The 144179-nt window shown below is 41.5% G+C and overlaps 3 protein-coding genes, 1 long non-coding RNA gene and 1 pseudogene across 4 annotated transcripts in view; all 5 read right to left on the bottom strand.

Moving 5' to 3' along the window:
* The window catches only part of LOC143511740 (protein NYNRIN-like), a 16261-nt gene extending 1717 nt beyond the window's left edge, over positions 1–14544 (bottom strand). Inside the window, exons 1-3 of the mRNA XM_077001332.1 lie at positions 14522–14544; positions 10892–10927; positions 8640–9994 (exon numbers count right to left, since the gene is read on the bottom strand). Of these exons, the coding sequence (XP_076857447.1) occupies positions 8640–9986 (1347 nt within the window). The 5' untranslated portion in view covers positions 9987–9994; positions 10892–10927; positions 14522–14544. The remainder of the gene's footprint in view (positions 1–8639; positions 9995–10891; positions 10928–14521) is intronic.
* Positions 14545–26743: 12199 nt separating this feature from the next.
* LOC143511531 (interferon-induced protein 44-like) lies at positions 26744–47417 on the bottom strand (annotated as a pseudogene).
* A 1065-nt stretch (positions 47418–48482) lies between these two features.
* Positions 48483–50155, bottom strand: LOC143511552 (uncharacterized). Its single transcript, XR_013130156.1, has 3 exons — positions 50025–50155; positions 49025–49088; positions 48483–48720 (listed from the first exon to the last, which is right to left on the bottom strand). It is a non-coding gene; the product is annotated as an uncharacterized LOC143511552 (long non-coding RNA).
* Positions 50156–57113: 6958 nt separating this feature from the next.
* On the bottom strand, positions 57114–78270 carry LOC143511550 (interferon-induced protein 44-like). The gene is made up of 9 exons (XM_077001155.1): positions 78168–78270; positions 62406–62438; positions 61611–61925; positions 61226–61256; positions 59528–59723; positions 59112–59261; positions 58654–58825; positions 57840–57940; positions 57114–57742 (listed from the first exon to the last, which is right to left on the bottom strand). The coding sequence occupies exons 2-9, from the start codon at positions 62428–62430 to the stop codon at positions 57557–57559; spliced, it is 1176 nt and encodes a 391-aa protein (XP_076857270.1). The 5' UTR covers positions 62431–62438; positions 78168–78270; the 3' UTR covers positions 57114–57556.
* Positions 78271–81604: 3334 nt separating this feature from the next.
* Positions 81605–99624, bottom strand: LOC143511739 (interferon-induced protein 44-like). The gene is made up of 11 exons (XM_077001331.1): positions 99541–99624; positions 98458–98510; positions 96774–97040; positions 95533–95563; positions 88679–88874; positions 87753–87902; positions 87304–87472; positions 86934–87034; positions 86681–86835; positions 86524–86565; positions 81605–83199 (listed from the first exon to the last, which is right to left on the bottom strand). The coding sequence occupies exons 2-10, from the start codon at positions 98498–98500 to the stop codon at positions 86550–86552; spliced, it is 1128 nt and encodes a 375-aa protein (XP_076857446.1). The 5' UTR covers positions 98501–98510; positions 99541–99624; the 3' UTR covers positions 81605–83199; positions 86524–86549.
* Positions 99625–144179: the final 44555 nt, after the last annotated feature.

Here is a 144179-nt window from a genome sequence, read left to right as displayed (position 1 = left end):
GCTTATTGACCATTAGGAATTAATAATTAGGAATTAATAATTAGGAATTAATAAGTCAATAATAATCTAAAACTACTATTATTACTATACAATACCATACTACTAATACATTACAATACTATAATTGGTAAATACATCTAAACATAGTAGTGGAAATAAAATAAAATAAGTAGACATCAAATCTAGGAGGATTCCAAGGTAAAAGATTTTATTTTATTTTTATTTAAAAAAAAAAAAAGGGGGGATTCGAGTTTAATTGGTTGAACACTTGAAAGCCTTATTGTCCTGATTAAAACCCAACTTGTTAATGGTCTTTTGGTATTTGGAGTCTACTTCTCTTTTGTATTACCAGTGAGCATAAAACTACTCCTAGAACCTAGAACTGGTCCATAACCCTTCTGGAGTGTAATCTTATTACCTACTGAGGTAAGATAGGAGGGACACACGGGTTACAAGCAATTTCTTGGCGAGCCAGCCAGGAGTAGTTAGGACTTGTTAACTGGTACTTAAGTAGCAATAATCCCTAAATTTAAAATAAATAAATAAACCTTAAACAAAATGGAAGTAGTTGAAACTGAGAGAATTAAAGTACCGAATGCACTACTAGTTAGTGGTGCCACTAATACCGAATTGGATAATGATTTAAGTGACTATTTAAGCAGATATGGCCACATAAGTAGGATCATTTGGGTTGACGAGCCTACCTCACTTTACCATAGATCTGTTATTGTTGAGTTTGACAGTGGTCTGGCAGTCAAAACCTTAGAGGCCCAGCTTCCTTACAAATTTGAGCACCCTCATCAGCCTGATGTTATTTATGAGATTAAAGCCTTGTCTAGTGCATATGTCCCCACAGTCAGTAGTAGTGCCACCAAAGGGTATTTGGATGAATTGCGGAGAATCGCTAAACTCAGTGGGAAATCCTTTAATGATCTATTGGCAGAGGAGCTTGCTAGATGTAAAGAAGTAGAAATAACTGAAGCAGACTGCCTGGGAACTGACTGTATCCCAACTGCAAGTAGCAAAGAGCTTTCCTCTCCCAAGTCCTCATCACCTGTTCCCAGTGGCCAAAGCAAAGAAAAAAAGGGAGACCGGACGCCGATTATTAATCAAGGTCCCATAAGAGCGAGGCACACTCCTACCATCCCATTAGATGATATGAACCCTCCCGAGGTTCAACGAGTGGTCATTGAGCATATTGTTCGGAGTGAGGAAACTACTTCACATACACATTCTCCAATCCGGCTGAGGTCCTTTTCTGGAAAAATTCCCCGTCCGGGAAATGAAGTCGATTATGAATCTTGGCGAAACAGCGTTGAGCTTCTTCTTCAAGACCCAGCTGTTTCTGACTTGCATAGGACTCGTAGAATTCTGGATAGTTTGTTGCCTCCAGCTATAGACCTAGTTAAGTCATTAGGTCTCCAAGCATCCCCCACATCTTACTTGTCCTTGCTAGATTCTGCTTATGGGGCTGTAGAAGATGGTGATGAACTACTAGTCAAGTTTTTAAACACCTTGCAAGATGCTGGTGAGAAAGCTTCTCAGTATCTACATCGGTTGCATCTAGTGCTAACTGTAGCTGCTAAGCAAGGGAGTGTGTCTTCTAGTGAGTTTGAGCGACAATTGTTGCGCCAGTTCTGCAGAGGTTGTTGGGATAACCGGTTGATTGCAGAGCTCCAGCTTGAGCAAAAGAAAGATGAACCCCCATCATTCTCTGAGTTGCTACTTCAGTTGCGCTGTGAAGAAGATAGGCAAACCGCTAAGGATTGCAGGATGCGGAAACACTTGGGGGCTGTGCGTGTAAAGGCAACTTCTCAAGTGATGAGCATTTCTGATACCTCAGAGTCCAGTGCAGAAGACATTACATCTCGTTTAAAGAACCAGGTGGCTGTTCTGCAGGAACAGGTAACCAAGTTGAAAGTGAAACAACCACGAGCCGTTGATAATGAAGGTGAACTAGTTCAAGAACTAAAGAAGCAAGTAGCTGACTTACAGAGTCAGGTGACCACCTTACGTTCAAGGAGCTCTTGGAAGGCTGAGCCAGTGGTCTGCACCAAGAAATCCCAGTCTGTGCAAGTAACACTGCAGGATGTTACCCCTACCTATGCTCACAAATCTGACCGTCCAAAGGCTTGGTATTGCTTTAACTGCGGTGAAGATGGCCACATCGCCAGCAAATGTGCAAATTCCACAAACCCTTCCCTAGTAGCTCTTAAACGGAAGCAGTTGAGGGAGAAACAGAATGCCTGGGACTCTCAGCAGAAGTCTCCTCCAACAGCACATTTAAACTGACCTCAGCCTCCGTTGCGGGACAAACAGGGGCTGATGCACGAGTAGAGCGTCCCCACAAGCACAGAGCGACCAACCAATATATTAGCATGGAGGATGAACCATTATCACTGCCCAAGGGTTTAGTCGGGGAGAAATGTATGTCAGAGATGTACATAGCAGGCAGGAAATGTGCTAGCGTCTTAGATACTGGCTCTCAAGTTACCACTATACCTCAGTCCTTCTATGAGCAAAATCTCTCACACCTAACAGTTAACCCACTCAGTGATTTGCTAGAAGTCGAGGCTGCAAACGGACAACGTGTTCCTTATCTTGGCTACATTGAAGTGGATGTTGTTTTTCCTGAAGGCTTCCTTGGTGTCCAAGTTGAATTGACAACTCTTGCCCTGGTTGTTCCAGACAGGCGTACTGGTACTTTGCCAATGATCTTAATAGGTACAAACACCCTGGACCAGGTGTATGAAAAGTTTTCCAAACAACATCCTAGTAGGCATCATTCCCCTCTGGCCTATGGGCTTAAGACGGTTTTGAGGTCTCTCGCATGCAGGTTCAAGCAGAAAGAAGACAGTCAAATAGGCTTAGTACATCTGCCTAGGACTGGACCTAAAACTATTCCAGCTGGCAAGAGTTTAGTTTTAGAAGCAGCGGTCAGAATGTCCAATCGAGGGACAGATAAATGGGTTCTGATGGAACCATCTTCCACGTCTACTCTGCCTGGAGGGTTGCTGGTCACAAGTTGTTTACTTGCTCTTCCAGACAATCCAAATTCAAGACTCCCGGTAGTTTTAAAAAACGAAACTGGGCATGACATTGTACTTCCATCACGGCAAGTCCTTGCTGAGTTGCATTCCTTGCAGCAAGTGTGCGAAATTAACTCAGCTGTTGAGAGAACCCTGACGGAGAACCCTGACTCAGTTAAACATGGAAAATTGTGCTTTGATTTTGGTGACTCACCGTTACCTCCTGAGTGGAAAGAGAGAATTTCTAGGGAGCTGAATGCCATGCAGGAGGTTTTCTCTCAACATGATTTGGATTTTGGTAGAACTGATAAAGTTAAGCACCATATTAAGTTAAGTAATGAAACCCCATTTAAGCATAGAGCCAGACCCATTCATCCCTGTGACCTGGAAGCTGTTCGCAGGCATTTGCAGGAGTTACTTGAGGCAGGAGTGATCAGAGAATCTGAATCGTCCTTCTCCTCTCCCATTGTTGTAGTTAGGAAGAAGACCGGGGATGTCCGATTATGCGTTGACTACCGGAAATTGAATTTGCAGACCATCAAGGATGCATATGCTCTGCCCAACTTGGAGGAAACTTTCTCAGCTCTAGCAGGTTCTAAATGGTTCTCTGTATTAGATCTCAAGTCAGGGTATTATCAGGTTGAAGTAGAAGAGTTAGATAAGCACAAAACTGCATTTGTTTGTCCTTTGGGGTTCTGGGAGTTTAACCGTATGCCGCAGGGCATCACCAATGCTCCCAGCACTTTCCAGAGGTTAATGGAAAAATGTATGAGTGACCTACACCTGAAGGAGGTCTTGGTTTTTTTGGATGATTTGATAATATTCTCTGATAGCTTGGAGGAGCACGAGAGCAGACTGCTCCGAGTGCTAAGTCGCTTACAAGAGTATGGGCTGAAGCTTTCTCAAGAGAAGTGTAAGTTTTTTCAGACATCAGTGAGATACTTGGGACACATCATATCTCAGCATGGTATTGAGACAGATCCTGAGAAAATACAAGCTTTAAAAACCTGGCCAAGTCCTAAAACTATCAAGGAGTTACGTACCTTCTTGGGGTTCGCCGGATACTACAGAAGGTTTATCCAGGACTACTCCAAGATTGTGAAACCCTTGAATGATTTGACTGTTGGCTATCCACCACTAAGAAAGGGAGTCTCTCACGGGAAGAGAGCACACCATCATAATCCAAAGGAACCCTTTGGACAGCGTTGGACTGATGAATGTCAAAAAGCCTTCAGCCTGGTTATTGAGAAACTCACAAGTGCCCCTGTTCTGGGCTTTGCTGACCCTAAACTACCATATGTGCTCCATACTGATGCCAGTACAACTGGATTGGGTGCTGCACTGTACCAGGAGCACAAAGGAGTTATGAGAGTTATTGCCTATGCTGGTCGTGGGTTGTCATCGAGTGAAACTCGATATCCAGCTCACAAGCTTGAGTTTTTAGCCCTTAAGTGGGCTGTGACAGAAAAATTCTGTGATTATTTGTATGGTAGTTCATTCACTGTGGTCACAGACAGTAATCCTCTGACCTACATATTGACTTCCGCCAAATTAGACGCAACCAGCTACAGATGGTTATCAGCCCTTTCAACTTTTAGTTTCAAGCTTCAATATAGAGCTGGGAGACAGAATCTTGATGCTGACGGTCTCTCTAGACGACCACATGACCAGGAGCTAGACGATCTACAAGGGAGAAAAGAGCAGGAGAGAATTCAGCAGTTTATTCACTGTCATGCATCTGAGATGGAAGACATGGCCATTAGATCAGGGGTAGTTCAGGCCATCTTTGAAAAACATCAGACTCAGCAGGCGTTAGCCGATGACACAGATGTAATTTCTTGTTCTCTTATTGAATCAGTAGCTATGAACACAGAAGCGATTCCAGGCAGTTTTGACCCATCTCAGCTTCATGTTGGCTCACCAATGATTCCAGTGTTCTCAGAAGAAGAGATAAGAGGCAAACAGAGGGCTGATCCTGTTATTGGTGTTGTCAGTCACCATTTGGAAACAGATGAGACTGTACCTCCCTCAGTTAGAGCAGAGCTTCCAGAAATTTCCTTGTTATTACGTGAGTGGAAAAAGCTAGAAATGAAGGATGGAATTCTCTATCGGAGACGGCAAGACAATGGAGAGACTCACTATCAGTTAGTCCTCCCTGAAGCACTAAGGGATATGGTCCTTAAGAGTCTCCATGATGACATGGGCCATCTAGGTATAGAGCGTACTCTTGACCTTGTTCGGAATAGGTTTTATTGGCCCAGGATGAGTGTACATGTTGAAAGAAAGATCAAGACATGTATGAGATGTGTATGTCGGAAGGCATTACCTGAGAAGGCTGCTCCTTTGGTCAACATCAAGGCAACAAGACCCCTGGAGTTGGTCTGCATGGACTTTCTGTCATTGGAACCGGACGCACATAATACCAAAGATATTCTAGTTATCACTGATTTCTTCACCAAGTACGCAGTGGCTATACCAACGCCTAACCAAAAGGCTCGTACAGTAGCTAAGTGTCTTTGGGAGAACTTCATAGTTTATTATGGCATCCCTGAAAAATTGCACAGTGATCAAGGACCAGATTTCGAATCAAAAACAATAAAGGAACTGTGCGAGATCATGGGAACACACAAAACTCGCACCACGCCATATCATCCCAGAGGAAACCCTGTTGAACGTTTCAACCGAACTCTTCTGAGTATGCTGGGAACCTTGAGGGATCATGACAAGAGACACTGGCGAGACTTTGTGAAACCATTAGTACATGCTTATAACTGTACGAAACATGATTCGACTGGGTTCACACCGTACGAGCTTTTGTTTGGAAGGCAACCCCGCTTACCGATTGATCTGGTTTTCAACACCCCGCTGAACAGGAGTCAGTTGCATTCACATTCACAATATGTGCAGCACTTGAAGACGCAGCTACAGGAGAGCTACAGAATAGCTTCCCAGAATGCTGAGAAAGCAGGACTAAAAAACAAAATTCGTTTTGACAAGCGAGTAACAGAATCTGCGTTGGAGGTAGGAGACCGTGTTCTGGTCAGAAATGTGCGCTTAAGAGGGAAACATAAACTGGCTGATAAGTGGGAGTCCTCCAGTTATGTTGTTGTGAGCAAAGCTGGTGATTTGCCTGTGTACACAGTGAGACCTGAAAACAAAGATGGGCCCACAAGGACAATACATAGAGATCTTTTACTGCCATGTGGGTTCCTTCCCATGGTTAATGAAGAGCCTGAGCAACCCGTGGTTAGGAAAAGACCTCCTACTCGCCAAAACCCTGTCATTGAAGATCAAGAAGAGTTAATGATGGAGCATGATGACCAGGAGTCCATTACCTATCGTTATACTCTCGTGCCAAAGATGTTTGTTAGGGAGGGACTCCAGTCACCTCTCGAGTGTGAAGCTCTACCACATAGATCAGAGAGAATGCCTCAACCATCTACCTCTCATGATGATGCCCAACCTCACACTAGTCCTGAAGCCACATTGTTAGAGGATGTACCTGACATTGTTGCCCCAGGAGCAAGAGAGGAAAATGGGTGCAGTCATGTGGAAGACCTTTTGCCTGTGGATGATCCAGTTCTAGATGATGCAATGAGTCAAGGTGCGCTTGTCTACGAATTCCATGGAGGAACTGCGAATGATTCAAGAACTGAACTAGAGCACATTGTTACAGAACCTGATGTAGATGTACCAGAAGCCATTCTGCACGAACCACGCACTCAGGATGTCCGTTCTGAACATATTCCTGAGGAAACAGGAAAAAATGCTCTAATTGAACAAGAGTGTGAAAACACAGGGGGAGTTTATGAGGATGAATGTACTCCCTTAAGGAGATCTGTGAGACAGAGAGAAAAACCAAAGATCTTGACTTACCCTGAGTTAGGGAATCCCCTTGTCTCTGTAGTTCAGTCTCTGCTCCAGAGTCTAAGCACAGCTATTACTGAGTCCCTTATGGAATCTAACCATGTTAGTTAAAATTGTCAAGACAAATTGGAGCCTTGCACAGGGACGTGCAAAGAGTAAGGAGGGGAGGGTGTAACCCAGGCTACTTTTATTGTAAGACTGGAAATGGGTTAATATCCCTTTAAGAAATAAGACATACTTGTGAGCGGCAACGAGTTAGACAGACTGAACATAACTCGCCCTTTCTTTTACGTCGACGCGACATTGAGAAGCAGCAAAGCAAACTGCTACGAGCGAGAGATTAAAAAATTGAGATTTGTGCAGATACATTGCCAACTGAGAAATATACGGAGGTGCAATTGTTCTAATCGCAGGTTTAGGACAGATTGTACAGTCAAATAAGAATTGGTAAGTTTCAAAACATTTTAAAAGATAAAATCGTACAGCGGTAAACCCATAGCGAGCAGGTTGGGGTAACTAGATATATAAATCTATATATATAATGTACTAGGCTGTATAACGAGTTAAGAGATCAAGTGTGTATAGTTATTACGTTTTGTTTGTCATTTTCTTACTGTCGAATACATTATTGATTTTGAAAATGCGTTGATCTGGTATATCTGGTGGTATAGCGTGACATTTTGTGTAATGGAGCTGCCGTTTTAAATGTGTAAAATATATGCGCAACGGCAATTGTGGATTGTACTTTGGAATCACAATGTATGGAACATATGTACAATTTTGAGATGTTTCTGACATGACGCTGTTTAAAACAGGTCAGGTTTTTTGTTCACCCTTTTCTTGGCTACGCACATGGACATTCGTCACTACATGAGGGCCAAGATGGCGAGCCACCCACGAGTTCTCAACGGATATTCAGAGGGATTCGACGGCGAGCACAGTGCAGTTTGAGTAGGAACTGTTTTGAGATCGGATCGCTACGGTAGGAAGGACTTTGATTGGTGGAGTTGCTGTAAGGCGGAGCCGGTGAACACGGGGAAGATTAAATTTTTCTTCCTTATATTGAGGACTGCCATATTACAGCTGTGAGCCAGTGTAAAAGCGCTGTGAGATGTAAAGTAACCGCCATTGTATTGTGGTTCTGTGTTTTGAAGGAAAAACTTGTTACATTCTATTTTTTTCTCTTTTGGTATAATTTGGGTAATCCATAAGACAATATTGAGGTATTACATTGTTATAAAAAGAACATAAATTAGCATTAGAACCCAAGGTGCTTTCAATATATCCATTATAAAATAATCAGCTTATTGACCATTAGGAATTAATAATTAGGAATTAATAATTAGGAATTAATAAGTCAATAATAATCTAAAACTACTATTATTACTATACAATACCATACTACTAATACATTACAATACTATAATTGGTAAATACATCTAAACATAGTAGTGGAAATAAAATAAAATAAGTAGACATCAAATCTAGGAGGATTCCAAGGTAAAAGATTTTATTTTATTTTTATTTAAAAAAAAAAAAGGGGGGATTCGAGTTTAATTGGTTGAACACTTGAAAGCCTTATTGTCCTGATTAAAACCCAACTTGTTAATGGTCTTTTGGTATTTGGAGTCTACTTCTCTTTTGTATTACCAGTGAGCATAAAACTACTCCTAGAACCTAGAACTGGTCCATAACCCTTCTGGAGTGTAATCTTATTACCTACTGAGGTAAGATAGGAGGGACACACGGGTTACACAGGGCTTCCTGCCAATTCATTCCTGTTTGTGCACATACTTTTACCAATTTATTCTTTATGTTAGCATTCATCCTTTCTACTTTACCCTGCGATTGGGGATGGTAAACCGTTCCGTACTTATGCCTGAGCCCCAGGCTCTGTTCTACAAATTTTAACTCTTTACTTGTGAAATGAGTGCCATTATCTGATTCAATTATTTTTGGGAAACCGTTATGTGGTATCCAATGATTTATCAAAGCTTTACAGACAGACTTAGAGTCTTCTGCTCTGGTGGGAAATGCCTCTACCCAACCTGAGAATTTATCCACTACAACTAACAAATACCTTTGACCTCTAATCGGTATTATCATGTCAGTGTAATCAATCTGGATCTTTTCTCCTGGTTCTCTAGGACCAGGAAACTTACCTGGTCCCGGCTTCAGAGTCGGGCCACTGTTATGTACATTACATATTTCACAGTTTTTTGTCCACTCTACTATTATGTCACTGAGGTATGGGTGCCACCAATATTTTAAATTCTCCTTCATCTGCTTCCTGCCTACATGTGCTACCCCGTGTGCTCCTGTGAGTACTGTATTAACTAATTTTCCTGGGAGAATGGGTCTGCCGTTTGGTCCTACCCAAACTTCTTCACCTTTTCTTCCTCCCTTGTCGACCCACGCGGTCTTTTCTTCTGGGCTGCATTTCTCTTGTAACTCAAATAGCTCTCTGCCTGTGGGAAGAGAAGACCACTCCTCCTCCTCCCTGCATACCATTTGTAGCCCATCAATCTTATAACCTGCTGCCTTTTTTGCTGCTGCATCCGCAGCTTCATTTCCTCTCTCAATCAGACTATTTCCCTTCTGATGACCCTTACATTTAATTATTGCTACTCTTGTTGGCAACATGAGAGCTGCTGCAAGTTCTTTCATGTCTTCCTGATATTTAATAGGTTTTCCCCCTGGTGTTGTGTATCCTGCTCTCTCCCACTGTCCTAGCTCTACGTGTGCCACCCCCACTACGTAAGCTGAGTCAGTGAAGATATTTATGTGCCTGTTCTCTCCCAGCCTCAGAGCCGCTATGACTGCTAATAGCTCTGCTCTCTGTGCTGATTGTAAGCCCTCAGGTTTTTCTGAATGTACCGTGCAGAACTCATCTTGCTCACCCTGTGCTTCCATTACAACTGCAAATCCTGACTGTACTATCCCATTCTTACCTCTAAAACCACATCCATCCGTCCACATATTTTCAGCTCCTGGAATCAGTTCTCCCTCTAAATCTGGTCTCCATTTTGCTGCCTTTGCTGCTTCTGCCACACACTCATGTGTTGGACCCTGCAACATTCCGTCTGCCATGTTAATCCCTTCATGAGAAAACAATAAGTTAGGTGCCGTCAGAACTTTTTGAATCCGTCTCTGTCTGAGTGGTGTGAGTGTAAACATTTGTGAGTTCACATATGACATAACACTGTGGCTGGTTAGAATGTGGAGAGGATGTCCTGTTACTATGTGTGCTGTTTTTAGAACTAACTTTGCAACCCCTGCTGCGTGCTGTGTGCAAGGTGGGTGTCGTTTTTCTGTGTTATCAAGTGGGACACTAAGGTGCATTAGAACCTTCCGTTCACCCCCTTTTTTCTGGAACAACACTCCGTTAACACAGGAGGGTGTTTCAGAAACATCTAAGTGAAATGGTTTGCTGTAGTCTGGTGCAGCGAGATCAACTGCCTGCGCCAACATTTGCTTAAGTTTAATGAAATGCCTTTCTGCCTCAGCTGTCCGGTCTAGCTTACCAGTCAGGTTTCTCATGCCCAGCTCACGAACCATGTCTCTAAGTGGTTTGGTCAGTTCCACATAGTCAGGCACGTAGTGTCTACTATAGCCAGTCAGTCCTAAAAAAGACAACATGTCCTTTACTGATTCGGGCTTGGGGTGGTGTAGAATAGAAGTACGATGCTGTGGTGACATTCCTGTCGCTCCCCCGGTGACTATTCTACCCAGAAATTGAACCCGAGGCCTACAACACTGTAACTTCTCCCTGGATACTTTATAGCCTGTTTCCCACAGCCTAAGAAGCACCCGCTTAGTGGCCTCCAAACAAGTTTCTGCAGTATCACAAGCCAGGAGGACATCATCCACATATTGAACAAGTAGTGACCCTTCAGGCAGGTCACAATGCTCTAATGAGATAGCTAAGGCTCTATTAAACAATCCTGGCGACAAAGCAAATCCCTGAGGTAATCTGGTGTACCTGTACTGCTGACCTCTGAAGGTGAAGGCACAAATATCCCTGCATTCTTCTGCCAATGGAACACAAAAGAAAGCATTAGCCAGATCAATACATGTAAACCATTTCATCTCTGGAGAAAGAGATGCTAAAGCCACATAAGGATTAGGTACTGGACTAGTTGGAGTAATCAAAATCTCATTAATAGTTCTAAGATCATGCACCATGCGATAGGCGCCTGTCCCTTTCTTTTCCACTGGCAGTATGGGAGTGTTCCAGTCTGAGTGTGCATATTCTAAGACTCCTGCATTCCACAGTCCAGATATAGCTTCTGCAAGGCCCGCTTCAGCAGCTGGTTTGTGTGGATACTGACGTTTCCACCTGGGGTATTCTCCCTGCACTTCAAACCGTACTGGTGGCTGTGAAATAAGTCCTACATCATGCGGTCCTTTTGACCACAGACTAGGCGGCATTTGATCTAAAATGTGATTACTATCAGGGTGATCACAACACTCCCTGCCATGAAATCTGCTCAGCATATCTCTAGTTAGTGTGATCTTGTCTACCGAAGGCTCCTGTATAAACCAAGTATTGCAGGACTGTGAGTACAAAACCTGCGGTATGTCAGTTTGAACCCAATCAGTAGCATTATTAGCTTTCCTAGTCATCCCACCTAGTTCTTTGGCCATGTGTCCAGGGTGCAGTGCTAAAGAAATGTGAGGAGCAGCTGAATCACTCATCATATACCAGCGCTGTTGTGCCGGGGTCAAAACAACTGGTGCGGCGACGCCTTCAGGTCCCACAAATATCCCCGTCGTACTTATCTCCCAAATTTGATCAATTAACTGTTCCTCATATTCTTCCCCATAAACCTGATCCCCTATAGGGTCATAAAATAAAGTCATATGTAATGGGTCGGGGGGCGGGACATACGGTTCAATCAAAGTAATCCAGGGCTTCCAGTCAAGGAACTTGGAGTGAACGCCCCTCCTAGAACAGGAGTCAGTTTCTAAGAGGCCCCAGTAGATGTCAACCGTGGGTGGCCAGTCTGTGGAGATCAAATACATGCCAGTGTCCTCCCCCTCTGAACAGTGCATCTGTGTGCCATCTGGCAATGTGACAACCAGCCCAGAGGGGCTACATAACACAGTAGCTCCCAACTTTATTAAAATGTCTCTTCCACACAGGTTAACCGGTGCAGTCCTTGAAATCAGGAACCTGTGGGTAATGGCCTGCTGGCCGCATGTTACGGTCATTGGAACAGTTTTTCGCAGACTTTGTGGCGTCCCAGAGAACCCTTTCACCATCACAGTATCGCTGCTTACCAGTCCATCAGGCAAGGCACAGTTGATCGCTGAATGAGTCGCCCCGGTATCAACTAGGAAAGAGAGTCTCTGAGGGCCGACTGTGAGGGACAGCATAGGGTCTGCCGTGGCCTTGCTGTCCGAGTTCTCCTCTGGGCATCGTCAGTCCCACTGGTCAGTTCCCCATGTGCCAACGGGGTACTGCCCTGGAGCTGCAGAAGGGTTAGGCGCTGGTACAAACTGGCCTCTGCCTCTCCCACGCCCTCCGGTGTACTGGGGACACTCTTTTGCCCAATGACCTCTCTGCCCGCAGAGGAAACACCCACCCCTCATACCACGACCGAAACCTCCCGGACCACCACGACCTCCCCTGGCCCCTCCCCGACCTCTGCCCCTAAAATTAAAATTCTGGCCCTGGTGGGGGTATCCCCCTGACGTGGGTAAATACTGTGTTTCCCGAGGCGAGGCCACATAAGGGTGCACCAGCTGCGGCACACACTGAGCTAAGGGGGGCTGCTGAGGGGGCTGACCCTGACCCTGGACTGAGGCCAAAATAGCCTCCTTCTTTTTCTTAGCCTGCCTGTCATCAGTTGCTTTACGCCTATGGTCAACTAGCTGTAACTTTATTAGCTCTGTCACCATCTTGTCCTGTTCGTCTTTCTTCTCTTCAGCTTTATCTAGGGCCTTCCCTAGGTGGTGAATAAGGTGTTTGTTCCACTTATCTGAGTCACAATCAAACAAATCAGGGTTATCATCCATAACCTCCTGAACCGCCTTAGGAACACCCTCTAATACCGCCTTTCTAAACCACATCCTATGAGGGCCCCGTGGGCCTGGGTGAATACCTGTCTGAGACACCCATGTGTCCACTGCCTGGCTCAAATAACCTATGGGGGTCTGTTTAGAGGTCCAAGTGAATTTTGGAACAGCTGCTGCTGCTCGCACTGGCCACTTATCTCGCATAGCATTACCTAGGGCTTGAATATGTCTAGTTAAAGGGACATTATGTACCAGGTTAGTGGTACCGGCCGCATACTCTATGTCTCTGAGATCTGTGGCTGTACAACATCTAGCTATCACCCCTCTAAAATCTCCCATAGCTAGCACCTTGCCCGCAGTCAGTTTGTCTAGTTTAGATAGCCATAAGCCTCCCCCCTCAGTGAGAGGAGGAAGTTGGTCAGTCAGCGCAGTAACATCAGTCAATGGCAAAGGTTGATATTCACGATTCCCAGTGGGCCCAGTTACAAGAGGCATAACCAAATCCTCATTATCTGACTCCTTATTCTTACTCCTTGTCCCTCGATACACCCCATTCTGCACCAAGAGTTCATTTAACTCATGCATTTGCTTTTTAGCCTCTAATAGTCCTGCTCTCACTTCTTCTACTACCTCACTATTCTCATTCTCTGAGTCTACCATAGTTCCCTTCAGATCACATGTAACCATTACCTCCCGCCTTGGTCTCTTTGTCTGATCCTGCCTGGTCTCTTTACCCTTAGTTTCTAATTTCCTCCCTTTTCTCTCTGCCTTTTGGTGCCTGCTGCCATATCTATTTCCTGAGCTATGCCTTGTGCTACATGCTTGCTCTAGCTCCTCCCCATCTGATTGTTCAATGTCACTCCCTGAATCAATCTTCTCTTTGCTGACCACATCACCCCAACCTTCTTGCTGTTCTCTTACATTATCAAATGGCTTCATTTCTTGTCGTCTATTCCTAGGTCTGCACCCCCGCCCTGATGGCGCGGTGCCGGAGTCATCAGCTATAACCATCTCACCTTCCTTCACATATACTACAGGATATATGCCTTTCACGGTTACCTGTGTTTGCTGCTGTGGCGGCGCCGAAGGTGCAAGCCGCTTTATAGACTCATAAGTGGGTGGGTGCTCTAGAGAATTAGTCTCTTCTGTCTCACATTTTTCTTTCGCCTGCTTTATTATTTTACCAGCCCAACAACACATATATCTCTTCCTCAGACCCAACTCTCTCTCAGCTTTAAACACATCTCTCCCCAATTTTACTTTTCTCAGTCTGCCTGCCTCCTTATATTCTCCCTTTAGTTTAAGCAATCTCTCTTTACTTTCTTTTATTTTCTGGACAATTATATCCCCCAAACACACACGGTCTGTTCCCTTTTTACCTGCCTTGGTCACCCATACCTGCAGATTTTTCTTACAGTCTATTTTAATTTTCTCCCATTTCTTAGGACTATCCTCTACCAAAAACAACATGGTACATGTTTGCTCAACCTGTTCATTTAAAGTTCTCCATACCCAGTTATCTATACCCCAGCTATCATTAAGCTGTTTATACAACCTTTGCATTTCCTCACCAGACATTGTTTGATATAATCACTGGGACTCACGTGACCACGGTTTGGTGTCAGGGGCTCAGTCAGGACAGCTCGGTTCTCCACCCTCAAGTCAGGTCACCTATCGTCCGGCCTTCACTTTGTCCAATTAAGCCAGTTCAGGGATTCCTCAAGGTCCCAGGGAGACTTCAGCCCAGCGTGTCGGGACTCCAACCCAACATAGCCGATCAACCCGTCGGTCGAAAGGTTCGGTTCGCCAATACCACGGAGAGAAAAACCATATATCAATACTTTATTAGCCGGTAGGAACTTGAATCCTATTTCTCTTAATTAACCACTTTTCCAAAATTAAAAAACCAAAGACTGGATTTAATTTAGTATCGCCCAAGTTCTGTCAGTTCATCACAATTTTAGTCATAGTCAATATTGCAGATTAGATATAACAGGTTCTGCTCACCTTATTTGATTGATCAGGCGCCCGTGATGAATCAACAGCTCTCAGACGATGTCTTCAAAAAAGAAATCAAATTAGACGTCTTAAAATGCCCCACGTCGGGGTCACCAAAAATGTTGTGCTACCACTCTTTCTTTCTTAGCACAGCGCATCCGTTTAATGCAAATAAGAACGTCACCAGTCTTGTGTCTTTTAATTATTTATTAAAGCTAATACAATCAAGCAATAATAATGGAATATTGAAAAGGGTACCCTGAGAGTACACAGAAGAGACACGCTAGTCATGTCATCCAGAGTGTAGCTCTGACACCCGTCCACTTCTCCTACATTATATACTCTCCTATGGCATTCCCCTTGTCAGGTAAAAGAGGTGAACATTTATCATGGCAAAACCTACAGCTGTTTCCCTTTTTCTGGAAGCGTGGTCTCTTGCTTGACCTTACCAAATAAGGACAGAGAGGACTCCTATTTTCCATTCCACTTTTAGCAAACTGCAAACACTTATAGCTTTAGAAAAGGCACACCAGCACAGATATAACAAAAGCTTGATCAATCATACAAACAACTTGATCAATAATGTAATGTAAACAAAACATAAAGTAATTAATATATGATTAATACTTTAAGGCCAATCTACTTATAAGGATACTCGAGTATTGTAGTTTAAATATATCTTAGCATGCTTTCACACATCAATTCCTTAACAGATGGTAATTACAAGCGACCACATATTGCAACAGTTTATGGTCTAATAGGAAAAAGTCTATTCTAGAGAAAGTGTGATGAACACCAGAAAAAAAGGAATAGGCTCTACTTTGTGGGTTCAATTCCCTCCAGGGGTCCAAAAGGCCTAGACGAGCTTTTAATTCAAGCAGAAGGTCTGCTGCCTTAGAATGGGTCCGTAACTTGGTTGATGAACTATCAAGCCTCATATCTTGCAGGAGGTTGAAATCCCCACCTAATATTAAATAGTGGTTATCCACTCTTGGAAGCTTAGAGAACAAGTTTTCAAAAAAGCCAGGGTCATCCCAATTTGGGGCATACACGCTGGCTAGTATGACTGGAATATTGCAAAGAGAACCAGTGGCTACCACAAAGCGACCTGAAGTATCAGGGACACATGTACCCAAAGTGAATGGAGCATTTTTGTGAATAATTATAGCAGCACCTCTAGCACGATCTGAGTATTTAGAATGTAACAGATGAGCCATCCAAGGCCTTTTAATGCGGTGCATCTCAGATGTGTTGAGGTGAGTTTCCTGTAAAAATGATATATGGCATTGAAGGTGTTTGAGATGTGCCAAAACTTTACCAGTCTTAACAGAGGTGTTCATCCCGTTGACGTTCCAGGAGACTAATCTCAGTCCAGAATTAGGAGCAGACATAGCGCAAAATGTTCATGTAGGGTGTCCAGACATGACGTGAATTTGAAAGAGCTGAGGATAACATGAGTAATACCTGCAGAAAAATGAAAAGAAGGAAAAAAAAAAAAAAGCAAAAAAGCAATTCAAAACATCCCATAATGAACCCCTGACTGTGGGTATAAAAAGTATTTTTAAACAATGAACCCCAAAAAAAAGTTTAAAGTGACCCACAGACCCCACCCTTATATTCCTGAGCAAAGAGCGCAGGAGACTCAGACCAAGACTATTCACTCAATCTACCTGGCTCAGTAAAAAACACACAAAACAAATGTAAACTGTTAAAGACCCTATAAAAAAACATTTTAGTAAAGCTTTCTTTATATACACGCACATTCACAAGCACACACCCGCGCATGCGCGCAAAACACACGCTATCAAAGGCAAAACAAATCCTAAGCAAACATTAAAGTAAATTCTCGTTAATATAAGTATATTTTACGACAGAGAAAAAAAAACAGTAATAAACACTCGTGAACTTCTCAGTACTGTGATGTAATAAGCACCGATCATCAACAGGACAAATAGTGATCAGAACACTGCTTAAATAAATAAAGATAAACAATATCAGATATGGCAAACCCTTAAGAAGTGAAGTTAAGAGTTCAGCAGCTGTTTGGCTTCTTCCACCGTGTTCAGACGTTTCTCGGATCCGTCTGGTAAGCGGATGAAAAGTCGTGCAGGGAAACGCAAAGCAGGTCGGTAACCTTTATCATAAAGTTCTTTTAGAACTTCCCGATATTTCCCACGTTGTTCCATCACCTCCGGTGTATAATCCTCAAAAATGTGGATCGTGTTGCCCTTAAACTGAAGTCTGCCGCGTTTTGCACGGGCGGCACGAATAATTTGTTCCTTTATTTGGAAATAGTGCAACTTAATGATCACAGCTCGGGGTTTTTCACCGGTCCGTGGTTTAGCTGTAAGCGCGCGGTGAGCGCGGTCGATTTCTGGAGCTGCAGGTAGAACGTCACCCAGAACCTCCGATAGTAATGTGGAGAAAAACTTGGTGGGATGTGGCCCCTCAATCGATTCTGGCAGACCTATAATCCTGATATTATTACGACGGCTGCATGATTCAAGATCAGCAGTCTTAGCTTGTAGCTTCGCATAGGCAGCCTCGATAGATGCACAGCGGTCTTCGAGCGAACTTACACGGTCATCCACAGAACTGAGACCGGACTCCAAAGCAGCTGTTCTTTGACCCAAATCCACCAAAGTGTTCTGGAGCTGATCAAACCTGCTCTCCATAGCAGCACAGATGGTGTTACGGTGGTCTTCCAAAAGACTAGTCAACGCAGCCGTAGTCAGCTCGGCGGTATCTGAGGCAGGAGATTCGGTCTTACCGAGAAAGTCTTTTTTAACAGACCTTAAAGATTTGGAAGCCATTTCCAGAGTTTGCAGACGATAGATGATGGTATTTGAACGTATAGCAGAGGGATAAATGTTAGCGCAAGGGCCAAAACAGAAAAGAAAAAAGGAGTGTATTTACAGAGCTCAGGTAAACACGTCCTAACTGCTAACCGCCATCTTGGACCCCCCGTATTCTGGTTTTGCCTCATTGTTTTTTGGTTGATCGACCCTGTACTGCATTACAGTTTGAATAGAAAAACAATGTACAAAAATGGACTGTTGTGGTGAAGGTGGACGATGCTGGTAGATGTGCAGATGGTGTGAATGGATGTGCTCAATGTCTCCAGGCTTCTGCACTTCAAAAGGGCATAAGACCAATTATTAATCACACAAATGTGTCTGCCCCATATGCTTGTAGAGCCCCCGACGTCACAGGTGCATTTTGACTTTTAACTGTTTAATCGAAGACCTGGGAAGGCCAGTACAAACACCACTGCAGTAGTCAACAATAAATAACAATAAAACACAAAAGAAGCTGGAGAAATTAATGGTTCACGTCATCATCTGCACATGCTATACATAAATGCTATACACAAATACAAATGTTGTGTTTTTTCACCTCATTCTTAATTTTCCTCACTAATGTGGCAAAATGTATGCTCCATAAAAACTCATTCTTCTATGTTTGTATATTCATGTCAGCATATTACTGAATTACTGAACGGAATTTAAGATTCCTTTGCTTGAGCTCTACTGTAGCAGATACATATGTTAGTTTATGGATTATGAACGGAACACCATCCTGATTGCTCAGGAACCAGTATTGTGATAACGGAGATGGTGGAATATGGTTTGATCAGTCTCATTACTAAAGGGTTAAGTTCTGGTTCCGTGCAGTGACCTAATACCATCGACCAAAACATGTATTTACCACCGTGACCAGATTAATGAATAACTGTCCAAATTTATTAAATGGTTAATATGACAATTGATATGAAGAGTAGCATATGGAATGATTTGGCTCAAAAAGAAACTAAACCTATATGTGAGTCTGCTAATCTAATCCAGGGATATAATAGTGAACAACAGCGAATGATAAACAACTGTCGGTGATCATGAGATTTAAATGGATTATATGACTACCCTAGACATTCCTAACTAACATAGGACCCAGGGACAGACACGAGGTCTTTAGAGAGAGAATAGAAAAGGGAGAAAGAAAGTTTGGGCAGGTTAATGGTACCAGTATTTACTAGATCGGACTCTGGGAGAAATAGAAGCTGGCAACCCCAAAACAGCTTATGAACTGAGCGTTTTACTTCGAAGAAGAGGCGTGGTGACGCGGACCAACCGGTGCGTTTTCTGAGGTGGCTAAGTCCTACGGAGCGGGTCTCGGCTCAAATTGCGGAGACTTAGCGGTGACGTCACAGTCGCAGCTGGAGGGCACAGACAACTTGTGCAGATAACTTGACTGAGAAAGAAAATGAGCTTAACTTGAAAGACTAGATTAAATAAAAGGAAGTTTCATCTGTTGGACTCGATGAGAGCGTTAGTTGCGGTCTCTTGGCATTCGCTCCAGTGTACTCTGCGGTGTTCGAGTCCAGCAAACTGTTGGTCGCGATAGTTTGGCGTGTTTCCAACAAGTTCGAGTCTTTGAGAATCTGCGAGTCTGGCGAAATTCTCCAAGTTCTTCCAAGTGTACCAGGCTGCCAAGCTCATTGTTTCTCTTTGAGCAAGGGCTTTTAAAACAAGTTTTAGGGGCATAATCGGAAGGCACTTCCTTGGTCATCATGTCCTTGACCATTGGGCCTGTATTATTGAATATTCATGACCTCTGACCGGACAGGGGAGAGAGAGAGAGAAAGGGAGAGAGAGAGGGGGAGCAAGGAGTGCCCGTCATTCCAGGTCTAGTTAATGACTTAACCAAAGAAGACAGATTAGCACAATTTGAAGACAAAGGGAATTCCCTATTCCTAAATAAATTGACTTACATACTCTGCCTTAATAAGTATTAATTTGGTTCTATTAGTCTACACCAGGGGTCGGCAACCATTGAGACGCGGAGTGACAACTTTAACATGTCTAGTCAATGAGTGTGCCGAGTAGCAAGCGAACGTAAGTTGTTGAGCGGGGGGGGGGGGGGGGGGGTCCAATGTAACCGGGGGGTAAATGGACACAATTATATCGCGATCCGCTTAGCGGAGCGTTGAGGAGCGATTTCGATTGGAGGATCGTGCTCTCTGTCTGATATTTTTTATTACTAATTTTTTTTGCTGATGCTGGTCCAGCGTGTCGCGTGCCACTGATTATGCCTCCGCGTGCCAACGGTGGCACGCGTGCCATAGGTTGCCGACCCCTGGTCTACACATTGAGCCATTCTTGATTTCCACTTTTGGACAATAAATGACATGTAGTGCACAGACAGGCATGAATGTGAGGTCACCTAAGCACACATGAGAATGATTACATTTGATGAGTAACATACAAACTAATACATAGATATGCATATGCCTAATATAGCACATTACATGTTGATACTTGGTTATATATGAATCTAAATAATATTACATAAAAAAACAAGTGTATTGATATGTCTAAAATAATGCAGCACATGAATATGAGTACATAGGTCTCTATGACTAACACAGAATTAATGAGCATGCATGTCACGTAGGGCAACGCCCCCTCTCGTAGCTGTCACTCTGGGTTCCCTCATGTCCGTGTTCCCTGCCTGTTTGTCCCGCCCTGCTCGTTGGTTTTGATGGATTCCTTGTTTGTTACCACGCCCCTGTGTCATTGTCATCACCTGTCCCTTGTTTAGTCCTGTGTATATTAATCCCTGTGTCTCCCAGGTCTAGTTGTCGGTCTTTTTGTTTTTTGCTGTGTTTTGCCTGTTCGCCCTAGTACTGCTGTTCTGTGAGTCTTCCTTGTTGTGTTCACTATGTCTGTCCGTATTTCGTGTCCTGACTGCCTGCCCGGTTTGACCCATGCCTGTTACATCGACGCTGCTTTTGGAATTTCCTGTAATAAATCTCGCTCTCCTCAGCGTTTGTGTCCGTCTACCTGTTCTGCCCTGCGCAGATCGTTACATAAAGACCGACCTTACAAGGACACAGCGAGGGAGCGAGACTCTGGTGAGTTTAATCGCTGTGATGAGATGTTGGCTGGTTCGGTCCAGTTCAACTCTCCGATATCGCAGCGTGAACGAACCAGAGACAGAAATTCCCCTGGCGCTGTGGGAACACGGAAGTCTCGACGCGCACCAACGAAAGCCCAGTCACTTTCGGTTTCGACTGGCTTTCGAGTCGAGACTCCTGTTGAGCGCTACGTGTCTGCCCGGCTTGATCACTATAGGGAGGAGAAACCTGTAGTACAAGTCGCGGGCAGACGGATTGAGTGCACAGACTGGCGTTCGCTTAACCCTCGGTTGGCTCTCGATGGCTTCTGCGAGCTCCCGACGCCTCAGAGGAGGCGGAGCCGTCGCAGAGAGAGCCACCGAGGGGCTTCTGTGTCTGTGTATTCTTCCAGGCTCACCCAGGACCCTGAGGAGGAGGACCTACCGCCGCTGATCCCGCCAGCTACACATCACGACACCCCCAAGTATTTTTTGGGGGGGAGTACAAGCCACGTCGGCTTGGCGGACACGCCCCCTGATGACGTCAGTATGGTGGTTCCGCCCCCCGAGGACGTCGGCTTGGCGGACACGCCCCCCGATGACGTCAGTATGGTGGCTCCGCCCCCCGAGGACGTCGGCTTGGCGGACACGCCCCCCGATGACGTCAGTATGGTGGCTCCGCCCCCCGAGGACGTCGGCTTGGCGGACACGCCCCCCGATGACGTCAGTATGGTGGCTCCACCCCCCGAGGACGTCAGCTTGGCGGACAAGCCCCCCGATGACGTCAGTATAGTGGCTCCGCCCCCCGAGGACGTCGGCTTAGTGGCTCCGCCCCCCGAGGACGTCGGCTTAGTGGCTCCGCCCCCCGAGGACGTCAGTATGGCGGTTCCGCCCCCCGAGGACGTCGGCTTGGCGTACACGCCCCCCGAGGACGTCGGCTTGGCGTACACGCCCCCCGAGGACGTCGGCTTGGCGTACACGCCCCCCGACCGCATCTCCTCACCCCAGGTTCCTGTCCCCGCAGCCCGTAGGCAGTTCGTGCCGGTTCCTGTCCCCGCTGCCCGTCAGCAGTCCACGCCGGTTCCTGTCCCTGCGACCCAGGAGAGGTCGTCCACGCCGGTTCCTGTCCCTGCGACCCAGGAGAGGTCGTCCACGCCGGCTCCTGTTCCCGCTGCCCGCCAGCGGACCCTGCCTGTTCCCGCTGCCCGCCAGCGGACCCTGCCTGTTCCCGCTGCCTGTCTGCCGGCTCCTGTTCCCGCTGCCCGTCAGCAGTCCACGCCGGTTCCTGTCCCTGCGACCCAGGAGAGGTCGTCCACGCCGGTTCCTGTCCCTGCGACCCAGGAGAGGTCGTCCACGCCGGCTCCTGTTCCCGCTGCCCGCCAGCGGACCCTGCCTGTTCCCGCTGCCCGCCAGCGGACCCTGCCTGTTCCCGCTGCCCGCCAGCGGACCCTGCCTGTTCCCGCTGCCTGCCGCCCGGCCGCGCCTGTGCCCGCTGCCCGCCGCCCGGCCGCGCCTGTGTCCCCAGAGACTGTGCTGCCCTCTATTGGGCCTGGACTCTTTGTGCCCCCTGCTCTGCCATGTGCCCCTGTCTCTTTGCCCATGTTCCCCTTGCTCCCATGTTCTGTCCCTGGTTTTGTGTTGGTCCCAGTCCCTGTGTGTGTGCCTGTTCGTGTCCTTGTGCCCGTCCCTGTGTCTGGTTCCAGTGGTGTCCTCTCTGTCCCGGTTCCCGTGTCTGTTCCCCAGATTGTGACCCACTTCGTTCCTGTCCCAGTCTCCGTCGTCCAGGCCGTGTTTGCCTCAGTGTTTACCTCTGCCCTGTCCCCTGGCCCCGCTCCAGTGTCTGTCCCCGGTCCTGTCCTGTCCAGCCCTGCTCCTGTGCCTCGCCCTGGCCCTATCCGGTCTCCCTGTGTCCCGTGTCATGCCGTGTCCCAGGTCCCTCGTCCTAATTTGTCTGGTCCTGTCCCTCCGGTCTGTCCTGTGTCCGCTGTCCCTGTCCTGTCTGCCCTTGCGTGCCCCGGAGTGGCACGCTTTGAGGGGGGGTTATGTCACGTAGGGCAACGCCCCCTCTCGTAGCTGTCACTCTGGGTTCCCTCATGTCCGTGTTCCCTGCCTGTTTGTCCCGCCCTGCTCGTTGGTTTTGATGGATTCCTTGTTTGTTACCACGCCCCTGTGTCATTGTCATCACCTGTCCCTTGTTTAGTCCTGTGTATATTAATCCCTGTGTCTCCCAGGTCTAGTTGTCGGTCTTTTTGTTTTTTGCTGTGTTTTGCCTGTTCGCCCTAGTACTGCTGTTCTGTGAGTCTTCCTTGTTGTGTTCACTATGTCTGTCCGTATTTCGTGTCCTGACTGCCTGCCCGGTTTGACCCATGCCTGTTACATCGACGCTGCTTTTGGAATTTCCTGTAATAAATCTCGCTCTCCTCAGCGTTTGTGTCCGTCTACCTGTTCTGCCCTGCGCAGATCGTTACATAAAGACCGACCTTACAAGGACACAGCGAGGGAGCGAGACTCTGGTGAGTTTAATCGCTGTGATGAGATGTTGGCTGGTTCGGTCCAGTTCAACTCTCCGATATCGCAGCGTGAACGAACCAGAGACAGAAATTCCCCTGGCGCTGTGGGAACACGGAAGTCTCGACGCGCACCAACGAAAGCCCAGTCACTTTCGGTTTCGACTGGCTTTCGAGTCGAGACTCCTGTTGAGCGCTACGTGTCTGCCCGGCTTGATCACTATAGGGAGGAGAAACCTGTAGTACAAGTCGCGGGCAGACGGATTGAGTGCACAGACTGGCGTTCGCTTAACCCTCGGTTGGCTCTCGATGGCTTCTGCGAGCTCCCGACGCCTCAGAGGAGGCGGAGCCGTCGCAGAGAGAGCCACCGAGGGGCTTCTGTGTCTGTGTATTCTTCCAGGCTCACCCAGGACCCTGAGGAGGAGGACCTACCGCCGCTGATCCCGCCAGCTACACATCACGACACCCCCAAGTATTTTTTGGGGGGGAGTACAAGCCACGTCGGCTTGGCGGACACGCCCCCTGATGACGTCAGTATGGTGGTTCCGCCCCCCGAGGACGTCGGCTTGGCGGACACGCCCCCCGATGACGTCAGTATGGTGGCTCCGCCCCCCGAGGACGTCGGCTTGGCGGACACGCCCCCCGATGACGTCAGTATGGTGGCTCCGCCCCCCGAGGACGTCGGCTTGGCGGACACGCCCCCCGATGACGTCAGTATGGTGGCTCCACCCCCCGAGGACGTCAGCTTGGCGGACAAGCCCCCCGATGACGTCAGTATAGTGGCTCCGCCCCCCGAGGACGTCGGCTTAGTGGCTCCGCCCCCCGAGGACGTCGGCTTAGTGGCTCCGCCCCCCGAGGACGTCAGTATGGCGGTTCCGCCCCCCGAGGACGTCGGCTTGGCGTACACGCCCCCCGAGGACGTCGGCTTGGCGTACACGCCCCCCGAGGACGTCGGCTTGGCGTACACGCCCCCCGACCGCATCTCCTCACCCCAGGTTCCTGTCCCCGCAGCCCGTAGGCAGTTCGTGCCGGTTCCTGTCCCCGCTGCCCGTCAGCAGTCCACGCCGGTTCCTGTCCCTGCGACCCAGGAGAGGTCGTCCACGCCGGTTCCTGTCCCTGCGACCCAGGAGAGGTCGTCCACGCCGGCTCCTGTTCCCGCTGCCCGCCAGCGGACCCTGCCTGTTCCCGCTGCCCGCCAGCGGACCCTGCCTGTTCCCGCTGCCTGTCTGCCGGCTCCTGTTCCCGCTGCCCGTCAGCAGTCCACGCCGGTTCCTGTCCCTGCGACCCAGGAGAGGTCGTCCACGCCGGTTCCTGTCCCTGCGACCCAGGAGAGGTCGTCCACGCCGGCTCCTGTTCCCGCTGCCCGCCAGCGGACCCTGCCTGTTCCCGCTGCCCGCCAGCGGACCCTGCCTGTTCCCGCTGCCCGCCAGCGGACCCTGCCTGTTCCCGCTGCCTGCCGCCCGGCCGCGCCTGTGCCCGCTGCCCGCCGCCCGGCCGCGCCTGTGTCCCCAGAGACTGTGCTGCCCTCTATTGGGCCTGGACTCTTTGTGCCCCCTGCTCTGCCATGTGCCCCTGTCTCTTTGCCCATGTTCCCCTTGCTCCCATGTTCTGTCCCTGGTTTTGTGTTGGTCCCAGTCCCTGTGTGTGTGCCTGTTCGTGTCCTTGTGCCCGTCCCTGTGTCTGGTTCCAGTGGTGTCCTCTCTGTCCCGGTTCCCGTGTCTGTTCCCCAGATTGTGACCCACTTCGTTCCTGTCCCAGTCTCCGTCGTCCAGGCCGTGTTTGCCTCAGTGTTTACCTCTGCCCTGTCCCCTGGCCCCGCTCCAGTGTCTGTCCCCGGTCCTGTCCTGTCCAGCCCTGCTCCTGTGCCTCGCCCTGGCCCTATCCGGTCTCCCTGTGTCCCGTGTCATGCCGTGTCCCAGGTCCCTCGTCCTAATTTGTCTGGTCCTGTCCCTCCGGTCTGTCCTGTGTCCGCTGTCCCTGTCCTGTCTGCCCTTGCGTGCCCCGGAGTGGCACGCTTTGAGGGGGGGTTATGTCACGTAGGGCAACGCCCCCTCTCGTAGCTGTCACTCTGGGTTCCCTCATGTCCGTGTTCCCTGCCTGTTTGTCCCGCCCTGCTCGTTGGTTTTGATGGATTCCTTGTTTGTTACCACGCCCCTGTGTCATTGTCATCACCTGTCCCTTGTTTAGTCCTGTGTATATTAATCCCTGTGTCTCCCAGGTCTAGTTGTCGGTCTTTTTGTTTTTTGCTGTGTTTTGCCTGTTCGCCCTAGTACTGCTGTTCTGTGAGTCTTCCTTGTTGTGTTCACTATGTCTGTCCGTATTTCGTGTCCTGACTGCCTGCCCGGTTTGACCCATGCCTGTTACATCGACGCTGCTTTTGGAATTTCCTGTAATAAATCTCGCTCTCCTCAGCGTTTGTGTCCGTCTACCTGTTCTGCCCTGCGCAGATCGTTACAATGCATGTCTAAACAGCAGAACACACCGTAATATATGTATGCATTCATTATAGAGTTTAAGACTACAAGAACAGGTATATCTAACTACCGATACACAAAGTAATACATGGATATGCATCAATGTGGTGGGTTTATACAGTAACAGGTATTCTAATAAGATCACTTAATACTGAGTACATGAAAGATCATAAGTTGTGTCTTCATATCAACCACATGCCACAGTGTTCACATTTAGAGGCACATGGTCCTGTGGTCCTTTGTTCTTAAGGGCTGGAAAGCTGAATACTGGTTTCAAGAATAATTAATCTTTCCTTGTATGAAAGGTAGTCAAGTTCGGTGTCTCTAGACTGCATTCACCGAGCTGGTTCCTGTAGGCTGAATCCCAATTCCATGTACAGTTCAGATTTGGAGTTACAGAGATCTCTGAAATATTGCATCTTTAGTTTTGGATTTTAACACAAGAATTCCAAGGTGTTATAAAAAGGGGTTAAACCTTGGGGAATCAGATAGTCCTGTGATTTAGGTTTACGAGTGTAGACCTTTCCTGCTCTGTGCCTTCCTGACAAGGGTTGATCCTGGCCAGAGCACGTTAATTAAGGGTCTTTGTTTTACTCTCAGACGATCAGATAATTTAAGTCTTCCTAAGCTTTTGGGAGAGAAGAGTCATTAGGAATATGAATTCCTTGGTGCTTGTTACAGAGAGAAGGGCAAGTAATCCACTTTGTGATATTGCAATGTCTTTGGCGGTCTCCGCTACACTACCATTAGCTTTGTGGTGGATCACATCATATACGTAACCATGAAAAGTTCATATGCATTCATGAAACCTGAACTACTACAAATAAAATAATTTATAAACCAGTTAAATTTAAAATGTACAGCCATGCTACAAAGAATGTCATTTTGTATATAATATACACTCATTCATGTTAGTTATCAGAGTGATCGTTTACAGATAGTGTGTGAATTTTCATTATTCTGTGTGCGTTGGAAAAGTGATCACATAGTCATGAGCCCAGTGTACAATCAGAGTTAGGGCATTCAGCATGAGACAGTTTACCTCCTCATTCACATCGTTCTCTTCATAGTAGTTCTTCACAGGGAATATACAGTTCACTGGAACACCCAGCAAATTACTGCATGTATGTATCTGGACAAAAACACAGTGTTACAATTTTTGCCAGTTACACCAGCGTAATGGTTTGTCTCTGCCAGAGAGATTATAGGACGGCATATTCCAAAAAAAGTGATTTACGACTTTGACCTCTAGTTGACACACACACACCTGTAGTCTCACACACACACACACACACACACACACCCACTCCCCTGAACAGAACAGGAGGATCTCAGACACACACACTCCCCTGAACAGCGCACACACCCCTAGTCACACACACACCCACTCCCCTGAACAGAACAACGCACACACCCCTAGTCACACACACACACACACACACACACACACACAGAACCGCGCATGCGCACACAAATATGCTTACTTTGAGTAACTTCAAACAGTTAACAAAACTCTGATGAACCAATGAGGAGGCATTCTCAACACACCAATCCGGGGTGCGTGTTTAGCGCACGAGCATTTAAAGGGAGAGAGGGGGAACGTTTCCTTGAGGAGTCACCATGCAGTCTATGGTGGTATTGTCCATACAAACCATTTTTTCCTGAGAGAGGCCTCATACTGACTTAAAGCTGTAACTCTGAGGGTCCTCGGTGTCTCAGGCACACATTCTCTATATGACCTTGGCGCCTTTCTCCAATGAATTAACCCCCTGTCACTGATTACAGAGCATATACCCAGGTCTCCCATACACATGCACACACACACACACACACACACACACACACACACACTCACACACACACACACACACACACATACATGCATACATGCATACACACACACACACACACACACACACACACACACACGCATGCATACACACACAGACACACACAGAGTAATATATCAAAATACATCTCCCCCACGTTAAAGAAATGTACAAAAAGGTGCTTCTAGCATCGTAGGAAGTTAGATGTTTCACTCGCGTGACCAGGACCCGTCCAAGCAAGCAAGCCGACATTTAATATGAACGCGTCTCGAGCAGGAGGTAAGACTTTGGAGTTATTTTGAATGTATTAAATTACTATAGTATTATTATGAAAGTAATAAAACGTAGCTAAACCTTAAATGTACTCATTTAAACATTTATACTATATTTCACAAATGATGTATAATAAGTTAACACAATAATATGTATAATTATATGTATAATAAGGTAACACAATAAGTTAAAATTGCATATTGATTGAACGTTACATTTAAAACTGTCTTCCATGCATTGTAGGAGTTCAAAGAGCATATTGAATGAACCTCGGTTTTCACAGAAAACTTTCGTTAGTTATCCTACACTGCCTTCTAGCGGACATTTAATGTATTGATTTCATAAAAAGATTTCTGAGAACGGTTTTCACAGAAAACTTCTATCATTCTTCCATTAGTTATCCCACACTGCCATCTAGCGACCATTTAATGTAATGATTTTATAAAAAAAGATTTCAGGTTTTGAAATGTTTTTCAGATAATTTCCTACCGAAATAATATATGTCTATTGTTCATAATATCTAGATAATGAAGATGAATTTGAATACCAAGAGATTTCATTATATACTGATCTGGACGTCGAACATATAGCGATTGTACATCCTTTTCGTGCATCTCCGGGTATGTTTTATTTTAATATTATTATTTTGAATCATTATTATTCTCATTTGACTAAATTATTCTCATTTGTCTAAATTTTTTCAAAGATGATGACATCATTAATCAAGCGATGAACGACTGGGAGCCCGCTCCAGCGTTAGAATCTCAGTCAGTAATTACTGAACAGGGTCCGAACGCTTGGGAAACGCTGTCTGAAGCCAGTTCTTTGCGTTTCGACAGTGGGGAACATGCTTCACCGCTCAGAGGACCTCCTCCGTCACGTACGTTTTTTGAATGTTTTACCGAACATGATGATGTGAAAAAATGATTTCACAATTCGATAGTAAGATTGTTTACTCATCTGTACTTTAGCCGCCAGCACAACTTCAAATCAGGAAGACGGAGCGGGTCATCTTCAGGAACATGAGCCGAATCGATATGTCATGGAGGAGGAGGACCTCATGACTGCTGATCTCATTCGAAGGGCAAGAGACGCTCTTGCAGCCGCTGAACATCTGAAAGTCGCGCGTATCCACGGTACGCAGAGCCAAGTGAATTCTGCCGCGTACGCAGTGTTAAGCTCAGCTAATTTGCTTATGAACGAAGCCGTTATTAGCGTCAGAGAGCCCCTTTCATGAACCAATGTGTCTAATAAAGCATTTACACGAGTTCACTCATGATATATAACAACGTGTCTAATAAAGCATTTACACGAGTTCACTCATGATATATAACATGTCTAATAAAGCATTTACACAAGTTCACTCATGATATATAACCAACGTGACTAATAAAGCATTTATGATTTACACGACTTCATTCATTGTCTTACAGAAATAAATCACAACCTGCCTGAAGACGCGACGAACCCTCACGTTTTAGAAGCCGTAAATTCTCTGAATGGAGGATTGGCAATACCTATCGATTACAATGCTCAGAGCCCCGATGCCAGATCCGAGATTACACAACCAGAACAACAATACGATTGTTTCCAAGAACTAGAACAATATCTTAGAGGTTTAAATGATACAGTAAATCCTTACGTTTTAGAAGCCGTAAATTCTCTGAATGGAGGATTGGCAATACCTATCGATTACAATGCTCAGAGCCCCGATGCCAGAACCGAGATTACACAACCAGAACAACAATACGATTGTTTCCAAGAACTAGAACAATATCTTAGAGGTTTAAATGATACAGTAAATCCTTACGTTTTAGAAGCCGTAAATTCTCTGAATGGAGGATTGGCAATACCTATCGATTACAATGCTCAGAGCCCCGATGCCAGATCCGAGATTACACAACCAGAACAACAATACGATTGTTTCCAAGAACTAGAGCAATATCTTAGAGAATTAAATAGCCAAACCTCTGATAATCAAAATAACGTACCGATTGAAATTGATGAGGAGAGACCAAATTATTCTCACCCCATGATCAATATTGACGCCGAACAAGTAGGCTGTGGAGCGGCTACAGACCCGAGCATTAGAATTAAAAAGAGGGAAAAGTTCAATAACACAGAAATTAGAAGGAAAGTAAATTTCTCCTCATTAGAGGACATCAGCAGTTTCTCTGATTTTCACAACCACGTTTTAGGGATTATAGATGAGATGGTAGACGTTGCTCGCGAAGCCGTAGAACCGAACGACGTCATGATTTTTCAAATTCACGGACCTAATCTGAGCATTTCAGAACCTATTGAAGTGACCTCTGAGGGAGTAGCGTTAGATTCGTTTCTATCACCTCTCGAGAAAGCTATGCAGAGCAACCATGAAGTGTTGATGAGCGACGCCGTTGATTTGGTGATTCAATTAGTGCACGCTCCGAGGGGAGGGGGTGGGGACAGGAGAAAATTATCAGGCCTCCTCCATTCCGAAGTTGTAAGGAAAAAGCTCAAGCATTTATACGTTTTTCTAAACGAGGGTAATAATTTGTGTTTCGCGCTGTGCGTCGCTAAGCTGTTGAATCCTGGGAGGAGTCATTTTGAGATATGTAGGATAGCGGAACAGTTACAGAGAGATGCGGGATTAAGACCCCAAGACGAAGTCGGGTTTGTGGACGTACATCGATTTGAGAGTCATCTCAACTGTAAAATTGTAGTATTGCACCGTACCGTCTCCAAAAAAGGATATTCATTTTTTCAAACCTCTGAAATCCCCAATGATCGGACTTTGTTCATATTTTTACACGATAAACATTACTATGGTGTAAAAAACATAAAAGGACTTCTAGGCGCGGCTTACTTCTGCAATTACTGCTACGCTACTTACAATGACCGCAGGAGTCACAGTTGTAAATACGCGTGCGGCGTCTGTAACGATTCCGAATGTCACAAACACAAACAGAAGAGTCTCTTACAATGCCCGGACTGTCTAAGACTGTGCAGATCTCAGTACTGTTATGACAAACACAAGGAGTCGAAAAAGACGAATGAAAACATTACGTACACATTATGCGAAAGAGCGTACTATTGCGCACAATGTAACACGATGGTTAAAACATCATTCGCTGGGCAGAAGTCTCATAAATGCATCGGTCAAAGCTGTAGTCTCTGTGGGGAGAAGATGGATAAACTGTTTAATCACCAGTGTTTTATCGAACCTCTAGAGAAAGAAAAGCGGAGCAACAAACTCATCTTCTACGATCTAGAATGCCATCAAGCGACGGGTGTGCACGTTGCAAATTTTTTATGTTGCATGGATTTTAAAGGAGAAACGTGGACGTGGTCCGGGGAAGACTGCGTCAAAAAATTCTTTGCAAAATTCCGCAAGCCCGCATACAGCAACTATATGTTCATAGCACACAACGCTAGAGGATACGATTCCTATCTCCTGCTTAACTACCTGGTGAAAGAAGGCGTAGTTCCTAACATCGTAGCACAAGGCAGCAAAATTCTGTGTTTTACCGACCCCGAGTTTAATCAGAGGTTTATCGACAGCCTATGCTTCATGCCTATGAAACTCTCCGCAATGCCTAAAGCTATGGGGTTCGAGTCAGACGCTAAAGGATACTTTCCACACTATTGGAACATCCCGGAACATCAGGACTATGTAGGGCCTTACCCCGCTCCCGAATTCTACGGTGCCGACAGCATGATGCCCAAAGATCGCGAGGAGTTCTTCCGATGGTACGAAGGGGTCAAAGGAGGAATCTTTCTATTCAAGAAAGAGATGGCCAAGTACTGTAAGAACGACGTAAAGATTTTGAGGCGAGCCTGTCTGATATTCAGGGAAGAGATCTTGGAAAGCACACAAGTCGACCCCTTTAGTTGCATCACCATAGCCAGCGTGTGCATGAAAATCTTTAGAACAAAGTTTCTTTCTCCACACACGTTGGCCATTCCACCGTTGGATCATTACGTCAGGGGGCAGAAATCTTTTTCGTCTTCTTCTATCCAATGGTTGGAGTATGTGGCGCAAAAGCGGAAGATAAACATTCAGCACGCTCTGAACGGTGGGGAAGTGAAATTTGGTAAATACGCCGTGGACGGATACAGCGAGCACAAAGGCGTGCGGAGAGCGTACGAGTTTTTAGGGTGTTTTTATCACGGCTGTGATAAATGCTTCGCTTCGCACGAGCATCACCCTCTGACCCAAGGTACGACATACGGGAGTCTACTCGAGAGAACGAAGACGAGAATTCAACACTTGAAGCACACTTACGATCTGCGAGTGACCTCGATATGGGAACACGAGTGGAGCGAGATGAAAAAGACCGACGAGGATGTGAAAAGTTTTCTGAAATCATTTGACTTTCCAGAAAGGTTAAATCCCCGCGATGCTTTGTTTGGGGGGAGGACCAACGCGTTAAATCTGCACTACGTGGCTCAACCCGAGGAGAGGATCGATTACTACGACTTCACATCTCTCTACCCATTCGTCAACAAAACAAAGACCTACCCCCTCGGACACCCCGTGGTTGTATTCAAGGACTTCCTACCGATAGAACAATATTTCGGTATAGTCAGAGTCAAAGTTCTGCCCCCCAGAGGCTTGTGGGCGCCTGTTCTGCCCTACAGAGTAAACGGCAAACTCACCTTCCCTCTCTGTAGAACCTGCGTGCTACATCGGCTGTCGGAGTGCGAGCATAGCGACGACGAAAGAGCCCTGACGGGTACTTGGTGCACTCAAGAAGTGATCAAAGCCGTCGAAAAAGGCTACGTGGTGCAGAAAATCTTTGAAGTCTGGCATTTCCCCTTACGCTCCGACACCCTGTTTGCGGATTACATTAAAATGTTTTTGAAAACTAAACAGGAGAGCAGCGGGTACCCCTCCTGGGTAAAATGTGCGGCGGACGAGGAGGAATACCTGAGAGGGTACGAGGAACATGAAGGAATTCGTCTGGACGCTGGGAAAATAACGCATAACCCCGCCAAGAGATCTGTGGCTAAACTAGCTCTAAATTCTCTCTGGGGAAAAATGTGTCAGCGGCCCGACAGACTGAACACGACTCTGATCACGCAGCCTGAAATGTTTTTAAAGTTTATTTTTTCAACGAGCATCAAAGTCAGGGACTTGTCGTTCTTGAACGACGATGTAGCGCTTGTGCAGTGGCGACAGGCCGACGTCAGATGCATGGACCCCGGCGTCTCAAACGTTTTCATAGGCGTTTTCACGACCGCCTACGCCAGACTGGAGCTTTACGAGCTCATGGACAAATTGCAAAGAAGGGTTCTTTACACAGACACAGATTCGGTGGTGTTTGTCTCCCGTGACGGAGATTGGATGCCGCCGTTGAGCGATTATTTGGGGGGACTCACCAGCGAACTCTCTGAAGGCGATAGCATTGTAGAGTTTGTCAGCGGAGGGCCAAAAACGTATGGTTTCCGTACATTAAAGGGTGAGAACGTTATGAAGGTTAAGGGGCTCACGTTAAATTACACCAACGATAAACTAGTCAACCTGAAATCTTTGACGGAACTGGTCGACGAACACGTTAAGAACCCCTCCCGTTCTAGAGAGATAATGACGTCCCGCAACATGATTGTCAGGGATAAAATAGGCTTCCTCCTAAAAAACAAAACACAACAGAAAAGGTTCAGGATCGTGTACGATAAGCGCATTTTGCTGCCCGATTTCAGGACTCTGCCCTACGGGTATTAAGCTTTAACATTTTTGGGTCTCCGGTCATGGAGCATTTTGATGCTAGGTTTCAGCTACCATTTTCTTGTATAGTTTGCGGACCCAGTAACTGTGGAAAATCTTTTTTTATTAAAAAGTTGTTGGAAAAATGTAATGAAACGATGTCTAAAGTCCCGGATAATATCGTTTGGTGTTATACATGTTGGCAACCTCTGTACGATGATTTGATGAACAAAATAAATGTTCGTTTTGTTCAAGGAATACCCGAATCTCTGTGTGACGACCAACTGTTTCCTATAGATAGGACTAACCTTCTCATTTTGGACGATCTCATGAACGATGCCAGCAAAAACGACGAGATTGAAAAAGCGTTTACAAAATACACGCATCACAGAAACTTGAGCGTTTTGTATTTGGTGCAAAATCTTTTCTTTCAAGGTAAGACTAGTAGAACCATCAACCTGAATGCAAACTACATGGTTTTATTTAAAAATCCCAGAGACAAGTCGCAGATCAGCGTACTGGCGCGTCAAATGTACCCCGGAAACTCAAAATACTTTATAGAGTGCTTTCAAGACGCCGCCTCTAAACCTTACGGCTATTTATTAGTAGACTTGAAAGCTCAAACGCCAGAGGAGCTCCGTCTTAGGTCAAGCGCGTTTTCCTGGGAGAACCCCGCCGTGTACGTCCCCAAGAAGAAAAAATTCAAATAACGCCGGGAAAGAAAATGTCGGCTCGACTAAGGACGAACCTACCCGCGTTGAAAACCTTATATAAGTCACAACCCCGACGTAGGAAGGTTATATTACACGAAGCTTCGCCGGAACTCATACTTTCTATATGCGAATTGGCTTTTAATCTGCTCCGCGGGAACATTCCTCTGACCGCTAAACAGTACCGTGTTTTGAAAAGACAGAAAAAGTGGATAAAACTTTTTGCGAATAAAAGAGCTTCTGTAGCTACAAAGAGAAAAGCTATTAACCAGCACGGAGGTTTCCTTCTCCCTCTGCTCAGCGTAGCCGTTCCCTTTATAAGCAGCCTGCTATCGGGCAAAGGATAAAAAAAATGGAGACTGCTGAGAAGATGTATTTGGTTCCTCAACATCAATTAGATATGCTTAAAAATGCGTCGACGGGTAAAGAAAATATAAGACGGACCGTTGAAAATGATTTAGACGCGGTTATGCGTCACATTTTATCTAGGACGGACATGAATCCCTACGACAAGGCTAAACTTTACTCCGCGGCTTTGCAAAGATTTTTAAACGTCGTTAAAAGAGGCGAAGAAGAAGAAACGTCGCGATTAACCCTATCCCTCCCCAAGGAACCGATCAGCCAGATACAGGATCAACCGGTAGATCTAAGCGTGACCAAGGACGAGATGGTAAAAGAGGTTATCGAAAACGTACCGGCGAGAGCCAGAAAAAACGCCTCCTACATTCTGGACAAAATAGCTAAATCGGGTCAAACGGCATCGTGGAATGATGAGGGAGAGCTTGTTTTCCAAGGAAAAACGATTAAAGGCTCGCACATGCTGGACTTGATTAAAAACCTCACGGCTACCCACAAGATACCCGACAACAGACGCCCCCTAGGCTGGAATGAAATACTACACGCGGTAGCTACATTAAATGTACCGTATTCCACCATTCCTAATGACGCCGTACGTCAAAAAGTGTCGACCATTAAAAACTCGACGAGTTTCGCCCCTGCTAGTTCTGATTCAACTAGTTCTGATTCAACTAGCTTGAGTTCTGATTATGCTTTTAACTCTTCGGCGTGGGTGAATTTTGATTAAGGACATAAAGACAACAATAGGCGGTTGTATCGTTTATTTGTTCATTGTAATTACAATTTATTAATAAAAAATACTAAAAGACAAAATGGCGTCCGTCTAATCTTTTACAGAGCATTTAAACTTTTCGCCGGAACACGCTCGCTGATTACAAGTAACGGAACATCTCTTATTCAGTCTAGTGTACATTTTTTTGACAAAAGCTACAACCATTTTATCGTTGATTTTTACATCGTCCTTATAATTCGATATAACTTGATTAAACGATCTTCCTTTAGCCCTTTGACATAAAAAGAAAACGCAGTGAGGGCCGCAGCAAACGGAATCAAAGCTCTGAACTTGTGTAGAGTTATGTCTTATTTCTTTGCAGTTCTTTTTCATAAATGAATAAATAGATTTAGGAAAGAGTTCGTAGTCTGGAGGGTTACCGTAAGAATCAAAAAATTCTCCGGACCTTTCGTCGTTCAGACACAGGGCCAACCAGTGCTCCCCGGGCATATGACTGGGGTGCGTGTTTACGACAAACATGGCGGGAAAGCGTTTCAGCTTAATGCTAGGTAGCCGGTCGCAGGGAACCACTCCCGAAAAGACTTTCTCCAAAGCGCGGCAGCTTCTCATCACCTCGGTAAGTTCTCCGGTGTCCATGCGTTTTTATTGGTAGTCGATGAGCACGTTACGGTGGTTATTTATTTGCAGTATGGTATCGAACGTTGCGTAAATAACGAGATTTATGGTCCTCGGCAGAGGATTTTTAAACCGGAGTTCCATTCTCATATTTCCGGACTTTATCAGCGACAGATGCTGCCCTCCTTCATCGTCGGGGGATAGATTGAAAGCCAGCAATGTGTAGCCTCCTATGTACTCTTCACGACCGATGGAAAGAGCTTGATCTTTAAGGTGTTTTCCCGAAGCCAGAATTAGCGAGTGATATTCGCGAACGGCGTTACCGGCTTGAAAATTCGGTTGAAAAGGCTTAGCGGGATGTTGGGTTCCGTCCACGTAGAGTGCGATAAACTCCGTGTCGTAGTGTTTGAAATTAAAGGGGTTTTTATTGTAGGCTCCTACGTACGCGTCGTTATCCACCATTCCTATAACGACGGTTTTTGGAAGAGGGCCCAGGAACAGATTTTCTTGGGTGCATACGCGGCTCCCCGCGGGTAAACTGAAGGTCTTCATGCACACCCTTTCCATGGGGTACTTGGCTGTGGCGTTCAGAAGCGCGTGCGCGTGGCCCAACTTCACAGCGGGAGACACGGTGACTTTTTTCACAAAAAGAGAAGCCGTGAGTATTTTTATAACGTAGTCCGTCTGTCCTTCTTTCATCAGACAAAACTCGTCTTTACTCCTTACAAATTTAATTTTCAGGTCCACTCCGTTCAGTAAAAATTTATCCTGAAAAAATATATCGGAGTGAATGTATCCGATCAGGTCAAAGGGACTACTTTCGCCGCTAAACGCGGCTCTGCTTCTGAGACCCATGTTCCGGCCCGCCGGGTCCGTAGCATCCATATGCTCCGCAGTGTCCTTGTAAAACATACCGCTTGAAAACTGAGTCTCCAGCGTGTCCTTGCCGTAATTCATGAGGCATTCCATGACGGCTCTGTAAGGGTACGTATTACTCGACTGACTGATGAGGCGGTCTCCTAGCATAACGTCCACTTGTGAAAAAAGGGAGGCTATCGGGTAGTTCACGACGCCGACCTTTGCGTCGGCGGCTATGTCGGTTCCGTCAGGGTTTGTGATTTTACATCTTAGGTATAAAAAAGTGTTGTTGAGATCCAGGTAATCGTCGCTATTACCCGCTACGTAAAAATCTATCGGCGCTCCTCCGTCTGCAACGGATGAAAGCGGCGGTATTTCCACGTACGCGTACTTTTCGATACTCGTTTGAGTATAAGGCAGAGTGAAGATATCCAGTTCCGTTTTGGCGCATTCGGCCGACATACTATGTAGAAAGGCCATAGCTGTTCTAGAAGATGTTCAGTTTTCTTTTGTTGTCGGAGGAAGGACGTTTACCGCTTCTTCGTTTGGTTTTATTCTTCACTTTGACCTTACTCGCGACGACGTTGCGTTTTTTATACGATGACGCGAGGCGTCTTCCGGGAGGACACCTAGCGTTCCTGCGGGCAATGGCGGCGAGTCCCGATCCCTCTTGCTTCTTGGCCACAAAGTTGCTAATCACGTCGCCTACTATCCCTTTCGCGGCGGTTTTTAAATGAGGCGTTGCAATAGAGAATCCTCTTTTGATAAGGGGAACCGCCATCCTAAAAAGCGATTTGAACATACCACCGAGTCCCGCCCCATACATGACCGGGGACCCTTGGAACCCCGGAAGACCATTTCCGGCTTGATGCTTATAGTAGTCCACATAGATCTGAGGATCTCCGTAACTCGTTCGATGCATTTTTTTTTCTTTCTTTCTTTTCTTCAAATGCAGAATGAATGTTTTACCGGTCTAAAGTGAAGTTTAGCTATAACTTTCCCGTATTGAAAAGGTACTTCGATATTTTGATCGGATTTGATTTCGACGGTTATATCGTTTATGAGAGCTTTGGTAACACGTACGTAGTGTGGCTTATCATACGTTACTGTGACGAAATCGTGTTTATTCCCCCCTATATGTACGCATCTCAACAGAGGCACAAAGCTGTCCCCCACTCTCTGATATTGTATAATATCGGTATACATGAACAATGAGTAAATCCCTCCGCGAAGATCCGTAGGGAAGGGTGCCTCCGGCTCTTCCTGCATGAGGTGTTTGGATGCCAGACCGAGAATAAGCGAAAGGTTACCTTTAGCCTCCAAACAATAGGGTTTGGTGGAGGCCGCAAGTCGGATTTTGTTTATCAACGGACGGTATTCTAACTTTAGTTCGGGGTCAAAAGATTTCATCTTCTTATTCATTTCCTTTACGATGAGGTTTATGTCATCGTAATACCCTTGCGAAATAAAAAACCTCTTGCTCTCGACGCCTTCCCTTCTAACTATAAAGGTAGGTTCCATGCCGTTCTTCTCATGCAGATTGAACCACGTGTTAGGATATTGCACCTCCGCGAGTGCTACCTCCCACTCACCAGACAACTCTATAGGTTTTAAGAAATGCGTCCTGTAGCTCGAAATTCTGTTATTGGGGTATACGCCTCTCGAAGCGTTGCTCGGGAGAGTAACGAAGAATCCGCTTTCCTCCATGATTACGGAGTTATAATTTTATGCAAAAGTACAACGCCTCCTTTTATCCTTTCACGATGTCGCGGATTTCCTCGGCAGGAATCCACGAGTTAAACTTGTCCGGCCATCCGACCCACTTGACCAGACAAATCTTCTTTCGGTTCCTAGTCTTTTCAGATATAATCTTTTCTATTTTAAAAGCCTTATCTTTACCGAGTATAATCTTTTGCAGCTCCTGCTCGTAAAAGGTTCCTTGTAAATTTTCACCGTCGTAATCTTGCAGTTTGTATACGGGAGGATCTCTCCCTATTCGTTCAGAAACGGTAAAATATTCATCCGTAAAGTTCTGTACGTAACCTTTCTCAAACTGATGTTTTAATCGCGAAATTCTAACGGTATCGCCGACTTTAAACTTGAAACTCAATTTTTTTCTTTGCTCTCTCGGCGCAAACAATCCATACAGGGTTTTAAAAACTTTGAAAGAGTTTCCCTCGTTCACTTCTGAGGGCTTCATTTTGATGCTGCTATGATAGCTGCGGTTGTAGGCGTGAACCAGGTCTTGCACCACGTCTACGTATTTTCTCGTATTGACGGCCGTGAAGTATCTCCACATTCTGGTTTTTAACGTCCTGTTGAACCGCTCACACACGCAGGCTTTCTGTCCGGTCCCGGTAGCAAAGTGAACGATGTTATTGTTTTTCATTAATGCCTGGAATCTGTTGTTAAAGAATTCTTTCCCTTCGTCGGTCTGAAGTTTTTTAGGAACCCTCCTCTCCTTGAGAATCGATTCGAAGGCCTTGGTAACCTCGACGCCGGTCTTGTTCTTTAGGACGCGCACCCACGCGTATTTGGATAGTATATCTATACAGGTTAGCATGAACTTTGCACCGTCGTTATGCTCCGATAAGCCGGACATATCTACCAGATCGGCTTGCCATTGCTCGTCAATGTGTTTCACGACTACTCTGTTTCTTTTAAATTTCCCTGAGACCGGTTTATGTAGAGTGTAAGCATCCTGCGCCGCTAACCAGGTTTTGATTTTTTCAGCATCTACTTTTTTACCGGTCTTCTCCTCAACGCTCCTTTGCAGACCCGCTACCCCACCGTAAGACCCGGGGTTTGAGGGGTTATAGTAAATCTTTTTCAGCAAACGTTCGGTCATGTTGATCCGAATACAATGATGCAACAAATACGTTGTTTCGTGGTTTTATTATCAAACTTGGCACATGAGATTACATTGCTTAATAGTTTTTATAAAACAAAACTTGACATGAGATTACATTGCTTAATAGTTTTTATAAAAAGAAAATGGCAAATGAGGATACATTGCTTAATAGTTTTTATAAAAATAAATTGGCAAATGATGTTACAATGCTTTATGGTTTCATAAACAAACTTTTGGCAAAAGAGATTACATTTATATTATGTTCATTTAATAATGAAAGAGTATGTTCAAAGGCTTCTTTTACATCAACCTTTTCATCTTTACTTAGTTTCAAAACACACACGTCGGTTACAAAGGTGAAAATGCATAATAGGTGAGCGTCTTTACATACAAAGGGTTTTTCAAACATGCAAGAAAGAATGCGTGATATATACGTATGCGCCGGATAACTAGTATTATTGGCTTCGGTGATCAGAGAACTCCATAGACTGCTAGATTCCCGTACTACACACATCAGTTTTTTTAAAGCAGATAATCTCTCATCGGCGAGATCGTAAGCTGTGACGTCGACGGTGTTGCTGAACAAAGAGATCATGTCCCTTATTAATTGATTGTTCTCGGATGTAGAACCGTCACGCCTGCTGACCAGGTTTCCCATAGTTTAGAACATTTCCTCTCAATTTTCAGACTGTTGAGGCTTCTTTTTCAGACGACTCGTCAAGGGCCATGGTTTCTTGCAGCGTCCAAATGTCCTTAAGGCGCTCCTGCAGGTCCTCGCACAGATCCTGACTTTGCTCTTCAATCTCTCTCAGAGCATCTTTGATGTTACTTTCGTGTTTTAGCTCCATCATCATCGCCTCAGCAGCGGCGGAGATCTTGCTGTGAGGAGGTGGATTTGAGACACCGCACATATTCAGCGCTACGGTCACCGTTTGCGGGAACCACGGCTTGAACACCTTCTTAAGCAGCTTGGGTAGGTTCAGACAGAAATAGCTAGGGTCAGGGTCGCTCAGGCATTGGTGCTGACGTTGACTCGGGTGATCGATAGCGCATCCGTTGCAGTTTTCCTTGATATCCTTATCGATAATCCCATCCAGCAGGGTTCCGATCACGGTTCGAATGATCTTTAGCACCTTCGTGCTGAGAACGCCGTCTATCTCATCGGCTGTTTTTTCGACTGAAGGTGTTTCGGGAGGCACGTTCTCTTTATCTTCAGGATCTGAAGGAGGCTGTTCTTCGTCGTCATTAGAGCTCGACGAGGAAGAGGTCTCGAGATCCTCCTCTAGGCTCGCCATGTCGATGATGACCAGTTTGTCGATGATGACCAGTTTGTCTTGCTCGGCTATGGTCGGCTCATTTATATCGGATGATGAGGAGTGGGAGGAGTCCTCCTCGTAGGGTTCCTCGATGATTTGCGACGGAGGCACGACTTTTTCTTCTTTGCACTCCTCAAACATGCCGTACAGATTCGTCTTAATAGTTTCAATGCCCATGTTTTTCATCATATTCTTGAACAGATTATCGACCAAGGCGAAATACTTTAGCATGTGGTACCAGTTGAGACGCCCGTACTTCACCTCACCATTTTTCCCAGCGTCATCTCCGGGAGCCCCGCGTTTACGCGAGCAGGTCACCGCCAAACAGAGGTCTACTACTCCCTCGGCGAGCATACACGCTCGGATGTTGAAAACGTGGTACGGGCTTCTGTAACCTTTCCATTCGTGCTCCTTAATAGTATGAAGCGGCACTTCTCCTCTCTCCACAAGGTATTCAAACTCCGTACGCCATCTTCGGAACTCCTTCCAGTCGTACAGATCGTATTCCACTTTCTCTGTAGCATTCTCAAATACAAGGCCGGCCGTTCTTGGGATCGTGAAGAAGGTAACCGTGCAGGTGTTCTCGTCAAAAAAGTACCCTCCGGCACCCCTTTCATCTTTCAGAGGCCAGTAGCGTTGAGTGTCGCCCTGCGCCATCGGATCGATTCTTCTTTTCCACTTGAAACTTTTTTTAGGAGCGTACGGACAATCGCTTACCACCATAGACTGCATGGTGACTCCTCAAGGAAACGTTCCCCCTCTCTCCCTTTAAATGCTCGTGCGCTAAACACGCACCCCGGATTGGTGTGTTGAGAATGCCTCCTCATTGGTTCATCAGAGTTTTGTTAACTGTTTGAAGTTACTCAAAGTAAGCATATTTGTGTGCGCATGCGCGGTTCTGTGTGTGTGTGTGTGTGTGTGTGTGTGTGTGTGTGTGTGACTAGGGGTGTGTGCGTTGTTCTGTTCAGGGGAGTGGGTGTGTGTGTGACTAGGGGTGTGTGCGCTGTTCAGGGGAGTGTGTGTGTCTGAGATCCTCCTGTTCTGTTCAGGGGAGTGGGTGTGTGTGTGTGTGTGTGTGTGTGTGAGACTACAGGTGTGTGTGTGTCTGAGATCCCTATCTTTTAGCGCTGGTCTGTGTGACTAGGGTTTGTGCACGTGTTTGTGCATGTGTTTGTTTATGTATGTGTGTGTGTGTGTGTCGCAGGTGTCTAGGGTTATACGGCTCCGGTGAGTCAACATCAAAGAAGATCAAAATAATGATTTAAATAACCTTATCAAGCAAAATTTCAAAGCACAACTTAATACTCTTTGGTCGTCTTGACGTGATTAATGTGATGATGATGTCATGAGTTGGGGTGGGGTGGAGGGGCAGAGGGGGAGGAGGGGGAGGGGTAGGGGGAGGGGGGTGGAGGGGGGGTGGGGGGGGGGGGGTGGAGGGGGGGGGGGTGGTCAACTAGAGGTCAAAGTCGTAAATCACTTTTTTTGGAATATGCCGTCCTATAATCTCTCTTCTGCCTAAGCTTCCAGCAGTAATTGTACTCACCTTTTCCTTGATCTTCCTGCTCCTGTAGATGTAGCGCAAATTTTCTTTTGTCTTTGGGCAGGTAAGATCAACTCTAGTCATAAAAACCACTTGAGGGATTTCTACAGCACAGACAGATGAAACACATTTGTCATTCTTCAGAACTAATATTGGAGCAAAACTATAGATAAATCAGTGAATTATGCTCACTGTAATGACATGTATGTTTAATATTACTTGTGTTTATTGTTTGTTTTATTATTTAAAATGAAACTGCACCATTTTAAAAATGTCATTGCATATAACTTTGCTCCAAAAATATTACAGGACAAAATGTTTTCTTTTCCGACATTATTGCTTTTATATTTTATGTAATAATTGTACAGACTTGATAGCTGAGACACTGGAACAAAAACATCATGTTCAACATTTGACATACTTTCTGCAGAGATGACTCACTCATTATGCTTGCTTCTTGTCTAACTTACCTCATTTTGTCAATAAATTCCTGATCCATTATTCCAATCTTGTCTGCTCCTATAACATTCACTATGCAGTGCATCCGATCACTCAGGCTGGGATTTCTGAGGTACTTGGGGTCTTTTTCAGTAATTGGAAATTCATTGTGGAACTCAAGGAAAAATGCAACACACAGTATATTGTCATAATGGTGTAGGTACCATGCTAAACCAGCAGGTGGCAGTACCACTGGCAACACATGGAACAAGCTTGCTTTGACGGAAGTAAGGGTGTGTCTACAGTTCAGGTGTTTAAATACCCTGAACAGCCATTCATCGCTCTCTCTGGTTTGACCGACACATAGGTTAGACCTATTAAAGAGAGGCTCCGTAATATCTCCTTCTCTCTCTGGTTTGACTGACACCGAGGTTAGACCTATTAAAGAGAGGCTCCGCCACTCCTCTCTCTCCGGTTTTCTCTGAGAGCACGCGAACTTTCATACGACTAACAGCAAACAGCTGAAAGTCGTATTACTTAATTAACGAGCCCGAGTTACGGTGTAATCTAACCAGCAACTGATCAACGGTACCGCGACAACAGATTCACCTAACTACTTCAATCAAGCTTGTTAACGCGGCCACACGGACTGAAACAAAGGCGATCAACTCCCTGTTGTTAAACCGTGAACGAGACTCGCGTTCCTGGACGATTCCCCAGCACACCTGGACGACATCGTTTAATCAACGAGGAGCCTGCGGTGGAAATTCCCTCCTAATTCCAGGAGAATTCAGGGAGGACGAGGAAACCACCCAAAACACTCAACACGTGAGACTCTTAACGCTGAGCATAGTTTATAGAAGGGCAAAGTTATTTGAACTGTAGAGTTAACCAAGTTTTCTGTTAATACATTCCGAATGTGCTTAACTTTATTTTCATAATCCTCATTGATTTGTACACACAAAGTTCTCCACCTTGCATGCAATCTCTCCATGTTTTTATTTATCTAATTAATGGACAACTTGTAGTCTTCCCCATTCTCAGACACACCACATTAATTTTTAGTTATTAAGCCAGCTCCATTACTCTTTGTTCTGACCACGTTGGAATAAACCAGCTGAGCTCATTAACACAGTCGCGCTGCTCTACCGGTTAAAGTCGGCGCCATTTTAGTTGCTTTGTTCTCTATAGGAGAACTGAGATTACAACTCCGCCTCCTCACACGCGCACAAGCGCGCGCACACTACTCTCCTCCCCTTTTTACACACACACACACACACACACACTAGATACCCAGTCTTCACTGTAAATATACTGATCCTTGTTGATGCCGTTTGTTTTAGAATAGTTGGTTTTAAATAAATGTATCATTTATTTTCACCAAATTGTCTGTGTTGATGTCATTCAAAAGTGGTTGTTGCCAAAACCTCCAAAGAATTCATAGTTAAATCCTTCAGATACCAAACCATTAATTACCCTTAGTTAATAACTAAACTTGTGGTTCTGGTATAATTAGAATATGAGACTGATTCTAAATTAATGAGACTGATTAATAATTAAGGTAAAACAAATTATATCTACTTTAAAGGATTAGTAGGTGAAACCCCTACAATGGCATTAATAATATGCATATTGCCTAGAGGCATAAACCTGTTCTGTTTTGTTTAAAGTTGTTTTGTTGTGAATGTTATTTCAGTTATAAAGCATTTTGGTGTGTTCTTCAATGTCTTTTTTATGGTGTGTTACTTATTGTGTTAAAAGGATTGATATGCCAATCAGTAATGTAAATGTAATGTAATGTAAATATTTTGTACAGTGATGTGCATGTTATTTGTATCTTACCATATAACCCTCTTTTATGTGTCCTTTCAAGGCATTGATGATGTCATCAGTGCGGACTCCTGCAGATTCTCCTTTTTCTACACCCATTATGTCATTAAAGGCCAAAGGTAACATTCCTTCTCTACCATTGGCAATGCTGTATTTTTCATACTGAGAAAGAACCATGTTAAAATAATAAACACCACCAACATTTACTACATTATAATAGAAATACAAATATATTAATTATAACAATAATAAACAGGTACAGTGAAGTTTGTACCTAGAGTCTCGTGCACACAGAGTATAAAAATGCTCAAGCTTTAAATGAAACATATTAAACTTCCTGTAAAGAGTAGCAGGGGTATGTTCTCCACTTACGCTTAAAGTAAAACTCCTACTAGCCGCTGTGTCAGCCAGACAACCAACAAACAAACGTCCTTCAAAAATGGTTTTGATGGTGTTTATGATGCTGGATTTTCCTGCTCCAACTGGTCCATACAGGAGGAAGCGAAGCTCTCTGACTTGGTCATTAGCAATTTTAAATTCCTTTACAGAACTGACCATTGCATCTTGACTACGACAAACAAAGAAACTATTTACAGTAATAGTAGAACAATTTCAAAATTAGCAAAAACATAGCTTCATGCAAACAGTATACTGCATGCTTCTATGTACTTCTTTGTTGGTGTGTTGGGCATAATATGTGACGGGTAGGGTGAGCGAAAATAAATGGAAGCGATCACGCCAAGTCTCAGGGAAATAGGATGGTTTAATATGTAAAGTGCGCAAACCAAAACCCGTGAACTGATCCGAATTAAAGATATAATAACCAGCGGTCAATGGGTACAAAGACAAGACATATATAGACGAACAAACGACCCTCAGGTGAGACGGATCGTGGGCTCCGCCCACCTGAGGGACGAACACAACACCACACCCACAGGACAAGCTGCTGCTGTAGACGGGGGTGACCAGTAGGGAGCCGCCGTACCGTGACATAATACAAATGTCAGCTGCTTTCAAATTAATGTCACTGATGTTTTGAACTATGCAACACGTTTGTTTTTATAGATATGATTCACTGTAATGTCAAAAACACATAAGCAAGTGTATTTGACTATAAGTGGTGGGCTGCAAGCGTGATAATTTAATGTGACCCTGGAGTGTACGAGATTATTAGTGGCTATAAACCTGCTGGTTTTCAATTACATCATAACTCCAGTACAAAACTAACACTGGAAAACAAACATATACTGGCTACATTTTTGGGTAAGGGGAAAATTATTTAATTTGAAATAGTCCTTTGGTCCAGTGTCCAGTTATGGGGTTTCTTTGTTTAGCCAAACTATTTACACGTATACTTGTTACAATAGTAATATATTGTAGATTTGACTAGGGTACTAGGTGTTTATTCATGACATCATTTTTGGAATGTGTACTGCAAATAACGATATCTCAGGATTTACAAAAATATTCAGATACAAATGGGTTTTAAAGGGCAGGGATAAGAAATCACCAGCATGATGGTGTTGGTCTTTGACCCCATAACACAATATGACAGAATGACTGTGAACTTACTTCCATTGTACTGTCCTCCATTCACTGAGTTCTGTAAGAGACACAGGATTTGTAGCAGGAGTAAGAAAAGCACTTGAAGGGGTGCACATTAATAATCAGTTTTTGTCCATCCTTCTCCCATGTCACTTTTAATCTTTCTGTGTTTGTCTCACAGGAAAGAATGACTTCTTTCCCAATTCCCACTTGTTTATCACCCAACACTGTGATGAATTCTATTGTAAAGAGAATGGCATCATTAATTCACAGAATTCACAGAAGGATTATTAACTTATGCACTGTACAGTGTTCTTTCACGGGGTTGCCAACTCTCACGCATTGAGCGTGAGACACACGCATTTGACCGTCTTCACACGCTCTCACGCCACACTTTGAAAAAAAAAATCTAGTTTATTTACATCTGATCCACATATATGATTCAATGAGTTACTAGTTCGCTCTGGCGCCAACCACCATGATATAATACTTAATTTGTGTCCATTTTACACCCCGCCCGGTAACAATTTACGTTTGCCACACCCCCCCCTCCCCTCAACAAATTTCATTCGCCACCCCCTCCAGGTTAAAATCTCACTCCAAGTGATCTTCAAAAGTTGGCAACCCTGCTTTCATGAGTTCAGGTTAAAGAGCAATATCGCTGTCCATGTTATGGCAGGAACTTCAGAATAAGGTCCTCACAGCACAACTAATGGCTAAATTATGAATTGAACTGGGTGTGATAGTGGAGAAAAAACACAAAGATCTAAAGTACTGAAGATTTCAGCACCTGAGACCCCTTGTGCTTGCCATCAGTTGAGCTGACTACAGAAGGTGTAGTTCTCAAGCTAAAATGATAATTTTGAAAAAAAATTGAAAAAGGTGTCATACTATTTGAAAACTATACATTTGTCAGATAATTCAGTCTCAATCTAAATTAGATAACAAACTCTGATTAATTGAATGTCTTGAAAGTCTTGACACATTGAAATATGTCAGCAATATAATATGATTTAAACTCACCAGGTTTGGATGGATACTTTTCCATGTGGGGAAAGAACATGCGTATAATTTCTATGGAAATATAGACAAAACGAATGTTCTTGAAAGTCATTTGTAGTAATCATTATGCATTGGGGTTTTATTGGTAAAACAGACTATTAGTCTACTTATTGAATATTTCAAGCTAAAATGATACTCATAAATCATAATCAGAAATTAGACATTAAACTCTGATTAATTGAAAGTCTTAATATGTCAGCAATATAATATGATATAATTTAAACTGACAAGATTTGGATTGATTCTTTCCCATATTTGAATCTATGGAAATATAGACAAAATTTATGTTCATGTTGCATTACTAATGTCACGGTGAGGACCCCGGCCCCTCCCTTTTGGGCGTGTGTTTATGTCGTCTACGTCAGAGCCATATAGAGAGAGAGTCGCGACAACGGAAGTTCAAAACGCTTGATGGTCACGTGATTCACGGAGGCTTCAGATAGTTCCAGGAAGTTCAATTTGAGTGCATAAACACAGAGACAGAACTGCGATTTGAGGAATATTGTGAACATATAGCGACCAACTTTAGGCTAATGTTAGAGCACATTGCTGTTTAATGCTTTGATTGTTTTATAATTGTTATATATTACATTCATTTTAATATTTAGAGGGACAGGAAGGATTAACATATCTTTAAATCATGGTGATTTCTGTAATCCCATGGTATTGGGGACCTAAGTAATCTAAATGACTAATGTACATTTTCTGACAGAAGGAAAATTTTCTTTGACTTAATTGTGCAGAAATATGCTTTAAAATGGTACATTAAAACACATTACATTTACATCCAGACAGTATATGACATTAAAATACATTGATAAATTATATATATCTTGTCTTTTTAATACACACTTATTTACAGCAATTAATTCATTAAATAAATCTCTAATAATCTCAAATATGAAGTTTTTCTGTGTCCTTTCCTCCGTGTTGTTTGTGGAGTGTCCACCATGGTTTACTGCATGGGGATGCTCCAATCGATCAGAGAAAGGAGCAAAAATGTATGGTTTCCCCAATGATACTGAGAGGAGAAAAAAAATGGTTGTCTCAACTAAGCAGGAGCAATCTTACCCTCACTAAAGATTACAACAGCAAATATATATGTGAGGTAATCATCAAACACTGCATTTGCACTTTTCACAATAAACACACTATTGGAAAGCTTAATGCATCATTTATTAAAATACAGAATAGTGAACAAAAAAAATCAAAGACTCCAGACAGACTCGGGTGCAGGGTGAGGGTGCTATCTAGTTGCAGGCTCCATTGAATCCCCTATGGTTCTTTGGCTTATAGAGAGAGAGGAGAAAAAGACAGGAGAAAATGATTATTATGAGTATTGATGTGATATGAATTTAAATTTGTTGCACATCCTTGGTTGTTTTTTATACGTGTAATGAGTGTATACGTATCCAGTAAGTGTTCTCCAATACTGTGTATTCACCCACTATGGGATATGTATATGGGTAGACAAAACTGAGTTGTCATGTGTGAGGAGTAAACTCATATCACTCTGCAGGCACATTTTGAGGCAGACCAGTTCATCAAAACCAAACAGGGCAAGACTAGGCTGAGAGCAGATGCTGTTCCCACCATTTTGAGCATCGCCCCGCACTCAGAAAGAGGAAGCCCCCTGCACTACGATGCACCACTGGACCTGTAAAGACAGGGCCCATAGCTGCTGATCACAGCTATAGTGTTGACACAGGTATAATAAGTATGAACTCCTAATAATTATATTATTTCTTTAAGTGATAGGATATTTAAAATTTAATCACACTAAATAGTATACGTCTTTTATATCCAGCAGTTAAAAAAAACTGAGGAAATACGTTAATAAAATAAAATAAAAATAAATAAAACGAAATAAAAAGGAAAATAAATAAATAAAAGGATAAATAAATAAAATAAAAGGAAATAAAACATTAGCTGGTACTCCAAAATGGATATCCTCATTTCACCTCCTCGACCCAATCACACTCAAATGTTATATTTAACCAATACTTATAGCTACCCCGCAAAAACATCGCATTTAGGTGAAATGGCATTAAGAGAGGAATGGGGCAGTCATGGCCTGGCGGTTAGGGAACTGGTCTTGTGACCGGAGGGTCGTGGGTTCGATTCCCAGACAGGCCATGACTGAGGTGCCCTTGAGCAAGGCACCTAACCCCAACTGCTCCCCGGGCGCCTGGCTAGGGCTGCCCACCGCTCTGGGTACGTTTGATCCACAGCCCCCTAGTAATCACTAGTGTGTGTGTGTGTGTGTGTGTTCTGACTGCACAGATGGGTTAAAAGCGGAGGACAAATTTCGATTGGGGTGTAAAAATCACAATTGACAAAATATGGCACATTTCATTTTTTTTTTTTTTTTTTTTTTTTTTTTTTTTTTTTTTTTTACTATTAATAGGCTGTCAGTCCTTAATGTGAAATCTCGCTAACCGTATTTGCGTTGCCTTAGCATAGATTTAGTTCCCTAAATCTGCTTATTAAGAGGTGGATAATTCACTAAAATGCTTTAATGCACATTTTAATGCACGTTAATTTGATTTTGATGTCCTTATAATACACAATCTGATTTTTTAAGCGTACTAACCTGTAAAAGTGTATCACAGATGGTCCACTGCTCCAGTTTGACTGCGCTGCTCGTATTTGCTGCTAACTTCCGGGAACTATTGACAGTTCCGCCATTGCTGTAAAAAAACTGGTCCATTGGAGTGAACGGAGTTGACGCGACTCTCTCTCTATATGGCTCTGCTCTACGTCTCCTAGTCTACGTCTGTGTATCTCCATGGGTGCGGTTATGTCTTGTGATTATTCGTCTCACCTGTGGCTCGTCTCATCATCACGAGGGGATTATGTGGTGTGTCTATTTAATGTGTGTTCGCGCAGTGTCCTGTGCTCGCCGTTGTCTGAGTCTGCACGTTTCTGTGTGCGTGTTTCCTGTTCCACGTGCGCTGTATTGCGCAAGAGTTATTGTAAATAAAGTGACGTCTGCTGCCAGAAGGGATTCCGTGTCTCATCCTTCGCCGCTCCGCCAGCGTCACAACTAAATTAAATGTCTCTCCTGTCTATATTGTTTCTAGTCTACCGTCACCATCCAAGTCAAATGTAGATACTCTTGTATCTGAGCTTTTACATATGTCTACCCAGCATATCAATATTGTAGCAATATAGTCACATTGTTCATCCTCATCTAATCCCCAATATCTTTTCTGAATTAAGTTTTAATCTGTTATCTATTACAATCTACAGACCCTATTCAGTGCACACTCCTTCATTTTTGAACAAAATGGGTATTGAATACAACCCTATTCTTATACTTGTGTTTGTAGTGACTGCATGCAAGTATTTCTAAATTAAGAGCATGTATTACCCATTTTCTTAGTCCACTTGTGAAGTCTTTATCCCAACCCAACACACAGCATCTCCTACCTTTGTAAGAAGACTGAGCTGCTCCTTCCTCTGCTGCTCTGTGTCTGCACCTCTCTGTCTGTCTCTAAATGCTCCTCTTTCACTTTCAGCTCTACACCGTGTGTGTTAGCAGGCTGGGTGGGGTAGTGAATCTGAAACTGAAAGTGTTGACTGTGTTCATCCCTGCAGAGTCACTGCAGTACTGCACAGGGTGTATATCCCCATCCTCCTGTTACACATTTTCTTTATCGAATCTCTTTATCTACATGAATTAGCAACATTGTCATACAAAAACATTAATAACTAATTAACAACCTAGAGAGATGGTAACCTTAAATTATTGTTTTGAATTATTCCAAAATTCAGCTTAGCAATACTCAAAAAGTGAAATTGTAAGGAATGCCACCTGATCTTCCCTAACCAGCCTCACCTGCCCCTCATTACCACGCCCCCTTTCAGTCACACTTATACACCTTCCCCAGCACGTCTCAGTCGCGAAGTATTGCCGACTCATGCCGCGTACCAAGCCGTTCTATTACCTGTCTGCCTTCCTGTGTTCTGACCCTCGCTTACGTCCCCGACCTTGTCTCCTGCCTAGTCCCTCTGTACCTCCTGACTTCTGCTCCCCCGGTATGACCCTGGACCGTCCTGACCACGCCAAGAACACGCTGTTACTTATCCTAGTACTCGTGATTCCCCTGCCTGTTTCTGTACCAGCATCTCATTTCAATAAAAGCGGTGTTCTTCCGCATTTGGATCCCTCTCTGCCTGGTCAATTCGTAACAGAAATCTCTTTTACAGGCTAGTTGCTACACTTTTAATAAATGATTTTACAGAAACTATATACATAATGTTTTCATTACTGGTTAAGTTTTATAGATGGAGTTGCTCAAATGAATTATTGAGCAAGTCATTTATTTCTGAAGGGTTATTTTGCAAATGTCTTTTCAGTTTGGTACCTAATTTAATTAGATACCCCACATTTAGGTACTCCACAATTGCCATGTGTCTCCAATTCAAAATGAGCTAGCTAATGTACGTAGACAATGATGTTTTACTTTTAATGTGTAGGCCTCCTTCAGAATATGGAGAAACGTCAAATTATTATAGACTAGTAAAATCATACATTTAATTGGTCAGATTTCCTGTCATTACAATAACAGACGTACATTACAGAACCCTTCAAAATGTCACCGGAAGGGGCACATTGTACCACTCTAAGATAGAAATGTATTTTACCAGAATGAGTAACCTGTATAATTATTCTAAAATATGCCTATTTAATTTTTTCTCCCAAATTTTTGTTTCCACTACAGTCCTTAAATATTGGATATTGGGTGGTATTGCAACCCAATTCTTGTGAAGTCTTTAACTTTAAAATCTCATACTTTAAAAGCCTAACCCTCTTGACTTACCTTAGTAAGAAGAGTGAGTTGCTCCTTCCTCTGCTGGTCTGTCTGTACCTCTCTGTCTGTCTCTAAATGCTCCTCTTTCACTCTCAGCTCTACACTGGGTGTGTAAGCAGGCTGGGTGGGGTAGTGAATATGAAACTGAAAGTGTTGACTGTGTTCATCCCTGGAGAGTCACTGCAGTACTGCATAGGGTTTATATCCCCCACCCTCCTGTTACACATGTTCTTTATCGAATCTCTTTATCTGCATGAATTAGCAACCTGCTGTTCATCAAAAATGTAAATAATTATCTCACAACCTAGAGAGACTGATTAATGCATGTCAAATTCCTCTTTAAGACACGATAGTTATTGTAATTGATATTTTGCAGCGCATGTGTAGTGGGTGTATGTGTTGGGAGTTATTTATTTTTTCTTTTACATTTTTAATATTCGTGCATTATTTTTGTGTCCGCTTTTCTCTTAGAAGAAAAAAAGGGTTAGAAAGGCCTGACTATGTGTGACGCGGGTATGGAGGCAGCAGGAGACAGAGGCTGAGAGCCGAGGGCTTTATTGTCGATGATAAACAACTCAAGAACTCTACTTGGCAATAGAAAACAGCAGGAAACTCAAAGAAAACGATTGGACCTGCTGGTCCAATCCCAGCATTGCCACCCTTGTAAAATGCAGGGCTTCCGGCATGGCATCCAGGGAATTTGTTCGTTAATTTACCGTTGTTTGAATGTCTTTCTTCTGCTGGCAGATTCTTGGAGGTTCCGGTGCTGGTGATCTGTGCTCTGGCTCCACCTTTCGTGTCAGGTCTGGGGCTGAACTGCTGAACTCAGTCTTTGTCTGCCTTAAGTTTGATCACCATATGTGTGTGCGATTTATGTGCTTTTCACAAGTAAAACGAAACTGAAAGACAAGACGATCGCGACAAATGAACACACACGTCAGGGCTGGCTCAGATGCCATTCCTCCAGCCTCCACTAGAGGCTCCCGAGTCAGTCCCAGACTTAATAAGACTAATCAGCAGTGATCTGTCACAGGTGTCTCCCACGCTACTTAAGGAAGCTTGTTGTGAAGGCTCACTGCTGAATCGTTTTGGTCATGCCGGTGCGTTTTCAGACTTTCTCTGTTTTCTCTGTGGTTGCTCTATGTAACAATGTTTATCACCACCTTTCTCTCTCTTGTAAATCTTTCACTTATAGGCCATAAGGTGAAGATGTTTTTCGTTTAATCCCGTTCCCATATATGGGTCACTAAATAATTCTTTCTTTAATAAAATGAACTATTGGTGCAGAGCGCAATAGTAAAAGTTCTCCATGTATAATCCTGCAGTTTTTTTTTTATTCGTGGTTTAAATCGGCTATAGTTCCTTCTTCGCGTAGTAGTCTTTTCTTCATGAGTGATACGGATTCGCGGACTTACTTCCCTCTAGACCAATCAGGTGGCTGCATATTGGAGCTGAAATCCAACATGTCTGTACCTGTTTTGTCAACACAGAGTAGAGGAGATTAAGGATTTACGACAACAAAGTCTTCAAAAGTGCTTAAAAAGGGTGCAAAACAATGTTACATTGTGACGCTCGACGAGGGACGAAGGACTAGACAGGAATCCTCCTCTTTTACGTCACTTTTATTAAACAAGATTGCACAATAGCACACGAGCAACATATACTTCACACGTAATGTGTAGACATTAGACAACGACGAGCACAGGACACTGCGCGAGCGCACATTAAATAGGCAAACCACATTAGCCCCACGTGATTACGAGACGATTCACAGGTGAGACACATTATTCACACGACATTACCACGGAGTTCCACTGACGCAGACAAAGCACGTGGACCACGTATACACACGCCCAAAGGGGAGGGGCCGGGGTCCTCAACGTGACATACATCTTTAAAGAAAGAAGAGGCAATTGCATTTTCACGAACGCGGTGGGATACATTCAGGATTAGCGTCAAACGGTGGCTTGGCTTAAAGGGTGAGAGCCAGAGGATAGCAGAAACAAACATTGCATAGAAATCGAGTTTGAGAATATTCCCGAAGATGCTGGGTATCACCCTACTTGCTACCGCCGTTTTATAGAAAAAAAGCACTTGGATGCGACCAAGAAGCGAGTCACCCATTCTTCTGAAGCTCAAGATATGGACAGATGCGAGTCTCTGCCATCCCCTGGTCCTTCTACATATTCCCCAACAAAGAAACTTAGGTCCAGGATGGGCTTGCTTCCCTTGTATTGGTCCTGTGCTTCCTGCATTATGCATAATATGCAAGAAAAATGACAAGTATCTAACTGTTGGAGGCAAACGCCAGAAGGACCATCTGTCACAGGCAGAAACGTTTTCAGCAAGTAAGTAAAAAAATACAGTTATAAATATATATATATATATATATATATATATATATATATATATATATATATATATATATATATATATATATAAGATGTAATATGTATGTATGTGTGTGCATGTATAAAAGAGAGAGATCTGAAAGGTAGCATATTAAAGAGCACCATTTGCCATTGTTTGTCCCTGTTGTGGAAATGATATATCTTCTTTCTTTTATTTTTTAAAGGTCAATTGTTGAAAGCTGCCACGATGAAGGAAGACACTAGCATACTTGTTTATATTCAGGACAAAGACTGTGTGTCCCTGGAGGTGCGATACCACAAGTCCTGTTACAGACAGTACACCAGATTCTTGTCAAAGTCCACTGCAGTGACTTGGACCCCAGAAGAAGAACAGTGAGTTGCTATATTTGCTATATTTCATATTGCATCAACTAATCATTCTCTGCCCTTAATAACACTGTTTATTTATTTTTTGCAGAAATGAGTCAACCTATGATGCCAGCTACAAGATCTTCTGTGAAAAAGTCATCCGCCATAGAATAATTGAGCCCTTCCAACGAAAAACCATATATCATGATGATATATGATATATATATATATCTCATTTCTCTTGTTTGGGAGGATTCCTTTTTTTTTTTTTTTTTTTTTTTGACAACTTTCTTACATTAAAAAAACTAAAATGTGCTTCATGTAGACTTGCAATTCTTTATTCATGAAGGTGCTTAGAAATATCACTTATAATAGTGCTTTATATTATTGCTTTTATTTTATAGAACGTGGAAGAACAGTTTATTTCCACTGCCAAAATCAATGCACAGAAAAACAGTATATGTGACTTCAACAAATATATTAGTTCTAAGCTTTATTTTGATTCTTAATTAACTATTCATCTTTTTGTATGACATATAATGCATATACAGTCCATTTTTAGTTTTCTGTGGATAATTAACTTATTTACATTCAGAAAATAATGAAAACATGCTAACTCAATAGAACTCTATATAATCTAAATTTCATTTTGGATTTTTACATTAAATGAACCATACATAAAACACCCCTATTAAAATCCCCATAAAACAAAACTAATATAAAACAATGTAATATCAAGTAAAATTTAGATTAATCAGATTTTTATTCACATTCCAGAGATTCATAAAAAGATCGAGCAGAAGTTGGTAAGTAGTCCAGCATTGTCATGAGGTCATGGTGCTTCTCATTCTTGATTGCCAATGAACTTTCAGACACTTGGATAGTGTCTGCTGATAACTGGTGCTTGACGCCTAGCTCCACGTTTTGATTTAGTGACTGCCCATGTCTTCCACCCTTCATACTGACTATGGCTCTGTCTGGTATGCACATTCTAAGGATCATCAGCTGAAATGCATATTGCAAATAAATACATAGTCTATGTGTAATAATTCAAATGTTGTGCATAAAACATGTACTGAAGGCATAAGATTACACACATAGAAACAGTTACATTATCAGATACCTGTGAGTTTGAACCACATCACTGAGGTGATCTTTAGTCCAGTGGTTCGTTTAAGGACGGAGTCTGGTAGCAGCCTGAAATCTTCACACTTCAACTCAATTACTTTAAATGGGTTTTGTGGTCTCGCTTGTTTTCCCCTTTGCTTTGTGAAATATTGCTATGGTTGTTGGGTTGTGCACTATATGCTGGTATCATTTTATTATTCACATTTTGTCACACTGGGAGGCGGTGAATGCTTGCTTGGTGTATAGGAGGGTGCTAGGGGGCAGTAGAGGGCCCAAATGTTCACCTGGTGTTCAGAAAGCATAGAGTAAGAGAAGCCTGGGAGAGCACCTGGGAGGCCTTTGTCTGTTTGCTGGGTGCAGTTTGAGTCAGCAGAGCACAGAGACGCTATTGGTATGTAGTTTACCTCCTTCCTCACCTTGTGTTTGTATAAGAATGAGTTTATCTTATTTAGTATACTGATACGAGTTCGTTTAACTTATAAAAATTAATCTTAGATTGGGGAACCAATCCTCCACTGGCCGACACTGGTCACCATAACAACAATTAGAGAGATACATACACAAAGAAAAGATGGGAAAGATAATGATAATTTATATATGTGTGTGTTCTTTATATAATTCTTATTCAGTCCAAAACTTCTTGATGGTTGGTAATGGTAGTCCAGGGCGCGGAAATACAGCCATAGCAGGAGATAATTTGTGATGGTGAGAGGGGCCAGGGCAGTGGGTTGATCCTTCATCCATAGCTGGTTAGGCGGGAGGTGGCTGGCCCAGGGTGGATATGAGGAAAGGCTCGTCTCTCCTTGTCTCAGTATTTCTCGGATAGGCGGGCAACTATAAAAGTTCCTTTTCACTTTAGGAAGACATTTTCACTTCATCCATTCATGTAAACATAGTTATAACCTGGCTTTAGTGTTATATTCATTGCATTTAAAATTACTTTATTGCTATAAAACCGGAATATTTGAACATAATTGTAACGTATTGATCAGGCAGACAAGGATCAAAGTGCGGATAATAGCCACTTTTATTGAAACAGTGATAACAGAGTAATCAAACAGGGGAGTCACTACGTTCAAGGTGTGCTGTGCAGGAGTGTGGTAATCGTAGTCAGGACAGTCCAGGGTCACGCTGGTAAGACAGAAGCCAGGAGGTACAGAGGGACTAGGCAGGGAACGAGGTCTAGGAGGAGAGCAGAGGTCGATACACGGGAAAGCAGAGACACAGAGAGAACGCTTGGTACGTGGCATGGCAACAATACTTTGCAACCCGGAAGAGTGAGGGGGAAGCTTAAATAGTTGCGAAGGGGAGGGGCCATGAGTGGCAGGTGAACCGCATCACACGGCGATCATGTGCTGTTCCTGACAATAATTGTATTACTTTCTGTATCCATTGCCTGGCTATAAATGCAAGATTAACCCAGTAAAATTAATCAACATTGCAGATTGTGTGAATTTTCATCATTCATTGTGTATTGGTATAGTAGAGAATGTGACCACATAGTCATGAGCCCAGTGAATAATCTGTGTTAGGGCATCCAGCATCAGACAGTTTATTTCCTCATTCATATGGGTCTCGTCATGGTAGTTCTTCAGAGGGAAGATACAGTTCGTTGGACCACCCAGCAAATTACTGCATGTATTCATCTGGACAAAAATGCACAGTGTCAGTGTTATTGCTGTTTACACCACCATAACACCTGTGTAAGTGCTCACATAAGCTCCCAGTAGCAATTTTACTCACAAGTTCCTTGATCTTCCTGCTCCTGTAGATCTTTTTCAAATTTCCTTTTGTCAATGGGCAGGCAAGATCAACTCTAGTCATAAATACCACCTGAGGAATTCCTACAGCACAGATAGACACACAGATGAAACACATTTACTCAGTAATGTTCTTCTAAATTGGCTTTGGAGCAAAATAATTCACATAGTTTATTTGCACATGGTTTATGCAACAGCAGTTTAGGAGTTTAGCAAATTGTGAATATTGTGTAAAGTTATGCCAAAGGATATTCTGTAAAATAAGGGAAAAGTTCAAGATATGGTAATGGTTGGAAAACAAACATAATACACTGTAATAATCTGTGAACATTAAACTTTAATAAGAAAGAAATCACTACATCTAAGGTTATGGGTTCTGGCAGAAAGCTAGCAAAGAGATTGCTCTCAATTTTCTTTTTTATTTTTTCTGTACTTTTGCATTTTTTAATTTTCCTTTGCCCTAAATAACACTGGACTCTGTTGAGCTAATGACACATTTCTAATACCTGCCTTTCATATTTTTACAATGTAAATGTATTCTACATGACTGGTTAATCTGTTAATACAAGATCTTGTCTAGACTTAATTAAGTTGTGAACTGAATGAGTTCATTTAAAATCTTCCCTTTTGGCATATAAAAAAGCTGCATCACAAATCGGTTCTATCAGGACAAAATATTTTCTCTTCTTCCATTATTGTTTTTACAGCAAATTAATAATTTATTAATTGTAAAGACTTAATAACTGGGAAGCTGAACTATAACCATCAAGTTCATAATTTGACACAAGATGACTCACCCATTCCACTTGCTGCTTCTCTAACTTTCCTCATTTTGTTGATAAATTCTTTACCCATCATTGTAATCTTGTCTGCTCCTACAACACTCACTAGGCAGTGAATCCGATCACTCAGGCTGGGATTTCTGCGGTACTTGGGGTCTTTTTCAATAATTGGAAATTCAGTGTGGAACTCAAGGAAAAAGACAAAACATAATAAGTCATAATGGCATGACTAATGTACATATTGCCTACACAAATAAAACATTTCTGTTTTGATATGTATTTCCTAAATTGCTTTGGTGTGACTTGTTTTCCAGTTTTACAACCTATAATACTGTTTATATATATACTATATACTATAACACTTCAGTTTCACTTTTTTCATGTTGTTTACATATTGTGTTAAAAGGATTGAGAAACCAATCATAGTAATGTAAACATTTTGTACAGTGAAGTGTATGTTATTTATATCTTACCACATAACCCTCTGTAATGTGTCCTTTCATGGCATTGATGATGTCATCAGTGCGGACTCCTGCAGATTCTCCTTTTTCTACACCCATTATGTCATGGAAGGCCAGAGGTAACATTCCTTCTTTCCCATTGGCTATCCCATATTTTTCATACTGAGAGACAAGTACCACATAACATTAATAAACATTACCACCAATAACATCAATAATAATAGCAATATCAATATTAATAGTAATAAAACTCTTACACTGCTAATGTTCATATAATAATATATATAATTACAATAATAATAATATTAATAATAATAAAACAACTACAAGCACTAATGTCCAGTACTGCTATTTTACATCACCAGTCTCTGAACTTTTTAATCAATAAAGTGTGAACCTTCATGAACAGAGTCACACTGTGTACTCACAGTTTTAGTAAAACTCCTACCAGCCGCTGTCTCAGCCAGACAATTGACAAACGGACGTCCTTCAAAAATGGTTCTGATGGTGTTTACAGTGCTGGATTTTCCTACTCCAACTGGTCCATACAGGAGGAAGCGAAGCTCTCTGACTTGGTCATTATCAATTTTAAATTCCTTTACAGAAGGGACCATTTCTTTTTGACTATGACAAAAAAGAAACTATTTATAGTAATAGACCAGCAATAATAATTTCAAAATTAACACATTTTTTTAAATATTTAATATTCAGTAACTATTTCATGCATACAGTATATTGAAGTGAAGTGAAGAACACTTCTCGGTTGGTGTATAGGGCAAAACACACAAATGTCAGTTGCTTTAAAATTAGTTTCACTGCTGTTTTAAACTATACAACATGTTTTTATATACTGTATATGATTCACAGTAATGTCAGAAACCATATAAGCAAGTGTGTGTATGATCAACTATAAGTGTGGAGATGCTAGTGTGATAATGTGACTCTGGAGTGTACAAGATTATTATTGCGTTATTCCATCATAGCTTCAGTACAAACCTGACATTGGAGAACCAACATGTCTTGGCTGATTAACAAAATTTTGGTGTAAGGGAGAAATTATTTAAATTTCGCTACTTTTTTCCCCACGCTTTGAACCATGTGGCTTATAATGAGGTGCGGCTTTTCTGTAGATTTTTCTTCACCCATCAGGGGGCAGAGCAGAAACTTAATCAGGTGCTAGGTCAAAGTTGTAAATCAAAGACGAAAGTGCTCATTTTCATTTAGCACATGCAAGCAGCAGGTACGAAGGAGAATTTTTTTCAAACCAACATGTGTTGTGCCAACTCCACGGCTGAATCCGACTCCCGTCATTTGCACACACATAAAGACGCTACAGATGATATTCGGAAGTTACAGTGATTATAACTTGGTTCATTGAGCACTCTACAGTAGTTTTGTCTTAACTAGATATTTAGACGTAATACTGCGAAGTCATGTGGTCAGAGATGAACTTTGGTATAGCCAGTGTGTATTTTATTTAAAATAATTAACACCCTTGACCCAGTGTGTCTTTGGACATACATAATGCCGTGCCATTTGCTGTGATGGATAATTAAGGTTAAGCTCTTATTTATGCATAGAAACGTAAATTGACAATATAATCTAGCGTCTATATGCGGATAAACGAAGGGAGTCTGAATTCACCACAACACCGGCTGAAAGCCAAATCTGTCGCACGTGAAATGCTACATGCACAGAAACTGATCAGTTCAGTTAAATGTATTCAGTTCAGTTGATATATGCTGTTTTTAGCCCGGTGCGGCTTATACAACATTTTCCTTTTTTTTTTTTACTTTGTAGGTGTGGCTTATATTGAGGTGCGCTCTATAGTTGAGAAAAAATGGTACTCCTTTGGTCCAGTGACTAGTCACTTATGGGGTTTCTGTATTTAGCGAAAACATTTGCCCTTACAAGTTCATTTATTATTTGACTACAGTATTGTTACTGTAATGATATATTGTAGATTTGACTAGGGTAGTAGGTGTTTATTCAAGACAATTTTTGGAATAAGTACTGCCAATAATGGTATCTCAGGATTTACAAAAATATTCAGATACAAATGGGTACGATGATTGTGTTGGGTCTTGACCCCATGACACAATATAACAGAATGACTGTGGACTTACTTCCATTGTACTGTCCTCCATTCATTGAGTTCTGTAAGAGACACAGGATTTGTAGCAGGAGTTAGCAAAGCACTTGAAGGGGTGAACATGTCTGACATTATTATTGAGTTTACATGAAATCATGAAATTTGGTGAGTTCAGGGTTAAGAAACACTTTTGCTTCTTGAATGCAGGATATTACAATGTATATATAGTCTTTAACAGTGTCTGCATTTCCACCTCTGTAAAAGCTCTATCTATTATTCAATTTATTTAAGGTTCAATCATACTGTCTTCATAATCTTATCACTGTCATCACATAGACAGTTCTTTGAACATTTTACAGTGATCTAAAATAAGTTGAAAGAATGTATGTTAGAGGGTGAATATAAAAGTCACTCCATACCAACAATCACCATGGCAGAGCAGGAAGCAGTACCCAATTTATTCTCCAGATTTATGGTATAATTCCCCTGATCTCGCTCATCTGCATTCTGGATTTTCAATGAACACTTTGTTTTCCAAACTTTTACTTTTTTGTCTTTTGATTCTGTCTCTGTCTCTATCTCATTTTGTTCCATGGTGTGTTTGTTCTGTACACACTTCAGTTCATAGCCATCCTTCTCCCATGTCACTGTTAATCCTGTGTTGTTTGCCTCACAGGAAAGACTGATTTGTTCTCCATTTCCCACAGTTATATCACCCAAAACTGTGTTGAATTCTGTTATAAAGAGAATGACATAATTAATTCACAGAAAATGGTTATTAACTTGCACTATGTAGTGTTTTGCTCAGGTTAGAGAGCAATATCTCTGTCCCTGTTTTGGCAGGAACTTCCAGAATTAGGTCCTCACAGCACAACTAATGGCTAAACTATGAATTGAACTGGTTGTGATGGTGGAGAGAAACACAAAGATGTGAAGTACTGAACATGTCAGGACCAGAGACTGAGGCCCCTTGCATTTGGCATCAGTTGAGCTCCAGTTGCAGTCAGTGCAACAGGAAGAAAAACACTCCAATCAATTTCCTCCAGAAGGTGTAGTTCTCAAGCTAAAATGATACACTCATACAGTGCCATATTATGATTAATGGTAACCTGAAAATTTGAAAACTTTCCACTCATCAGATTATTCTGTCTAAATCTAAATTAATTGAAAGTCTTAATATGTCAGAAATATAATATGATATAATTTAAACTCACCGGGTTTGGACTGATTCCCTCCCATGATTGAATCTATGGAAATATAGACAAAACATATGTCCATGCAGTTATTTGTAGTAATCATTATGCATTGGGGTTTTATTGGTAAGAACAGACTAATAATTACTTATTAGGGTTCAGACACAAAGTATGGGAGCATATTGTAATTGCTAATTTTTCTTATTATTAGGGTTCACACGTAGTGTGGGGAAACCTATTGTAATTGTTAGGGGTTTTCTTATTATTATTTTTGTCTGCATAAAACGAATTGTGCAGCCTAGACTGTAAGGCTCAGAAACACCAAACTTGGCAGAAAGACATAGTCTCTTTACAGGACCAATCTAAAGTATAGGGACCCACATTGGCCTGATGGTGGCGCTATAGCACAGCATTTTGTGTTTTGGTCCATGTCTCTCACAGCATCGGTCATAGAAAGGACCTTCTGTTGCATTCCTTAGCTCAAACCAAACAAAAAAGCCTCAAGAACCCTTAATCTCCACCCTCCATCCATATTGACGGGATATTATTAGCGTGCTGATTGTGCATCAGTGACCGACCCAAACTCCGGTGTAGATATTTAGGCCTCCGTAGAATATCAAGGTGACGATGCATGAGTAATTGTTCAGGAGTTTTGCAATGAGCATTTTGAAGAGCATAGAGTTGATTAAATGAGTACCTGATCGTCATGATGAACCCAAGTGTGAGTTAGAGAATGTACCGTACTGGAGCTGGAGTGAGCATCAGATGAGCCTGAAAGTAGCCCAGTAGAGCATGTGACAACAATAGTTAATCCGTCGTTTGCCCAGAGAATGCAAGTGTGCACCAAATCCCAGATGCCTTTAGCCTTTAGCTTAGCGACGCTCATAAGAAACAACTGCCGCAGAGATAAACAGTACCTGTGCCAGATCAGATCAATAAGTACCGCTTGTCCACGGGATAATATTAAAGTAACGCTTTAGTCCATCAATTCATCGGTAGTCGTAGTCAAGAACCCACAGATACAGTAATTATACCGTTAGAGATTTTACCGGTGGAAAAGCGGCAGACAAACACGCCAGCGTATCTCTCACAACCGGTAAGGCCACAGTAAGGCCAAAAACAAGTGTTGGTACTGTGTGTTGGTAGAGATACCAGAAGTGACTCTGTTTTGAGTCTCATTGAGTAAGACGCGGTCATCTGTCACACGTTTTGGAATAAACCACATACGAGACGCAACAAAGGCAGCGCAGACGACTGAGAAAGGCTTCAAAACTACCACCGCTGTCTGTTCTCTTCTTCCTAAAGGTGAGCGCAGGTCAGTGGCATTGTAACGAGAGTTGATAACGGAGTTTTTCCACTTTTTACCTAGAAAACAACAGTTGCGTACTTAACAGAGCTCGTAGTGTGTGTGCACGCATGCATGAGCAACCTCGCCGTGCCATGGCCCACCTCCTCCAACAGTGCCAAAATCCTGAAGCATATCACACCTGTTTGTTTTTTTATGTGCTGTTCACTTAATGCCCGGTTCACACTACACGATTTTAGGCTGGTTTTTCAGTCGCCGACAGTTTTTTGTAGATCGCCGACAGAAACTGTGGTCGGAGGCAAATCGGCGATCACTCGGCGCTCGCTCAGTCATGTAGTGTGAACTGCTGAAAGACGCTCGCCGAGCCGTCACAGAGTGGTCGCCGACTCATTGCAGACGACCGACAGATATCTAGCATGTTTAATATCTAGCCCAGTCGGCGACTGTGAGTCAACAGCAGCGTCTAGCTACAGCCAATGGGAACAGCGTCTAGCTACAGCCAATGGGAACGTGGAAAGAGAACCGCGGCACCGCTGAAGATATCTCTGAAGAATGTAAAAAACTTTCAAGAATGCTTTCAAAACAGTAACCCAGCAAACACACAAAATCCTCACCTTTCTTACTACAACACTGTGTTTAAGTTATTGTGACAGCACGTGAGAAATAGTGTGATTGATTATATCTATGTTCACTGCCACGGAGAGATGAAATAATTCTGGCAACTTGGGACTATGGAGTGTTTAAACGGTAAAAAAAAATTATAATAATAACGAAAATGTGGAGTACATGTACATGTTTTTTTTTTCTTCTACGTGGTGTTGCTGGTTCTCGCGAGAGTTTCTCGTGTTTTTGGATGGAAGCCAGATGAGTCGGCGATTCCCCAGTCGTGTAATTCGTGAGCCCGCGTCGCCGATCAATCATGTAGTGTGAAAGCCACAACAACTGAAAGACTTGCGATTACAGCACAACCAGTCGTGTAGTGCGAACGGCACAAAAACCTGACGACTGAAAAGTCGTGTAGTGTGTACCTGGCATAACTTGAGTTCACCCCAGGATTTTCATCAAATGCGCATGTGCGTGAGATGAAAACACAGAATATCATTTCAATAAACAAATCATGTCAAGTTTGCTCTCAAAATGGCAGGGAAAAATGCACAGCTAAACAAAAATATGAAGATGAACAGAGGATGTTTTTAACAGAGTAGGCAGCCCTAGCCAGGCACCCGGGGAGCAGTTTGGGTTAGGTGCTTTGCTCAAGGGCACCTCATTCATGACCTCAGGCCTGGGAATCAAACCCAGGACCCTCTGGTCACAAGATCGGTTCCCTAACCACCAGACCATGACTGCCCCCGTGCTGTTTGTGTGTGACATTTACAATAAATCTGTGCAGATTTGTGTCTCTCTGTGTGCGTGTGTGTGTGAGAGAGAGAGAGGGAGAGAGAGAGAAAGGAAGGGATGGGTGATGTTCAAGCATGCCCATGGCTCTTTGCTGTAACAGTTAAAAAAAGTGGCTCTTGGTCTCTTTTTTGCACTAAAGTAACATCATTTCACTTTTAGGTTTAAAGAACCCTTTGGACTTTTTTGCCTATTGAGAACAAAATGCCTAGTCGTGTGTGAACCCTCATCACCGCTATATTTGAATATCAGTTTACTTCTAAATCAAAGATGCACAAACACCTCAGTGTTAATGTACCGCCACAATTCTGGTAATTTCTTCTTCTACTGTTAATGGCATTTGCAGCAGACTAGTAGTGGCAGCACCATGTATTGCTGCATTACTAAATTGATTACTCTCTGTCTCTCATTGTTTCTAGCCTGCCATCACCATCCAAGCCAAATGTCGATAATCTTGTGAAAATGGTTCTGAGCAAAAAAAAGAGGGGTGCTGGATGGAGGGAAGGTCCCAAAAGTTTTTTTTGGTATGACCAGCCATTGGGTGAAAGAGTACTGCAAAATAAAATAATAATAATAATAATAATCTTTATTTGTATAGCACCTTTCATACATACATGTAACTCAAAGTGCTTTACAGTATAAATAAAAGAAACATTAAAAGGAGATAAGACAAAGACAAAAAGACAAAAAGAAAATGTTAAAAGAAATTAAAGATAAAAATATTAAAATAACATAAAAAGTAAAAAGTGAAGTAAGATAATAAAAAGTAAAGTAAATAAGATAAAACTATTAAGATAGAGTTTCTTAACTAAAAGCGGATCTAAACAGGAATGTTTTGAGACTGCTCTTAAAACTATGCAAGGATGAAATGCCTCTGAGCTCTTCAGGAAGAGAATTCCAGAGCTTTGGGCCATAGTGGCTAAAAGCACCCTCGCCAATCTTTAATCGGCTTTTAGGAATCACCAGTAGATTACTGTTTGAAGACCTGAGAGACCTGACTGGAACATATCTAACCATCATTTCACTTAGGTAAAGAGGGGCAAGACCATGAAGACATTTAAAAACCATGACTAGAACCTTAAAATCTATTCTAAAGCTGACAGGTAACCAGTGCAGTGAGTGGAGTGCAGGTGTAATATGATCTCTCTTTCTCCTGCGGGTCAGAACCCTTGCAGCCGCGTTCTGAACTCGCTGTAGGTGCGAAATAGAGCTCTTTGGAAGAGCAGATAGAACAGCGTTACAATAATCTAGCCTTGATGTTATAAATGCATGGACAAGTTTTTCACTGTCGGCAGGAGAGAGCATATCTCGGACCTTAGCGATGTTCCGAAGATGAAAGTAAGCTGTCTTGCATGTAGTCATGATGTGTGATTTGAAGCTGAGCTCATTATCAAAGGTGACGCCCAGGTTCTTAACACATTGTCTGGCTTTCAGATTCATTTGATTTAAATAAGTCTGGACATCATTCCTTTGTGAATCACTGCCAAGAACAAGAACCTCTGTCTTCTGTTTATTTAACTGCAGAAAATTGTCAGACATCCATGTCTGTATATCATCTATGCAGTCAAACAGTGAGCAAATTGATTTTAGGGCTTTAGGTTCTAGCGAAATATAAAGTTGAGTGTCATCTGCATATTGATAATAACTAATACCATGTTTATTAATGATGTGTGGTAACGGAAGCATATATAGGTTGAATAGTAACGGCCCAAGAATTGATCCTTGGGGGACGCCACAAGTTATTTTTTGATGTGTGGAGGAAGAGGTACCTAATGCTACATAGTAATCACGCCCAGTTAGGTACGATCTAAACCAGTCTAAGACTAAGCCACTAAGGCCTACCCAGCTCTGTAGTTGATCAAGAAGTATTTCATGATCAACGGTGTCAAAAGCGGCGCTTAAATCTAGCAGAAAAAGGACTGAGAGTTTGCCTGCATCCTTATTCAATCTCAAGTCATTTACTACCTTAACTAGGGCTGTTTCAGTGCTGTGGAGAGCTCTGAAACCAGATTGAAAAGTGTCATTTATTTGATTTACTTTGACATAGTCATTCAACTGGATTGACACTACTTTTTCAATGATTTTGCTAAGAAAGGAAAGGTTAGATATAGGTCGATAATTATTAAGAATTGTGGGATCAAGATTTCTGTTCTTTAATAGTGGTTTAACCATTGCAATTTTAAAAATTTTAGGGAATTCTCCCAATTGCAGAGACTGATTAACAATCGTTAGAACTTCATTTGCTAATGAGCTCAGAACCTGCTTGAAAAAGCTTGTTGGTAAAGGGTCCAGTTCACAAGTAGAGGATTTTAGTGATGAAATCACATCAAGTAGTGTTACCATGTCAACTTCTTGGAAATAAGATATATTAAAGTTAGGCTGAGTAACTGATATAAGGGTGGATGGTCTATTAGTGCTTGTTGCTATGTTCTGCCTTATACTAGTAATCTTGTCCCTAAAAAATATAGCAAACTCCTCACATTTTTCAACTGAAACAGTCTCAGGGAAGCCACAGGAGGTGGGGTTTACTAGCTGATCTATGCTTCTGAACAAGACAGCTGAGTTATTATTGGATGAATTGATTAAGGTAGAGAAATAGTTTTTCCTTGCTGATTTCACTTCACTGTTGTAATTCTGCAATGTTGTTTTATAAATATCAAAATGTACTTGCAATTTTGACTTTCGCCAACGTCTCTCAGCCTGCCTACAATCTTGCCTAAATTTTACAATAGATGGAGTGTTTCTCCAGGGCATCTTAATTTTACCAGAGATTATTTTAGTTACCTTTGGTGCCACAGCATCAATACAGTTCCTAACTCTGTGTGTGAATGTTTCAACTAGCTCATTCCCATTTTCTGAGAGGGGAGGGAGGGACTGTATCATGTCTGTGAAAAAAAATGCCTATTCACTTTTAAATTTAGACATATGCTCAATGTGTTTGGACTAGATTATGCCAGGTTTCGTGAAATCCCCAACAGTATTTGCAGAGGCCATTTTTACAGTTCCTGTCTACTACCCCTCTTTTTTGGTTTATATTTCCTGGCCTAAATGAATGCTAGCAGGCTAAATATTTAGCTAAACATGACATCTTAGCATCTGTGGGGATATTCGCCATCCCTGCGCAGCAGCACTCGCGTGTTACTTCGGGTACACAGCAGAGGTGGGGACTCGAGTCACATGACTTGGACTCGAGTCAGACTCGAGTCATTAATATTAAGACTTTTGACTTGACTTGAAAAAATATTCAGAGACTTAGACTTGACTTGGACTTTTACACCAATAACTTGGGACTTGAATTGGACTTGAACCTGTTTACTTGCAAAGACTTCATTTTTTTTACCCCAAATCTAAATTTTAAAACGCATATTAATATTTATAAAGTGCGCCCCATTAATTTCATTTCCGTCCTTCTGATGCAGACCTCCCCCCTCGACCAGTCCTCTGCTTTTCCACACTCTGTACGTGTGTGTGTGCATGAGCTGCAGCACAACCAATCAAATGGGGGGTTGGCGAACATACATTTTTACCGGGCGGGGTGTAAAATGGACACAAATTAAGTATTATATCGCGATCGATCGATCGCCAGTGGTTGGTGCCAGAGCGAACTAGTAACTCATTGAATCATAGATGTGGATCAGAGGTAAATAAACTAGATTTTTTTCCGGCGTGAGAAATCGGATGTGTGGCGTGAGAGCGTGTGAAGACGGTCAAATGCGTGTGTCTCACGCTCAATGCGTGAGAGTTGGCAACCCTGGGTTCTGTATCTGAACTCGGGGAAGAGAGCCTCTCTCTGTCACCATCATAATATCCAGTTCTATCTCAGCATGGATTGTGTATTTGAAGACATCTACGTCGAGAAAAAAATATATTGACAAAAGTGGAGCGAGTTTTCAGCTATGGGGACATCATTCATCGTGCACAAATGACATACAGACTTTTGGCCAGAAATGCAATGCAGAATAGTTTACTGAAATGTCTAAAGTTGCAGATTCCTGTTAATTGTTCAGTTCTTATATTTGTTTGTCTTGTGTCACTCACACATGTTCTCCAAGAAACCAGATAAGAGAAGAGAGGGAAAATGCTGTTATGGTTCGTTGTATTGTACTGTGAAAATATCAGCACTTTTTATTTGAACGTGGAGTTCTACTTATGACTTTTTCACATAATATTTATTTCTGGAAATTTGAATATTTTTGCAGCTAAGTTTAACAAATTGAACTGTGCAATAAAGAGGTGTAATTTTAATTTTTTTTATACTTCGTGTTTTCAGTTGCACGTTTTATCAAGATTTGAGGAGAATACAGATTTAAAACGCATGTCTATTATTTACATTTAAAATATACCTGCAACATTGGTTAAAAAAAAAAAAAGACTCGAAAGGACTTGAAATTCCAAGTTTCAGACTTGGGACTTGACTTGACTGTTGCCTGTCTTGACTCGAGACTTGACTTGACTTGAGTGTCTTTGCTTGAGACTTGACTCGGGACTTGAGGTATAAAGACTTGGACTTACTTGAGACTTGCAAAACACTGACTTGGTCCCACCTCTGGTACACAGTAAGCAATTTGCTTTAGCTAAGAGAAAACACTGGACAACCTTCTCTGTTTCTGGCACAACTTCAACTCACTTAAGTCAGCCGTTTATTCGAACATAGTGCGTGATACGCGTGGGCATATACATTAATGCTGATGTCATCACGTCATACATTTCTGATTGGATGCTGATTAACATGGCTTTGCCCTAATAACAAATGTTTAACAGCATCCCTTTTTTTTTTTTACACAGATGTAGTACAGTCAAAACTGTACTTTTAGTCATTCCACTAAAAGAAGAGAGTCACTCAGCGGTGGTCTTTAATATTTTGGCTAACCTTACCGGCTACCTCTCCAGGTTTGTAGATGTGCCAGTTCTGCATAGACTCTGTGATCCACAGCTTTGCCGGGCTAAAACCAGTAACTTCTCCTCCTGGCTAAAATTAGCGCAACACTGACATGCTTTCTTTATTGCATTCTCTTCCTCTGCTTGCGCGTCTTCTAAAAGTTCTGGTCAGGTTGCCAGATTAGTTCTGCTTGAGAGTTTTCTTTATTAGATAAAATTTTGTTTCTTTCAGTTTTTTGTTTTAGTGATTTTTTTATTATTATTATTATTTATTATTACTATTTTCTTTCCTGGAAATTTGAGATTGACTCTACACCTCCCACTTGATCTTCCCTTGGACACACTGGGGAGATTGTCAATTCAAACTTATGATTTATACTGAATTCTTAACCTCAATCTCTGTTTGTTCTTCAACAGGTAATAGGATGACTAACCGCCTGACGTCTCTGTGAAGGACAGTTGCTTGGATTGTCCCTTTTCTTACCTCAACAACTTGGTGTCTTGTTTTGCACCCTGAGCTTTTGTTAGAGGGACACAGTACCATGGGGAAACTTTGATTTCAACATCTCTTATGATGGGTTGGCACAGACAACTCTACAAAGCTTGAATTGACCTTAGTGCGTTTTGGTCGCATAACCAGACAACATCTCCTACTGTGACATTTCTGTGCACTGTGTGCCACCTGCTCCTTACAAACAGATTGGGACCGGCAAGTTGGCTCCAAAATCTCCTTTTGTAGGGGTAGCTGATGAAGTTGAATGTTTTGATATCTCCACCATGAGACGTTCGACCATGTAGAAAAGTATTGACATATGGTGTGACATAATGAATACAGTCTTCCTGGCTCTGTACTCTGGCATTGATAGGGCACTCATTCGCGAGGTTAACTGCCATGTGTAGCACTGTTTGAAACTCACTGTAGCTGAGATCAGACCCTTTTCCAAGACTCTGGAGTGCTCGTTTCACAACTCGCACAGCAGCTTCTGTAGCGCCATTCCTATACGGAGAGTCGGCAGGGTGGCTTTTCCACGTCCAGCTCGTTCCATTTTTTGCTGCAGTCTCCTCCAGGGATGCCTTATCCTGGCTGTCCAGAAATCTGTACAGCTCTTGTAAGACAGACTTTGCTCCAATGAAATTGGTGTCTGGATCTGACCAAACTTTCCTTGGATGCCCTCTGAGTGCTATGAATCTTAAATAGGCCATCAGAAAACTTTCAGATGAAAGATAGTTTGCTACTTCAGTGTGAATGGCTCTGCTGGCCATACAGCTGAAAACAATTCTCCAAATCTTGAGGTTTACTCTTTTCTTGACATCATCTTTTACCTGGTAGGGGACCAAAAAGATCTACTGTTGTAAATTCAAATGGTGCCGCTTCCTCAATTCTTTCTAGTGGCAAGTCACTCATTACTTGCTGGCATATCTTTGCTTTTGCTTTTCTGCAGACCATGCACCCATCAACAACTTTTTGAGCGATTCTCCTACCTTTAATGATCCAAGCCTCAACAACTGGGTAGAGCATTCTTTCAATAATCTACCTTGGAGCTGGTCAGGGCCAGAGCTTTTATGTGGGTTGATTTGGCGCATGATGGTGGTGACCTGTTCCTTGCTTATATTCACGGCTGGTTGAGTAGGGCTGTAGGTGGGGCCAGTCCATTTGGAAGAAGGGCAGCAACCATTGAACTAGGCAAAAAAGGTGTTGAGCTGCTCTGCAAAGGAGGTGGGATCTGTGCAGTTAACCAGCTGAGGTGTGGGTTCTCTTCCCATCATTATGTTCAAGCCCTGCCATGCCTCCCTCGCGTTCCTGCATTTCAATTGTTGCTCCACTTTGTGCATGTATTTTCTTTTTGCGAGTATGGCCTTCCTCTGAAACTCCTTCACACGTTGTTGGTCTTTTCGTAGGAAAGCCCTTTTCTCAACTAAGCACATTTTAAGTTCTTTTGTAATCCACTTTTTATTATTCGGATGTTTTTTTATTTGCTTTGTGGTAGCAACTAATTCTTTACAAAAGAGAATATACGAAGTAAGCACATCATGTTAAGATAATTTCCACTGTCATTAAAAAATAAATCCCAGTTTGTTGCCGCGAAACAACCCTTCCAACCCATTCCAAACTATTATATTTGGAATGGGTTGGAAGGGTTCGGTGTTTGAGTTCTGATCTGGATCTGTAGAAGATCTTGACCCAGCCGCATCTTTTTCCTTCTCCTTGATTCCAATCATGTGTAGCTTATCTTCTTCTACAATATAACCCAGACCAAGTGCTTGATTTGTCTTGATTTGCCTCTGTTCTTCATGAGGTTCCTTCCTCCCACTTTGTCCAGAAAAGACCAAAGGTTTGAGCTCGAACCCCCCTGCATTCAAAATCCTCTGTACATTTGCTGTAATGGTTTTCTGCTGGCCAAGGTCATTATGGAACGTTAAGATATCATCGACATAACTGTCATGTTGGCGTACCTTATGCTCCTCTTTTAGATTGGTGAAGGAAGGAAGGTTGGCTGTCTCACATATTGCCAGCTGTGCAATGCAACCTGCTGGTTTGTCGCCAATGTTCACTCGCATGACTGCAAATTCCTGCAGCTCCTCATCTTCGGAGTCACGCCGGAGAAATCTGTGAAGATGCATTTCTCACTCTTCTAGCCAGACTGAATTATACATCTTCTTTTTGTAACCCAAGGCAGCATGTTTTCTACTTCTGAATCTGAGAAGTTTACTCTCCATTGACTTTGTTACTAGTGCATTTTTAATAGCACCTATGTTTCCCAGGTCACTTAGATCTTGTAGCGCATTTTCCACAGCTTGAATTAATTCAACAATCTTCTGTGGTCGAAAACTCTTGACTGTTTTTTTTAGAGGTGTGTTTAAAAAATCGATCTTTCGATTCAAATCGATCTTCATTTGAATTATTCTATATCGATTTATGAAACCTGAGATCGATCTTTAGAATTAGCCAATTTTCCCCGCATATGCGTACCGTTTTAACGTCTCGCGTTTTATCTCGCGAGATCATCTTTTTTTTCTCGAGCACCGCCACTTGGCTGGGTGATCAGTTAAGCATGGCTGCAGCAAGAGTAAAAAAAATGTACCTCTGATCCACATCTATGATTCAATGAGTTACTAGTTCGCTCGGGCACCAACCACTGGCGAGCGATCGATCACGATATAATACTTAATTTGTGTATATTTTACACCGCCACCCCCTCCAGGTTCAAATCTCACTCCAAGCGATCTTGAAAAGTTGGCAACCCTGCAGATGTATGGTTACATTTTGGATTCAGAAACTATGATGGTAGGGAAGAGTTGGATAAAAGTACAGCCGTGTGTAACTGTGCAACATGGAGGTGAAATATTGTGGGATTACCACAAATCTGTGAAATAATTTAACGCGACACCATCCTGATATTCAAAAAACGCCAGAACCCAAACAAACTCCACTAGAGAAGGCATTTGCGATTAAACTATCTACAAGTTCTCCCCGTGCCAAAAAAATAACCGAAGTGCTTGAATTCCACCTTTTAATGGTGTATGAACCCTGCAAACATGACTTTGTTAATTGCGCTGAAGCGCGGTGCACGCAGTTTCAAAATTCGAGAGGTACACGACCTTGTGAAGCCACAGCGCACTGGCAGAGCCACCGCGATTACGTCGTTTTCGGTGCACGGACCCTCACGCCGGTCGCGACACATCAAGTATAAAGCTGTGAAGTTTTCTCAACAGTTGGCAATATTGTTACTGCAAAAAGGAGCTGTCTCACTCCTCAACATGTTAATCAGCTCCTTTTCTTGCAGAAAAATTTGACAATCTCAAAGATGTCAAAAATAAGTCATGAATGAATCTTAGTTTTTGGACCTTAATGTTTACAATATTCAGAACTATGTTCAGAAATGTTTTTGTTACATAAAAAAACACTTAATTTGCACTTTAAAAGGCTGTTCAAAACCGCTTTCAATGCCTTTTCTGGTAAAGGAGCTATGTGGAAGAGTGCATTAATTGATATTAAAAAAAGAATGTAACTGTTGTTCACAGTATAAACACTAATATCTTAATACATTTTAATAAAGTTTGAGTGTTCCTTGTATCATTACAACATTTCACATTCAAACTACATTTTTTTATTTAACTGAAATGTCCCTACAAGAATCGATATTGAATCGGATCGAATCAAAAATCGAATTGAATCGGGACCTTGTGAATCGAAATCGAATCGAAATGGGAAATCAGTGGTGATACCCACCCCTAGTTTTTTGCAACTCCTCCACTATCTCAATAGCAATGGATGTCCGACTCCCATAGCGGTTTTCTAGGACACGGAAGATGTCATCCGCAGTGTTATAGGTAGTTAGACGGAGGTCTCTTGTTATTTTCTCATCAAGACTGTCTACTAGTTGAATTTTCTTCACCTCCTTTGAACCAGTTGGTTCACCTTGGATTTGGAGTTCTTCCCAGTCTTTTTTCCACCTGTAGAAGTAAACCTTGGGAGTGCTGTAGGCTTCAGTCTAATAGTTGACATGGGAAAATTGGGGGTGCTCACCATGGATGATGGCCTTTGAGCCGCTTCCCTTTCTTTTATCTGTATGAAGCTGGCCTTTCTTTAGACTAATTTTGGGACGTGCAGTTCTAAGATCATTACGTGCTTTTGAATGCTTTCTTGCATTCTCTTTTAAGGTCTTTACCAGCTCTTGCATGTGACTGAGCATGAAGTCATATGCTTCCTGGTTAGCACTTGGTTCTACAGCAGGAACTTGCTCACATTCAGTTTCAGCAGACTGCAGCACTGAACTCACTGAAGTGTAGAGTTCAGTGACTCCAAAGTTAGATCAGAGAGCATCCTGTATCAGGTATCATTTATTAAATTTGACAAGGCAGGACACGCCAGCATAAAAAAAAAAAACATTTTTAAGCAGTGAGACCTGAAATGTGTCAAACATTCGATAAAGAATATAAAAATCTAAATTAATTAAATTAACTTTAAAACATAAATTTTTTCTGTTGGATTTTTTATCATTTCCTTCGATAGCTCCCCAATTTTTTGTTGTAGATTAGTCTCATTTTCTAAATCTTTCTTCTTATAAGAAGAGTAAGAGATTATTTTGCCTCTTAACACTGCCTTTCCAGTTTCCCAAAGTAGTGTTGGTGGTGTTTCTGGACCACCAACATGTTCCATGTAAGTGATACTGGAGCATGGTCGCTAATTGTTATCGGGTGATATTTTATTTCAGATAGACATGATATAATAGAATTGCTGGTTAAGAGATAGTCAATGCGAGAGTGCGAGTGGTATACTGATGAATAAAAAGAAAATTCTTTAGCGTTCGGGTTTTTGAGGTGCCAACCATCACTGAGCCCTAAATCTGACATGTATTGTTTTATGATGTCTGTGGACTGTCGGTTACGTGTATTGTGTGAACTGGATAATCTGTTTATATGTGGGTCGAGGGTTAAATTAAAGTCACCTCCAATAATAACTGTAGAGCCTGAGATATTGTTTATATGGTTGAGAAATTTGTGAAAGAAGCATGGGTTATCACAAAATAGTATAAAATAGTAATTGAGTCACTTAAAAAACAATTTAAAAGCATGAGGAATAAAAGAGAGTTCATGTCTTTGTCAGGGCTGGCCCCAGCAATGCCCCGCCCATGACCACCAGAGAGCGCTCGCGGTCTACGTCGCGTAGACGCAATCAGCGGAGATGACACTCAGCTGTTTTCCTCCCTTCTTAGGGAGGCTAGCTGCAGTGTCTCTTCGCTGAGTTGTTTGTTTCTCTAGAGAAGTCAGCTGGTAACGTTTTTCTGGGTTACTCCATGTTGCTTTTCTTTCTCTCTTCTCTCGAGCTGTTTTCTTCAAGTGTTTCACTTCTGCACCCGTTTGGGCCCATCTCAAGTTTCCCTCCCTCTGTATTTTTCTCTTGTTTCTCTCTCCTATCATTTTGGGAAGTTTTTTATTTTCGCCGTTCCGTATTGGTGAGCCGTTTCTTCCCCCGGCGGTTTTTGTTTCCCTTTTGTTATCGTTCATTCGCGTTGAGTATTTTTCCGCATCTCTTTAGTTTCATGGTTTTTCATTTTCCTTTGTTTTGGTTGCATACATCACGTTGAGCAGTTCCGCGTTTCTTTTTTTCTTTTTTTGCGCGCTGTGTTTTTCGTAGGCTACTTACCTCTCGTTGAGTTTATTCCGCGTTTCTTTTCTGTTAGTGGTTTTCCTTCGTGCTGCCTACACGAAGACGTTTTCTTTTGTATCTTTTCCCGTGAACGTTTTGCCGGTGGTCTCAGTTTTTTTGTTTTGTTTTGTTGGACCTTTGGGTTTAATACAACCCTACGCGGTGTATGCGCGTTCACGTACTGCCGCATAAGACCACGTGGTTTATGCGCGTTCGCGTGTCCCCGCATAACAGTCTTTTAGTTCTGCTCAAGGGTACTACATATTCCCGCTGCCGACGAAGTGAGTATTTGGATAATGGGGTTGAAAGCAAGAAGCCATGTAAAGGAGAAGATTTGTCCTTGAGTATTTCAGTGAGGATACGCAGGGCAGCCTCATCATGCCTTTCACTGAGTGGTGGGAGAGATGATGAAGGGATGTCAATAATCCTGCAGCATCGTTTTTGTACCCTTTCCAACTCCTCTGAGAGTTGTTTGGTCAGCCCACCCCAAACAGAGCTAGCATACTCAAGGATTGGACGTATAAAAGTCAAATATATTTGTTGGAGAACCTCACATGGAAGACCAGCTCTTTTAGCCGCTGCAAGATAGTGGATCCTTGGTCTTGTCTTTATAATCATATGTTTGATGTGAGCGTCCCAGGATAAATCAGATGAACTCTGGACTCCTAACAGTTTGAAAGTGGTGACTCTACTGATATTTTGGCCAGAAATGATTGGAGATGGTGGAGATGGACTATTATAGATGTTTAATTTGCACAGTCATCCACGGCTTGTCTTTATTCGTAATTGATATTTTCTTTAATGGGACTACTGTATCCAAAATGGACCCCATCATAGAGGTGAAGGTTGTAACCTTAACCTCTGGGTCAGTAACCGCAAAAATAGGAGAAAAATCAGTGGTGTTCATAAGAAGGCCCAACTGCCGCATTGCCTCAGTTGTACGTTTACGGCATTTGATGGATTGAGTGCGCTGAGAAGACCATTCAGCAGCATTCCACATGATGGTTTGATGTTACAATCTACAGACACTATTCAGTACACAGTCCTTCATTTTAGAAAATGGGTATTGAATGTAACCCTATTATTATATTTGTGTATGTAGTGACTGCATGCAAGTATTTGTCTATTAAGTCCACTTGTGAAGTCTTAATCTCATCCCAACACACAGCATCTCTTACCTTTGTAAGAAGAGTGAGCTGCTTCTTCCTCTGCTGCTCTGTGTCTGCACCTCTCTATCTGTCTCTAAATGCTCCTGCTCTTTTACATTCAGCTCTACACTGTGTGTGTAAGCAGGCTGGGTGGGATAGTGAATATGAAAGTGAAAGTGTTGACTCATCCTTGCAGAGACACTGCTGTACTGCACAGGGTTTATGTCCCCATCCTCCTGTTCTTTATCGAATGTCTTAATCTTCATGAAATAACAACATTGTCATTCAAAAACATTAATAACTATTTACACACTTTTAATCAATGATTTTACAGAAACTATATATACATATATGATGTTTTCATTATTGGTTAAGATTTATAGATGGAGTTGCTCAAATGAATATTTGAGCAAATTTTTTTTTCTGAAGGTTTACTTTTGCGAAAGTCTTTCCAGTTTGTTATCTAATTTAATTAGATACCCCACATTTAGGTACACCACAACTGCTATGTGTGTCTCTCATTCAAAATGAGTTAGCTAATGTACATAGACAGTGATGTTTTATTTTTAATGTATAGGTCTCCTTCAGTATATGGAGAAACGTCAGGCTATTATAGACCAGTAAAATCATACATTTAATTGGTCAGATTTCCTGTCATTATAATAACAGACGTACATTACAGAACCCTTCAAAATGTCACCGGAAGGGGCACATAGTACCGGTCTCAGATAGAAATGTATTTTACCAGAATGAGTAACCTGTATAATTATTACATTTTTTCTCCCAAATTTTTGTTTCCACTACAGTCCTTAAATATTGGATATTGGGTGGTATTGCAACCCAATTCTTGTGAAGTCTTTAACTTTAAAATCTCATACTTTAAAAGCCCAACCCTCTTGACTTACCTTAGTAAGAAGAGTGAGCTGCTCCTTCCTCTGCTGCTCTGTGTCTGCACCTCTCTGTCTGTCTCTAAATGCTCCTCTTTCACTCTCAGCTCTACACTGTGTGTGTAAGCAGGGGTGTGGTACTCAAAATGAAAGTGAAAGTGTTGACTGTGTTCATCCCTGGAGAGTCACTGCAGTACTGCATAGGGTTTATATCCCCACCCTCCTGTTACACATGTTATTTATCGAATCTCTTTATCTACATGAATTAGCAACATTGTCATTCAAAAACATTAATAACTAATTAACAACCTAGAGACATGGTAACCTTAAATTATTGTTTGAATTATTCCAAAATAGAGTTTAGCAATCTACATAAAGTGGAATCTATGTTACAGGCTAGTTGCTACACTTTTAAATGTAAATGTGCCATATTTGTCAATTGTGATTTTTCACCAAAATCGGTAAATACCCATCTGTGCAGTTAGAACACATACACACTAGTGATTACTAGGGGGCGGTGGATCACACGTGCCCAGAGCGGTGGGCAGCCCCAGCCTGGCGCCCGGGGAGCAGTTGGGGTTAGGTGCCTTGATCAAGGGCACCTCAGTCATGGCCTCAGGTCTGGGAATCAAACCCACGACCCTCCAGTCACAAGACCAGTTCCCTACAACCAGACTGCCCCAAATAATTGGACGTGGGATTCGAACCTCCAATGTTCATGCGCCTTCATTTCTAATTGGGAGCATGCGGCTCAACACGTTGAGCTACCTGAGATGACCTTTTAACAAATTATTTTACAGAAACTATATGCATAATATTTTCATTACTGGTTAAGATTTATAGATGGAATAGCTCAAATGAATTATTGAGCAAGTCATTTTTTTTCTGAAGGGTTACTTTGCGAAAGTCTTTTCAGTTTGGTACATAATTTAATTAGATACCCAACATTTAGGTACATGCCATGTGTGTCTCCCATTCAAAATGAGCTAGCGAATGTATGTAGGCAATAATGATTTACTTTTACTGTGTAGGCCTCCTTCAGAATATGGAGAAGCATCAGGCTGTTATAGACCAGTAAAATCATACATTTAATTGGTCAGATTTCCTGTCATTATATTAACAGACTTACATTGCAGAATCCTTCAAAATGTCACCAGAAGGGGCACATAGTACCACTCTCAGATAGAAATGCATTTTACAGTAACCAAGAATGAGTAACCTATATAATTATTATAAAATATGCTTATTTAATTTTCTCCCAAATTTTTAACATTTGGACATTGGGTGGTATTGCAACCCAATTCTTAAACTATTATGCAGTGACTGCATGCCAGGTATGTTAAGTCTTTCAAAAACCACACCCTCTTGACCTACCTTAGTAAGAAGAGTGAGCTGCTCCTTCCTCTGCTGCTCTGTGTCTGCACCTCTCTGTCTGTCTCTAAATGCTCCTTCTGAATTCAGCTCTACACTGTGTGTGTAAGCAGGCTGGGTGGGGTAGTGAATATGAAACTGAAAGTGTTGACTGTATTCATCCCTGCAAAGTCACTGCTGTATTGCACAGGGTTTATATTCCCCATCCTCCTGTTACACATGTTCTTTATCAAATCTCTTTATCTGCATGAATTAGCAACCTGCCATTCATCAAAAATGTAAATAATTATCTCACAACCTAGAGAGACTGATTAATGCATGTCAAACTCCTCTTTAAGACACGATAGTTATTGTAATTGATATTTTGCAGCGCATGTGTAGTGGGTGTGTGTTGGGAGTTATTTATTTCTTTTACATTTTTAATATTCGTGCATTATTTTTGTGTCCGCTTTTCTCTTAGAAGAGAAAAAGGGTTAGAAAGGACTGACTATGCACCACTAATTCTGTCCTTCTGTCCTGCCACAAGAGCCCCGGTGCCTCAGGGTCCCCAACCTGCTGGTCCAATCCCAGCATTGCCACCCTTGTAAAATGCAGGGCTTCCAGCATGGCGTCCAGGGAATTTGTTCGTTAATTTACCGTTGTTTGAATGTCTTTCTTCTGCTGGCAGATTCTGGGAGGTTCCGGTGCTGGTGATCTGTGCTCTGGCTCCACCTTTCGTGTCAGGTCTGGGGCTGAACTGCTGAACTCAGTCTTTGTCTGCCTTAAGTTTGATCACCATATGTGTGTGCGATTTATGTGCTTTTCACAAGTAAAACGAAACTGAAAGACAAGACGATCGAGACGAATGAACACACACGTCAGGGCTGGCTCAGATGCCATTCCTCCAGCCTCCACTAGAGGCTCCCGAGTCAGTCCCAGACTTAATAAGACTAATCAGCAGTGGTCTGTCACAGGTGTCTCCCACGCTACTTAAGGAAGTTTGTTGTGAAGGCTCACTGCTGAATCGTTTTGGTCATGCCGGTGCATTTTCAGCCTTTCTCTGTTTTTTCTGTGGTTGCACTATGTAACAATGTAACAATCACCACCTCTCTCTCTCTTGTAGATCTTTCACTTATTCGAGTTTCTTTCTCCTGGATCGCTTCCTACCCCATCTCAAGTTTTCCTCCACCTGTTTTACTTCCTATCCATTATACCTTTATTTTGGGAAGGGTTTTGTTTTGATGGTGCATTTTTTGCCTGCTGCCAGTTACTTCCCCTGGCGTCCTTGGTTTCGTTTTATGCATTGCATTTTTCCGCGTCCTTTTAGTTGCCTTTGTTATTTTGTTTTCTTCTCCCGTCTCTGTGCGGTTGAGTGTTAATTTACACGCGTTGAGTTTTCCGCGTTGTTTTTTGTTCCCATTTCCTCCGTGCTCTCACGGATTCGTTTTCTTTTCTTTTACACATTGAGTCTTCCGCGTTGTTTTGTGTTGGTTATTCTGTGCTGTGGTACGTGTTTCCTTCTCTCCATTTGGCTCTGCCAAATGTATTGACAGCATAAGTCGGCACTTGGTTCCACCCTTCTCTCTGTTTCTATACACGGTGTGTACGTTCCCATAATCACCGCATTACAACGCACACATAACCCACACCCAAAGGAAATACATAAATGGACATAACCAGACACAGACTACACAAACCCATTCCAGAAGTTACGGGGCAGGGGCTGTACTGTGCAAGTTCTTCTTTGGGTTAGCTTAACTTTCTTGCGCAAGTTCTTATTCTTTCTAGAAATCTAACTAATGTTTTTCTGTTGCTCTTTGGTTTAATAAGGAAGTTTAATAAGGCAGGGTCTAGCTTTACGTATCCTTTTGGCTTGCATATTTATATAATTTTTTTCAAATTACAGGGGGTCAGGTCAGTGGCGTGCACACAGACATCAGGTGGTGCTAAAGCACCACCAACTCTGCCCTTTATCAATGAAAGTTCCCTTTTGAAACGGTTTTTAAATTTTTTTTATCGGTTTTTAAATTATTATTATTATAATTTTACTGAGGTCGATTTGATGTGATGTTTTGAAAACCTGAGCGATTAAAAACAATGCCCTGAAATGCACCACCACCTCACACACACCCGACCTCTCTCTTCCTTTGTCACACCAGATGCGCTGCAGCAGCAGTTCAGTTCAGCGAGTGGAAGGAAGCGTCTTCAGCACAGCACGCACGGTCACAGATAGACTTCTTCTCCTGTCCCCACCAGCCAGGTCACATACACATCAAGTCAAATCGTACCGTTTGTCCTCTAAGCCCAATGTGAAATCATTTTGTTGTGCAGTAAAATGTCTCATACAGCACCAAACTACTAAGCATTTTTAGCTGACTGGTCACCTGATAAACTAGTCACTCTAGCCCAAATCAATGATAGATAACGTGAGGACGACCACATACAAATAATTAAGGTGGAGTTTGCAAATCTATGTGTTAGATTTAGCTTGTGTCTTAATTGTAGGCCTATTGATTTACTGATTGCAAAATATATGCAACAAGGCCTGCAGACAGTGGAGGGTAAACAGAAGTTAACTGAAGGACATGACTGTATATAGTTAATATTGGATATGAATTTTATCAGTTGGTGTTGTGACTTTTATTCCATTGAAAACTCACGTTTAGAGAATGTTACAAATAAAAGTCAAAGTCAAGCACTTGCCCCCGAAAATGTCTGTGCACGCCACTGGGTCAGGTAAATGCTCATACCTTAGCTGAGCTCATACCTTTATACCCTTCAATCACCCTCTGTAATTTTTTTAGTTTATAGTGGACATAGTTGCCATGCTGCTTACAAGCTTTGTTGCAGTGTTCACAGTTCATTTTCATTATGTTATTCATTGTGTTATTTCATTGTGACCTGGTCTAGGCTTACGTTTAGGCTTAGCGTGTGATGAACCACAAGCCCAAATATGTGAGAACGGCAATTGTGCATTTTCAGTATATCACAATAGGGACAATGTATTTGTATCTGTAAAACAAATACGTTTAGCAATATTGATTGATTACTTATGAAAAATTTGATTCATAATAATTATGAATAACAGCCTTGTTATACAGACTTCCCCTTTATTCATATATAGAGACTGTGCAAGTCTTTACTTGAATTGAGCGCCTTGCGTTTTCATTTATTTGACCGCTAAGGGGGCGCTGTTATTTCAATGTGCAAGTCTGTTACAATGTTTATTGAATGGTTATTGTCAAGTTATAAGTGTTTCAAAAGATAATATTTGTAAAAGCAACAAATAAACTCTAGAAACAAGAAACAAGAAACTCAGGACTCAGGACTACACTAACTTCCTAGTCAATAAACTTAACAGTTTAAAAAATCCACCACCCCAAACAAAATGGCAGCCACTTCCTACCCATGTGCACAGACCAACACTATATACAATTATACTATGTAAAATTTATATATAACAGTAACCAGTTTTTTTTTCAAGGGCAAAGCAAGAGCAAGGTCAAGATACAAAGAAACAAGGACATATACAGAAGTCAAATAGTTAAACAGAGTAACCACAGAAACAACCAAGCAGCAAAGTGAGCAAAAAGCCAACAACAGGTTACTGCCTTCTTCCTTTTATGGTCTGGGGGCGGGGACACATCCTGATTGGTCCAGGGACAGTAGGATATCTTGGAATGGGATTCCTGGTCTACACCTGTAATAAAACATGTTTTGGCATTAACACAGTTTCTATTCATTGCAGCATTCGCACAGTTCTTTTAAACTTAGCTGTTTTCCACTAAGAACATACAAACTAAGAAATAATTCGATTACTTTAAAAAATTCCATTACATGTCCCCACCGGTGATTAGTAAAAGAAATAATATTACTGAAAATTAAATAATGAAATAAATCACATCATGTCTTATGTAAAAGGAAAATAGACTGAAATCATCAGCTTAAAGTCCACAGTGTCACCTCATAGAATTTAATTCTATGAATGATGTTGTTGTGAGCATAGACATTCAAACATAAAGCATATATATAACTGAGTATGAATAATACAGATATACAGTATATTGTTGGTCAGGTGTTAGATCAACTATTAAGTGTCTCCTTAGCATCTGTTTATATGTTGGATTCATTTTCTGCATTTGGGTTCAAACACTTTTTTAATGCATCTCTCAATCACAACACCCAAGGAACACTAAGCCAGCCATAGTGTTTACTAGGCCAGTTTCTCCCTTCCGCCTGCTAGATCACTGCGTTAACAAATCCAATTTTGAACAATATGAGCATTCATTTTAAACTCATTTGACAATAAGTATAATCACTCAAGTAGATCAACAACCGTCCCATTCAGGGTGGTATTGCTGGGAATAAATGTCCAATCATGGTCTTCACCCTGTCTACCAGAAGCATTTTTTTTTTTTAATGCGAAGCCCCACAAATTATTTTTCCCCATTAATATCTTATAAAAACCCACGAAACAGTGAATTCACAACAGCTGAAGCCCGAAGTGGTACAGGATCATTGTAACATTATACAAAAAATAAGTATGAACTAACCTACAACTTTGAGTGCAAAATAAATATTAAATTAAGAGTAAAATTAAGATAAAAAACTGTACATTCAGAAGAAAATATCAGCTTAAATGTGCAATCAAAAAGAAAATGTGAGTGAGTGGCAGTGCAAACGTGAATCACGTGCCAACATTTATCTGGGTGGCACTGCAAATGTGAATCACAGTGACAGTACGTTCAGTGAACGAATCAGAGAATGAACGAGAGCCCTCAGTTCAGTGAATGAATCACTAAGCAAGCACAGTTCCCTCGCAATGAGAGTCTCCGCCTCCAGATTCGCGGGTGATTCTGTGATTCACAGACCACACAGCAGTTCCCCTGTCGGCCTGCTCGGTCGCTGCTGAGCTCAACTACTGAACCGAGAAAGGAACAAATCAGCTGAGGAAGTGATTCGATTCAGTACGTTCACTCAAATGATTCGTTCATTTGAATGAATCGTTCGAGAACGAGTAGGCCTGTCGCGATAATTACATTATCGACTTATCATACGATAATTTTTTTTACCGCGATCATTTTTGCTGATGTCGATAATTGGCCATTGGGTTTCCGCGCAATTTGTTTACATGAGAATAAACCGCAACTATGTTAGATTTCAGAAAGGCACGCAGTGCTGCTCTCTCGCACCCCCCTCCCCCCTTAACGGAAGACAAATCTGTGATCAGAGAGCGACATCTACCGGTTAGGAAATGAGGGCAGTACACGGAGAGCGTATGCATCAATAACAGTGCCTCCACACACACAGGTGCAGATGTGTTCGCAAATGTATTCAAGGCTAATAGAACTCGAAATGATTCGAAATAATTTGAAATAATTCGCTTTTTATCACATTATTTAATGGTTATTATAGTTACCGTAGCGCGTGACTCCGCCCACCTCGCACAAACCTTGTTCATACTTGCCGCGTCACATTTCTTTGCAGTGTTTGAAACGATATGGTAGTATAAAGAAATTAAAAACAGGGAACTGAACATTTACCTGACAAATTTTTATGTTGCTTTGTGTTTCAGGTTTGAAAAGTGCTGGAATTTAGGCTAAAGTACTTGAAAATGCTTGAAATTGTAACTACTTCGTTTCACAACAAATAGCTGTCTGACTGAACAGTTCTCTTGTATTACATTAACAAATACGAGCCTCTTGTAATTCCAGGACGAAACATGAGAGAACGTGAAGACGTTAACATTGGGCATTTTGAAAATAACCATTAAATAATGTGATAAAAAGCGAATTATTACGAGTATATGTATAAATATTTAACTTAATTAAGTTTAACGTGCTGGGAAATATAGAAATGGACCTTGAAAGTGACGTAAAAGTGCTTGAATTCCACCTTGTATAGGTGTATAAACCCTGAAAAACATGACTTTGTTAAATGCGCTGAGGCGCGTCGCGCGCGAAGTTACAAAATTCGAGAGGTGCATGACCTCGCGAATCGACAGCGCACGAGGCCCTCGCGCACGAGGCCCTCGCGCACTGGGCGGTGCCACCGCGATTACGTCATTTTCGCCGCGCGGACCCTTGTGCCGCGTCAAGTATAAACCAGGCTTAACTCGCTATATAGTCAGAGATGCTGCTGTTAAATAAGGTCGAAAAGAAAACATTTATAAACATGCTGCAAAGATTTGACAAGCAGTATGAACTTCCAAAAGAAACCTATGTCTCCCAAACTGCCATTCCAACCTTATATAATGAAGTGAAAGATGGCGTTCTGAAGGAGATTAAAGACATCTCCTCTCTGCCACTACAGATATGTGGTCAAGCTCAAATATGACCCCATACATGAGCTCTAAAATACATTACATTACTGCAAACTGGTGTAATTGTATTATTATGCTACTATATTATTATTGTGGCACATTGTCTTAAAGCTCCTTTGGGGAGCCCAGAAGCAAGAAAAAATTCTATAATGGCACTTTAAAATGACAATATTATCGTTTATCGCAATAATTTCTGGGACAATATATCGTTCTGAAAATTTTGTTATCGTTACAGGCCTAAGAACGACACAACACTAGAGTGATTGTGGTGCTCTCCATTTGTGGACTGAAGACTAAAGTATCAGGTCAAGTAGTCTGTGTGGGTTAGTGGTTCCTTTAATGAAACCAGTTTGACCTGAGACCTGGTAGTACAAATGAAATCACAAAGATACTTTGATACCTTTATATGTACATGGAAGATTCTTCCATCTGGTGTAAGTTAAAATCTATTAGCACTTTGGAACCACAGAGTTTAAAACATGCATTGGTAAGAGGCACGGAAATAGAAAAATCCCCCAAATCCTGAATTCTGATAATTGAAAAAGAGAAAAGTCTTGAATCTCTGAATTATGAGTGCCGGATGTCTTAGGACAAGTGCAAAAAGCTCAGGCAAGAAGAGTCAAATGGTCACAGCAGAGAGTGATAAACCCTAAAACAAGCACGTTCTTTAATGCCTGTTTAAGATATGGAGTGTAGACATACATGTTTCAGGTGACGTCCTGTTCCTGCTAACCTTTGATGTTTCTAGAAGGGTGAGAGGAAGAGGTAAACTGAGACAGTAATAGGCTGTTTTCACCAAATGCTGATCCAGATTATTTGTTTAAAGAAACATTCTGCATGTTTCGGTGTGTTAGAATACCTTTTCAGACAGTCATTTGCAAAATTTGCAATCTGCTTGAAAGCATGCAGCATCAAACAGTTTATCTTCTCATCTATCTCAGTCTCCTCATGGTAGTTCTTCACAGGGAAGATGCAGTTCATTGGTATTCCCAGTAATTGACTGCAGGTCTTCATCTGGGAACACACGCAGTGTCGTTACTTTACAAATTACAATATTAGACTGTGTTACCCTATCGAAAGTACATCATGTATAAACTTGCAAAGCAACTCACTTTTTCCTTGATCTTCCTGCTTTTGTAGACCATGGTCAAATCGTCCTTTGTATGTCTGCATGCCATATCCACTCTTGTCATGAAAACAATTTGAGGGATCCCTGCAGCACAGCCAGTAAACATATGAAAAGATCCATCTAAGTAAGCATGTCATATTTTCTCTGACAACATGGTCCTATTGCGTTTGACATGACTTGCGATTGACATGCCAAAAACTGAGCTATGTTAAATAATAATAATAATAATACTACAGTAGTACAATTGTCTGGCACCTTGCACACCCCAACTTGTACATAATTGTTATTTGCCTTTGACTCTTACAGTTTTGGATCCTCAACAAGTGATGTCCATAACAACAATTTACACTCACCAAATTTACTAGCTTCAATTCGGATTGTCTTCATTTTCTTGATGACTTCATCAGAAATAATGCCAATTTTGTCTGCTGGTACAACACTCACTAGACAGTGAGTCTGATCATTCGGACTGGGATTGCTGATGTAACTTTTGCTGTCTGGAGTTATTGGATCAGATTTGAACTAAAATCACAAAATTAACAGCAAAATGAGAGGTGGAAAAAAAAGTGTCTCTCGTTGTATTATGCAAGTTTGGATTGTATACTGTACATTGAGGGGATTTTAATTTACACATTCAATTACTATAGATTAATATGTACCTTCAGTTCATTCAAATAATACTGCAAACAGCTGGCTTTAAAATTGTATCATAAATCTATTTACATCTAGGTCCATTTGTTTAATAATTTATTCATTAATATATTTCTTGTGTGTTTGTGCGTGCACAGACAAAAGTTCTTACTTCATAATCAATTTGTATGTGGCCTTTAATAGCATTGATGATGTCACTAGTGTGCATCCCTTCTTTCTGGTCCTTCTCGAAACCCATGACATCATAGAAGGCGAAAGGTAATTGTCCAGTGTGCTGATTTCCAATGGTGTATTTTTTGTACTGAGAATTTTATATATACATAAACATACAGAGAACGAAATCTTCAAAATTGTAGTGAAGTTCACAAAACAGGACAGAGGTTCTTCATCAGCGCTTTGCTGCATAGCTGATGAAGGACGTCTGTCCGAACATCACATCTTCGTGCTGCTACAGTCCTTTCAGACAATCACTATGTGACCCACCATGTCCATGCCGATCAAGCTTTCATCAACACTGACTCTACACATCTGTCTCCCCTAATCACGTCCCTGGAGAACCGGTATAACAATAATAAACTTTCTGATAATTTGCGGAAGCTCCAAGGTTGATCAATGCCAAATGCACAAATGTTTCTGGAACAATATTAACTAGAAATATAACAAATTTCATGTTTGCTAAGGCCTTTTAAAATCCACAGTCTAATAACTCTTTGGTCAACCAGCATTCTTGAAACATAAAAACCTTTAAACTTTGCTATTTATCACCACATAGTACTAACAGATATGAAAACTCTCAGTACAACTGTTTTTAATAAATAAAATTATGACCCGTTCCTTTAGCTTCAACTCATTCAGTAGTAATTTTCTCAGAAGTAAATCAAGATGTAAATCCCTGAATGTATTTCTAAATGATCTGTTAACGTGTTCTCCCTTCCTGTCATTTCCGATGTGCCTGACCATGTGCAGGTCTCACGATATGATGAGCTGTCTACATACATGTTCAGTGTTCAGATGCGTGTTCCTGACACAAAGCCTGTCTCCGTTCTATCACAGTATCCTCCTACAGTTCATACTCACATGATGAGAAAAACTTGTGGTACTCTCTGAAGCAGCCAGACAATTGACAACCTGCCGCCCTTCAAAGATGCTTTTGATGGTGTTAATGGTGGAGGATTTCCCTGATCCAACTGGTCCATTCAGAAGGATGCGAAGCTCCTTGACTTCTGATGTACAGATTTGATATGTTTCTAGGAACTTAATCATTTCATCCTGTCTGCAAGAAACAGAAAGAATACATAAACATACAGTAACAGACCACAGACCACTTTCTTGTGAACTAGTTGTATAATTAGTATTATAGTATTTAGTATTTTATAGTAGCCTATATTATAACTAGTATATAATTCCCTCATATTCATTGTTAAACTGTCGCTCAGCTTTGAGGAAATATAGTATTTTAAAGCTTATTAATGTATTTTAGTTATACAAAAAAGTATTGTGTTATGGTCCCTAATATTTGCAATGGTAAGTCACCAGGGGTGGAAAGTAACTAATTACATTTACTCACACTACTGTAATTGAGTACTTTTATGAGTAATTTTCTGAGTAGTTTTTGAAATATGTAATTTTTACTTTTACTTGTACATTTTGACCCAAGTAGTTTTACTTCACTACTGTAACGAATCAGACTCGTGAGGCATGTTGGGATCCATGTGCAGGTCATAGGGTTTAATAGGACAATCCAGGAGACGTAGTCGTACAGGCAGGGGTTGAGTAATCCAGGCAACAGAGGTAATATCAAAGGCAAGGCAAGGCAACGTCGAGAAAACCAGGCAGAGAATCATACACAGAGAGACTAACGATATAAAGGCTTGGTATGCAGACTGTGAAAGAATGGCAATACTTCGTAATGAGAGAGGGGGCTGGCAGTGTTAAATACGCTTCATAATCAGTTGTAACGACAGACAGCTGGTGCGCTCTAAAACTCTGGGGAGTCAGACCTCTGGTGGCGAGATTGGGGAGTGCAGGACCTGACAACTACATTTGAGCGCCCTCAAATTACTGAGTAAAAAAATATTGATGGTGAAAAATTTAATGTAAATTTAATGAAATTTAAACTTCTGAGTCCCAGAACTTAAGGCCAATTGCATGGCCTTGACTTGCACGCACCCTTTCCATTGTCTCATAATCGGGTCGTAATCTGGTGCACTTTTTTTCCAAAAGGATGAGATTGTTCTATCTTTAAATCTTCTATCTATCAGGTTCTGTGGGATCCTGTGGACATTTTATTGTAAAAAGTGGAATCCTGTGGGCACTGTATTTTGAATAGTTGGATCCTGTGAGCGTTTAAATAGTTTTATTTTGAGTTGTGGCAACCTGTGGGCATTTTATTGTGAATAGTGGGATCCGGTAGGCACTGTATTTTGAATAGTTGGATCCTGTGAGCACTTACTTTTAAATTGTGGGATCCTATGAGCATTTTTTAATTTTTGATGTGGGATCCTGTGGGCATTTTATTGTGATTAGTGGAATCCTGTTGCATTTTAGTTTGATTTGTGGCATCTTGTGGGCACTTAATTTTGTGGTAATTTTGTTTTTTGAATAATTTGTAATTTAAATGTCTTTATTCTTATCATAGTGTTGTCCGTTGGACAATAGGAATGAAAATTGTTTGCACTTTATGGTACAGGTTGTGTGTGACGGGCAGGGAGTGCGAAATAAAATGGAAGCGATCACGCCAAGTCTCAGGGAACAAGTATGGTTTAATTGAAAGTGCGCAAACCAAAAACCCGTGACATAGATCCAAATTAAGGATATAAGGACCAGCGGTCAACTGGTACAAAGACAAGACATATATAGGCAAACAAACGACCCTCAGGTGAGACGGATCGCGGGCTTCGCCCACCTGAGGGAGGAACACAACGCAACAAAACAACAACAACAACAACAACAGCCGCTGTGGACGGAGGCGACCAGTAGGGGCCGCCTCACCGTGACATTGTGACTATCCTTGTGCTGTGAGGAAGTATGTTCCTGAGCCCAGCTGATCTTTTTGCAAGTGTGGATGTGCACACTTAAAAACGCTTTGAAATCGATTAAAACAACTTTTAATGAATTTGGTTCATGATTCATCCATGCATTAAATAACTGAAAGTAACTAAGTAACTTTTACTCAAATTACATTTTAAATGAAGTAATTTTGTACTTTTACTCGAGTAAATTTTGAGATGGGTAATTTTACTTTTACTCTGAGTAGATTTTAGGCAAAGTAATGATACTTTTACTCAATTACAATTTTTCAGTACTCTTTCCACCTCTGTAAGTCACAACATCCCATAATAGAAAATACACTCAGTGCAGCAGTAGCACTTTCAGTGCAGAATTGAATAAACACAAAGAATTGCCAACTGTGCTGTGAGAATACAACAAACAGCTTACAATACATTTTCTTCCACAAACAAAATATGACTACACTGTAAAAAAAATCCTAATTTTATGGAAAATAACTAATTAAAATTTTTTTCCAATTGTATACAAAACTTTGTAAAATTACAGACATTATTTGTAATTTGACAAAATATCTTTGTCACGGAACAGCTCCGGACCCTTCCCTGTGGGCGTGTCATATTGTCGTCTGCGTGCGGTTATGTCCATGTTTGTACTTCCGTGGGTGTGGGTTGTTTGTGAGCGTGTTCGTTTGTTACACCTGTGCCTTGTCTCGAGATCACGTGGGTCTGTGTAACTCACCTATATAATGTGCGTTCGCGCAGTGTCTTGTGCTCGTCTTTGTCTAAAGCTACGTGTCCGCGTGAGTGTGTGCTGCTTGCGCTACGCACAGAGCTTACGTGTCGAAGTGTAAATAAATGTTATATGTGCACCGTATACGTCGTGGTGTCTGCCTCCTGCACCCGCTGTTACAATCTTTTATTTTAAGTATTATGATAATAATTACAAGTTACATGCTTTTCTCTTTTTTTACAGAAAAAATACAGTATTATTTATACGGTATTTTTCTGCTTTCTTAAATTACATACAGATTCATGTACAATTACAGCAATTGTTCTGTTATTTTAATCAAAATCTTATTAACTTGTATTATCTAATGTCTTTCGGCGATGTGTTTAGTTGTTTGGCACTGCTGGTTTAATAATAATAATAATAATAATAATAATAGAATTTTATTTATAAGCGCCTTTCAAGACACACAAGGACACTTTACAAGGGAATAGGCAACAAGAGATTAAATAAACTAAAAAGGATTAGAATAAGTCACAACAATTTAAAATAAATCATTAAAATTAAACATGATTTTCAATGTGTTTTCATAGTAATAGCTTACATGTAGCAATACTCGTATTTTGATTGTTAGGTGTCCTCGTAATTCAGAGGATCCATTGATGTTCAGGAGAAAAATGTACACAGATCAAAACATATAGGGTCCGGACATATTAATTTGCCACAGAACGTGATGGTAATTGATTTGACGAAGAAAAAAAACCATTTCTGCTTTTGAAAATCATGATTATACTCATTTTTATGATGACTACAAAATGAAGAGTGACTTCCTAATGTCAGGTCAGACATTAGATTTTTACATTGGCATATCTAAAGTATGTAACTGTAGTAATGGCTGTAGGAGATTTATGTTGATTGTTCCATCTCTATTGATGTCAGTTCTCATTTTAGTTCTTGTGCAGTCAATGGCAGTAGAAAATGGCAGTTTGTTTGGGTGCTGAAGTTTTAAAATAAACATTTCTAAACACTGGGTCTATACTTGAACATAACCAAGGAAATAACCTGTAACACACTGAGAGACAGATGAACTGATATACTGGTAGACATACATTGTAATGGAACAGGCTTTTAAGTCTAATTTGCTAGGAACGTCGCCGACTATTCTATCTCTAATGATTAATAGTCACATTTAATTTTGGGTGGCAGACATTAATGGGGTTTTTTTTTATCTGCCTCTATCACGTTCTGTGGTGGCTGAATATTGTACTGTCAGCCAATGGGCAGCGTTGAGGGGTGGAGTCTACAGACTTCCCAGCATTCGTGAGTTCCCCGTTTCCCTGGATGTATGTTGTATGTGCGTTAGTGTTCCCCCTCCCTTTAGTGTGTTGCTTATAAAATAACAGTTCACTAACATTGGTGTCATGGCTCATTCTTGTCCTTTTGACTCGAAGCCGTTACAACATGTAATGAATATGAACAGACTTAAAACTGCGGTATTTTTTGTCAAAACCTTTCCAGATTAATGGAGAAAATCCTATGCAATTAAAATTCATCTTGCAGCTGGATTGTAATAATGAATTGTAATTGTAATAATTCAGTTAAAAGTTGAACAACAATAATATTTCTCTGCAAAAATATTAGTGCAGTCACTTTTTTTAACCTTATACTGCAGATTCGCACGCCCGGTGGCCATTTTTAACATTTTTGACATAGTTCACATTAAAACTAGATATCTCAAGTTGTACATATAGGAAAATTATCATTCATGGCTCAAACTGAAGTAGGCAGTTGGGGGAACATATTAATACACTTCAGTATCATATTCACATAATTTGGTTTATTTTAGAGCCTCTATTGCAGATGCTAATATGCCAGGAATGTCACAAATGCTGACTTGAACTTGAACATGACTGGAATGTATATTCACATAGTTATTCAAATTAGGTATCAGAAATTACAATAAATTTCGCTAGGGTCTTTTCTAACAACACAGAAAAAATGGAGCAAATCCATGCAAGCATTGAAAAGTTATTCAGCTTTATCCAAGGTATGTCAAGTGCACCACACCCATGTCTAAATATGCCACACCCGACACACACCATTAGCCAACTAAGCTAACATGCCAACAAATTCCTTACACGAAACCGAGGAGCTACGACAAACAACAATGCTGCACATATTACAGCAAGACCAGAAAATTCCAATGACTAAATTTCATGTCCAAATATGAACGTTATGATATCATATTTATGTCCAATATAGTCCGACAGCATAAGCTAGGTTACCGTAGCCAACTCCGGTAGCATCCGACACGATACAGAGTGCTGCAGCACTCAAACGCTCTAAAACTGTTTATAATCTAACGCTTAGTTAATGTTTAGTATTAGAATATATATTTTGTACAATATCGCTTATGAAAAATTATCCATTGTTACTCACAGTACGTAGAATCGCGTCGTAGCCGGTGTACCGTCTCACTTCCGGGTTGGCGAAAATTCCGAAAATTGCTCATATATTCCACACAAAGTAATCCGTTTATGTTCAAAAGTATCCACAATCCGCATAAAAACAAACAAAATAATCCATGGCTGCTTCAGTTTCGCCGAACAGTGTGTTCTGGGGAGCTTAGCTTAGGTTAGCAAAGGGTTAGCTTATGTTGCTATGCTAGCGGCCGAAATTGGAAATGAAGCGCCAGTTTCCGAGGGCTCAATTTAAAAATATACTTGACCAATCATGTCATATGAGGGCTGGTTAGCTTCGGAAGGATGTACACTATTGGTTAGAACAGCTTTCAATCACTTCTGAGGCGCCAGCTTGTCTCTGTGGGCTTATTGGTTCACCCTCCCCCCCTCCCCTTCGCACCTCGCCGTGGGAGAGGTTGTAAAACCTGTCACTCAAAGTCACTACCCCACTTTAGACCAATAAAAACCACTCAAATCAAAGCAGAACCGCTGCAGCTTTGTAATGAGGGGTCAAATCAGCGTTAAGAATGCTTCTGTGACGCTTAGGGGGCAGATTTGTCGGAGTGTCTCATTCAGGAAGCGGATTTTGGAAAATTTTGCAGTGAGGTGAGCAAGCTTTTTAAGGTACTTAACCACAACGGATCTACGCTGTTAAGGTCTTAAATTAAAGCCTTATTAGTAAACGATTTTTAGGTGACAAAACATTAAGACATTTCACAACATAAATATGTTTTGTAAACGGATATGTCGGGAGACCCCCTCGCGGGGTGCACTTTTGTGGTCAACTTCAAAGCCGGATATCTCGCGATCGGCTGCACGTAGACGGCTGAAACTCGGTAGGCATGTAGATGGGATAGGAAATTTTGATTTAAGCGCTGTTGTTCGGAGATTCATTAATGTTTAATATGTTTTATATCGCCGTAAAGGAGCTGGGCCCGCCGGCGGGCCCACTAGGGGGCGCTTCTGCATAATAATCATAATAATTCAGGGAAAAGTTGTAAAATAACTATATTTCTCTGCAAAAATATTAGTGCTGTCACTCTATTAAAAGTGCTCAATCATAATAATCCAGGAAAAATCTGTAAAATAATGGTAATGGTATTCAGAATGTTTAATGAATTTTTCTGTAAATTTATAGTTTTTCCGCCTAATTTAAATCAGGGTTTTTTACTTTAAAATAAAAGATTTTGCTTGGCAGCCGCTGCTGCCAGTAATTTACCATTTTTTTAGGATTTTTTTTACAGTGTAGCTTAGCACATGGTTGCTAACTGTCACACTTCCTGCCTTAACTTCTCTCACACTCCTTTGTCTTTCAAGCCACACCCCAACACCAGTTCCCTAGCAACTCTGAATTCTGACTCTAAATTTACCCAGTTCTTTGGCTTTTTGGCATTTTGCGTATTGCATTTCTTAAATTCTTCAGGCTGGAAAAAAAATCCTTACTTGCTTCATTCTTAGTCACTCCATTCTGTTAACCTAAATACAATATCTAATCTAATGCTTAAAGTTGATATGAACATTTGTGAATGAGCAAATATGAGAAGGCACCACCCCATCCTACCCAAACCTATATGTTTGTCAGTAATATTTAAACATACAAAACAGCTGAACTGTACTGCCTGATATCAACACAACACCCAGCACCAGGCCTGTCAGTTTCCACAAGCACTAAACAAAATTTAAAGTGGATATTAACTTAAAATCCTTCATGTGTATGCAGTGATGTGGACTTACTTTTCAGGTATTGTTCTCCATGGCTTGATAGCTATAAAAAGTGGGTGAGAGATGTTTTATTTTAAATTTAATGTAATTTAACAACTTAAATAGTAATATAAATAAAAAGACACATTAACTGTTTTTGTTACAGTATTAGACACCCACTACAGGGAGTAAATAACAGATCTCACGTAGATACTGTATATCTGTTATTACTGAATGTAACACTGTAACACTCCCTATTCCTTGTGGCATTGTCTCCGTGTGTCTTTTGTTTACTTTCTTTTCCTACAGGTTGCCATCCCCGCCCAGGTTAGCAATGCTTCCTGCTTTACCTGTGTCTAATTCCTTTCCTTGTCTGTGCATATAAATGTCATACTGCCTCACTGTTAGTCTTCGCCCTTGTATGTTAATGTGACCAGGTTGGGCTTCTTTTGTGACCATGCTTGTGAAAACGTTGTAATCTTGTAGCCTTGGTGACTTTGTTTGTAAACTTCGTGACTGCCCCTATCCACTGTCTTCCACTTCCTCATTCATGAAACGGCTTTTTATTGAATGTTTCAGTTCATGCCTGCCTCACCACGTCACATGAATATTATATAGACTTTCTATAATACCTTTCTTTCGATATCTTTCTTAACCTTAATGTGACCTTAAGAAATCCCTTTTATTGTCAAAAATAATTATATTGTAATAATACTTTTATTATTATTACATGAGAAATTATATTCTAAGATCCCAGAAAATTTGCTTTTGAATGTCTAAAAACAGGAGTGAATATTAGGTATTACAAATGGAATATTTGTTTAAATGTCTTTAAATGTTTAAAAGTTTTAATTCAGACTGTCATAATTGGTGGAATTTAAATGGTTACCTTGTCCAATATATACACTACTCACAAAAATGTAGGGATATTATGGGTGAAATTTCAGGATGAACCTAAAATGCATTTTAACCGTTACAGATAATCTTAATGTGACCTTCTCTAAACTTTTGAATGCACATGTCCAACTGTTCAATGTGTCATTCATTCATTAATCAATCAATACATTTCCTGGTTCAATTAAAATTGGTATTTAGACAGTCCTCATCAATGTTTTATGTTTTCACAAATTTTGGCTTCACAAAGCCAAATATCCCTAACTTTTTGTGAATAGTGTATTTTACATTTAAGTTTAATTTCAAAGAGACTATAAAAAGGTACTGAGTAAGGTATGTTTATATTGCTAAGGAATATAATTGCTAAGATGTTTACGAACCAACGATAAGCTTGGCAGAGCAGGAGGCGGTTCCTGACCGGTTCTCCAGGTTTATGGAGTACTCCCCTTCATCCCCTTCATCAGCGTTCTTAATCGTGAGGCTGTGTCTTGTATCAGTGACAAATATGGAGTGCTTGCCTTCCACACAATCCAACCTCTGATCATTCTTCATCCATGTTGCCTTTAAATTGTTTGTATTTACTTGACAGGTCAGTGTCACATTTCCATTCACTTCCACTTGTTTATCTGCCAAAACTGTGATAAATGCTATTGGAAAAACAAGGAACAGGTTGGCAACAAAATATTTCCAATCTGGGGTGAGTTTCCCAAAACGTTCTTAGCGCTAAGTACTTTGTAACTTCGTACGTAAAGTAATAGGTTACGAAGTACTTGGCGCTAAGAACGTTTTGGGAAACTCACCCATGAACAGTAAAAACCACTTCCATCCAGTATTGTCATGCTTTTCCACATTTGTTTCCTGATTAGCTTTCCGTAATATTTAGACTAAAATGTAGAAATATGGAGGTTTTGTAGACAGTAACAGAGTTTAGGTACTCTTAGTTGGTCTTTTGAATCTACGCATGACATTGGTGAGGGCAGAGCCGGAGTGGCTAATCGGGAGATTCGGGAGGATTCCCGATGGGCCGGCTCATGTCAATCTCTAGTTTGGGCCGATTGGGAGGGGAAAATAATTTTGGGCCGGATTTGGGCATGAAACTCCCGGGCTGAAAAAGTGTCCCACTCCGGCCCTGGGTGAGGGTGACACAGGAATCTGAGACGTCTGCAGCGAATCCTGTATAATTTTTTACCATATAGTGCATTAGCACTAAAGAACACAAAAACAAAGAGCATTCTCACATAAGTTTTCCCTTCTCCAAATGGCTGAGGGAGGTGTGAACTGCCAGTGCAATTATATCATTTATGGACCTGTTCGCTCTGCATGCGTTCTGTCGTGTCCAGGGTGTCAGGGATGGAGGTGTGGGTCTTAATGATACGTTCATTAAGCACATTATGACAGATGTGAGTGCTATGGGCCCAAAATTATTTAGACAGGATGCTATAGGACAGGACAACAGTGGTAGTCTTGGTTGTGGGCACAGTGGACTGGCTCAGTGACAGGTTAAAGATGTTAGTTAAAGAAATACCCTGGTGAGTTGTTGGTCAGGACACAGTCTCAGCACTCGCTCTGTAATGCCATCTGGCCCTAGTGCTTTGCGAGGATTGACTCTCTTAAACACCCATCTGAAGCCATGACTGTCTGGAGTGTGGTGTGCTCACTGTGCACATGTGGTCTAATAAGAGGCATGGTGGTGTGTGCATCAAATTGGGCGTAGAAGGTGTTCAGCTCTTCCCGATGCTCTGGATGGCTCCACGGGTCTCGTGTTCTGCGTGCACGCGTGGTAAGGCTAACCAGTCAGGTTAGTCCTGTTAGTGCTGAGACCCGCTCTCTACAGCAAGTGTGTCCGCATATGTTTGCACAACAACCGCAATGTCACATGTTGGAGCACCTTTTTGTTATTATTAAATCTCCGTTTTTGTGTTGATTCCTAATCTTTGAGCAACAATTCCACAAATTTGAATAGCAATTTAGCTAAATGTAATTTAAACCAAACTTTATTGTAGTGGAGAGTGAATGTGTGACTAATGTCTATGTAGATGTTTGTAGACTGTAAATTAAACTTACCAGGTTGTGGTGAAAAAAGTCCTAATGTAAAGCCGAGATTCATCTTAATGTATCTGTTAGATGAAAAATACATTTGTTTCTCACAAATTGGTTAGTTGCTACATTTACACTGCTTTTCATTTTTTTATCTTTATGCAGTTTTTAGTTTTCACTGCAAGTTAAAAATACATGTTTAATCATTGCTTCTACAAGCAGTTGTAACTGGATGCTGATTATCTCTAGGTATCTGATTATCTCTAGGTATCTGATTATCACTAGGTATCTGATTATCTAGGTATCTGATTATCTCTAGGTATCTGATTATCTAGGTATCTAATTATCTCTAGGTAGACACGTTTTGCTTAATTATTACCCCATTAAATTGATCTTTAATTAACACACACACACACACACACACTCCTCTCTCCCTGTCAATCATCACCACAGCCACTCCCCTGCTCCCAATCACCAACTTCTTAGTCATTCCATTCAGCTCAATTTACTTTCTTTCTAAATTGATCTTTAATTAATTGTATTAGTAGTAGTAGTGTTAGTGATTAGTATCAGTGGTGGTAGTATTTTTTAGGGGATTTTAGGAGTGCTGTTTACCCTTAAACAATTAAGTGGAGTTTTGGTCTTTGCATGCCATTACATTCAGATTGGATCTGTCCTAATGGTCAACTTCCACACTGAAAATACTGCCACATAAAAAGTTCTCTTGAGATGACTTCTGTCTATATAAGCAGTTTATTAGCCACCTGATTTATTCAGCTGTCAGACTGCCACCCACACATCATCTCCCCAAAGAAGATTGATATGTATGTTGTTTTTAATTTTTTACATAAATACCATCATGTACTATATACACTAGTGAAATGTCAGTATATGTTTTGAAGATTGCCAAGGCAGAATTATTATTATTATATTAACCACAGAGAAAAGTAAAAATGTAAAATGGTGTAGGTTTATCAGCTATCTAAACTTAATAACAAGCTTACAATGCTTGTACAAGCAATGTTTAAACAGTGTTGGTGTAGGCTATTATTAAAAGTCAAACCTTGCCAAGTTTTCCTATCCTGCACCATAAAAGTGTGCATCACTTACCTCAATATGAAGTTGAGTAAGAGGATTGGGCGAGTGGTTCAACTCTTCTTCTCTGCAACTCCTTTTATTAATATTTGCTTTCTGCTTTCAGTTTCACCTGCAATAACAATAATAAAAATGTGACTAAAGATGTGCAGTGTTGTAGAGCATGCTAAACCAGTTAGAAATGTCTGGAAATCCAGTGGTTTATAAGAAACCAAAAAAAGAAAGTGCTGGGTGCTGATTATCTTCAGGTGGAGGATTAATCTGCTAATTCTTACTTCATTTAATTGATGTTTAATTATTATTAGTACAGGGTTGCCAACTCTCACGCATTGAGCGTGAGACACATGCTCTCACGCCACACTTCCGATATTTCACGCCGAAAAAAAAATCTAGTTTATTTACCTCTGATCCACATCTATGATGCAATGAGTTACTAGTTTGCTCTGGCGCCAACCACCGGCGATCGATAGATCACGATATAACACTTAATTTGTGTCCATTTTACGTTCGCCACCATCCCCCCCCCCCCCCTCCGGTCAACCTCCTCCAGGTTAAAATCTCACTCTAAGCGAACGTCAAAAGTTGGCAACCCTGTTAGTATAAGTAGTCACCTGACGTAGCATTCATATTATCTGTGGTTAAACATCAAATCGACAAACTTGAGCCATATACAGACATGATATTTCCCAAACGTCCTGTGAGAAAGTTTCATAATGCATGTGCCTTATACATTAACTCAAGTAATTTTTGTTTGAATGAAACTGATCCATATGTAGTTTTCTTTTATTTGGGATTGAGAGGTGTTATTGTATCATGCCATAGCCACTACCCAGCCAGGAATGCACATACGCGCACACACACACACACATTCCTCTCTCCCTGTCAATCATCACCACAGCCACTCCCCTGCTCCCAATCACCAATCTCAGTCATTTCAGCTCATTTTGCTTCCTTACACCATAACCCCACAGGTGCCATAGTTCAGGGCTTCGTATTATAACTTCTTCAGCTCACTACACCAGCCACTGCCTTATGATCTACGTTGGATCTCATTCGTAAGCTTTTCAGGCGATTTCCTCATGTCTTGCTCCTGTATCAAAAATGTGGTGAAATGTATTTACAATTTTCCCCCCAAAATGTTTCAGCCAATGATAGTATTTCTTCCTTTCTGTGGTGCATAATTGGTTTAGTAAAACATGACAAGTATTCTCAAAAGCCTTCGAGCCCGTTTGTGAATTTTGACATCTCATAAGATCACAGAGAGCACTGCAGAGTGAATATACTAGTCACCCAGTCATCCTAATAGATGGCTAAGTGTAATATGGGAATAAAGGATTTCATGTCAAAATGAAAAGTGTTGTTTTAGCATTTTATTGGAATAATTTTTTAAAAGATGTGTCCAAATAGTATTTGTAGAGTACGAGGGTGACATATTGGGTAAGGGGCTATTCTGTCTGGATTCCTGAACCACATAGAAAAGCCAAATTGAAATCTCATAGGCTTGCCAGCTATCTAAAATTTAAAAGGTTACAGTGCGTGTACAGGTAAGGTTTAAAAGGCTAAACAGTGCTGGTGTAGTTCAGCTCTTCTCTACAACTCTTTCTCAACTCATTCTGCTTTTGCCTTCATCTGCAGTAACACAGTAATTAAAGGTACATTGACGAAGAGCTACCGTAGTTAGAGATGTGTGGGACAGTCTTTGAGACAGTGAAAATGAAAGTCCTGGATCTTTAGGATGGACCCTGGATCATATAAAATACATGTATAATTATTGCTTCAACAAGTATAATCAGTATATGTCATATGTTATTGTTGTGACTGTGAGTTCAGCTGAGCTATCCTGAATTACTCCATTAAATTGATCTTTAATTAATTGTATTATTATTAATAGTACCCATGGTGGCAGTAGCAGCAGTAGTATTTAGGAGATAAAGCAGTGAAATTTACACTTAATAAATAACGAGGAAGTGGATTTTTGTTGTTGAAATACATTTTAACTCTTCAGATTGGATTTGTCTCTGTGTGTCCTAGTACTTCCACACTGTTAATCCTGAAATATGACTAGCCTTGAATGTTCTCTTGAGATTACTTTAGTCAACACCTACCATCACCACCTGAACACCATCTCCCCAAAGAGGATGTTTCAGTATTTAATTTTTATTTTTTACATAGACTCCATCATATACTACAGTGGTTCCCAAACTTTTTCTGCCGTGCCCCCCTTTAGTAGATGAGAATATTTTTGCGCCCCCCCTACACCCCCCCCCCCCCCCCCCCCCCCCCCCCCCCCCATATTGACTAGGGATGTGTTGAAAACTTACAAAAACAATAGGTTCACAACTTTGGTCAAACATGAAAAAAATAAACTGCAAGAAACCTTTTAAATGGTTCAAGAATTCTAAATATAATTTAAAATAAATAAGGAGATGAAATAAGAGAAACAGCAATACATATGCGGCTAGTTTGCAAGCGCAGACATCACGCAGAGCACAAAGCATGTAACGGCCAGAAATATGTGTACTGTCTCTTTAAGGGAGCGAGTTGAGCGTGCGTACGGAATATTGTTGTTTTTTTTAGCTTTCTGCCGTAGACCTAGTCAGACCACTGCTCTTTAATTTATTTCTGTAAGTAACGCATTAAATGAGCTTTGGACAACTCACCAGTTCATGTATGAACAGTGAAGTATTGCTGGAGCCCAGGTTTATTTTGGTCAACCAGCAAATAAACGGACTAAGTGGAATACCACCAGCGCGAGTATTAAGGTTGAACTAACTCCGAAAAGCAAGCAATACAAGCATAGAATTAGACTGAATAGATCTGTTTTTATGGATCGGTCACATTGTCCCCGATACCTGATCTAGAATTTTTTCAGATATTAATATCGGAATCGGTGCAGCCCTAATATTGACACATGTGCACGTTTTACTTTCAAGCTCCGCGCCCCCCCTGCAATAGCTCCGCGCCCCACCTAGGGGGCGCGCCCCCCACTTTGGGAACCACTGATATACTATATACCCTTGTGAAATGTCAGGAAGGAATGGAGGTCATGCTGTATCATCCTGTGTCATAATGCATAATCCTGTGTCATAATGCATCATCCTGTGTCATACTGCATCATCCTGTGTCATACTGCATCATCCTGTGTCATACTACATCATCCTGTGTCATACTGCATCGTCCTGTGTCATCATGCAACATCCTGTCATACTGCATCATCCTGTGTCATACTGCATCATCCTGTGTCATAATGCATCATCCTGTGTCATACTGCATCGTCCTGTGTCATCATGCAACATCCTGTCATACTGCATCATCCTGTGTCATACTGCATCATCCTGTGTCATACTGCATCGTCCTGTGTCATAATGCATCGTCCTGTGTCATAATGCATCGTCCTGTGTCATACTGCATCATCCTGTGTCATAATGCATCATCCTGTGTCATACTGCATCACCCTGTGTCATACTGCATCATCCTGTGTCATAATGCATCATCCTGTGTCATAATGCATCGTCCTGTGTCATACTGCATCGTCCTGTGTCATACTGCATCGTCCTGTGTCATAATGCATCGTCCTGTGTCATAATGCATCGTCCTGTGTCATAATGCATCGTCCTGTGTCATAATGCATCGTCCTGTGTCATCATGCAACATCCTGTCATACTGCATCATCCTGTGTCATACTGCATCGTCCTGTGTCATAATGCATCGTCCTGTGTCATCATGCAACATCCTGTCATACTGCATCATCCTGTGTCATAATGCACCATCCTGTGTCATAATGCATCATCCTGTGTCATAATGCATCATCCTGTGTCATAATGCATCATCCTGTGTCATAATGCATCATCCTGTGTCATAATGCATCGTCCTGTGTCATACTGCATCGTCCTGTGTCATACTGCATCGTCCTGTGTCATACTGCATCGTCCTGTGTCATACTGCATCATCCTGTGTCATGCTACATCATCCTGTGTCATGCTACATCATCCTGTGTCATAATGCATCATCCTGTGTCATACTGCATCATCCTGTGTCATACTGCATCGTCCTGTGTCATACTGCATCGTCCTGTGTCATACTGCATCGTACTGTGTCATGCTACATCATCCTGTGTCATAATGCATCATCCTGTTTTGATCCTGTTAAATGTTTTGATTTAACTCAGCATGTAGATTTTCCCACGCATAATCAGGGCCATATTCTTGATTTAATTTGTTCTGTTGGATGTACTGTTAATAACATCTCTGGTACTGGCTTGGGTATATCTGACCACAAAGTTATCACTGCTGGCCTCTGCCTGCCTATACCTAAGACCCCCTCTAAAATGACAATATCCTTTCGTAATCTTTCTGCTGTTGATACTCTTGCCTTCTCCAAACATCTCAAATCTTCTTTATTCCCTTCGATTTGTAACATATCTAACGTTGAGGATGCTGTCTCTTTGTATAATGATTCCGTCTCTGCCATCCTCAATACACTCGCTCCACTTAAGACGAGGACTGTACCATCCACGCACACCTCTCCCTGGTTTACCCCTGAACTACACACACTGAAATCGACCGGCAGGCGCCTTGAGCGTCTCTATAAAAAAACAGCTCTTCATGTTCACGCTATGGCCTTTGCTGAACATATGCTCACCTACAGATCTGCACTACAATCTGCCCGTTCTCTGTACTACTCCAATCTTATACACGGCTCCAGACATGACCCTAAACATCTCTTCTCTATTGTCAACAAAATTTCTTGCCCTCCTACTCATACAGTCTTATCCTCTCCTGAAATCTGTACTTCTTTTCTCAACCATTTCCAAGATAAAATTACTTCCATAAACAAAGGTTTTCCTAGTTCACCCTCCCCTGACTTCTCTTTCTCTCCTCCCAGTCCTATTAACACTCTGTTTTCTCATTTCTCTCCGGTTTCTGTCAGCAACACTGCCGAAATTATTTCTAAGTCCAAATCCTCATCCAGTCAACTTGACCTCGCCCCAACTTCACTCCTAAAGCTCTGTCTCTCGGACATAAGTACTCCTATAACACATATCATTAATATCTCTCTCTCCACTGGTTATGTTCCCTGTTCTCTTAAAACGGCTGCCATTACTCCTGTTATTAAAAAACCTTCTCTTGATAGTTCTGACGTACAATCCTACAGACCGATTTCCAATCTACCTTTTATTTCTAAAGTTCTTGAGAGAGCTGTCGCCATACAGTTACAGGCTTTTCTCACCACCAACAATCTCTTTGAGACATTCCAGTCTGGATTTCGTCCCTTACACAGCACTGAGACTGCTCTTCTCAGTGTTTTGAATAACCTGCTCCTGTCCTCTGACTCTGGGCATGCATCTGTCATTCTTCTCCTTGATTTAACTGCTGCTTTTGATACAGTTAATCACAAAATACTCCTCTCACGTCTCTCCAGTTTTGGTCTGTCTGGCACTGTGCTCTCTTGGTTCTCATCCTACCTTACTAACAGATCTCAGTTTGTCAGTATAGGAAAGCACAAATCCATTTCTGTCCCAGTCACCCAGGGAGTACCACAGGGTTCCGTTCTTGGTCCCCTACTATTCATTACATACTTACTTCCTCTTGGTAACATTCACTCCTTCAACATCAACTATCACTTTTACGCGGATGACACACAGCTGTATCTGGATCTCCACCCTTCTGACTCTTTCCCTCCTACCACACTGCTGTCCTGCATTCAGGAGATAACTCACTGGTTAAACAATAACTTCCTCAAACTAAATCCTACTAAAACTGAGTTCATGATCATCGGCACCAAGTCAGCCATCTCTGCCCTCTCCAACTGTAGTCTATCTGTTGATAATATCCAGGTTGCCCAGTCTTCTGTTGTGCGTAACCTAGGCGTTTCATTCGACTCCTCTCTCTTTCATCCCACACATAAACTCTATCCGTAAATCTGCTTTTTTCTATCTCCGCAAAATTGCCAGGCTCCGCCCCTTACTTTCACTAAAAGATGTCGAAACCCTGGTACATGCATTTATCACTTCCAGACTAGATTACTGTAACTCCCTGCTTTATGGTCTACCTGCTAAATCACTTCGCCCCCTACAACAGATACAAAATTCTGCAGCCAGAGTTCTAATGTCCACAAAGAAATCTGCACACATCACTCCTATCCTCCATCAGTTACACTGGCTTCCTATCTCTGAACGCATCCACTATAAAATCCTACTCCTAACGTTCAAATCTCTGCATGGTCTTGCACCCTCCTATCTCTCCAACCTTCTCCACCTTCATACCTCATCACGTCAGCTCAGGTCCTCTAACCTAGGTTTGCTCTCCGTCCCACGACACAGACTCTCTACTATGGGTGGCAGATCATTCAGTGTTGCTGCCCCCACCCTCTGGAATTCGTTACCTCCCTCTATTCGCTCCTCTGACTCTCTCTCTACTTTCAAAACTCAACTCAAGACTTTCCTCTTTTCTCAATATTTCCGCTCTTTCTAAGCCCTGTATTTTTCCCCTTTCATTTGTGTACAGCGACCTTGGGTTTGAGAAAGGTGCTATATAAAATAAACATATTATTATTATTATTATTATTATTATCCTGTGTCAATGCATCATCCTGTGTCATAATGCATCATCCTGTCATAATGCATCATCCTGTGTCATACTGCATCATCCTGTGTCATACTGCATCATCCTGTGTCATACTGCATCATCCTGTGTCATACTGCATCATCCTGTGTCATAATGCATCGTCCTGTGTCATACTGCATCGTCCTGTGTCATGCTACATCATCCGGTGTCATAATGCATCATCCTGTGTCATGCTACATCATCCTGTGTCATAATGCATCATCCTGTGTCATACTGCATCATCCTGTGTCATAATGCATCATCCTGTGTCATAATGCATCATCCTGTGTCATACTGCATCGTCCTGTGTCATAATGCATCGTCCTGTGTCATAATGCATCGTCCTGTGTCATAATGCATCGTCCTGTGTCATACTGCATCATCCTGTGTCATAATGCATCATCCTGTGTCATACTGCATCATCCTATGTCAGGCTACATCATCCTGTTTCATACTGCATCATCTTATATCAGGGCTATATCACTCCTTTCACCTCACCTGCCTCGGCCAGTGTTTTCTTTGTCAAGAAGAAGGACGGTGGTCTGAGGCCGTGCATAGATTACCAAGGACTCAATTCCCTCCTAGTGAACTACTCCTTCCGTCTTCTGCTCTTGCTATCGGAGCTGGAGCAGTTGATGGCAGTGAGAGTGTTCACTAAACTCGATCTATGCAGCGCCTACAATCTCATCCGTATCAGAGAGTGGGATGAATGGAAGACAGCGTTTAGCATGTCCACCGGACACTATATGAGTACAGGGTCTTGCCATACGGCTTGGCTTCTGCTCTGTTGTTCTTCCAGGCGTTCATTAATGAGGTCTTGAGGGAGCACCTGAATAGATGCGTCGTCGCTTACATCGATGACATCCTGATCTATTCGCAAACCTTAGACCAACATGTGTATGATGTGCGTGCAATCCTGGGCACTGTCCTGCGCAATCGCTTGTATTGCAAGCTTGAGAAGTGCGAGTTTCACCTCTCGGAGGTAAACTTCCTAGGTTACATTAGGCCAGGCTCCGTACACATGTAACCCGGCAAGGTAAAGGCTGTGGTAGGATGGACCAAGCCTCACACACGGTGCAAGCTTCAGCGTTTCCTGGGCTTCGCAAATTTCTATAGGCGGCCAAATAGCTAAGCCTCTTACTGACCTACAGCATGGGGGGGGCCAGGAGGCTACAATGGAATAAGAGAATTTGGAATTTCCACCCCAGTACTACACTAACCCGATCCTAGTAAACCCTTCATTGTAGAAGTGGATGCTTCAGACGTGGGAGTGGGCACGGTGCGATACTTCTCGCAATGCTTCTAAAAACACAGCACGCCGAAGCCCGTCTCCTTCTATTCTAAAAAACTGAGTCCGGCGAAGTGTAACTACGGAGTTGGGGACCAAGAGTTGTTGGCCAAGTGCCTAGCTTTCGAAGAATGGAGGCACTGGTTAGAGGGGGCAAAACACCCGTTCATGGTGATAACCGACCATAAAAACTTCAAGAGCAAGTGGAGCGAACAAACCAAGAGCTGGTGAGATTCCTGTGCGCATACTGCAGTGAGGACCCAGATACCTGGAGCACACTACTCACCTGGGCAGAATATGCCTAAAACTCCCTGGTTCAGTCCAGCACAGGGAGGACGCCGTTTGAATACGTGCTAGGACGCCAGCCGCCCCTCTACCCCTGGAACGCTGCCTCATCAGACCAGCCCGTCATCGAGACTGGTGTAAGAAGAGCAAAAGGGGCTGGGCGGATACTCACCGACGTTTACAGGTGGCGGTGAGGCACTTTAAGGCAAAGGCGGATTGCAGATGGAGTGAGGCGCCTTCATACAAAGTTGGAGACAAAGTCTGGGTGGTGACCAGTGATGGTAGGCTGGGTTCCCAAGGTAAGCTATCTCTTTCACGGTGGGTCAGCCCAGAAGCCACCAGAGGGCGCGCGTAAGCACTCACTCGCACACACTCACGCCCACTCACACACAGCACACACCCTCTTGCACCCGACCACTCCCAGCATCACTCTCTCCTCAGTACTAACACCTGTTTCGCATTAGTACTAAAGCCCACGCAACTTCTCTCGTCGCCTTTGCCTGTGGACTTCCTACTATTCCTTCCTTGAGTATTCCTTTTGCATTATTGTTGCCTATTGGCCTGATTATTTGTGTTTATGTGACAATGGACAATAAAGCACTACTGGTCGATCGCGATCTACTGGTCGATTGCGAAGGAAGTGTGGGTAGATCGCATGACATTAAAAAGTAGGGGATGAATGACAGGCTATCATCCATCTGCACTGAGAGTTGTCTTTTGATTGACATACAGGGAAACCAATCTGACGTCTGAACTTCTGACAATGTGCGTTAAACTGCGCTAACTTGTTCAGTTACCTTGCTGCGTAGCTAGCCTCCAATTTAAACTAAATACAACAAATGGTATAAAAATGAGTGCTAGCTGGTCCGAGTAAGAAGCCAAAAACCTACCACTTCATACAGAATGGGAGGAGGATTTTTTTTCACTATGTCATATTCACTATGTCATATTCACTATGTCATATTCTAAGTGTGTTTGCCTCATCTGTCAGTGTGCCCTTGCTATTCCAAAGAAGGGAAATTTTTGGACTGTTCATAAAAACTATGACATTGACTTTCCTCTGAAAAGTGAGCTGAGAAGGAGAAAGGTGAAAGAACTAAAATCCCAGTTGTCCGAACAGCAGTCATTTTACTCACATTTGACCACAAAAGTGAAGGTAGCCACCGAAGCATCATTTCAGGTGAGTCACTTAATTGTTAAACACAAGAAGTCCTTCCAAGACAGAGAGATGATAAAAGAGGCATTTGTTGAAGCCGCCAATTCCTTCTTCAATTCTGAGACTTTAAAAACAAATCGGAAATATTATCTTCAAAGCTCTCAAGCTATCGAGGAATACAGTTACACGACGCTCTGAAAGCCATGGCCTAGGATTTGACCAAGCAACTTTGGAAGGATATTGTGGACTGCGAGTGTTTCTCACTACAATTGGCGATACTTTACAATACTTTATAAATATAAATAAATTAAATCATTTAATGTAATTCCTACATTGCGTCGTAAACAGATTTTCAGAACATACGTACATACTGTACATAAATAACATACTGTAAGCACTTATCCTATCCTAACACCTATCCTAACACAGTAATTATTAAAAACACACAACATTTTTTTAATTTTATTTAATTTAGTTTTATCTTTAATGTTTATTTCCTTTGTCTAATTTTATGATTGTCTTTTATTGTACGGTGTCCTTGGGTGCTAGAAAGGCGCCATTAAATAAAATGCATTATTATTATTATTAAAATGCGTTTAATAATGAAATGAAACTGAAATAATAAACGACGCGTTTCCGATGCAAAACCACTTAAGTCGAAACGAGGCTTTATACAGTAAATCAAGAATTTTGGCCAATGAGAACAAGTGTGATATGTTAATTGAGACAAGCACATAATAAAAATTTCACAAAAAAGACTGATAAAAATTGTGAGAACAATTGTGAAAAACAACTGGGTTGCCCTTAACTCTTAATTTTTTCTTCACCTAAACTCCTTGTTCAAGCTCACCACATACAAAAATGATAAAAATAGAATAAGCATAAAATGAGACACTTCTTGTATATCTATACCTCAGCTGAAAGGAGAACCACATGACTTTATATCCCTCCATTACTCACTGTAACTTTCTCAGTCATGTTGGACATGTTGGACTTTTTCATTGTTGTAGTAACACTGTTCCTATTTATTGCAGCATTTAAAGTTCCTCTTTTAAACTTAGCTGTATTCCACTAAGGACTGATAAGAAATTATTTGATTTCAGACAAATTTATTTTAATTTGCAAACTAAAAAATAATTTGATTTCAGACAGACATTACTCAAATGACATTACATTTCAAATTCCCGTTTTTTGTAACTCTTGACAACATACGTCAAGGTGATTGGTAAAACAATATTACTGAAAATCACTTAAAATCATAAACTAAACAATGTCAATCACACCATATCTTATGTAAAAATAGAACAAAAAATAGACTGAAGTAGACTGAAAATAGACTGAAGTCATCTGCTTCAAGTCCACTGCATCACCTCATAGAATTTATTTGTTGAGGCTGTTTTTGTGAGCACAGACATTCAAACATAAAGACATAACTGAATATAAATAACACCTTTATATACACCTATATATATAGAGAGAGAGAGAGTTGGTGAGTTCTTAGATAAACTGACAATTGTCTGCTTTGCATCTGTTTACATGTTGGATTTGCAGAATCTGGGTTCTTTAATGCATCTCTCAATCACAACACCCAAGCAAAACTAATCCAGCCATTGTGCTCACTAAGGCAGTGTCTCTCTTCCACCTTCTGGACCACTGCGTTAGCAAATCCAATTTATAACAATATTAGTATTAAGTTTTAACTTATTTTAAAATAAGTATAATCACTTAAGTACATCTACAGCCATCCCTTTCAGGGCCAGAAACATATTTAATTCCACCATTTTCTTCCAAGCCATCTGTCTGGCAGCATCTCACTGATCACATAGGCCTTGCTTGTATCATCTGCTATGCGCTCTTGATTATAACAGATGCATTTAATCCAATTCTCATTTTATATTGGGCCATGAGAAAATTGATTGATTTGAACCCAGTCACTATTTGATTTCTAGCCTTAAACTCATCTGGAACTTCTTGATGGACCCAGATAGCATATATGTAGGTTCCAGGTCTCCCTCTTCCTTATGCCTAATTTCTTATGGGTGATTCCAGTATTAAAGGGTATTATAAGGGTTAGCTGCACCAACATGAATAATGCATACACAGAAACCCGTGGTATTCGTGTCTTAAGAAAGCTTTCCCACACATTATACTGTAGATTCATTTGTAGATGATTATACCAGCAGAGAGAACACAACACATTTTTTTTGTCCGCCTTCTTTCCCCCACTTTGGAGGACCTGTGGCAAATTGGTAAATAATTTAGTTGCAAAAGTGTTTTGTGGATGTACATTATCCCATTTGGGAAACAACACTTTCAGGGATGTTTAGTGAGTACAGTGAAAAGTTATTTCATCTGGTGTAAGTTAAAGAGTAAAAAGCTCAGACAGGAAGAGTCAAATGGTCACAGCAGAGGGTGATAAACCCTAAAACAAGCAAGTTCTTTAATGCTCCTTTATGACATGGAGGATAGACATACTGGCTTTTGTTTCTGATCAACCTTGATACTTCTAGGAGGGTGAGAGAAAGTAAAAAAGACAGGAATAAGCTGTTTTCACTAAATACTGATCCAGAGGTTTTCTTTATAGAAGAATCATTCTGCATTTTTATGTGTGTCAGAATACCTCTTCACATAGTCATTAGCGGATTGTATAACCTGTATGAAAGCATTCAGCATCAAGCAGTTTATCTTCTCATCTAAACCATTCTCCTGATGGTAGTTCTTCACAGGGAAGATGCAGTTCACTGGTATTCCCAGTAAATTACTGCAGGTCTCTATCTGAGAACACACACAGCGCCATTACTTTATAAGTTAAAATATTAAGAGTATGTGTTACCCTAGCGAAAGTACAGCATGTACTAGCAAAGTAACTAGCAAAGTAACTCACTTTTTCCTTCATCTTCCTGCTTTGGTAGATAGTGCTCAAATTTGTCTGTGTCTCTTTGCATGCAAGATCCACTTTTGTCATGAAAACCATTTGAGGGATCTCTGCAACAGTCAGTAAACATATGAAAAGATCTATATAATCAATCACGTCATATTTTTCCTGACTAATTTTGGCATCTGCAAGGGCACCATTATTAATCCTAAACAAGGCAGACATTTTGAAACTGTTGTATTTTCATACTATTATAACCACAATCCTTGGATATAGTACAAAGTATGTCTAGACTAAATGTTGATTGACAGCATGGCCATATTGCGCCTAGATGTGCCAAAAACTGACCTGTTTAATAATAATAATAGAGTAATACAATATTTCACTTTGGGTGAAGGCTTATCACACTTTGTACACCCCTATTTTGTGTTCTTTGCTGTCCAACACTCCTGAACGAGTGATGTCCATCAGGAGTGTACTTTACACATTTTGCAGACAATACGGCCTGCAGTTACAGTTATATACAATCACACTACACAGTCTATATACTCATGAATTAATTATGACCTATTTACATTTAAAACATTTTTATTTTATTTTATTTTTATCCTTTTTTAGATTTTATTGCACTGAAAAGTAATTGTTGAATGAAACAACATAGTCTCACCTAATTTACTAGCTTCATTTCGGATCATCTTCATTTTCTTGATGACTTCATCAGACATAATGCCAATTTTGTCTGTTGGTATAACACTCACTAGACAGTGAATCTGATCATTCAGACTAGGATTGCTGATGTAACTTTTGCTATCTGGAGTTATTGGATCATGTTTGAACTAAAATCACAAAGAAAACAGCTAAATGAGAAGAAAGTACGAAATAAAGTGTCTCACATAATGTCCAAGTTTGGATTGAATACAGTAAATTCTACATTGAGGAGGTTGCAATTTACAGATTTTCGATTACAAGGTTTTAATATCCACCTTCAGTCTGTTCACTTTAAATACTGAATATGAATAATACTACAAACAACTGCATTTCGCATCCATTAAAATACAAATTTTAGAATTTTTATACAATTTTATAAATACAAATTGCAATTACATGTCGGTCTATGTGTCTAATCATTTATTCATTCGTTTGGCTGTGTGCATTCAGAGGCAGAAGTCACTTACTTCATAATCATTTTGTATGTGGCCTTTTAAAGCACTGATGATGTCATCAGTGTGCACCCCCTTTTTTTGCTTTTCTTCGAAACCCATGACATCATAGAAGGCGAAAGGTAATTGTCCAGTGCACTCACCTCCAATGGTGAATTTTTTGAACTGATAATTAAATAAATAAATACAAATAAATAATTAAATATGTGTGTGTGTGTATATATATTATATAAATATATACATATTTAAACATTTATTGTCCACAGGTTCTAGTGAACTTCACAAACCAGGACAGATGTTCTTCATCAGCGCTTTGCTGCATAGCTGATGAAGGACGTCTGTCCGAACATCACGTCTTCGTGCTGCTCTAGTCCTTTCAGTCAATCACTATGTGACCCACCATGTCCATGCTGATCAACCTTTCATCAACACTGACTCTACACATCTGTCTCCCCTAATCACGTCCCTGGAGAACCGGTATAACAATAATACACTTTCTGATACTTTGTGGAAGCTCTAGGTTTGATTGGTGCCAAAAGCACAGACAATAATAGCAATAGCATTTGTGAGAGGTGCCAGTTAGTTACTTCTCTTGTGGCGAAAGTGGAAAGTTTAGAGCAAAAGTTTTAATCTTGCAGACTACCACATTACACCTGGCACAGTAGCCAAAAATCTGTGTCATACTCGACTCTGACCTATCATTTGAATACATAGATAATACTGCTAGGATAGCTTTTCTACATCTCCGCAACATTGCCAAGTTAAGGAATACATTATCACAGGATGATGTAGAAAAATTGGTGCACGCCTTTGTTAGCTCCAGATTAGACTACTGTAACTACGTATCAGACCAGTCCTATCAGCCCAGCATTGGCTCCCAGTTAAATTCCATATTGATTTTAAAATTCTTCTATTGACTTATAAAGCACTGCAAGGGTTTGCTCCTGAATACCTCCAGGAACTTATTTCCTATTATGAACCCCCACATCCACTAAGATCACAGGGTGCTGGCTTCTTATTAGTTCCAACAATTAATAAGGTAACAGCAGGGCAAAAAGCTTTTTCTTATAAGGCCCCCCACCTTTGGAATAACCTTTCAGAATGTGTCTGGGACTCTGACACAGTCTCAATCTTTAAGTCTAGGTTAAAAACCCACTTATTCAGTTTAGCGTTTGATAAAGGGTTCATAAGCGAAGGATTTTATGGTCAACTAGGGCACTGGTGCTGTCATCCTGTCACTGAACGTGGTCACTCAAGTTTGTTGACAGTGCAGTGGATGGATGCCAATGTCTCAGAATGCTCCCAGAATGCTTGGCACTTCCTCTTTTCCCTTTTTCTCTCTTTTTAAATTGTTGTCATGGTGACCGGCATTGGCCAGAGGAGGATGGGTTCCCCCCTGAATCTTGGTTCCTCTCAAGGTTTCTTCCTCATGCCCTTAGGGAGTTTTTCCTTGCCACTGTTGCCCTTGGCTTGCTCACTGGGGGCTTGGACTTGGACATTTGTAAAGCTGCTTTGTGACAACAACTGTTGTAAAAAGCGATATAAAAATAAAATTTGATTTGATTTGATCTGAAAATCTGTGTGCATTAAACTAATTCTGTGTGCCTGTTCTCCCTGGATGTTTAACTTATTGGATCCTGTTTTTGTCCTGTGTACACCTCTACAGTCACAGTTACTTACCTGGAACTTTCTTTGGATAATAATACAGGTACTAAGAAGGTATGTTGTGCACATTATCATTAATGTTATAGTCATCGGAGAGGGGTTGACTATATTATAGTTATATACTATAAGGAAACTATAAGGTCAATCAGTGCTAAAAGCACTAATTCTGTGTGCATTAGACAAACGTGAATTTGATAAATGTAGGTTATAAAGAACCTACAAAAAAGTCATCTGGATATAATAATAACTAGACATTTAAGAAATTTCATGTTTGCTTAATAAGCCCTTTTAAAATCCAGTTATTTAAATCTAATAAGGTTTTGATCGGCTAGCATTCTTGAACCATAAAACCCTTTACATTGTGTCAAATTTACCACATAGCACGTCCAGATATGCAAACTCTCAGTTTCCTATAGCTACTCATACAGTTTCATCCTCTCCTGAATTCTCTACTGCTTTTCTCAATCATTTTCAAGATAAAATTAGTTCCATTAACAAAGGCTTTTTAAACCCATCCCCTCCTGATCTTTCTCTCCTCTCAGTCCTGGTAGTGCTTCTTTCTCAATTTTTTCTCTGGTTTCCTTTGACGATATTGCTGTAATTACCTCCAAGTCTAAACCTTCTTCATGTCAACTTGATCTTGCACCAATTCCACTTCTGAAACAGCGTCTCCCTGCTATGAATATCCCTATTTCTCATCTCATTAGTCTCCCTGCTCTCTTAAAAAGGCAGCTATGGCTCCTGTTATTTTGAAACCTGTCCTTGACTGTTCAGACCTACAAAACTACAGACCTATCTCCAACCTGCCTTTTCTATCTAACATTCTTGAGAGGGCTGTTGCCATACAGCTACAGGCTTTTCTGTCCACCAATAATCTTTTTGAGACATTTCAGTCAGGTTTCCGCTCCCTTCACAGCACTGAGACGGCTCTCCTCAGCGTGCTTAATAATTTGCTCCTTTCCTCTGACTGGCCGTACATTTGTCTTTCTGCTCCTTGATCTAACTGCCGCTTTCGACACTGTTAACCATAAAATACTCCTCTCACGTCTTTCCAGTATTGGTCTCTCTGGCACTGTGCTTTCCTTGTTTACATCCTATCTTGCTGACAGGTCTCAGTATGTTAGTATTGGGAGCCACAAATCCATATCTGTTCCCGTCACTCAGGGTGTGCCACAAGGTTCTGTTCTTGGTCCCCTGTTATTTATCTTATACAAACTTCCTCTTGGCAATATTATCTGTTCCTTTAGTCTCAATTTTCACTTCTACGCTGATGACACACAGATCTACCTCGATTTCAATTACACCGATTATTTTCCTCCTTCCATGTTGCTGTCCTGCATCCAAGAAATAACACACTCTTGTCTCATGCTCGTCCCACATATCAATTCTGTCAGTAAGTCTGATTTTCTCCATCTGCGTAACATTGCTCAGCTTCGCCCCATTCTCTCACTTACAGACGCTGAATCCCTTGTCCATGCATTCATCATTTCTAGATGAGATTAGTGTAACTCACTGCTGTATGGTCTACCAGTGAAAACACTACGCCCTCTTCGGTACATTCAAAATTCTGCTGCCAGAGTCCTTATGTCCACAAATAAATCTGAACACATTACTCATATCCTCCATCAACCACACTGTGACCTCTAACTCAGGTCTATTAACCTTCACAACACACAGACTTTCCACTATGGGTGGCAGATCTTTCATTGTTGCTGTCCCCACTCTTTGGAACGCTTTACTATCCTCTGTTCATTCTTCTGTCTCTCTTCCTGTCTTCAAAGCTCAGCTAAAGAGCTAATATTCCCTAACTGTCCCCTGTTATATATGATTATGATCATGTAAAGCGACCTTGGGTTTGTGAAAGGCGCTATATAAAATAAACGTATTATTGTCGTTAACTTCAACTCATTCAATGGTGAACTATTTTGAACTATTTTCTCCGTCATAACTCTCTTCTACAGTTCATACTCACATGATGAGAAAAAGTTGTGGTAGTCTCTGAAGCAGCCAGACAATTGAGGAACAGCCTCCCTTCAAAAATGCTATTAATGGTGTTAATGATGGAGGATTTCCCTGTTCCAACTGGTCCATTCAGAAGGACACGAAGCTCTGTGACGCCTGGTGTACAGACTTTATAATCTTTTAAGAGCTTAACCATTTCATCCTGTCTGTAAGAAACAGAAATATCACATAACCATTCCATAATAAAAATACACTCAGTGCAACAGTAGCATTTTTTCAATACAGTCAAGTATTGAATAAACACATAACAGCTGACCTGTGCTGTGAAAATGCAACAAACAGCTTACAAAATTTTTTCCCCACAAACGAAAATGTGACTAGCTTAGGGCATGGTTGCTAACTGACACACTTCCTACCTTATCTTCTCCCACAATTCCATGTTGTGCATTGTCACCTTTCTGATCACTGGCCATACCCTGACAACCTGTTCGCTGTCAAATCTGTGTTCTGTTTTGATCTGTTCCAACTCTGAATTTACTGAGCTCTTTGGATGTGGCTTTTTGGTACTCATGGCATTTTGCATATTGCATTTCTTCCTAATAAGCCAGTGTGGGAAAAATCCTTACTTGCTTCATTCTCAGTTCCTCCTTTCTGTTGATCTAAACACAACATCTAATCTAATGCAAGGTGATATGAACATGTGTGAATGAGCTCATATATGAGTTCAGAAAATAACATGCAATGGGTGAAGGACAAACTTTTTTAGAACTACTGAAGTGAGCATAAGATAACAAACTGTCTAATGATCTGTGGGTCATCAATGGCTTCAGTATCATCTCTTTATTGAGCAATTTGAATGGTCAAATATCATCAGTACACTGAATTGAAATTGGATATTTACTCGTGAATTTTTAAATCCTTCATGTGTTTTCAAAGATATGGACTTACTTTGTTGGTATTGTTCTCCAGTGTGCAATTGCTGTAAAAAGGGTGGGGGAGTAAGATGTTTTAATAACTTAAACAAAACAACATTAAAAAATAAAACATATTCACCTAGTTTTTCTTACATTTTTAGTAACCCACTACAGAGCATAACAAATAGAACTCGTGTAGTTATACCTATTATTACTAAATAACTGTAATACTCCCCTCCACAACCACATGTTTACCTTACTTACAAAAAGTTAGCGATATTTGACTTTCCAGTGAAATTTCAGGATTAACCTAAAATGCACTCAAAATTTTACAGGTGAACTTAATGTGACTTCTAAACTTTTGAATGCACATCCAAGTGTTCAATGTTTCAGTACTCTTTGCACAACTTGCTATTCTCTAACAAGGAAATTAATGGCAAAATTCATAATAGGTATTTGATCCATGAATCAACCAAAACATTTCCTGGTTCGATTAGAATTGGCATTTAAACAGGCCACCTCATCTTGCTGTTCACATTTTAACATCATGGGACCAAGATGACACCTAATAATTGATCAACAGAACCTCACCATTGAGAGGCTTCAAACAGGATGTTCTTAGACGGAAGTGGACACTGAGCTCAGAGTGTCAGAGTGTCATCAGCAGCTTGTGGGTAGAGAGACAGGAACAGTCACAGAAAGATGTAAAAGTGGATGTACTTTGGCCAACTCCCACACTGATGACCACTTCTTTGTGAACAATGGTCTGTGGAACTTGATGAAGAATGCCACACCCCTCTAGGCACAGTTAAGGGAGGAGACAGACACCCAAGTGTCATGTCAGACCATTTGAAGCCATTTACATCAGAGTGGTCTGCATGCTAGACACCCTGCAAGGGCACATGACCATACTACTGGGCCATGAGGCAGGAAGAAATATGCTGGATGAGGGATCAGCCACTGTTGTCACCAGACGAGCCTGTGGTGGTGGTGGTGGTGGTGTTACAGTGTGGGCAGGGGTGTCTAGTAAATACAGAACTGCCCTACACTTTGTGAATGGTACAGTGACATACTCATGTTACTTCAATAACATCATTAATCCAGTCATTGTGCCTCTGCGTGAACAACACAGACCTAATTTCATCTTCATGGACGACAGTGTTCCAGCTCATGGAGGTCGTATCATTAGAGAACGACTGCTGGAGATTGTGGTTCCTCAAATGGAGAGACCTGCACCTTCTCCAGACCTGAATCACATATAAAACCTACAGGATCTGCTGAATCACCGTGTAGACACTCATAACTCTGAACCCCAGAACCTCAATGACCTGAGGGCCACCCTTCAGCAGACAATAAGTCAACTTGTGAACAGCATGAGACGTGGCATGAGATGCTCGGTTGCAAATGAGATTTACACTTTAGTTGTGTATACCCACCACTGTTATTGGCCTTTTTTCAGTAAGATGAGGAAATCACCATTGCATACTTCTACTTAAATGCCCTATTGTCATGATATAATATTACTGTAGCGTGAATGTTTTACTTTTTCCATAAATTTTATCCAAAAGCTAAACATCCCTAACTTTTTGCAAGTAGTGCATTTTATTTAAGTTTCATTTCAAAGAGATTATTAAAAGGTACTGATTATAAAGATTTTTACGTACTAACTCGAATGTTGGCAGAGCATTTGTCATCACCCGATCGGTTCTTCAGGGCTATGGTATACTTCCCTTCATCTCCATCATCAGCATTCTCAATTATAAGCTTATGTTCTTTATTTTTGACATATATGGAGTGCTTTCCTTTCACACATTTCAATGTTTTATCATTCTTCATCCATGTTGCTCTTACATATTCTGTATTGACTTCACAGGTGAGTTCAAAAGTTGTATTCACTTCCACTTGTTTATCAGCCAAAACAGTGATAAATGCTATTGGGAAAAGAAGGATTAGCAACAGGTTAGCAACAAAATATTTCCAATATGAAGAGTAAAAAACACTTGGCCATCATTTTGTGTTCATGTTGAATATTAATATTTCAATTTATGATTTGGTTTTTCGTTTTAGGTAAATTTTCAGTTTTCACCCTGAGTTGTCATGCTTTCCCACATTTGTTTCCCAGCTAGCTTTCCACAATATCTGCACTAAAATGTTGAAATTTGGAGGTTCTTTACCAGTATGTATGCACTCTTAGACGTCATTTTTGAATTTACATTCTTTACTTACACTTTTAGACGGTTTTCATTTGTATTCCAGTCAGAGGAGATGTAGCTTTGTATTTGTGCTCACCAATAATTACATGTAAAAGTATGGTTGTAAACAACTGTATATTTGTAAACAGATGCATATTTGTTAACAATAAGTGCAAGTATGTTTTTATAATAATGTACCTGTTAGATCTCACTCGGCAAGAGGAGGGAAATGCCCCCTCACACAGACCACACCTGTGCCATTTCCAATCACCTGGTAATTAATCCTGTGTATCTGTTCCCTGTTTCTTTGCCCCTATATTTAGATAGTGCTGCGCATTTGCTCCCTGCTGTGAGCATGAGCGAATACCCGTGGGTCTATGCTGCGAGTGTCGCTGCTGTGTCAGGGCTTCAAGAATCGCTACTACTTTTATATTGTTGTGTTGCTTTACTGTCACAATACGGCGGGCCCCCTACTGGTCGCCCCCGGCTACAGCGGCAGCTGTCCTGTCAAGTCGTTTGTTTGTCTATATATGTCTTGTCTTTGTACCAGTTGACCGCTGGTCATTATATCCTTCATTTGGATCAGTTCACGGGTTTTTGGTTTTGCGCACTTTTCAATTAAACCATCCTTTTTCCCTGAGACTTGGTGAGATCGCTTCCATTTTATTTCGCTCACCCTGCCCGTCACACTTACCAGCTAGGGGGGCCCTGCACATTGAAGCCAGCGGGAACCTGCAGAGGGTGCATTCTGATATGGTGATTATTAATCCTGTGCACCTGCTCGCAGTTTATTTGTTCCTCTATCTTAGCCAACAGGTTCTACAAGATTCACGGGTACTTTTATACTGTTGTGTTGGTTTGTCTTTGATTTTGTTGCTTATGGTGTTTACTATTACAATGGAGACTAGAGAGTCCCTACATCCCCACATGTCGCACCTCTCGCACCTGTCAAGCTACAGCCCCTGACCCCTCCCTTTGGGCATGTATATGTGAGGTCTTCATCTGTTTATGGTCATATAAGTATTTCCTTTGGGTGTGTTCATCTGTCACCACCTTGTCTTATCATTGTGTTGCACTTGTTTTTTGTATATGTTATTTGTTGTGTGTCTGTTGTGATTGTCACTCATCTTTGTCAGAGTCTATGTTGGTCTGTCTACATTTGTACTTTTATTGTTCATGCTAGCGCTCGACGCGCTACCACCACTTTAAATAAAAAGCCCTGTTTACCCAATCTCATCTTGATACCCCTTGCCATTACAGCACCCTCCTTGTTTTAGCATTATATTGTAAATATATATTTTGTGCACCAAAGTGTATTTGATGTTACTATAAAATTGTTATACATGCATAGATTTCAAATCTTTGAGCAACAATTCCAAACATTTGAATTGCAATTTAGATTAAATGTCATTTAGCTTGGTTTGAACAAAAATATAATATAGGGGAGAGTGAATTTGTAACTAATGTCTATGTACATGTTTGTAGACTGTAAATTAAACTTACCAGGGACTGGTGGAAGGAGTCCAATGGCACAGGCAAACCTATGCATAGTGTATCTGTTAGATGAAAATGAAATGTATGTTTTCTCACAAATCGTTTGGTTCATATTTATTTTAGTTTTAGTTTTAACCACAAGTTAAAAATACATGCATAATTATTGTTTCTACAAGCAGTGTATAATCAGTACATGGCATATGTTACAGTTGCGACACTGTATGAACACATGGCATGGATTATCCTTCTAATACATTTATTTTTTTTCTCCAAAATAAATCAGTCAGTATTACTTCCTTTCCATGTTGCATATTTTTGGTTTAGTAAAATACAAAAAAATGGTTTAGACAAGTGTCCTCAAAAGCTTTCTAGACTTTTTGATTAATTTTACACCGTATCTCAAAAGACCCCAAATCTACTAAGAGCATTGCAGTGTGAATATACTAATCACTCAGTCATACTAACAGATGGTTAGTGTAGTATGAGAGTAAACAATTTCAAACATGATAAGTGTGTCCAAACAATATTGGCCGTTCAGAATTCCTGAACCACAGAAAAAAGCAGAATTGAAATCTTGTAGGCTTACCAGTTATCTAAACTTAACAAGCTTACAATGCTTGTACAGGCGATGTTTAAAAGTCTAAACATGCTGATGTAGGCTATTATTAAAATTATTATTATTCAAACCTTGTCTGCTGAGTTTTCCTATCCTGCACCATCAAACAGTCCATAACTTACCTCAATATGATGTGTGATGTAAGAGGATTAGGTGAGTGGTTCAGCTCTTCTTCTCTGCAACTTTGACTCCCTTTATTTATACTTTTATCCTGCTTTTGCTTTCACCTTCCTTAACAAAGTATCCAAAGTGCCCTATATAATGAGGAACAGCATGCTAAGGTGGTTAGACATGTTTGGAAAGCCAATGGTTTATGAGAAACTGTAAAAGAAAGTCCTGGATACTGATTATCTATAGGTGGACAATTCTCTGCTAAATATTGCATAATTTTATTGTTCTTTAGATTCCACGTTATTGTCATTGAGCAAAGTACAGATACAAAGCCAGTGAAATTCAGTTAGCATCTGACATTTGTTCGTTTGATTTTGTTAAACCTGCTACATTACACTACTAATCTACCTTGAACTTCATTCACATATATATATATATATATATATATGAATGACTGTTTGCTATTACAGTTTTTTACACGATTGCTAACACATTTGTCCAATCTGTAGTCACATTTTCAAAACTCTGAACACAGTACACAACATCAGTTGACTGCCAGGGGTGAATAAGGCATACCAAGCTTTTCTATCCCAGGTGTATGGCAAGGGCCAACGTCAGATGTGATGAGGATGAAAACATGTGGCCAACTGCTGAAGACCACTTACATTACACATAACAAGACTGTTCAGTTTTGTATCCTGTTTTTCCCCCTTGTGTGGATTTTTTTGTATACAGTCATGGCCGAAAATGTTGGCACCCCTGAATTTTTTCCAGAAAGTTAAGTATTTCTCCCAGAAAATTATTGCAATTACAAATGTTTTGTTATACACATGTTTATTTCATTTGTGTGTATTGGAACAACACAAAAAAAACAGGAAAAAAAGGCAAATTTGACAATTTCACACAAAACTCCAAAAATGGGCCAGACAAAATTATTGGCACCCTCAACTTAATATTTGGTTGCACATCCTTTGTCAATCAATCACTTCCTATAACCATCAACAAGCTTTTTACACCTCTCAACTGGAATTTTATACCACTCTTCTTTTGCAAACTGCTCCAAGTCTATCATATTTGAAGGGTGCCTTCTCCCAACAGCAGTTTTAAGATCTCTCCACAGGTGTTCAATGGGATTTAGATCCGGACTCATTGCTGGCCACTCTCCAGGGCTTTGTTTCCATCCATTTCTGGGTGCTTTTTGAAGTATGTTTGGGGTCATTGTCCTGCTGGAAGACCCATGACCTAGGACACAAACCCAGCTTTCTGACACTGGGCCCTACATTGTGACCCAAAATCCTTTGGTAATCTTCAGATTTCATGATGCCTTGCACACAGTCAAGACACCCAGTTCCAGAGGCAGCAAAACAACCCCAAAACATCTTTGAACCTCCACCATATTTGACTGAGGTACTGTGTTCTTTTGTTGGTAGGCCTCATTCCGTTTTCGGTAAACAGTAGAATGATGTGTTTTACCAAAAAGCTCTATCTTGGTCTCATCTGTCCACAAGATATTTTCCCAGAAGGATTTTGGCTTACTTACATACATTCTGGCAAACTTCAGTCTAGCTTTTTTATGTCTCTGTGTCAGCAGTGGGGTCCTCCTGGGTCTCCTGGGTCTCCTGCCATAGTGTTTCATTTCATTCAAAATGTCGACGGATAGTTTGAGCTGACACTGATGCACCCTGCGCCTGCAGGACAGCTTGAATTTCTTTGGAAGTTGATTGGGGCTGCTTATCCACCATCCGGACTATCCTGCGTTGCAACCTTTTATCAATTTTTCTCCTCCGTCAACGTCCAGGGAGATTACCTACAGTGCCATGGGTTGTAAACTTCTTGATTATGTTGCGCACCGTGGACAAAGGAACATCAAGATCTCTGGAGATGGACTTGTAACCTAGAGATTGTTGATATTTTTCCACAATGTTGGTTCTGAAGTCCTCAGACAGTTCTCTTCTCCTCTTTCTGTTCTCCATGCTTAGTGTGGCACACACAGACACACAATGCAAAGATTGAGTCAACTTCTCTCCTTTTTATCTGGTCTCAGGTGTGATTTTTAAATTGCCCACACCTGTTACTTATCACAGGTGAGTTTGAATGAGCATCACATACTTGAAACAGTTATTTACCCTCAATTTTGAAAAGGTGCCAATAATTTTGTCCGGCCCATTTTTGGAGTTTTGTGTGAAATTGTCAAATTTGCCTTTTTATTCATCAGTTTTTTGTGTTGTTCCAATACACACAAAAGAAATAAACATGTGTATAACAAAACATGTGTAATTGCAATAATTTTCTGGAAAAAATTCAGGGGTGCCAACATTTTCGGCCATGACTGTATGTGTATTTTTACACATATGGGACCATGGCTAATTATGTTTACAATTACGGTAATTATTTGTTGGTTTAGGCTACAATTTACAGTAATGTCCCTAATACAATAAAGCCTTTACTGGAAAACTGTTACTGACTCCTTTTTTGTCTAATCTACGTTCCATATAGTACCTAACAGTAAATATCACTCATTGTGTAGACCAGGGTTTTTCAAACTATGGGTCCATCCAAGGGTCGCCAGCCAAAAAAAAAGTTAATAAATGTTAATATATTTAATAAATTATTATATTAATGGATTATACTTTCGCGAGTGACCGTAGCGCGCGAACAGCAGAGGCGTTAATACTTGGTGATCGATCACGATATAATACTTAAACTTGCCACACACCCCCACCTCCCCCCGGTCAACAACTTGGCTGGGTCGCGTGAAAAATCATGGACAAAATGTGGGTCACCAGAAAAAAAGTTTGAAAAACACTGGTGTAGACAGTATGTTGCCAAAAATGAGCACATTTAAAAAAAAAACAAATGTTACTGTTACTGTTACTGTTGTTTGCTGGGAGAGAGTAAAATATTACATGTAATACTGTTTCTGTATTGCCATCAACTTGTTTTTTTGACAGTGGTTGGGCAGTGATTGACTATGTTCATCTCAAATAGAAAATCTGTGCTAGTGTTTGAAAGAATGATTGGATAATGAACCAGGTTTGCTGTGCTTTAACAAAGTTGGTGTATAAAGAGAAAACTTTGTTTGTGTTGTGCAATGCAGTGTTATTTAGTGGTATTTAGTTAAGAAAATGTGCTTTTGACCAGGATATTAACTATTTGGCTATTTGTATGAGGTAAATGTGTTGCTGTGTTTAGAGTTTTGAACATGCATCTCAAGTATTGGGAAATGCATGTTAGCAGTCGTAAAAAAAAAACTGTAAAAGGCGTGCTCTATACCAGGGGTCGGCAACCTATGGCACACGTGCCACTGTTGGCACGCCGAGGCATAATCACTGGCACGCGACACGCTGGACCAGCATCAGCAAAAAAATTAATAATAAAAAATCTCAGACAGAGAGCACGATCCTCCAATCGAAATCGCTCCTCAACGCTCTGGTCGGGGGAGGCGACCCCCGAATTTACACTCGCAACACAACCCCCCCCCGGTCAGCAATTTAAACTCAAAGCCACAACCCCACCCCCAAACCCCCTCCCCCGTCAACAATTTAAACTCACTACCCCAACCCCTGCTCCAATATTATTTGTTGATAGTGGCACACTCATTGACTAGACATGTTAAAGTTGGCACTCCATGTCTCAAAGGTTGCCGACCCCTGGTCTATACAGTGATGACGAATGTATTTAGAAAAGTCTGGAAAGCCAGTGGTTTCTGAGAAACCAAAAAAGAAAGCACTGAATCCTGATTATCTTTAGGTGGGCAACTCTGCTAATTATTAATCTAACATACACACACACACACACGTGCATATTTAGATATGTGAAAGTGTGTGTGCAGTCACAGTCACCTGTATAAGTGATTGGCTGGTTCACTGTGTTTATTGTGTATCCTAGGCTACTGACTGGGTGAGGTTTGCTCCCTCTTTAGCCTGTTTTCCTTCCTTTGGATCTATTCCTGTGTGTGTGTGTGTGTGTGTGTGTGTGTGTGTGTGTGTGTGTGTGTGTGTGTGTTATAAGCTTCATGCAATCACAAAGAAGACCACTGAGACTATCTGTAAATCGAAGTGGAATCGTTCAATCATTGTGTTGATGCGTTGTGCATAACAGCAGCTTATAGCACGAGTCTCAGCAAGGCCTGGTCCACCACCGTCTCACAGCCGGAGAGGAGAAGCACGATCACCTTTGATGAGACAGGGCATAAAAATGAAAAATGAATTGTACCACTGGTTATCAATGGATATCTAGGGGGGATAAATGAAAGAAATAAAGGAGATTGGGGAAAAGATGTAGGTGGGGTAAGAAATAGCAGCTCTAAGCTTCTGGAATATGTAGTTTCATTGGAGCTTCACTTTTCCATGTAAGACTAGGCAAGTAATATGAGAGCTACCTTCTTTAAAGAAGTCAGTGCTCTGGAAGTGGAAGGTCAGACTGTGTTATTGGCCAGTGAGTGCAACATGTGATGCATGTTTCTGATGTGAACATTCTAGTGTGGATGCAAGAACTAAATAATAATATGTCAGCATCAGTGGTGTAGCAGAGTGCTAGTTTACCGTTCATGATCTCCTATATCTTGATTTCCAGACAATCACACATACAGAATATTATTAAGATTTTTTTTCTCTCCCTCAGAGAAAAGCTCTAAATGTTTTAATTACACACCAGTTAAGCAGCATGCTATCTGCTCAGCAGGAAGAACTCGTGCTTGACCAGAGCAGGACAGTGAGCGTGGGGGTGAGCACACAGGGGAGATCCTGCATTATCGTAGGCCAGTGTTCTGGGTGGCACGCTAGAGGCCAGTGTCAATTTGGTGATTTCACTTTTTTTTATGTAGCCATATTGCTAATGCTATTTCTAGTCCATTATAAAGTCCTCAGGGCAGCTCTCCGCCTGTGCCCTGCGCCAAGGGCCATTATGAGGTGGCCTGAAAGCCAGACTGGAGCTCAGACAGGCCGCCTTATTATACATGGCCAGCTGCAGATGGGGAGAGCAGCACTTCACCCACCATTCATACAGATCGCTTCACGGTAATGGGGCTGTGTCCTTGGTTTCCTGCTGGCTTTCACTAGTGTGCCCTCTCACCCTCTCTCTCTCTCTTCTTATCTCTCTCCCTCTCTCTCACCCCCTCTCTCTCCTTCTCACCCTCTCTCTCTCTCTCTCCTTCTCTCTCTTCTCTCTCTCTTGCCCTCTCTCTCTCCTCACCCCTCTCTTGCCCCCCCTCTCTCTTCTCTCTCTCCCTCTCTCTCTTCTCTCTCTCTTGCCCTCTCTCTCTCCTCACCCCCTCTCTTGCCCTCCCCCCCTCTCTCTCTTCTCTCTCTCCCTCTCTCTCTCCTTCTCACCCCCTCTCTTGCCCTTTCTCTCTCTCCTTCTCTCTCTCCTTCTCTCTCTCCCCCTCTCTCTCTCCTTCTCACCCCCTCTCTTGCCCTCTCTCTCTCCTTCTCTCTCTTCTCTCTCTCCCTCTCTCTCTGCTTCTCACCCCCTCTCTTGCCCTCCCTCTCTCTCGCCTACTGTCTCCCACACTCTTTCTCTCTCTCTATTGCTGTCATTCTCTTTTGCCCTCTCTCTATCTCTCACCCTCTCTCTCTCTCTCTTGCTATCACTCTCTTTTTCACCCTCTCCTTCCCTCTATCTCTCTCTCACTCTCTCCCGCCCTCTGTCTCTCTCTCTCTCTCTCACCCTCTCTGCTCTGTTCTCATATATTTCTCTCTCCTCTTATCATGCCATCTGCTTCTAATTGTGCTGATTTGTAATTCTTGATCAGCGGCTTAAACTGTTTTTAATTTGCATACATTGATTATATCAATGAGTGTCTGTGTGACATCTTTGTACATGCACACTCTCATGAACATTAAGAAATGTATCATGTTGTTTAACCTACATACATTTAAGATTATGTGCCTGTCTCAAGGAAAATTGCTGGATATAATAATTGAACTAAAAGACCTCTAGAAGAACTCTGTTCAAATATTTACAATGAACAAAATATTTGAATTGTTATAACTCAAGAAATTTTGAGAACCACAATGTTTAAAGCAGACCAAATATAAGTTGATAGCAATATGATTATATGATTGTCCCCTATATATATATATATATATATATATATATATATATATATATATATATATATATATATATATATACACAACAGGTGAGGTTTTTCAACATTAACTCCCTTTCCTTTAGCCAAGGCAATGTCCTAACCCAAACAATTCATAATAATAATTGTTGAAAGTGTATCCAGAAGAGGTTCTGCCTAATGCAAATGTAAATATTAATGAGAAAATGGTTCAGTGTGGGAGAATACAGCAAAGCCACTCATATCAACTGCTGTCTGCAGCCTGAGGAACTGAGACAGATCAAACCCAGCGTGTGTCTGAGTTTTGGTTAGTAGAGGTGGGAGGAAAGATAACCGCTCATCTGAAATAACGTTCCAGTGACTCTTGTATGAATGTACATTATTATTAATCCTAACATCTGATAAATATGATGTTCTGGGCACAAAGAATCTGATGTGAATGCTGCCACCCTGTGTGCTCTCCTAGCATGTGTCCTAGCATGTGTGCTAGCATGTGTCCTAGCATGTGTGATAACACGTGTGCTAGCATGTGTCCTAGCATTTGTGCTAGCATTTGTGCTAGCATGTGTCCTAGCATGTGTGCTCGTAGAGCATGAAGCTGTAGCTAACAGCACTGTGGCTTGTAACTGTGGTTTTGCAATGCCACAGGCCTTGTTTTCTGCACTAACATCTTAGATCTCTAATAAAGTGTTCCACTTGCTGCCTTTTGAAATTTCAAAATGACCTCTATGTATGTACAGCTAAAGATGATAAAATGTTTTAAGTGAAAAGCTAATGGCATTGGTTCACTTTTAACTTCTGCCTCATATCTTTCTTACTACTTTTTTGGTAGGTTGTGAAATACCATTGTGTCCTCATAGCTACTGTAAGACAGTTTCAAACAGAAGTAACAGAACATTTTACGGGACCTGACATGCATGCCTACACACTTTGTTTCTTTGTATGTGTCCTGAGTCACTGCATTTTACATTAACTGACTCATTGTTAGCATTATTAGTTCTTTTAATCACAAACATAAAAGCGTGCATGTGTCTGTGTGTGTATTTAAATACAGTCACACATATTCGTTCCTCCTCTGAACGTTTTCTTAAACAAAGCTGTAAAAGAATGTGGGACTGCTCATTAAAATGCTGTAGACTTATGAATAAATAACCAGATGACAAGTGAGGACATTAGGAGCATCATAATGAAGAGGGAATCAAAAACATTAGCACTGCGCTCTCACCTACTCTCAGTCTTTTTGAGGAATCACACACCATGCTGGGCATGACCATAAGCAAACATTTTCTCAGCTATAGGACCATCTTAAGCACTGACTTATTAACTCCATGTGACATTTCTTAAAACGACTGTGAGGCAGCTAGTTTTACAGCTAGCTGCTGGTATGAGTTCATCATTGTGTTTGATCGTAGTCCTCAAGCACGCAGTTGTCATTACTGTCATGAATATTTTAGTCTAAAGCTTCCAAAACCATCAATACGATCACTTGTTAAAAATTGTATAATTCTACTGGGAATCCATCGGTATTCTCGTGCTCAGCCCCTAGTGTCTGTCTGAACCTCCTGCCTCTCCTCTTCATTTACATTCCTTAGTCAGGAGGGTGGGAAAAACAACAGTGTCGCAACAACAGGTAAGCACTCTGACAAGCTGGCCCGATCCTCAAAGGCCGTAAAATTAATTAACGCTTTCTTATATCTGTTAGTTACGGCTCGGTGGTCATGATTCCCGCGCTGCCTTCGATACTGAGAGTGGAGCTGGAGTCTGGGTACGTGACGAAGCCACCGGCTGTTTGCCGAGATTCGCTCAAGCAGAGACACCGTAGCGAGGTTTATATTTCACCTGGCTTAGAGAAACACTACAGCCTACGCCACGTTCTAACAGGTACTCAGAGGTGCGGGTTATTCTTGAGGGCCGTACTAGTCAACCAGCGGTGTGACGGCACTTTCTCAGACTGGCTATACTCCACTATATTCTCCACTATACTCCACAGGAAAGTCAGGAATTTGCCTGAGGTAGGACAAAGTGGTCAGCCAGCCTACAAGTCAGCTGTTTTTGCCCGCATTTCACCTCCCACCTCAGCTAACAGATTTTCTGCTGTGATAGGACTCGGAGGCAGTGGAGCAAGGAGGAGCCACATGTTCAGACAAAATGGCCGTCGTCAGAATAGCTGACGCCAAGCATCTGGTTGTCGGTTCGGTGTCCATAGAAACAGGCTGTCCTCGCACGGTTCGTCTGCTTTGCAGCTGCTACAGTTTGACGTTTGCAGACTTGTATCATTTCACATCCTGGGACCTCCTTGTTTCCAGAGTTGGGTAAGCCAGTGTTGCTCAGTCCCTCTCCTGATGGTCCCCCGCTCGGTCCTCTTGTACCGTCCTGCTCCACCGAGCCGGATTCGGATTTGGAAGTGCTTCGCGAGGAGCTCGTGAGCTGAATCAGGTGGGATTTGTGGCAGGGGAGATGTGCCACAGAGCAGGTGTTCCTGTAGCTGAGAGCCACTGGTTTGCATGTCATAAGTCATGTTGCTAACTGCTCCAATAAGATACGCCATTTTGAGGTTGTCCTTTATTCAGAGGCTTCTCTCTCTTGCACAGTATCTTCTCCGGCACTTTTTAACAGTTATACTGTGGCCATTTTTTTTCTTTGCCTGAGGTCAACTAATAACTAATATTCAGACTTCACATCAAATTATTACAACCTATATGACCGATCTGAAAATTGGATTAATCAATATTCGATCGCTCAACTCAAAAGCAGTTTTTGTAAATGAACTTATAACAGACCAGAAAATTGATATTCTTTGTCTAACTGAAACATGGGTTCAATCTGGTGATTATTTAACTCTAAACGAAGCCACTCCTGTGGGATATAGTTATATACATAGACCTAGACTGTCAGGCAGAGGAGGTGGAATATGTATAATCTATCGTGATTGTTTAGAAATTCATCAGAAATACTTAGATATCTCAAACTCATTTGAGATGCTGTCTATTAATGTAATTAGTCCATCTGAAAATAAAAGTACATTCTCCCTAACTAATGTATACAGACCACCAGGGCCTTACTCAGATTTCTTAAACGATTTCACCGATTTTGCAGCAAATTTAGCAGTATGTAGTGACAAAATAATAATGGTAGGAGACTTTAACATACACTTTGATAATGCGGAGGATCCACTTACAAGGGCTTTTACTTCTATATTGAACTCTGTCGGCATTAAACAAAACGTAGTAGGACCTACACATTATCGAAATCATACCCTAGATCTAATATTAACGCTGGGTATCGACGTAGATAATATAAACATACTCCCGCAAACCGTAGCAATCTCCGATCATTATTTAGTAAAATTCGATTTTCACCTTAACATAAATACCCGCCCGTCTCCTCGGCAGTGTATAAAGCGCTCAATAAATTCATCAACAGCAACACAGTTTATTGAAACCCTCCCTGACTTAACTGCTTTAGCCCACTCGCCATCCGATCCAGGAGAGTTAGATAGTCTAACCGACTACTTAGAGAATACCTGCAGATCAGCTCTAGATATAGTAGCTCCACTAAAATATAAAAAAGCTAGATCCAAAAAGCTCGCCCCATGGTACACCGACCAAACTAGAAACTTAAAACAAATAGCACGTAAATTAGAGCGGAAATGGCGATCTACTAAATTGGAAGTATTCCACTGTGCCTGGAAGGATAGCATTATTGAGTACAAACGGGCACTCACTAAAGCACGCTCAGCATACTTAGCCTCACTGATAGAGAAAAATAAAAACAATCCTAGATTTCTTTTTAATACTATTTCTAAACTTACAAAAAATCAAGCAGGCACAGAACCTCAGATTCCAGTAAACCTCACTAGTAATGTATTTATAGATTTCTTTGATAATAAAATAGAGAATATTAGACAAAATATAAAACCCTTTATTAGCAATACAACTGGTATGTCATCTGGTTTGGTTGATATTGATTTAAATTACATACCGGGAGAAAAACTTGATGCTTTTCATCCACTCCCAAAATCAGAATTAGAGAAAATAATTTCTTCCTTAAATTGTACTACCTGCACATTAGACTCAGTTCCCTCAAAGTTATTAAAAGAGGTATTACCAGCTGTAACTGAACCTCTTCTAACTATAGTTAACTCATCCATTACAATAGGTCACATGCCCAAATCATGTAAATTAGCAATTATCAAACCTCTGATCAAGAAACCAAATCTTGATCCGACTGTGCTATCTAATTATAGACCCATTTCAAACACATCATTTATATCTAAGATCATAGAAAAAGCTGTTGCCCAGCAATTATGCCTATATCTGCATAGGAATAACACATTTGAAAAGTTCCAATCTGGTTTTAGGCCCCATCACAGTACTGAAACAGCATTAGTTAAAGTAACAAATGATCTCCTCCTTGCATCAGATCAAGGCTATGTATCACTGTTAGTGCTTCTTGATCTTAGTGCAGCTTTCGACACAATTGATCATAGGATCTTGCTAGAAAGGTTAGAACGCTGGGTTGGAGTCTCAGGCACAGCCCTTTCATGGTTTCAGTCTTACTTAACAAATCGCTATCAGTTTGTAGAGCTCAATAATATTTCATCCAAACGTACAATGGTTAAATATGGGGTCCCGCAAGGCTCCATCTTAGGACCACTATTATTTACATTATATATGCTACCATTGGGCACAGTTATAAACAAACATGGTGTCAATTTTCACTGCTATGCGGATGACACTCAACTTTACATATCAGCCAAACCCGATGACAAACTCAGTTTAGGAAAAATTGAGGCCTGTGTAAGAGATATTAAGTGCTGGATGTCTCTAAACTTCCTACAATTAAATGAGGACAAAACAGAAGTTCTCCTTGTGGGCCCTAAGGCCGCAAGACAGAAAATTCCAAATTTAATGCTTAATCTTGCAGACTATCCCATTACACCTGGCACAGTAGCCAAAAACCTAGGCGTCATACTCGACTCCGACCTATCATTTGATAAATATATAGATAATACTACTAGGATAGCTTTTCTACATCTCCGCAACATTGCCAAATTAAGAAATGCATTATCACAGGATGATGCAAAAAAATTGGTGCACGCCTTTGTTAGCTCTAGACTAGACTACTGCAATTCACTACTGTCAGGATGTTCAAATAGGAATCTAAATAAACTTCAAGTAGTTCAAAATGCCGCAGCTAGAGTTCTGACCAGAACTAGAAAATTTCAGCATATTAGACCAGTCCTATCAGCCCTGCATTGGCTCCCAGTTAAATTTCGTATTGATTTTAAAATTCTATTATTAGCATATAAAGCACTACACGGGCTTGCTCCTGAATACCTCCAGGAACTTATTTCCTACTATGAACCCCCACGTCAACTAAGATCACAGGGTGCTGGTCTGTTATTAGTTCCACAAATTAACAAGGTAACAGCAGGGGGAAGAGCCTTTTCTTATAAGGCCCCCCAGCTTTGGAATAATCTTCCTAAATGTGTCCGGGACTCTGACACAGTCACAATCTTTAAATCTAGGTTGAAAACCCACTTATTTAGTCTAGCGTTTGATAATTAATATCCCCCTTAGATAAAGGTACAGATCCAGGGGTTCATAGACGAAGGGTTTTATGGTAGACTGGGGTGCTGGTGCTGTCATCCTGTCACTGCTCGTGGTCACTCAAGTTTGTTGACAGTGCAGTGGATGGATGCCATTGTCTCAGAATGCCCCCAAGCCTATGTTACCTTCTGGTTCTGCCTTTTTTTTTTTAGCTAGGCTGTAATAATTTAACTTAGTGCCGGAGTTGCTGCCACACTCCAGAAATGTTTATAATTTTACCTGTCCTGTATATGTCCTCATACAGAGCTAATTTTCCCTGTTTCATTTCTCCACATGGCTGCCCGCCTGCTTGAGGTATAATGAGATGAGGAGAGACAAGCGATCCATCCTGGCCGGCCACCTCCTGCCTAACCGGATGCCTACACCATGATGGACATTATTACATCTTTTTCGGTCTAAATGGACATTATTGCATCTTTTACATTCTGTCTACATTCTGTCTATATTGTTGTTGTTGTCATGGTGACCGGTGTCGGCCAGAGGAGGATGGGCTCCCCCCCTGAGTCTTGGTTCCTCTCAAGGTTTCTTCCTCATGCAAAAACTAGGGAGTTTTTCCTTGCCACTGTCGCCTTTGGCTTGCTCACTGGGGGCTAGGACTCGGCACTTGTAAAGCTGCTTTGTGACAACAACTGTTGTAAAAAGCGCTATATAAATAAAATTTGATTGATTGATTGATCTTTGGGGTCAAACTCTAAAAAGTGCCAAGTTCTGGTAGTATTGCATCTGGTCATATTTCTCTATAACTGTTCCATTTTAATGTTTTTTTTCTTCTGTTTTAATATTTTAATGTTTCTTTTTGGTCCTCTGTAAAGTTTATCCTCCTTTTTTGTTTTTTTTGTTTTTACCAATCCCTTACCATTAACAGAATCCTTTTTGAATTGTAGCCATAATAAAGAGTGTTGAGAAACCTTCTACCACACAAAGATATATCGCCTACTCTTTACTCTAATTCACTCACAAGACATCTGTATCACTGCCTTTTAAGCAGATTCAATCATAATTCATTATTACTATATTAGCATAATATATTCAGAGGTTTTGCTGTGGTTATGAATATAGCATACTGTATACTCAGTGTTGTGTTCCTGCTCTCCCGTCGTAGTCTCCTTACAAATGAAGAGCATCGTCTGATTGGTCGATCAGCCTTCACCCTTAATTATGACACAGAAAGGACTTTGGACGAGTACGTGAGTGTATTGCCCTGAAGAGGTTGGTGTTCCAGTGGCTCTAGAGGGCATGCTGATAAAACAAGACAAAGCACATGATTGCTTATTACACTTGTTTGTTAATAATTAATATTCAGATATAGTTTTCAGCTGACAGGTCCAGGCAGACGTAAGGAAGAGCCACTTCTCTGTGCTCTTTGCCTTGATGAAGCCAGGCAGAAAGATGAGGAGTTTGTTAGTGATTACACACTGTATGTCCTGGCTGTCCTCCCTGTGTTGAACTGTTCCAGTGTATTTGCACATCAATCATAAACTCAGTTGATTTCAGGACTTGTTAAGATGAGCTGTGATACACATGACTTGCAATCACCTTCCGTCTGTCTTCATACTGTTTTGATGCTACATGCGCTTGAATATTGAATTTCATATGACTAATTCCCATTCCAGTAGTTGCTGTGGCAACCAGTTGAGTTGAAAAAAGGAGGGTCATTGACCCTTCAAATGTACACAGTTAATATACAGGCTGAAAAGAAAATAATTTCACATCATACACATCCCCCCCTCACTCTCTTTCTCTCTCTCTGTCTTTCTCTCTTTATTTATTCAGTCATAATAATGATTTTTAAAGTAATTGCACAGGGCTCAGTGGTTGTTAAAGTCCACTTCTACACTGCAGAGAAAATTTCTTTCTTTCTTTCCTTTGTTTCTTTCTTGCTTATTTTTATTTCCTCCCTCTCTCCCTCCCTCCTCCGCTCCGTCCCAGGTGCACCTTCCCTCATTCTTTCCTCTCCAGGGACTGGAGGGGAGGATTATTTATCTTGCCCTGGAGTTAGAGTTAAAATTGCTTTTGTCCTGTTTCTGCTTCACCTATATAGAGTGAGATACAGTGGGAAGAGGTGGCAGTTTTGAGATGCTACTAAAAAGAGTCGTGTGTCTTTTTCTTTCTTTCTTTCTTTCTTTCTTTCTTTCCTGGTAAAATTTCCCTTTCAGGTTAAGAGGAATCTCATCTCTGAGTGTGTGTAAGTAGTTACTGCACATAATGGAGATGGAGCAAAGTCTGTTTACACTGTGCGAATTGCAATAGTTCTCAATCTTGCCCGTGACTTCATGAAGTCATGTGTTTGCTATATGCAACAGGTGCATCCGTGCATGTAATTATTTAGCTATTCTCAGTAATTGTACAAGTGATGAGTGTGTCATACGTATTCTCCTACAGTTAAACATTAGATGTTATTAGATGTTATTAGACACCATAATAAACTGTAACAAGACAACAGGAGAGGCAACACTGGACAAATTCAGTACTGCCCTTATGTCAAATTCAGTACTGCCCTTATGTCAAATTCAGTACTTCCCTTATGCAAGTTCTGAAAGAAAAAAACCCTATAGTGTAGTATTTGTACAAGGCAAAATATGTTTTAGTATAATTACCGTTGTAACGCCGATGCTAATTTTATAGTGTCAGGCAAATGTGATTATGGCAGTGTGGAAGTTCTCTTTCTGACCCCAGTTTTGACCTTCTGGACAGAGAGCACTCAGAAGATGTAGTAGCCACACGGTCCTGGGCTTTTCAATGACCCCTCCACACTGAAACTACCCTCATAATTGTTATGATTTATCCAACGCCATGGCACCACATCTCAAAGACTCACAGCCAAGGGCTGTAGTGAAGACAGAGTCACTTTAGGGCACATGAAACAAACACAAACACACACACACACACACACACCACCACCACCGGACAAATACTGTACGTGTATAGACACACAAGAAATAGCATCATAAATTAAAACATAAACTTGTTTCAGCACTTCTCTATAGAAATTCTCTGTGTGGACTGTGGATCATTCAGCACTGGGGAAGAATTTATCAATATTACGTTATTCTCTCTGGTCGAGGTGTTTATTTAGCTTTATGACGTACAGATAGGAGCAGCCTCAGTTATAGTTAAATAAATATTTTCTTTTCAATCTGTTTATTCCCTCAGAATGTCTGTCTGGCTGTCATCTATATATCTAAATCATGTTTAAAAAAGGTTAACTGCATAAAATACATGAAGTAATGCTTTAAACTCCAGTCATTATGACATTTGGCTGTTACCCCTCCTACTCAGTCTCATGTGAATTTAACTGTCAGATGCACATTTCATGTCTCATGACAAGCTTGCATTTATCTGAATGTGGTGTTCAGGGTAAATCTGGATAAGTGTTGGAGAGATTGCTGCAGCCCCTCTGATGGGAAATTAAATCACTGGTTTGCAATGTGATCCTCTGCGTTCCTTGGCTGGGTGGGAAGACATTTATCATTGGAGGTAATAGAGGGACACATATCGTTTCCCGTGAAACGGACTGGCGTGCCTTGCATAACACTGGCACACAAACACAAGGCCTGTGGTGTCGGAATTGTGCAATATGTGGCTTGTCTTTTTAACATTCACTCACTAAATCATACAAATGTATACCTCCCCCCCTCTCCCTCCCAACATAAACATATCTCTCCAGATTTTAGTCTTGTTTCTAACTGTGTTTAGCACTTTTGCAGAAAACACATGACATGGCATCATATCTGGGTCATGTCAAATTCTTCTAATCCCCCATAACCACTTTCTACCAATTTCCTTATTTCGCCATCACCTCTCTCTCTCTCTCTCTCTCTCTCTCTCTCTCTCTCTCTCTCTCTCTGTAAGGGTAAGAAGTAAATTGTATGTAGTCCTCAGCCTTCTCTCTTCCAGATGGAGAGATGTGTTTGTGAGGAAGATTTATGCACACGTTCGCCCGCTTGGCTCACAGTTGCACTCTGATGCTGGTGAAATATATTCACTTATGCGAATGTGCCCGAGTGTGAGACCAGGTAGCATAACTCCAACACTAACACATACAAATGCCTCAAATTTTACCTTTGCAAATATATATTTGTAAACAGTAATGAGCAAATCAAATCCATAATGCATTCATATGCTTGCACTTAATATTTATGAGGCATGCATAAAATGTGACTATTACAGTCATATAAATCTAATTCACAACAGAAACCATTTGTAACAACAAACACTGATAAATTATATGCAAATTATGGATGATTTTACCAGTGATCTGGATATATTTGCATTTTTTTTCCTTTTACATTGCTAGAATTTTTTCCAGGAGCGCTCATAAACAGATTCAGTGAGTGGTGTAAGCACTCCGTCTTCCTAAATGTTGTCATCTATCATTCCGAGCTGTTTTCCCGCGCTTCCTTGGCAGTCCTGTTCTTCCTTCCCCTCTCCCCCGTTCTGACCAGGGTGTGGTTCCTTCGCTTCCGTTCATTTGAGGCCCAATTGCTCATACTCTTCACCCCACTACGCTCCACCCTGCATGACCTCTGGAAGGAACAGAGAGTGGAGTTCCTCCCCTACCTCAACTCCATCTTTCCCTAGCAGCTCCTCCGTGTCCGCTGCCAAACTTTAGTGACCTTCATCCCCTCTTCATTTTAGGAAATCCTTTCAAAGACATATGTGGTGTCTTAAATGATGTCTTAAATTCTTTTAATTACCGGTAAATTAAACTATGGTTAAATTATGTTACTCAAACTGGTCCCCAGATGTTTTCATTCTGTTTTGGCTAAGCTAACATTTGTGAAGGATAAAATCCTTGAATTCAGGTCTTTTTGTCTACCAAATAACCACAGCTGATGAAAAATACACATTTGTCAAGCAGAACGGTACATTTAGGTTTAACCTGCATGTGTTTTTTCCCCAATCCATTTCTGTTCACTCGCAGTTTAAAGGTCTTTTTCGTGTTGGTAGAGTGTTCCTTCCTAACTCATCACCCACAATGCACCTGGCTGTCCCTGGATGAAAGTGACAAGGCGTTGGTCGGCGGTGCATGAAGTTTTATTCTGGCTATTTCCAGAAGCCCAGGATCTTTCGATTACTTCGTTTGTGGTTTTCAGCCAGCCTTTCAGAGTCAGGCTTTCAGAGACTTTCTGCAGCTCTCTCTCTCCATCATATCCACATTCGCTCGACACTCAGAGAAATATGAATTTTTGATGGGGTGCATTTGGAGCAATGTGAGCTGTGTGAGTGAGAGTCTGAGGTTCTGGCCCTGTGTGATGAGTACGTCTCCACGCTCTGATCAGCCTGTCCTTAGATGGATGCTCTCTATCTGTCTCTCTCCCTCTCTATATCTCTCTCCCTCTCTCTCGACTCCCTACCCCATCATAAAGCATTAGGAGATGACTCTTTGCTCTTATGGCCCAGTATTGCTCAGAAAGGCATATTCACGAGTCCCAACTGTAAAAGCAGAACAGGGCAAGAAAATTGCAGCTGTTCATTTGTTTGTTTATTTATTTACTAAGCTTTGTTTTTCAGCCTTTGAAGGAGCTGACATTTCTGCCCAACATTTTACACAGTAATCCACTGAATTATTTGAACTCAGACTACTTTGCTGCTGTTAAAGCTTTCATGAGCCGTGTATATCTGGTCAAGGAAAATCTCAAATAAAAATATACAGCTTCACAAGACATAGTTGTTGACATGTTCTGAAGATAACAGAACAACCTTTGTCGTGATGATTATTGAAGATCCTTTACTGAAGTGTCTCACTGATCTTCTGGGACCTCTCCAAGCTCCAGTTACCCCCTGAATTGGGAAGACTGCCTGTCGCACAGCTGCACTGATCTGACTGATCTTAAATGACTGTGGCCTGGGGACCCCAGTCCCACTAGTCAGGCCAGTATTCATGAGGGCAGTCGGAACAGGAAACTGGTGTCTTACAGCGGACATCTGGCTGCACTGTTCACCAGCTACTCCCCCCCCCCATGCACACATGTGTACAGACATGCACACTTCTGCACCATGATGGCCCTAAGGCCAGAATCCATACTGATGTGATCATGGAATCTGTGCACTGAGAGGACAGAGGTGGAAGAGTTACTGAAATGTGTTCAATTACATGAGAATGTGTGTGTGTGTGTGTGTGTGTGTGTGTGTGTGTGTGTGTGTGTGTGTGTGTGTGTGTGTGTGTGTGTGTGTGTGTGTTAAACCCTTAGTGGACTTTTGTGCATTTTCAAGCCATTAAGTCAGTACAGTGCATGAAAAATTATTACAAAGCAGCACCTGTTAAGACTTTTGGTTTGAAGCACAATGCTAAAAATATTTAAATAATTTAAACAATGTAACCATAGCTACCAACATGGACCATTGCAAAACGCTCCTGCAATGCTCTCTGGGCTGATAATGACATGTCCAAAGACAGGTTATCAGCATGTGACATTATCATATACTTCTGATAACAATGCACCAACAGTCCAGAATAATGAAGGAATATCAGCAATTCGACAACCATACCATACACACACACACACACACACACACACACACACACACACACACACATTGTATCTTTTAATGAGATCAGACTTCATTAGCACAACCCCTTCTCCAAACCTCCTCAGGTCTTATATGCAAACACAGCTATTAGATTCACAGCACAAGGCCCGATACTGGCGTAGTGGGTGGGCATCTGACTGTTAGTGCGTGCATGTCTATGAGTGAGTGACTGACTGTGTGTGGTCTGTAGTAAGATAATGAATTTGCTGGGCCCTTGTGAATTCTCACAAACAATAGAGATGTGTGTGTGTGTGTGTGTGTGTGTGTGTGTGTGTGTGTGTGTGTGTGTGTGAATAAGCAAAGCACGGCAGCTGTCAGCAATGACTTCGTATCAGTCTCTAACAAAAATCAAAGCACGTCATCCTATGATGTCAAATACAATACTGATATTTCTCCCCAAAGCAGAAAGTTAATGTCCCTTAAGTGTAAAAAAATGCAGGAATGTGAGTGTGCATAAACCTTTCAGTAATACTGAGCCCAGTTTCTTAATGTAGCAGATGGTATTAAAACCCCAGCAAAGAGGGAAAGTGTGAGAGAAAGGTGAGAGATGAGAGAGAGAGATAGACAGAGAGAGAGAGAGAGAGAGAGAGAGAGAATAGAGGTGTTGGAGAGAGATCACGATGTGATGTGACCTGACAGTTAATTCACCTGTCTACTGCACTTACAGTGTGGGAATTGATATTGTGTTTAAAAGCAGTGTTCAAAGGGGCATTTACAGGACTTAACATCCTCTCTACCTCACACACACACACACACACACACACACACACACACACACACAGCATAAAACCAATATGTATTTTAGCAAATTCTAATAATTTAATTTACTCAGATGTGTTTTTCTCGTTGTCCCATACCCATGTTTAGAGGTTCTCTCTGTGTGGCTGAGATACAGAGTGATTCTTCTGCTGCTGGGATCCTCTGAAAGAACAGAGACTGTTTTGACAGTAAATTGTAAAGCAAATGAGATTTTTATGAAGAGGAAAATATCTAATTTAGAGAACACGAAAAGAAAAAAAGCAGAAACAAATGATATATGATAATGAGTTGTTTGTTAATTACACAGTATTGTGCAATTTGTCAACATGAAAGTTTCTGCAGCCTTTATGTTGTCTGCAGCGAGATATTCAGTCTTAAAACACACTCTCTTTTTTTTCTGAAGCTGAAATCCAATATGTGCTCATCTTAGCTGCTACAAACAAGCCCCTCAAACATCTATGGACATATGTCGTGTTGACCTCTGACCTCTGCAGAGTGTGTCTTGTAAAGATCTGTGGCGCTGCGCCATGTGTTCCGGGTCTTTCCGCCCAGCCTGCGACGAGGTCTGTCATCGCCGAGCGCCTCTGTTCATCTTTCGCTCTTCTCACGCGCTCGCGCACAAACGCTCCTACCACTTTGTCCTTCGCACGTCAACACCACGACACCGAATCCTAATTGGGCTCTGAGCTGGTGTGCTCACTTGTTCCTGCTGTGAAACCCGATCGAGGTTGCGGTGAAGTATGAGGATCGGCTTCTCGTGCCTTGGATGACTGGATGGCGAAACTGTTCTCGGATCAGTGGAAAAATTGGTACTTTTTACAGGGTTACCAGAAAGCAAGTGGGGTGACCACAGCGCCCCGTCTGCCCGCGGCCGCTCTGTTTGGTGTCTTCCGAGAGGGCCACGTCGGTTCTTCAAAGGGTTCAATGCAGTGAATCCATTTTGGATCAAAGCAGTGAATCCATTTTGGATCATCAAAAGGGAACCTCCATTCCTACTGCTGAACAGGATCCAGACTTGACAGAATCCAGAGTCCATGCTCCCACCCACACACACACACACACACACACACACAGACTGAAACACTCACAGTCTGTCCATGAAATTCCAGTTATCGATCCATCTCTACATTAGAGTGCTACTCTGAGTGGACCCCATGCTGACAGCTCTTATTAGTGGGGTAGCAACTGCCACACTGACAGATGATTTTTTTTTTAACTCTATATCTATCTTCCTCTCTCGCTTCTCTCTCTCTCTCTCTCTCTCTCTCTCTCTCTCTCTCTCTCTCTCTCTCTCTCTCTCTCTCTCTCTCTCTCTCTCTCTGGGTGGGGGTGGTATACAGGGGGCGTCATAGACCAAGGAGACTAAGAGCATGAAAACAAGCATGTGCAAAAACGGATATTTTACAGCTGACAGCTTTCAGAGATTTCCATTTTCCGTTCTGAATGAGCTATTTTAGGTAAAATGGTTCAGGTGAAATGCTCAGTGTGTTGCTCATTCATTCATTCATTCATTCATTCATGCTCTCCTTATGGAAGCAGACACCACAAAATCTCAATATCATCTCAGATTTTCCAACACATGCCTCATATTCTGTAACCGGACAAAAACCAGTGAAGACATGAACAAGAGACTAAAGTCAGCTGCTTTGGTATGTTTTTATAGCTACAGATTTGTACAGCTACACATACCTGCAGAATAGACAGTAAATACCTGCAAGCTGATTGCACAGTAAGAAACCATAAACTACCATAAACTAGGTAATGCTGGGATTAGGCCTGTTATACAAACAGGTTCCCTCCAGTTCTCTCTTAATAATTCAATAATTTTACTAGTGTGTGTGTGTGTGTGTGTGTGTGTGTGTGTGTGTGTGTGTGTGTGTGTGTGTGTGTGCGTGCGTGCGTGCGTGCGTGTGTGTGTGTGTGTGAGAATGTGTGCATGGAGAGACAGGCGCCTAATTTATAGCTGATACCAGGGCATTTCTTTAAATACTATTTTTAATGTTTTTATCCTCTAATTAATCAGCATCAAACAAAGTGGTTTTTCATTCCACAGTAGCTGTAATGTAGATTGTGGCCTATTGTGGTCATTTATGGAATACGCTGTAATAGGGGCGTGTGGGCGGGTGTGGGTGTGGGGAAGGGGGGTGTAGCCGACCCTGCTGTTTCCCTGTGCCATGCGGGAGACGGTTGTCATAAATTACAGGTGTCCATTCTTTCATTAACCACTCATCCAAACTGGCTGTTGTGCCCAGGGAACCAAACCCCAGGGTCGGGCCCATCAGAGGAGCCATTAGAGTCCATTTAGCCAGTGAGAAGTAGCTAAACAGAGCATGACAGGAGGGTGAGTGGAGATAAACGAAGCAACAGAAAAAAAACCCCTCACCCTGTCAGTTTTCTGTTTTCTCCCAGGAGACTTTAAACTGAATTACCCTGTTGCTGTTGCCTTCAAAGCGTAGTCATTCCAGAGGCTATTCCTATCACTGCACAATGCATTCTCCTCTTTCCCTCCCTCTCTCTCGCTCCCTCCCTCCCTCCCTCCCTCTCTCACACTCAATCCCTCGTTCCCCCTATCGTTCCCCCATCATTCCCTGCTCTCTGGCCTCCCACCTCTCTCTTCTGTGGCCCATCACTCACTCACATCCAAGGTGACAAGGTCAAATTCAGTATGCAAACCAATGGAGGAAGTGGTGGGAACCAGGCACGGAGGGGAGGGGAGCATATCTGTGTCCGTGTGAAGACTCTCCACATTGCGCACACTTCTAGCAGCCGGAAAGTCTTTTTTTTTTATTGTTGTTGTTTTCTTTTTTCTTGGATTAAACGTTCGTTTTTATCTTCTCACTTCCACATTTGCCAATGCAGCTTTGGAATCTGTAACCCCATTCAACACGTATCATGTCTCTTTGGCCTTGATCGCATGGCTGTGCAGTACCACTGACTAAATATTTGGATCTAAGACATAATTATTACTTTAACTTTTGCATTAAAGTTGCTTTTCTGTTTTCTTTTTCTTTTTTACATCACTGCACCACCTCCAGTAACCACCCCCATAACCTGAGGCACGTGTAATAGATCTTGATTACAGTTAAGAGGCAAATTGCTTTCATCTTTCAGGGATGTTGAGTGTATGATTACTCCAGTGATTTTTTTTTCTAGACTGCTTAAAACAATTTGCCAGTAGTTGTTTTCTGTCTGTGGCTCCCTTATGGTGGAATACCTATGAATGTCTATCACATGTTTCTGTCAGGAAAAGATAATACAGTTTAACTCAGAGTCTGGAGACCAAAACTACTATTTAACTTGAGCCACAGCATGGATTCTGCAGGCAAAAGAAAAGTATTCAATTTAAAAGCTTATCG

The sequence above is a fragment of the Brachyhypopomus gauderio genome, chromosome 4 (assembly GCF_052324685.1).
Source record: "Brachyhypopomus gauderio isolate BG-103 chromosome 4, BGAUD_0.2, whole genome shotgun sequence".
Taxonomy (NCBI): domain Eukaryota; kingdom Metazoa; phylum Chordata; class Actinopteri; order Gymnotiformes; family Hypopomidae; genus Brachyhypopomus; species Brachyhypopomus gauderio.
The sequence above is the reverse complement of the archived record's forward strand: the minus strand, read 5'-3'. Positions and strand labels throughout refer to the sequence as shown.

Excerpts from the sequence above, each read along its gene's own strand:
- LOC143511550 (XM_077001155.1), bottom strand. The coding sequence starts at position 62,430 with ATGGGAGGGAATCAGTCCAAACCCG. Across the intron at positions 59,262-59,527 it reads GTAGGAGTTTTACTAAAACT|TATGAAAAATATGGGATAGC; the intron begins GTGAGTACACAG and ends CTTGTCTCTCAG. Across the intron at positions 57,941-58,653 it reads AGAAGCAGCAAGTGGAATGG|GAATTCCTCAGGTGGTATTT; the intron begins GTGAGTCATCTT and ends TCTGTGCTGTAG.
- LOC143511739 (XM_077001331.1), bottom strand. The coding sequence starts at position 98,500 with ATGAATCTCGGCTTTACATTAGGACTTTTTTCACCACAACCTG. Across the intron at positions 95,564-96,773 it reads CTCTGCCAAGCTTATCGTTG|CTATCAAGCCATGGAGAACA; the intron begins GTTCGTAAACAT and ends CACTTTTTATAG. Across the intron at positions 86,836-86,933 it reads GCAGGAAGATCAAGGAAAAA|ATGAAGACCTGCAGTCAATT; the intron begins GTGAGTTGCTTT and ends GTGTGTTCCCAG.